General features: G+C 42.0%; 1 protein-coding gene across 1 annotated transcript; it reads right to left on the bottom strand.

The window, feature by feature from the left end:
- Positions 1-10946: 10946 nt before the first annotated feature.
- Positions 10947-100858, bottom strand: SLC1A1 (solute carrier family 1 member 1). Its single transcript, XM_088476587.1, has 13 exons — positions 100822-100858; positions 100455-100597; positions 46008-46148; positions 44164-44256; positions 42911-43025; positions 32485-32527; positions 29504-29599; positions 28646-28830; positions 27366-27473; positions 25554-25676; positions 24263-24457; positions 20804-20938; positions 10947-14527 (listed from the first exon to the last, which is right to left on the bottom strand). The coding sequence occupies exons 2-13, from the start codon at positions 100543-100545 to the stop codon at positions 14278-14280; spliced, it is 1575 nt and encodes a 524-aa protein (XP_088332713.1). The 5' UTR covers positions 100546-100597; positions 100822-100858; the 3' UTR covers positions 10947-14277.
- Between the last annotated feature and the right edge of the window lie 43321 nt (positions 100859-144179).

The following is a 144179-nucleotide window of genomic DNA, read 5'->3' on the forward strand; positions in this document are numbered from 1 at the left end:
TGGGGGCCCCTCTGTGTGTGGGGGCCTCATGGCAGCTGCCTTTATTGCCCCCCCCCCCTGTTTGTCATATGTTAGTTGTGATCGGCAGTGATCAGCAAATCAAGGATTTTTAACATGAAGAATTTCACAGATTTCCGACAGATCGGTGATCATCAAAGGCTGCCAATCTGCATTTACAACTGGCGTATCAGATGTTTCGTTCCAATCGGGGAAACGGCTGGCAGATGTATGGGGGCCTTTAGTCATGTGTTAAACAGCTGGATACAAAAATAAATGGTTTAGCACTTTTCCTAAAAGGTAATGCATTATAATAATAAAAAATCAATCATCAATATGTTAAACAATTTTTTTAAAAACCTTTTTACTAAGCAAATTTATGACCAGTGGTGGCTCCTTACCTGTCTGGCCGTGGGGTTTGCACATCATAGGCGGCAGTCTATGCAGCCCTCTCCTCCCTGCCATGCCACTGATTGACAGCTGATGTCATCAGGGGGTGGGGCTTAAGGCAGGTGGCCACGAGGGTCAGAGGCTCGGAGCCTAAATAGGGGGTTTGGCCTTAGCCCGGATCTGCTGGCAGACAGGCTGGATTTTAGGGGCTGCATGAGCTGCAGCCCCTAAAAGTCAGATAGGGCTGCCGTAATAGCAGAGGAGTGGCTTCCCATGGGATCTACTCTCTCTGCTATTGCAGTCTGGCCTGGCAGTCCCAGGGGGAGAAAACACCCTGCCTGTCTGGTTGTGATCAGCAGGGAGTGCTTCCAATGGGAAGTTAACTACCACTGCTGCTAGCCTAGGCATTCTGCGGGTGGTGGATTTTACTGGGGGTCTGCAGTCCCACAGGCCCTAGGTAAAATCTGCCACTGTTTATGGCACCGATAAAATAGACAGAATAAAATAATTAAATAGCTTTTCTAGATTGTAAGAGTTACAAAAAAAGAAGAAAAAACATTAACTGTCAGGGAAATAAGATGTCATAAGAGCTTTTCATTATGCATGCACTTTATTTAGATTTTGCTATCCCTCATCAGTTTAGGTTACTCATCCTGTCTAATTACACAGTCACTATTCATTGGTAGTGCAACATTTGTTGATATAGAATTTGACATATTTTTTTTTTTTTGACACTCATTATAATCTGTAGCAACTGAGTGTCACTGTCACACTGACTCTTGTCAAACATATTTTTTGGGAATTAAAATATTTATGAAGATCTTAGGGCCTGATTCAGAGCCGGACGCAATTAACGCTAGCTCGTCCAAAAAATAGGGGTGGCTATTCAAATGAACCGTTCGCTCTTTGCGGTCTGTTCACGCCTCTAGGTCTGAACGAGCTAACAAAACTTGCGGTCGTTTTTTGGATAAATACGCCCCCTGGCCGCTCGCATCCTACGTCATGTCCGCTATTTATTAGATTAATCGAGTACATCGACCAGCGTATGAACCGCTCGCTATTCTTGGAGTTGGTTTTTGCTACCACAATCTTGCGAGCAGTTCTGGCTATAAAATAACCCAGTGACGCTGCTGTATTAATTATGCACACCCATAAAACGCCCGTTTTGACCTTTAAGCACGCCTGCGTTCGGATCTCCACTCCCCGTTCTCAAGCACCTTCCCCCGTTACCACCCACATACGCCTCTTTCTGTCACTCAAAATAGCAGGCATTTGCTATTTAGCGAACAAACGATTTTCGGCCGCACTGACTGGTTCGCGCATGCGTATTACGATCCATACGCATGCGCAGTTGGGCAAACATCGCTCGGAACGAGCGTACTGCCGCTTACGAGCGCACTGAATCAGGCCCTTAATCTCTTTACTGTGAGAACCCACCACCATATTAGTTATGGATGACAGGTGGCAGTGTGACGTATAATTGCAGCACTCATATAACATTGGAGACCCAGCACTACTGCTAAAGGTCAAGAATTAATGCTGGGTACACATTAGACAATGTGAACCCAGCATGACATTGTTCACGACGGACCAGGCGGGGAAGCTAGCAACGATGCCGGCAGCAATGGAGCGAAGGTGGGGTGGTAGCGGGGGCCATGCTCCTTTCGGCAGCATGGCATCGCTAGCGACATCCTCAGATCTTTCTGCGTGTACAGAAGATCTGAGGATGCGACGAACAACCTGCGGGAGCCCGCGTTGGTATCGTGATAGTGCGTACACACTGGATGATTTGAAAGATTTGTCGTTCCAATGCATCAAAATCGCCATATCGTTCAAGATATCGTCTAATGTGTACCCACCTTAAGAAACTTAATGTCAGGTTTTCCGTTTGTGGAATCCCCTACTGAGGGGTTGTGATCTTGAGTTCGGAAGAATACGGGGCGAGAGGCCTGGATATCAGGGCTCCTCGTCCACACGTCTTGGATGTTGACGAGACCTGGTCAAAGGTGCAGAGTCTAACCTGCAGGGAGGTGTTCACCAGTGACCCCTCCAAGCGGGATATGGGCTTAGCTGCAGCCTGCAGGCAGGTTGCGGTCCTTGACCAGGTATCCAAGCCCTGTGGGAATAGAGACTCGAATATCAGTGGCCCAAAGGAAGTGCCTAGCAAAGGCACTACTACACAGGGAGATACACCAGGAGATGATACTTGGAATTGGCACTTGAGGTACACTACAGTTGGCACTTGAGAGATACCTAAGGAATCACAGGTAGTGATGTGTAGATGCACTTTCGCACCATGGGGTGGCACTTGAGGGAGACACAGGTAATGTCGTGTGGACGCACTTTAGTACAACCAGATGGCACACAAGGAATACACAAGAAGTGGCGTGTGGACGCACTTTTGCACTTGAGAGATATATGCTGGGCGATGTGTGGACGCACTTTAGCACAACCGGATGGCACACAAGGAGTACACAAGGAGTGTAATAGCACTGTCACTGGAGGTGAAGCACTCAGGCAGAAGATGTGTAATCGCACTGCTGCTCCGGGAGACACTGGTAATAATACACAGGCAGGGATGAAATAGCACTGTCACTGGAAGTAAAGCACTCAGGCAAGGATGTTATTAGCACTGCTACTCCGGGAGACACTGGTAATAATACACAGGCAGGGATGTAATCGCACTGTTGCTCTAGGGAACACTGGAGACTCTGGAAACAAACGAGAGAACCAAGGGAACCTGGAACAAGACTCTACTAGCTCAATAGGAGTGACAATTGTTGATCAGGAAACTTCCTGGAGTTCTAGAGCTGGATATATACCCAGGGGTAGCAGATAATTGGAGCACAGTGTCAGCTGACCTAAACCATGCTACCATTGATTGGGATACTGTCACATGATCAGGCCCACTGAGAGCCACGGCAGGCCCGGGTAATAGGGGGCGTGGCCTAATCGCGGGAGGCGTGGCCACGCCCCTTCCCAAAAAATTAAAAAGATTTGTAGCGCCGCGCAGCGGCGCTGTGCGCTAGGGAGGGGGGTGCTCTGTGCCCCCTCAGCCCTGCTCAAAGCCAGGGGGGGTGCGATCAGTGTGATCGCTCCCCCCCACAGGCTTAGGAGACTGCTGTGGCTGCTGCTCAGCAGCCACGAGCAGTCTCCACTGCAGCTCAGCACACGCTGTGTGCTGGGCTGCTGTGAGGGAGGGGGAGTGGCGCGGGACCCGGGCCCCCGCCGGGCCCCTCAGGAAGCCCGGGCCCCGGTAATCTGTACCCGCCCCCCCTCTCGGCGCTCCTGCACATGATAGGAACTGTCATGGCGGCGCCCATGCTGGGAACTCCGATCCCCGACACACACAGCCGACCATGGAAGTCCGCAAGCACCTAAGGCAGAATGCTCAGCACCTCACCCATCACTGCACCAGACGTCTGACCGAATGAGAAGTCATGGGAAGCCGGCACGGAGGTAAGAGATGTCTGATCCTAGGCTGAACCCTGACACTTAAGAGGATGCTAGATAATGCAACATTTTTGGTTTATTGACAGAGTGTATAAGGAATGACAGGAATTGGCTTTGTCCTTGCAGTGGGTATACTCACCTCTCTCACCTGCTCAAGACTGGGAAAGCCGTATGGCGATCCCAACATTGCTCACTGTGCCAGGTCTCTGTGAAGTTTCTGATCATGAGCACAGTCTTGTATCAATCCTAATGGGAGATGGAATCACTGATCTTGTCCTTGTGTGATAAGAACTTTAATGTTGCAATGTAAGTATTGTCCAGTGCAGACAGCTTTCTCAGGAGGAGGGGGGAAGAAGCCACTTCAGTGTTGCTTAGCTCATTGCCGGCCTGGGAAATTGGAAGTCTGCAGAGTGTGGCTGTGATGCTGATTTGTGCTATATTTTTTCCGACATGTATCTGCCAATTGTAGGCCTTCCTCAGTGGGGTGCCTGTGTATGCCTCTGTATGAGGCTCTTGTTAAGTCAGAGTATGTGGCACTGGATAGGTCAATTTCCACCTCTTAAGACTGATGTATTGATGTGTGTGTTAACCAAAAACTGTGTAGGATTATGAAATAAAGGGCGGGTTGGGGGGGTGGGTGGGGATAGAAACCAGTCACTCTAAGGTATCAAACTGATATATAGTCATAGTCATATAGTCATAGTCATATATAGTCATAGTCATAATCATATAGTCATCTTATTAATGGGGACAAATTGATGTCTGGTGCATATTAGCTGATCTCGTACTTGTACTTGCCGACTTTATGAATCCTTTATGAATCTTCTCCCCGGGAAAAGCCTGGGGAGGAGATTCTGTTGACATCTTCGTGGGTGGGGCCGAATTGTATATGTCATTAGGCCCCACCCCACCACAGGAAGAAGGCTGCAATTTGCAGATCCGTGAGTAGGGGGCGGGACTAAATGACGTGATTCGGGAAAATTCCCGGTAAAATCTCCCCATCCTGCCCACTTCACTAGGAAGTGGGCGGGATGCGGGAGATCTGCCTACTCTTCTGGGGGTGCGGGGAGCTACCCGACAAATTGGGACCTCCCACATCTTTCGTAAGAGTAGGCAAGTATGCTTTAATGTTCCAATGGAGTGCATAGTTCATTTAATTGATTGTATTGCAAAACGAGAATTTAGTAACTGTATATGTAAATCAGAATTAATGATGCCTATTCATATTTACTGTGATATGTCCGAAATAAGGAATGGGGTTTAATTAAAAAATCTTAATTGGGTTAATTCATATTGTAGCTATAGTGAATGTGAGTTATGATTACTCCTATCTTATAAAGTTAGTAACTAATGTTGAATAACTGGAGATGGTACTGAATAGATCTAGCGGTCAATTCTATTGTTAGTTAGTGATAATAGAGTGAATTTTATTGTTAATATTAAGAGCAAAAGATGTCATTGTGTCATTGTGTACGGAGAATAAAAATCCACTTCAGTTCTTCTGTTTATGGTATTAATATAGTTGCCTCCTCTCCAATTTGTCTGTACTACTTTTATTCCTAAAAACTTGAGACCTGTGGGATTACAATTGTGAATAGTTTTGAAATAGTGTGACAGGTTGTGCGTTTCCAGTCCTTTTTTGATATTTCTAACTAGCCGGGATACCCGGTGTTGCCCAGGTTGAAGAATGGACTGTGAAGTACAACTGCAGCCTTCATTTTTTACATTGCAAATCAACATTGGAGACCATGGCATGCTTAGTACCAGACGTTCCGGTCTCCGCCAGTTGCCTGGAGGTACGACAGCTGGTCTCGGAGAGGAGGAATCTGATGAGATGGGGGGCCCTTTAAGATAGTGATATAGATTGGGGGTACCCTTTCCCATCAATATGGTTTAATTATTGCTTATATCAGAGGTTCCCAAACTCGGTCCCCAAAGCTCCACAACAGTTCAGGTTTTAGAGATATCCATGGTTGAGCACAGGTGAATTAATTAGTACCTCAGTCAATTTTATTTAACCACCTGTGCTTAACCATGGATATCTCTAAAACCTGAACTGTTGAGGTGCCTTGAGGGCAGCATCTGGGAACCTTAGGGTTATATTGTATTGTAGTAAATATGTATGTGATGGTGTAATGGTTAGCGTTACTGCCTCACAGCACTAAGGTCATGGGTTCTATTCCCACTACGGCCCTAACCGTGTGGAGTTTGTATATTCTCCCTGTGCTTGCGTGGGTTTCCTCCGGGTACTCCCGTTTCCTCCCACACTCCAAAAATATACTGGTAGGTTAATTGGCTCCCAACACAAATTAACCCTAGTGTGTATGTGTGCGCATGTGATAGGGAATATAGATTGTAAGCTCCACTGGGGCAGGGACTGATGTGAATGGTAAGATATTCTCTGTAAAGTGCTGCGGAATATGTGTGCGCTATATAAATAACTGATAATAATAATAACACTATTGTACAATTCGTAAATGTCATATGGTGAGATTAGCACACACCATTGTGTAAATATCCTTTTGGCTTTCAACAGTAAGTTCTCTAATATGCCTTTAATAATAAAATAATGTGCCTTTTATCGACTACTGTAAGTTCAGGGTCCTAGTATACTACAGGCCAGTCAGCTAGCAGAACTGAAAAGAGTTTAAAATTTTCCCAGTATCCTCATGACCTTCTTTAACGAATCTTTGCCCTTTGCTCTAGAATGTCCGGTATCTGATGTGCCCAGCGGCGTCCCTCCCTGCGGTTTCACCCGGTGCGGGAAGGGACAACACGCGTTCTGCCGAAAAGGGGGCTTGGCCATGTGGCCCCAACCCCCGTACCTATTACTTGGTTGGGAGGGGGGGTGCAGGATGTCCCTGTGTGGAGTGCTGGCTGGCTCCCTCAGTGACAGGAGTCGAGTGCTGCACTTAATTCTACAGTGCAGCACCTGGCTCCTGTCAGTGAGGGGGAGTCTGCACCTTGGTGTCACCTCTCGGCAGGTGACACCCGGGTGTGGAACGCACCCCCCGCACCTCCTTGTGACGCCACTGGATGTGCCAACGACTGTGTGTGATAGCTAATTAATGATTTACTCACTTTTAAAAAAGAGAGAAATGTATAACAGGCTTAATACCATACTTACTTACTTAACCAATCACTCCCCTGTTTCTGCATGTTTAGACTGGTAATGGTGTTCAGTTCAAGGCATACAAGTGTTCATGGACATCTGGTAGAGGTATCCAGCAGGTTTATCAGTTAGCCATGGTTTTAGCCCGATGTCGGCTGTATTTGCTGTTACTCAAGCCTGGATAGCAGTATCCCGAAATGTAGTCAGCGGTGAAGGAGCAGCATCAAGGGGATACGGTTGTGCTTAGAAGACCTCGTTTTTGCCGATGAGACGCCGGGCAGAACTATTGCAAGTTATCCCAATCCCAGCATCGGTTACTGTGAGCCGGGTATCCCCTCCTTGATGAGACTATTGCACTTTATGAGAAGATACCGTTTAGATACAGTACATTGTGTATATATAAAGATACATTTTTATTACTGTGTTTTGCTGAGAAAGTATAAATAGATTTATTGTGAGAATATGATTATATATGTGATCTGTATGTTGTTGGATTTTTTTCAGAATAAATGTAAAAGGATTTTTATTTATCTATTGCACAATCTTGGCTCATTATATACAGAAGGAGGTCAGCGCAGCTTTTTCTGCTTTGATCATTTTTAATCCATACAAGGGAACCACAGAAACCCTCTAAGTCTGCGGCAGATCTTCTTCTGTTTCTGTTTTAAGCTAAATTTGTACTAACTTTATTTTCAGAGCTTGTACTAATTCTAGCTCTTCTATATATTGGTTGGCCCCTATTGGCACTCTATACACAATAGATCTATTTTCCTTAATACCATACTTACCTACTCTCCCGGAAGCTGCGGGAGGCTCCTGAATTTTCATTGGAGCCCCCCGCAACCCCGGAAGATTATCCGGAACTCTGCCTCCCGCCCAATTCCTAGTGAAGTGTGCAGGATGTGGAGATAAATGCCTGAAAGTGGCCAGCTGTTATTGCATTCCGGGCATCTCCCAGGGAGCCGATAATAAAAGTCGGTACGTATGCTAAATACTGTACTGTGTTTATGATTGTTCCTTCTGAAAAAAAGTATGTGTAACACCTCCAGAACTGTGTTAGAGCAAAAATTATGTTTTGCGGGACCTCAGGTGAGCTGTGGTGGAACCAGAGTATTTCCAAGGCGAGATTTGTACTTTACCAAAGCTTCCTAGAAATAGAGATCCCACCCTACTAGAAACAGAGACCGACTGTGTGAGCAAATCTGTATGCATGCTCATGTTCCCAGTCCATTGTGCCTGGGTTTCTAGAGAGATAGAAATAAGTGGAATAACAAATTGAGATAAATAACACAGACTACGATATAAGAGCATGATACTACTAACCAAATGTGCATGAGAGTACCAATCACGAGCATGAATGAATTGCCTTACTCTCACCCCATATGCTCGTCCTACCAAGTCTATCATTTCATTGCTGTATGTTGTTCCTAGGTAGGTCAAGTTACACTATATTGTACTTTTGATATGTCAAGTTACACTGTTACTATATATATTCCTTGTACAGCGCTACAGAAACTTTATCACACTTTACAAATAAAAGATAATAATAATGACTGCTTTCTCAGCGATGTACCCTAGACTGCACTATCTATACCCTGATTGCTGTGGAGAATAGGCTGAAAGAATGGGAGAATAGGAGACCCAGATCACACTAATATTACAGTGTACTGTAGGAGTATAGTGACTGTCCCAAAGAATGAGTGTCAACTCTTCAGCCAAGTGCAGAATAATGAATGATAAAGTTTTCCTGACACGTTATGTGGCAAGACACTGAATTGAGATGTGAAGGGATATTTACTGTAAAATAACAATGGAAGTAAGTGATTTGTGCAAAGGAGAAATATGAATGACTGGATAAATAATTGAAAACAGTTAATTTATTTACAATCTAGATGAGCTGGCACAGATTGCTTTTCTCAGAGATACTGGGTCTCATTCAGACCAGGTCGCAAGCACTGATGTGCTCGCAACCGGATCGATGGGTAGTCCTGCGCACGCGCAGCGGCCGCACTGCGCGTGTGCCAGCTCCGGAGCGAGAGAGAAACTCTCTCGCTCCGGAGCTCGCTACAAAAGGGGTGGCTGTCGATGTTGATCGGCAACTCGCCCCGTTTTGTAGGCGGCCCAGGGGGTGGTTTCCAAAACGGAGGCGTTCCTTTTTGTGGGTGGCCGCACTGACATCATCAGTGATGTCAGTGGGGAGCTTCCTGCTCCATCAGAGCAGAAAGCTCCCTGGGGCTTGCGGTTGCCGAGACCTTAGGGTCTCGTCGCAAGCCCCGATGGTGATCACCATCGCGACCATTAACCTGGTCGGTCGTTAAGCTGTGGGTGGTAACCCACAGCTTAACTAACAACCAGGAGGCTGCACTTCAAAAATGAAGCGGCCGCCCTCATTCAGAGAGAGCGATCGCTTCTTGCGACCGCCTCTGAATGAGGGCCTCTGTGTGCCACTAAACCACTTTATTTATGTCACCTGTAATCTAATGTTGAACCAACGGTTGCTGACATGGGAGAGACTACAGCTGACCTAAGTGTACTACGAGGTAGGAGTCATTAAAGGCACACAACCAATTCCATCCAGATAAGCAGGTGATAAATTCCCAAAGGTTCTGTTCATATTATTCCATTTTTTTTAGATAAAATTGGCAAATAGACCTCGACATAATAATACTTTACCATCCCTGTATTATAAATGCAAATAAAAAGTTATTACATGAGATAACATTTGGCATTTTATTGGCAATGCACATTGAAATGTTTCATTGAAATAAACCAATGATAACATTATCATATCAATAGCATTTACCATCACAAGTCAAGGTGAGTCAGCATTAATTAGTCCCGGCTTTGGAGATGGTATAATTATATTAGTTTATGCATGAAACTAAAATAACTTAACATTTCTAAAATGGGAATCGGTTCGAATGACCGGCGTAGGGGATGCTGTTGGTCAAAAGACCGACAGCGCCATCCCGATGTGCAATATACCGACCCCCCCAACCCTTTCCCAGGGGTGCCAAACCTTAACCCTTTCCCAGTGATGCCTAACCTAACTTCCCCCCCTGTGGTGCCTAACCCTAATCCCTCCTCCCCGTTGCCTAACTCTAACCCTCCCCGGTCAGTGCCTAACACTAACCCAGCCGGGAGGTACCTAAACCTAACCCCCCATCCCTGGACTAACCCCAACTCTAACCCACATACTTACCTCCAGGATGCCGGCAGTCGGGATGCCGACATCAGTATCTTGAGCTCTTCGAGATTTGCATTGGTATCCTGACGTCCGGGTTCCTGATGTTAATGTTAACATTATTATGATTAAATCAGATAACATTATAACAGTATATCTCAAGAAGACATTGGTAGCAAACTCATAATTCAAAACAAAAAAACACTGCATCACAAACTCTGTCCGGCTGGGGCATGAAGGCCCCACTGGAGGAATGCACTGGTAGGGGGTCATGCTTAAGGGGTGTGGTCATCCAACAGAGGTGGTGTAGCCTGGCACAACAGAGGCTTGGCTAACCATTAAAGAGTGTATGGTATGCGCCCCTTTATAAGCATATATATGTATAGTAAATACTCATAATGCATGCATGACAATGTACCAGATTGATAACAGCAGTGTACTGTAGCAAATACACCATGGTCCTGGGAATGCAGTCTAATGTACCATATGTATAATAATTAAGCACATGATGATAATCATGTTAATATATACCACATTAATGTAAATGTTATAGTACTGACTGGCCAGTGTCTGCTCCACAAGGTAACAATGTAAAACTTCAGTGCACAGTCTGGAACCTGACCCCTAGAAAAGGAGGTAGGTCCTCAGGCAGTGGAGAGCACCGGGCATTTCCCATGTATCCCTGAGGGCTAGTCCGACCCTGTACACAAACACAAACATGAATATATGACTAAGATAAAATAAATGTAACTCAGACACAAATCATAATTAGACACAACACAAATAAATTATGAATTTATGCAACTGCGCTTATTTTATTATCTTTAGTGTATATTGGTAATTAAAAGGCTGCACATTTACATTGCTTTTTAAATTACACATGTAGAGTTCAAAGCTATGACATTTTTTAAATGTATTAATCTGCACAAAAGAGGAAGTTGAAATACACATATTTTGGCACATGATTTAGAGGTTCAGGACCACACTGAACTAACAACTGGTGTTTGTTCCACTGATTTAATGAGGGAGATGAGTGTTTTTAGTCTTGGAAATGTAAAGAGTTGTTTATTTTATTTTATTAACAAGGCAATCTGAATGTGCTAATGTTTGTAAACTGCTGAAAGATAATAAGATAATAGATTAATTGGGGAAAAGTAGGCAATATAGCCTAAACTGAAAATTAGTGCATAGTGTTGGACACGGCACCGTCCAACACTATGAACCAGGAAAACCGGAAATAATAAAGCACACTTTTGCATTTACCAAGCACATTCATGTGCATTATCTGTACCATTAATTTAGTGCTAGCATTCATTAATGTAGGGCTATAAGCTGTGCAATGTTCTAGAATGTAAAATATAATGGTAGAAATGGCACACTTCATTTGCATATTTTTAATTCAAATTTTTATTTTCATTGTTGTATATTAGCATATATAATTGTTTTAACCTACTAGCACAAATAATTGTTTGATATCGGGATGATTAGAACACTTACAGTACTCTTTTTATTTTAATGTATTTCTAATAGCTTGGTTAAAGTAACAAGTAGTTACTGTTCCTGGGTAAAAATTAAAAATGTATGTAAAAAAATATATAGCAGAACACAATGAAACTGTCAATTTAAGGTTTTGGACATAAGGATATTCATGTGTTAAAGAGAAATTCTCTGGCCTCCTTTACAGACTTTCATACTATCACTGAACTGTGCATAGTATTTAAAGGCTGAAAGCATAACCTACTGTCACATTGTTTCTCCAACTGTACTGCTCGTTTGGTGATATTTAAACTGAATTACAATCCAGGAAAGTAAATAGACATCTAGACTGCCTTGTTTCATGTGGGATATGGTCAATTAAAAAAAGAAGCTCAGCTATATGATATACTAACTTACTATTTCTTTCACATAGTAAGTTAGTATGGAATTAATGTGCAGAAATGAGTGTGCTTTTAAATGTATTATTCTATATAGGCTCCTAGTCCTAGGGAGATTAGCAAAACAATAAACATTTGCTCTATCTTCAGTTACTCCATCTTTTCCAGGCTGGAATAAGTGCTGAACTACAGTGGGTGCAGGAAATACCACTACTATGGGGCCAGTGGTGGGTTTGGCAATTTCTGTTAGTCCTCCCACCAGAGCCCTCTGTAGCCCCCTCTCCCCCACCCTCCCTCCCTGAGAGCACTGATTTAAATAATACAGAATGGAGGCCTATAATGAGTTGGGGTACAGGAGGCTAGCGCAAATATCGCTATGGTGCCAGAGATGCACAGTTCTGCCCCTGGCTGAAGTGCTCATTTTGTTTTGACACAAGGCTTTAATCCTCTTTTTATTTTTACACATTTTATTTCACAGTGATCAGTAACAAATCATGATAAACTGAGAAATGTTTAGCAACTTAGAACAATGTATAAAAGTTCATTATATCATATGTGCCCCTTAACTACCCATCTCAAGCCTTCTCTAGAATACACTGTGACAAACAGAGCCAAACACTGCCATCTTGTTTAGACACAAAGGGGAAGGTATACTACAATTCCCTCACCAGGACAGCTTTGTGTTTACATCCAGCCACCCAATCATGTTCGAAAACTTAAAATTATTTATTTTCAAAGATATTATAAAAATGTTTGTGGATTGATTTACTGACTTACAAGTGAACATCGATTTGTCAAACTGAGGGAAACTCTTTTAGTAAATCCCCCTCAAATACTGACTTTACTGTGTTACATGTTCACCCTATAAGCAATGTCCTTAATTTCTCACTTCGGTTGTGGATAACAGAGATATATGCGATTTAAAAATATGTCAACACAAAAGGTATAGACCAGCTATTTAAGTCACATTGATTTCAAAATGTTCATATAAATCATAATAATAATAATACAAATCAAACCATGACCAAAGAAACAATACATCCTTTAGATAAAATCATGATCTGTGATCATCTGAGATTTTAATACATACACATGAAGATCATGTTGACAAGTTTAAATACTTATTTAGCTCAACAGAGATATGCTGCTTTAATTAGTTATGATAGCTATCTCATGCATGTCTTGATGCATGTCTATTGCCTATAATCAGCAAAGGTGTGATTGGTCATGTATTAAATGCACCATAAAAACGTCATATTCTATACATACAGTAGTAGGTCTTCTAAATGTGTACAATATTTCTGTCTGAGGTGGTAACTTTCTGTAGAAATACTATATGGCACTTACACTGATTGGCGAAGAGAATCCCAGCCACTAGCAGCAGCAATAAGTCTCCTATGTCTTTGGCTACCCAAATGGCATGCTCTGCAAATGGCTACCTCAACGCCTTCATGCTTTATAAATATAAACGTATGACGAATTCCCTCTTATTGCTCCCTGCACTAAGGCAAGCTGAAATTCTGTTTTCTTATATTGATAACCCTTAGAAGACATTAAAAGCGAATCTTTGTCATATTCGCAATACACTGACAAATATAATATTAGGGCACAATATACAGATAAGTGCTGTTCTGTGCAAGTATTTAAAAGGCATTTTTTTCTTTGAAGGACCACTAGGCATAAAACAGAAGATCCAATATGAAAAGGCATCTTGTAGCATTCATAAATATATTTTATAAATGTTCCCAAATCATAACAGAGCTTAGTGTTATAGTGCCCTGTTATCCAGCATTTTAGGCTTCCTTCTTTAATAGACTGAATGACAGGAAGTCATGTAGAATATGTCAGACAGCTCACAATGTGCACTCAGCAGCGTCTAGTTAGCAGAACATGTTTTCTGTGAGGCGACTTGCATTTTATGTTTAGTGGTCCATTAATCCAAATGAAGAAGACACACGAGATAAGAACATTATTCGTTCCTGTGCTTCAAAAGAGCTAATGCAAAATATTCATATTACTGACCTAGATATTAAAATACAGGTAATAAACATGCTAACTCTGCGTATACATTCAAAAATGGTGGTATTTAGATATCCCAGTATTAAAAAAGAGAAATATTTTACAACTCGCCTTTCCAGTTATCCTGCTCGCAAGGAGCAAAAAAGCTTGAATCCAAATATTGAAAAGAAAAATCTCACGTAGTCATCTTTGTATCATACTCATCAGTGTTCCTTAGCATCCCGGTGCACTCAGCACACCTAGGTCACTCAGAACTGAGATGTCTGAGTGAAAGATATGGCATCTGACTTATCTACAGCAAATCCACCATTCACATAGGACTTTTTCACGTTATCGTCTTCTTCGTTTTTCAATACACTTGGCTCAATGGCGAAGGGGTTGGCAATGTTGACTTCTGATGTGACATCCATTTGCTCAAGTTCTTTCTTGGAGAGCTTCTCTACTATCCCAGTTCCAAAGGCATCACCAAGAACATTTACCATGGTCCTAAATCGATCCCTGAAGAACAGAAGGAGTAGCATTAGTCATGATAGAACCCTGTCACTGTTAGTCATAGATGGTTACAGGCACCTGCAATGTGATGGAGAGCTTACAATCTTTAGTATGGCTGTAATCAAGACTGATTAGATTACTAATATTTTGAACCTGTTGTGGTCCCGGCTAGGTCCGCTCCATGTCCACTACAGGTCCAAAAGGTGGATTTACAGTGCCACTCACATGTTGGTCCTTACGCAGCACCACCCGGACTCTCTTTTTAGTGCACCCATGCTAACAAGCATTTGACTTTATGGCACATTACATATACTAATACAAGTATTGGAAAACTTGGAAAGATTTCCTATATGATTACCCAATAAGTATTTCATTTGTTTTATGGTTATTCAATTATCACAGGTATTTTCCTACTATCTGGGTTTTATAGTCATTCCATCTGTGCTAGCAGGGATATATTGTTACAATATTTTAATTGTTTCGATTTGTATATTAATCAGAGGTACTCAATGTATCCGTTCTATGTAACAGAATTGACTGCAGTCAGTGGGTTCATGTATTGAATTAAAGTGTATGTATTTAACACTAATACAGCTCTTGGGATATTTATTTTAATTATTCTTTTTATATGCATTTATCAGTGCAGACACTACACCATATGTATTTTGTTCTCTTGAGGGTAAGCAGGATCCCTCATAAGTGTCAGCTGCTTTAAATGCCATAGGGTTTTATTCATGTACAGCAGTGGTCTACAACGTTAATTGAGGTGTGAGCTACTTTAGAAAAATGAAACCTCCTGAAGAGCTACTAAAATTGTAGAAAAAAAAAATCTGGCTAATAACTGAACAATTGAAGGTAATTTAATGAAAAAAAAAATGTTTCATAGAAAATAACAATGCATTTAATTATTACAGTGATATTGTTGTAGTTTGTAAATAAAATTTAAGCACAGGCACATTTCACTGTTAATTACCAGCTCCAAGCAGGTACGTGCAGTAGAGGAGTAAAAGATATAGGCAGGGCTGCTGTGTGATTTTCTGGCAGGGCTGGGCGGGAGTCACTCGCTCCTTCGCAGTGTAGACGCCGTGAGTGGAACCACGAAGAAGCACGTCAGGTGATAGCTGTAAAGGCTGCGGTAATCACCTGACAGCCTTCCCTGTGGCTCCACCCATGGTGTTGATGCCACGGGGGAGCACACGTCAGAGGTCACTTCCTCCTAGTTGACTCGGCAGTACTGCAGCTTGGTGAGCTACCAAAATTAAGACCGCAAGCTACCGGTAGCTCGCGAGCTACAGGTTGGAGACCACTGATGTACAGTATAAGTGCATCTATTTGGTGTTTTTATAATAAAGGAAAACGCATACTAATAGCAACATCTTTCCTAGTTAGTTCTGCTCTAAGCATAATCTCGCACTGGGTGATTCTTCCTGGATGTGCTCAAAAGTGTAGATGTGGAGTCTTTGATCAAATAGAGCAGCTCTGGAGGTGAGCTAAGGTACGATGTAATCAAAAGTGCCACAATCAGTGGAAAAAGTCCTTCAGAGGTCTGAAATATATGAGTGTGTGATCTTTGGTAATAGTCACTGCTGGTCACACACTCCAGTATTGTTACCACCAGCAAACAAATGGATGAAGATCCTTATTCTCCATGGCTAAGAATAGATTTGCCTGATCTATGACATATACAGCTTCTTTATTAACTGTATGTTGCATTGCAGCTATTCTCTTCAGAGGGTTTTTTTATTTATCATTCTTGAACACATGGTAGAGTATTAAGCTTTGAGATCTCAATCTTTTATATCAAACTGATATCAGCATTTTCATGTTGTTTATTTATGTTTATTTTCACAATTATTTTTATTGAATAAACTTTTTAATATTAACTCATCTGGGTATAAATTCGATTTCTTCTAGCTATAATAAGCACTGTATTTTTACTATTTTTCTGAAGAAGCAGAATCCATGACCACAGAAGCAGTGAATTATACAAAGCGCCATAAAGGATTTTGGGGGTTTTCATCTACCACCATCTCTTCAGTTCCGCTGCCTGTTCATTACCCTTAGCACCTTCCTCCAATTCACCCTCACATCCAGACCCTCACCACTCCATTAGACTTTCTCTCTCTCTCTCTCAATGCTATCATACCCCTCGCCCACACCGATCATTACTCACTTGAATTATTGTGACCTTCTCTCTGGTCTCCCCCACACCTTAATGCTACTGCTAGAATGATACTATCATGTTGCTTCAGAGTTCAATATAAAATCTTCACGCCCACTTACAGAGCTCTTGCCCTATCCTCACCCTCAAGTTATTTATTCAGCCACTTCTCTGACGCTGCCATTAATCTATGGCCTCCTCCCTTCTCTCTATCAGACTTTCCCCCAACCTACATTGTTTCAGATGCTCCCTCATAACTCACTTATTCACTGCAGCCTACCAGACCACTGTGTGATCCCCAGCCATTCCCCACTGCCTTAACCCCCTTCGGGGTATTCCATTTAATTTCTTGTGCCGCACAGGGAAATGCTATTCAATGAATTAGCATTAAATCAGGGGTTAACGCTAGGAAACCCACTTATTCTGTGTAATCTGTGGTATCAATGGGTTTCCCTATGTGTTAAACCCCCAATGGAGCCTTTTTCTTGCTGACTTCTGCTCGTAGCTCCTAAAGCTGCGAAGAAAAGTCCACCTAAGGGAAAAGATGCGCAGGATTAATTGAATTGCCGGCTGCAGGTAATTAGCCACAGAGTGGGATTCCCCCCTTTGTGTCTGCCTAGTATCTCTCCCCTTTAGCATGTAAGGAGTCCTGAGCAGGGCCCACTCTCCTCTTGTTTCATGCCCCCCTACTACTTCGGAATCGGTATGATTTACCGCTGGACCCCTGGCCGGCGGTTCAAATCCCGACAGCGGCAGCCCGACAAGGATGTAAATCCCGTTCATCCCCGGGTAAGTAGTCACTAACCTATTCTACCCCGTAACCCTCCCTTAGGGGTGCCTAACCCTAACCTTCCCCCCAGTGCCTAACCCTAATCGCCCCTCTAAGTGCCTAAACCTAACCCCCCTTCCCCGCCGCCTAAACCTAAGTCCCCCGGGGGAGTGCCTAACCCTAAGTCCCCCCAGGGGGGCCTACCCCTAACCCTCCCTCCCCCTAGCCTAACCCTAACCTCCCCCCGGGGGTGCCTAACCCTAAGTCCCCCCGGGAACCCTAAACCTAACCCCTCCCCCGCGGCTGTCCGCGCTCGGTGCCCAGCATCACTTTGATTGGGATGCCGGGTGCCGGTCTCCCGGCGTCGGTAAAATGACAGACGTCTAAATTTAGACGCCTGTAATTTAACCCTCGCCGGGATTAAGCAGTCGGGAAGCCGGCTGTCGGGATTAGGCTGCATACCACTACTCAGGGCCATCTCTTCCATTTGGCTTGTTGGGCAGTTGCCCAAGGGCCCGAAGCTTGTAGGGGCCCACCAACATGCCCCCCTACAGCTGCAAGTACTCACCTCAGTCCCAATTTCACTTCATTAGCTGGCTTCAGACCAGTCAGACAGAGTCTCTCTGCATGTGTGGGAGGCCTGATGGGCATGCAGGAGGGTTTCAATTTATTGACCATTTACATTGTTTTCCCGTGAATGGGTGGGTAGTGGCCCAGTGCATTGATTTGCCCAGGGCCCACACTGCTGTTAAGACAACCCTGCCACTACTTCATGTAACTAAGCAAATATGGTTACACGTTTCACTGCTCTGTACGGTACTGCAGCACTTTGTGTTGTCATATAAATAAGAAATAATAATAATAATAGTTATGGTTAAAAGCCCCTGCAAGGAGGGCAGAGTAGAGGGATGGTTGAATAATTGGGAGTTCCCCTGTAGTGTTTATAATAATGGTTATATAAAGTTACAAATATATTTGGAACCATGGACAAATTCCAAGAGGAGTCATAATGATGTGCCTCGGAACTTACTGTTATCTAATTATATTGTGTGCACTTAACAGCAGTTGTAGCTCTGTAATAGACAGGGCTATAAACGGCATGATAAAACTCTATGTGCAAACTACTGGTCAAGGACATAACTTACCTCATAAACAAATCTGTTACCACATACCACCCTTTCTAATTACATAAATTGTAAATGACTGTATAGTGACCTGAAATGGGATTACCTCGCTGCTCGTGTTTAGAAAGGCTGGAGAATGAATGTTAGGCTGCTAGCACAATGAATGATCAGTAAAATGTCAGGGATATAATAGGAACATAAGAAGGCAGTGCTTCATGATATTTTAGATGCAATAAAAAACACTCTCACCCTATGCCCCCACAAAGCAACAAGAACATTTATTGACGACTAACGTAAATAATAGCAATAACCGTAGAAAACTGTAACAAAGGATTAAACTAAACATAATTATCTTTCTCCATCATGAAAGGGTGTTCAAGAATATTTGATAGAAGATACATGTCTTATTTTATGGATATTTATAAACAACTAGCTGAAGTACCCGGCGTTGCCCAGGTTTAAATCTTCAAGTTATTATGTGATGTCATCCAAATCCATCCATTGAAAGGCCCAGAATAGGCTCCCTGGGTTAAAGGTCTGCATGGCGCACTCCGTCGTGAGATCCGACCGGGACCCCAACAATTCCATTAGGCATCTCAGACCAATTGCCTCCCCTCTATGAAGTTTTCATCCAAATCCATCCTGTGGAAGGCTCAGAACAGGCTTCCCAGGTCAGTGTTCTTGTCAGCGTCCCCAGGTCAAAATTATTCCCAGAGTACACCAAAGGGGGGGTCCGACTGGGACCTCAACACCCTAGTATGTCGTCTTGGATCCAATGTTATCCCTCTGGAAAGTTTTCGTCCAAATCCATCCAATGGAAGGCTAAGAACAGGCTCCCCGGGTCAAAATTCTGCCCAGCATACACTAACGGGAGGTCTGACCAGGACTCTAACCCCCCCTAAAACCTGGCCAGGATCCAACTAGACCACACTGCATTGGATTCATCATAATCGGTGCAAGGGTGTCCGAATGCATAACCGGACAGACAGACATGGCAACCAAACAGCTCCAACCTATTATTTTATAGATTGTACTTGATAAATGCTACTTCAAAGCTGATTGGTTGCTATGAGCAACTTCTGCACTAGTCCATCTCTCCACACTTTTCACTGCTTGATACATAAACCCCTTAGGGCCTTAGGGCCTGATTCAGTAAGGATCACTATTCCATACGCAACTGCGAATTTGTACGGAACTCAGTTGCGAATGTATGTCGATGCCTGCCATAGCTCATCTGGCATAGAGACGTACACTGCTGCTTCCTCACATCCATACTACCTCGTCTGCGTTTCTCCTACCACTCCCCCGTCACCACACCACTCATAGTCTGTCACTCACTCTGCGTGCGATGGATTCCTCTATGCGTGGGAAATAGCACATACACAGTGCGGCTTATACGCATGCGCAGTAGTGAACAATCGACCGATGTGTGTACATAATTGCAATTGCGTACGCTGCTGAATCAGGCCTTTAGTTCCCTGTGTGAAATTTTATTATATATTTAAAAATGTAATTATTCAATTATTTTTCAAGACATATATGGCTATTAACCACTATGTTTGGTTGTTCAGAAAATTCCCAGTTGTATGACATAAATGTAGGGTAGCCATGTGACTTATATTAGGGGATGATTCAGTACCTGCTGATGTGCGCGGAGTGCCTCCAGAACGGTCAGATGAAGGCACTTCAGGATGCGTATCTTTACTAATATTTCCTGGCAAGCAAAACAGGTGCACAGGAAAATGAGCAAAGATTACCTACCGTATTAAACCACAATGTGCGCAGACGGATATTACAGTGATGTATAGGGGTACACTGTCAAGACTTGAATATGCCCCTAATTGGCATACTACACTTTACATGTTTTACATTATTTTGTGTTCCAAATGTAATAAAGAGTTAGAACATAATTTTCTCATTCATCACTTATAGAAGTTGAACTATGGGAAAAAGCAAGAGAAAATTTTCCAATGGCAAAACCCCTGACTTGGGAAAACTAGTAAGCAAGTTTGAATAGATAGAAAAATGAATAACTGAAATCACAGCTAGCTACTAGAAATCAGACACACTGCGCTTACTACATGGCTCCTGCCATAATCTTTGTTTATATGATATTAAGACCTTTAGTGATTAAAGAAATATAGATAAAGTCTTATCCCGGGAAGCAAAACAAATAAATGCCACCCACATATAACATCATGACATGCTTTCTATTGTATGTTACTTACAGGAGCCAGTCAACAGCGATGATGAGAGTGACATCCTCTGCTGGCAGCCCCACAGCGCTCAGAACAATCACCATGGTAACTAGGCCGGCCTGAGGTACTCCAGCAGCTCCCACACTGGCTGCCGTGGCTGTAACACTGCAAACCATAGCACAGAGATTAGCAAGGGTCCCTTGTACAATACACAGCAATGACTTGTAATGAATATAGGCTGTACTTGTAAATAGAAGGTGTGATGTAGGCCCTGGTTTGATATGCAGCATATAGGCTAGTAACCCAAACGTAAGCTGCAGAGAGAAGTATAGTGGACAATTTAATAAAAACAAAGTACACACAAAACCTTGGGGAGAGTATCATTCTGTTTTATGTGGATAATAAATAGCATACATTTCTATATATTAAAGATCAGGGCCGTAACTAGACTTATTGATGCCCTGTGATAGAGAGAGCATTGGCCCCCCTCCCAATTTGTAAATACAGACATAAGATATAGAGCACCTGAAAAAGGGCCATGTCATACCTCCCAACATGACCCTCTCCAGGAGGGACACAATGCTCTGGTCCTGGACTTCCCCGGTAATTTATGATTGGTGGAGGCTCCAGAGGTGGGGCTGCAGCACAGTCCAAAATTCAAATAGGGGAGTCACACCAACTGCCAGTGAGTCCCAGCCAGTGATGTTTGGCAGCGTGTGAAATGACAGTTGGTGTGGCTCCCCTATTTGAATTTTGGACTGTACTGCAGTCCCACCTTTTACCAGGACCAGAGCATTGTGTCCCTCCTGGAGAGGGTCATGTTGGGAGGTATGGCCATGTCCTCATGGGGAAGGACCAGGGAAGAGATAGGGGAGGCCAGGAGATACTGGGGATAAAAGAAGAGGAAGCTACAAGTCAGAATGATAATAAACAGGAAAGCTGACAGGCCCAAACAGTGCCCCCTGACCTGTGGTGCCGGTCGCACTACCCTAGTTATGGCCCTGTTAAAGATAGTTGTGTTTTGCATTTATTTTCACTCCACAACCTCTAAAATTAACACAATCATCAGTCTTTGGGCAATGTGTATTTAAATATACTTTTTAGCAGGGTGTATTTGTTTATAATTTCTTGAAGATAACATTTGAAATACATGCTTCTATCTCCCAGTACCAATCACGTGGCACCTTTCCTTGTGCTGAAAAACAAAAGAAGTTTAGGTGTCACTGCTACTTCCTTGCAGGGCAGTCTCCAGCTCAGAGACACTGTGGCTAACCACTTGCATGAATAGAGTACCTTGCCAGGATTTGACAGTCAGGAAGCCGAAGGTCGGCATTGCAACATCGGCTTCCTGACTGCATCCCACTAGGAGAGCATGGGCGCTGTGCAAGAATTTTCTAAGCTCACTGGGACATGGGACATTTATTCTGTCTTCAATTCATGTAGAGACTTAGAATGGTGCCTTAAAGGGTCAGATTGTATTGTTTGTGTATAGTGTGACCATAGTAAACTAAAAATGGGATGCATTAAACTGCAGACAAGCATTGTTTATGTCACAGCCCAAACGCTGAAGGAAAAGATCACTGACTTGCTCACTGTGGTGGGTTATCAGACTAGACAAGATTCAGTGCTTGTTCCAGCACAAAGATTATTGCCATCATCATCCAACCACAATTACCGATAAAGCCAATATTAAACATATACTCTTTGATAATATTATTATTGCGTTGCAGTCATTCTAAATTCACGTGTGCAGCAATATTTAACCAACTGCCCAACTTTGTTCCAAAGTCCTACATATAGCTTAAGATAAGAATATCTGTTGTATTGTATTTCAGTGACAGATTATGTTTGTATAATGAACTATCTCGAATAATCAATTTCAAAGCAGAAAATCTAGTTAAAGGGATTTTATTATTAAAAAGTGAAAAATAATCTTTATGCGTTTAACTAGAATGCTGCTTCAGGTAAATGATTGCTTCATTTTGTGTCATTACAATCTGCTTAGGTGTATTTTTTGCAGGATATACACTGTAGTCCATGCAAATTGTAATGTAAAGAGCTGTGTGTTGAGGTGAACAATCACGATGTCTAAAAAACTTAACAATAGGGGCTTTTAACAAGGAGACATAACCCTTTTAGCACTTGGTAAAGGGGTTATGTCCTCCGTTCAGTATTTAACAAAGAGTACTAAGGTTACTGTAGCTTACTGCTGTTTGCCACAGTACTGTTTACACCATCTATTGATGACATTATTGGTACGGTGGCAATGGGTACCCAGGAAAAGCCTTTCTGGTGTCAGTGAAGCCTTCCAGGCTTTTCTGAGTCCCTACTGAGTGCAATAGACATGCCCAGACAGCTGGCGCACATACGCATTACACAGCAGCCTGTCGTCCCCAGATGGGTTGCAGCAACACAGCCAGGGACTCTGACAAGTACGTGGACACCGCAGGACCTCACTGGAGGGGTAAGTAATGTTAAATGCCGGTGACATATTTGTTATTATCACTGTGATACTAAACTAAATATGCCAACGGTAATAATTATCATGAATAAATGAAGTCCTGGGTGTTTTATATAGAGTGGGATGACCTTTAATCCAAGTAGCATTAACAAATCACAGTTAATAAGTCAATGTAAAAATTAAGACTTGCTATAAAACAAACAAACAGAAAAGGAAAAACTCTGTGTTGTGAGCACTCTTGGGTATTATACAAAGATTAATACGTAACTTTTAATCAGTAACAAAAATACATAAAATGCAAGCCCTACACAAGCTACTAAAGAAAGTAGTGGGGACACATGTAAATAGAAAAATGCTTATGATATACCTCTAAATATAACTAGACATACACATATATTGGGTACATACATACATTTAAGAAAGGATGAACAACTCCTTCTGGATATATAATCAATTACCAATGAAGAGCAAATAGCTGCATTCAAAGTTGATATAGTATATAGATTTGTTAAATCAGCATTATATATCCAGAAGGAGTTGTTCATCCTTTCTTAAATGTATGTATGTACCCAATATATGTGTATGTCTAGTTATATTTAGTGGTATATCATAAGCATTTTTCTATTTACATGTGTCCCCACTACTTTCTTTAGTAGCTTGTGTTGTGCTTGCATTTTATGTATTTTTGTTACTGATTAAAAGTTACGTATTAATCTTTGTATAATACCCAAGAGTGCTCACAACACAGAGTTTTTCCTTTTCTGTTTGTTTGCCATATGATTATGACTCTAGTGAGCACCACCACAGCCCTTATATATTCATTTTAGATGTGTTCTAATCTATTATCAGTATAGTGGTCCTATTATCCCTAGATAGTATCTCTCTCAATAGTCTGTGCGACGATATCCCCCTTTTTCCCCTTTCCCTGTTTTCATTCCATTGCTATAAAACTAGGCAGTTTCTTATTAGGAAACAAATATGTGAAATGATGAAGGTTTAAGTTGGAAAGACTGAAGAAGTGCCCGCACCTAATTGTGACAATCTGACCAACATCCAGGCTCATATCATTTAGCTGTGCAATAAAGACTGCTGCCACTGCCTCATACAACGCTGTGCCATCCATATTGATTGTGGCTCCTACTGGTAATACAAATCTGGTGATTCTCTTGTCCACCCGGTTCTTCTCTTCAGCACAGCGGAAAGTTACTGGCAAAGTAGCTGAGCTGAACAAAAAAATAAATATATAAAAGCACAATATTAACACAGATATGTCAAAGTCTGACTTGACTACATCACATTAGCTCATCCAGGAAGTGAGGGAATAAATTACACTGTGTAGTTAGGATTAGTCTGTTGACTTTCTGTACTGTGATTGTTACATTTTGTACTGTGACATTATAAACTCACTACAGGAGTAACTACTGTACTCTTAATATCCTATATACATACTGTAGACCACACATGTGATTAGTTACTGATAACATGAGCATTGGCAGTAAAAAATTATTTCAATTATCTAGGAATATTGGCCCTCATTCAGAGCCACTCGCTATTTGCGGTCGTTCGTTCTAAAACAAGGGGTGGCTATTCAAATGAACCGTTCGCTGTTTGCGGTCTGTTCACGCCTCTAGGTCTGAACGAGCGAACAAAACTTGCGTTCGTGTTTTTTGAAAAATACGCCCCCTGGCCGCTCGCATCCTACGTCATGTCCGCTATTCATTAGATTAATCGAGTACATCGACCAGTGTATGAACTGCTCGCTATTCTTGTGGTTGGTTTTTGCTACCACAATTTTGCGAGCAGTTCTGGCTATAAAAGAACCCAGTGACGTGGTCAATGACGCTGCTGTTTTAAATATGCACACCCATAAAACGCCTGTTTTGACCTTTAAGCACGCCTGCGATCGGATCTCCACTCCCCGTTTTCAAGCACCTTCCCCCATTACCACCCACATACGCCTCTTTCTGTCACTCAAATTATCAGGCATTCGCTATTTTGCGAGCACATGAATTTCGGCCGCACTGAGTGGTTCGCGCATGCGTATTACGATCCGTACACATGCGCAGTTGGGCAAACATCGCTCGGAGCGAACGAGCAGCCACTTGCGTCCGGCTCTGAATCAGGGCCATTATCTCTATTGTGTAATTAATAAGTATGATGTAATGAGAACTCCCCAGATCCACGGTACTACTGTATGTTGGTGAACGAGGTCTTGCATAGAAATGTAGCTTATAGTATACTGTGGTACAGTGCACATATTGTACTTCTTTGCTGAATTATATTTTAAAGCCAGCAGATAAAAATAGATTTTTTTTTTACCTTGAAGAGATCATGAGAGCTGTAAGGAGGGCCTGCGCCATGCCCATTGCAAAGCGGAAAGGATTCTTCCTTACTATTACAAAGTATATCAGTGGCAAAATAATGATGGAATGAATGGCGAGTCTGTAAAAGAAATCATCACATTGTAACCTACTGTCACTACACATTTCCAAACGAGGTCCAATCTAAGGTTTTCTAATGATCTCAGCAGAAATATGCGCCAGTAACTTCAATAACTAATGGTGAAGTCTCTATACATACATTACATGCTTAATCTATGTCCTGCTTCTACTGGGTAGCTTTAGATCAGACATTACTATGGATTTTCATTGATATCACTTGTGCTGTCACAATAAAGTATTCATTCATTCATTCATTCATTCATTCACTTAGAAGCTAAACTGCTTGAAGGCAATTATATGTTGAATATTATGTTGGATAGAGACATTGAAGCTGATGCAGAGCTGGTTGCAAAATGGACAAAATTATCCCCCCCCCCCCCCAAAAAAAAGAAAAAAAATGTGTGCAAAATTATTTCCACCAATATGCTGACCCGTGCACATCTGCATTAGTAGCATATACTCATCAGATATATAACATCAGATATACCATATGCCAATTTGCTTGCTAAATACACATTTGCTATTGGTATCAATAAAACTGTCTCCATTTATGGGGATTTTTTTTTGTTAAACACATAGACAAAAGCATAATATATGCATAGTATATGCCTCCGAAATGAAGACAGCACCAACAGCATCGGAATCAGCCAATCACAGGTGATTCGCTAGTGCTGGCGACAACCATTATCGGTACATTTGCACTGGCCCTTACCACTGGCATATAATATGACTCTCTCAGATAGATATGTGTCTTGTTGCTGGTCTGTATGGGTGTGCAATTATGGAAACTTACCCTTAATGGCACATGCGGACATAAGTACCGGAATCACCCAGGTCTGCATAGGTGCGTCTGTTTTGTGGTCATGTGCAGAGCAATTTCTGCAAGATATGTTATGCAAACTGGCATAGCGCTCACTCTGCATCAGCCCCAATGTATCTATTGTGTCGACTTGGACCATGTTTTAGACCAGAAGTATTAAATGATTCTCAGTACACAGATATACAACAAATTAGTAACAAGATTTGAGCGTAGACGTGCAAGTTAGACAATGCAAATAAATGTGCAATAGACTGCTATGGGAATTTGCTGATTTGCATGTTATTATAATCTCTATAAAAAGCAGCATTAAAAAAACATGTAAAAGATCATCTGTCACCTCTCGCAATGGGAACAGCCATTTTGTGGCCTGATCTAATATTATAACCGTATACGATTACAAAATGGTAATATTTGAATAAATCTGATTTATTTGTGCTAAACACTAAAAGTAAATCTAGTAGTGCTGCTATATGGCAACTTTTGGGCTTCAAAAGTTAAACCTCAAAAAACTTGTACACATACATGCCCCCCCCACAAAGATATGCCCACTCACACTGCTCAAGGGTAATAGTACCCATGTATATACTACGATATTGAGACTGGCAGTGCAATCCAAGGTTTTCCTATTTAAAGGAATTTCTGGTAGCAACAATTAAACATACAGTATAATGTATACAATTATTTAATTAGTTGTATTAATTGAACTAAGGAATGTGATTTCTGTCTTTGCATACATAATGTACCACTCTATGTACCCTATAAAACCAGTTACTATTTATTTTAATTGCACTCTCTCTCATTCTTTCATTATCCTGTTTAATGAAGAGCTACTATTGCAGTAATCCATCAGATACATAGGCAGATACATACCCACTGATTACTGTTGCCATATAGAGTCCAAGCTTGCGGAAGATTTCCCAGTCATTCACTTCAATTATCTTCCCTGCAATCAAAAACATAATTCCAATAGGCATGTACCTAAAATAAATAAAAGACGCATATTAAATATTTGGTTTTGAGGACAAAATATATTCCCAGTAGTAAAAGATAACACTGACAATACCAAATTACTGTCAGAATATACTGCACAATAAATATTCTGGCTGTACTTTGTCTCTACTAACTGGAGTTCTGGACAAAACCGCTGATTATTGTTAGTAAATGGATGACACTAGGATTTGAAAAGTTACTTATTTCCAAAAGGGAATTGCTTTTGAGTCTTCTCCTCTGTCAGGGTGAGATGTACTAAGCTCTGGAAAGTGATAAATTGTAGAGTGATAAACTACCAGCCACTCAGCTCCTAATTGTCAGTTTACAAGATGCGTTTGATAATTGACAGTTAGGAGCTAAGTGGTTGGTAGTTTATCACTCTCTAAATTATCACTTTCCAGAGCTTAGTACATCTGCCCCTCAGTGAGATAGGTAACAGTGACAAGTAAAGAATAGGTCGATTATTGCAAAAACTGGTCACTAAAGTGCTCATTTACTAACCTTGCATGGCATTGCAGAGCTTGTATTTACCCATAACATCTAATGAAAAACTAAAACTTGCAGTGGACAGATAATTGCTAATACCTTGATGTAGCTGAATGCATGCTAGTAAATGAGCACGCAAGTCTCATGTAAGGATTTGTACATTCTAATACTTTAAAAATATATTGGTACGTGAGACATACTCATGCGCCACTTCCACTTGTACCACTGTAATGATGGCAGTTGCCTCCTTCTCCTTTATAAGCATTTGTCAGGTACTGCCTGACACTACCACTCCTATCCTCCTGTATTTCTTTACGCTGGTAATTATATTGATACAACTTGCTAATTACCGGAACTACAGTTTCACATGGTTCCATCCAACAGCTGGTATATTAGTTTTGGGTGCTGCTGACTAAACACCCTTTACCTTAGAAAGCATCACTGCCTACCATCTGTTAAAGAGGGGACGGCAAGCAGGCTGCAGAAATGAACAGGCAGTATCATGGCAGTAATCCACTCCTGACAGGTGCCCCTACTGCTGATCCACCAGGCCCAAGAAACATACAATAAAGAACCACATTCTCAGCAGTGGGTGAGAGATGACCTGTCCCAGACTCCAGCATTGGGGACACAAAGAGACACGTCTTTATGAATAACTGAAAGTCAGCACTTACCACATGATGATCTGGACCATTTTCATAGTTGCATCATTCAGTGCATTGAAAAAATCCACTAGAACTTGCCCCTTTTCTCCCATTTTTCCAATAACAATTCCAAATACGAGACAAAACACAATGAGGCCCAAGACATTGACTCCATCGGTGTAGATGCCGACAAGTTTGTATTCCTTTGTTTTGTTCTGTAGGGTACATTATGAAAGCTTAGATACAGTAACTGCAAATCCCCAATAACACACTATATCAATGGGTTATAATGTTACCTGGGCCCTAATGCAAAATATAACCTCTCTTCTTTTAACCCCTAATAACAATCACTACACAATGAAACATAACAGCCATCACTTTTTGTTAAAGTATATTTCACATTTCTTGCTTGCCTCTCTGGGGGCTATTCATAATCTAATTCAAATCAGACCCTTCTCCTTACTTCTTCTCTATTCCCCACTTGCTTTTTCACCATGATCCAGTTCCCGTACCTCCCTGCCCCCCCCTTCCAATTCTTACACCTCTGAAATCCGTCTGCAATATCAAGGATGCAGATAAATGTAAAATAGCCCAGAACAGCATATGGGGATGCAGACAGGGACCTAGGTTTCTTGTGCCTTGTATGACTTCTACCCACATTGTTATACTATTGGTATTTGTTAACAGAGTTATCACTACACTGACAAATATGACTGCAGCAGATAGTCAATAGCACTGTTCAGTTCACATTTTAGAGCAATCCATGGAAAGCCCACACAGTGTGACTGGTAGGTTTCTGTTTCTTTGACATTACTAAACTCATGTACAGTATATTCCTATGTTGTCATCTTTTAAAGCAAGTGAATTCAAAAAGAAATAACATAACACCTCTTGATCTGTCGAAAACACATCTAGGGTGTCATTCTCCGTGCTGTTCTTGTCAGGTCCCTTTGGCGGTTTCAGCTCCTCACGCTTGGTCTTGAACTGTAATAGAGAATGTTGTTTAAGTATCTTAAACGTAAACATTGTAACTGTAAAATATCTAAAACCACCATAAATTATTATTTTTTTTATACAAATGCTCTCAAAAGCCTATACTGGTTGTGATAGAGGTAGCTGTACCAGAATTCTATAGTGGACAATTATTAACCGAAAATATGCAAAAGCAAAGCGCATTTTTTGTGTGCAAATATAGTTTTATGTCTGCTATGTGTATACGTTAGATTGTAGGATTGTGGTCTGTAATAGGAATGCACATGTTGGCTAAAGTAATAATGTCACTTCCAAGTACAACCTACTTTTTTATTTTGGACCACCACCTTTATTAAAGACAACTTGTAATTTTTATGCTAATTTACTTATTGTTTGAGCATTATGCATTTCTTGCATAGGTAATGAGAGAGCACAGGGTTACTGGCAAGGTCTATGTCACATTTTTAGTAAGTATATTTAGGTTTCCAAATGTAAATTTGTCCTTTTTAAGATTTTATGCACCCATATAAAGGCACTTTCCTGTTTAAATTGCACCTAGGTGGTGAAAGATATATGCAGATGAAAATAATGGACAGTAACTGTATTTAGTTACAATATATTGGCACACTAAACAGCTCTGTTATTTTACTTTTGACTATATAAGCAGGTGCCTTATTGCTGCTAACCCCCCCCAAAAAAAATAAACCACTGCACTAAATGAAATAGAAGTTTTGCAGTTGGTCATAGAATCAAATATATTATTTCAGCCAGCCTACAAATATATTCTTTCAGCCAACCTACAAATATATTATTTCAGCCAGCCTACAAATATATTATTTCAGCCAGCCTACAAATATATTATTACAGCCAGCCTACAAATATATTATTACAGCCAGCCTACAAATGCATTATTTCAGCCAGCCTACAAATATATTATTACAGCCAGCCTACAAATATATTATTACAGCCAGCCTACAAATGCATTATTACAGCCAGCCTACAAATATATTATTTCAGCCAGCCTACAAATGCATTATTTCAGCCAGCCTACAAATGCATTATTTCAGCCAGCCTACAAATATATTATTTCAGCCAGCCTACAAATGCATTATTTCAGCCAGCCTACAAATATATTATTTCAGCCAGCCTACAAATATATTATTTCAGCCAGCCTACAAATATATTATTACAGCCAGCGTACAAATATATTATTTCAGCCAGCCTACAAATGCATTATTTCAGCATAGAACCTCCCAATCCATCCAGATGATGAGGCAAACTTTATCTAATACAATTGTCACCTTGCTCATGAGAAAACATACGTGTGCAACCTGTGCCATCGCGCAGAGCCCAGAGGGCGGCACCATTGCTGCTCCACGGCCATCTCACAGAAAGCAGGGTCCTGGGTGTGGCACCATCCCTGCCCCAAGGCATCTCCAGTATCAAACCCTGCAGCCTGAAGAGCTGCTTGAAGCATCCTTAGGATGCTCCGGGCATCGCTCTACTTCCCATAGCTGGCAGCCGCACCCCTAGGCGTGGCATCATGACATCACAGGTTTAGGTGGCAGGGATGACACTGTCACCCTGTTATGGTGCTGTATGTGTGTTCCTGTAAAAATTAGTGCAACAGTACAGACTTGGCACTGTACATCCACAAGTTTCTGCATGTGCAAATGATCTTTAATGTGTGTTTCTCTGTGCCTACCTGTAGGAGTATACTGTATATTGTAAGGTGAAAAGTCCAAATTTTAACATATCAATTATTTTTTCAATCTTTACAAACACATTCCATGATCCATTTTGGAGTTTACTAAAATTTCCCAGTATTCTTTTAGAATAGAATTTGTTCAAATATTTCAATTTCCTTTCAATAAAGAAAATAAGCTTAGTCATGGTGTAAGTAACTATATGCAGAATATCGGTTTGTGTACTACCTAACCAAAATGTATCAGTTCACATCTTGAATATTATATATATAATATATATTAAAAGATTTTATTGGGATGTAGTCAAAATTCAGACAAAATGTCGACTGACAAAATATTGACATTGTCAAAATGTTGACAGCAAAAAGGTCGACAGTCAATATGTTGGCATGTAAAATATAGACAAATGAAAAGGTCGACAACCAAAATGTAGACACAATCAAAATGTTGAGTCATAATAAAACAACACAGTCGCTGCTAAACGCTGGCGTCTGAGAGCCGCCAGCTTAAATACTGGCAGGAGCAGCGAAATAGTTAAATTAAAGAAAAAAATATGTGGGTTCTCCCCCAAAATCCATAACTAGTCCTGAAACCCCTCAGCCTGGGCTGGTATTGTAAAATCGGGGGAAAAAAACATTGTGGGGTTTCTCCTATTTTCCAATAACCAGCACAGGGCTGAACTTAAATGACAAAATCTAGGATGTATTGGAGAAACAAATAGATAAATAAATCATGCAACGCATTTCTTGTGAAATTCTCTGCTTTCTGAATAATAAATCACTCTTCGCACACATATATAGATTGGATCAAAAAATGTGATTTAACATTATATATAAATGATAAAACATTGTTTTTATTTAAATTCTGTATATGAAAAATAAAATATTTCCCATGGCAATCCAATGAAATAAACATGTAGGTTTATACATGAGATGGCATTTTACAATATGCAGTTGGTCCACAATACAGTATGTCTGTAACACATGCTATAAGTTTATTTGTGACTATATGGTGATATCTTCTCACCGGCTTGGCTAACCACTCATAGGATGACTACTCTTTGGGCATAGTAAAAGATTTATTCTGGTGCTGTGTAGCCAAGAGCTACAGGTGAGGCTGCTGACAAGCACAGCAATTCTGGACGGCATTGATCTACCTAGGAGTGTCCATAAATAAAGGGCGTTACTGTACCTGTTGGAAGCATGCCTGGACAATATTTTCTGGGAACATGTTTCTAAGGAACAAATAAAGAGTAAAGGTGTAGTCAATAACAAAATTCATTTTATAAATCATGTAAATACTGTTTCATATAGCATCTAATAAAATGCAAATGTGTCAACGCAAACTGCGATGTGGTATTCTATGGAGAAGAATAGTGTAACCTAATGTAAACATTTGTTACCCTATGTGCGTAAACTTCATAGCAGTATATTCTCTTCTCTTATAGGAAAAAAGACATATAGCACTGCAGACAATGACAAATAATACAAATGTATAAAGCAAATAAAAATAGCTCCAATATAACACATACTGTACTTATTTTACAGATCTATAGGGTTTGTTTGAAAGCAACAAATTGTGCAACTGTTAACAAAGGGCCTGATTCAGAGATACACTAATGCCGCGGCCACAGCAAATTTGTATGCAGCGCGTGTGCGAACCATGCAAATGTCGCAGACGCCGGGAATTGTAGTGAGACACTAACAGACGGCTTAGCAAATACAAGCGACTGCATGCAAACAAGCAGCTTCATCGCCGATCAGTCGATTATCAGGCTTCCGAGTAACCCTATGTTCGCGCAGAATGGCCACAGAAACTGAGACAATGGAGCCATTTAGACTGTGTATGGGATTGCAGTCGCAGGCAGAGACACGCCCCGAAAACGTTTGTGACACATCTGCGCTTTATTTGCCACTTCCGCGTTGCTGCCAACAAACAGTCCCTGCCAGTAAATCTCTTTGCACATAAATCCTCACTTTGAAAGACATCGATAATGAAACTTGACTTATGTGCAGGCATATGCGCAGACCATCGATGATCGTACAACTGCGTCAACATCGGCATTGCATACATCTCTGAATCAGGCCCAAAGAAGAGCCAACTAAATGTATTTTTCGGCAATAACAAGCCTTGTGTGTATAGGAATAAAATATGTTACATCACTGATCAGTTCCTAAACAATGTAAATCTGGGAAAATCTGGGAAATTGGGAAGGCAGCCATAATGAAGAGAGAGTACAGTTACTGGTCTTTCTGGGATCACTTGTACCTTGATCCATTTATGAATATCTATTAAAAAAATGTTTTTATATAAATTTTTATGAACCATCAATGTTAGGATCCATGAGTAAAGCTGGGTACAGACTAGACTACATCTAGTGTGCCCGGCATCTTCAGTGACGGGACCCGGCATACACACTTACCGATGCCGGCAGCGATGGAGCAACGGTGGGGGTAGTCGGCAGCATAGCCCTCGCTAAAGACATGCAGGTCCGACTGAGGATGTCACTGAGGACACGTGGATGCGCGTATCATCTGCGACATAGCGGGTACTCACGAGTAATAGGTTGCAAATTTGTAAAAAATGTGAGTTTAGCGCTAAACTTGCATTTTTTACTCTCTCGCAAATGTAATCAGGTGCAACTATAGTAAAACTCGCATTTTTCGGGCTTTACTATTACTCGCAAAAAAGCATCTCGCATCCAGATGCTTTTCCATTCTTTAGATAGAGCTCGGGCAATGTAATAGAGTGCGAGTGCTTCACTCGCACATATTACTGCCTGAGAAATCACAAATACAATAGACCAGCTTCAGGATAGCGAGTTTATCCTGAACAGGTCAGAGTAACACAGAAACATGCACATATCCATGAGCTACGTGCATGTTTCTGTGTATACATACGAAAATATGTATATATATATATATATATATATATATATATATTTTTTTTTTTTTAAATTACGTGCATCCCCTCCCCAGAAGCATAACCAGCCCCGGGCTCTGCACAGCCTGTGCTGGTTTTTAGAACACAGGGGACAAATTGTATAGGGGGCCCCTGTATTTTAAGAATCAGCCTGTCCTGGTTCTAAAAATACAGGAGACAAAATGCGTAAGGGTCCCCTGTATTTTAAGTACCAGCACACGGCTTATCTGATCCGGTCCTGCTTGTGGAAATACAGAGGACAAAATGAGTCAACCAGCATCAAACTTTTTCTAGCGGGGGGTTGGGGTACTGCCACAGCCAGGGGGAAACCCTTTCACTGGGTTCCTGGCCAAAGCATTACCCCTGACCGCTAGTCAGCCCAGGCCAGGGATCCCTGGGGGGGCGGGGACACCCAATAAAGGGGTCCCCCTTTCCAGGGCACCCCAGGCCTGGGCTGATAGCCCGGGGCTATCCCCGGCACTGATGGCCGGTGGGTGCCGGGTTCATAGTGTAAATGTGTGGTGTAAAAGATAGAAGTTTAAATATTATCTTTTGCAATAGAACTACAGGTCCCAGCAAGCCTCCCCCGCATGCTGGTACTTGGAGAACCACAAGTACCAGCATGCGGGGAATTACAGGCCTGCTGGTACCTGTAGTTCTACTGCAAAATACATATTTAAAAATGACAAGACACACACACCGTGACAGTACAATTTTATTTAAACATACAGGCACACACACACATGCACACTCACACTCACTATCACATATACTCACCTAGTATCCCTGTAGCCAATCACGTTCACTTCTCCAAGTAGCATCCACGGGTAACTGAAAAAAAAATCCATACTCACCTCATCCTATGCGTTGATCATGTCCTCTTCGGTCCATGTAGGCAACCAGGGGGTTAAAATAAACAAACCATGAAATCCTGATACCAGGCTGGCCAGGAGGAAGGGTATGTTTACACATAGACTTCCTCTGCTTGAATGACTGGGACTCTCGTGTGCCCAGTCATTGCAGGAGCCGCCAGCCAATCAGCGGATGCCTCTGTAGAAACTGCCCGCTGATTGGCTGTGCGCGGTCAGACTATCTCCTCCATAGACTTCAATGGTGTGAAATCTCCATTGAAGTCTATGGTGGGAACTGCTACATTGTAGCCAATGATGTAACTGCAAGGGGTAACCGCAGGGGTAATGCTTTGGCCGGGGGACCCGGTTAAAGGGTTCTCTGGCTATGGCATTACCCCCCACTAGAAAAAGTTTGGTGCTGCTTATAGAAATTACAGGGGACCCCTACTCGTTTTGTCCCGTTATTTCCACAACCAGGACCGGATCAGAAAAGCCCTGTGCTGGTACTTAAAATGTGCATTTTGTCCCATGTATTTTTAGATTATTTTAAGAACCAGCATCGGGTTATATAAAGCCTGTCCTGGTTCTTAAAATGCAGGGGCACCCTACACATTTCGTCCCCTGTATTTTAAAAACCAGCACAGGCTATACAGAGCCCATGGCTGGTTACACTTCTGTGGAGGGGGTGCACGTCATTTTATTTTACCACACAGACAGAAGCCTTCATGCATCTCACTGATCTCTGATGGCTTCTGTAAAATTTGCACCTTTTAATGCTAGTCGCATTAAAAGGTGTGAGTTTACACAGGAAATACTCGCACACATTCGCACAGTGTAGTAGCCTCGAGCTCAATAGTTTGCGAGTCCCTGCACCAAATTGCAACTTCGAGAAGGTGCCAGTTGGATTGTAACTAAAACTTGAACCCTATTACATTTGGCCCTCTGTGCCCGATATATTCCTCCATTTGCCAGATCGGACGACATATCATCTAGTGTGTACCCAGCATAACAGCATTGATTGTTGTTTTCTTTACCAAATCTAAACGCAGATGAGTCAGCTAAAGGCAGTAGTTGCTAGTTATGCAATAACACTGCTCCATATACAACATTTGTTTTTCATTAGCAGCCATTTTATTATAATTGCCTTTTCTGTTATTCAACAATTATTCCCAACAGTCACTGAGTTCACTGACATCTCTTGATGGTACTGATAACATTTAAAAAAAAAAATGGCTCATTGTGTTCAGGTGGTAAATGAGTACAGAGAATTTATGGCCCAATGTATCTTATTTTCCAGGTTAAGGTCATTTAATTTGGACATTGTGCATATGATCATTGGAAGAAAATGTCCTCTTATATTATTACAGTCATTTCAAGTCATTTAAATTACCTTAAATAGTATAAATTTCTTATCAAATAATGATCATAAACATGTTCTCAACTGTTACAGTATTATGACAAAGGACTCGCTACACATGATAAAGATTTTCACTGCAATATGTCTAACAAGAAGATTGAATTAGGAAAACCTCTAAGGTGTGTGATGGCTTCTTTTCCTTGTATCTGTAGCCATTAGGCACCTAATAACTGGCATTACAAATCATGTCTTACATGCATATGTTTATACTTGTAACAGCATGTAAATGGTAGATGGGAGTGGGGATGGAACTTATTGATTGCAAAGACACCATGGGCATAATGTATCAAGCATCGCATTTTGGATGTGATGCACCCGCCAATGATCACATAATGCATACATTACCTGCGTTTAGTAACGTCGTAATGAACATTTAAGCAAAGGACAGCTCTACCAGTAAGAGCTGTCCTTTGCGATGTGGGGACTTCCCGATTTATGACTCAGGGGTCCCTCTGCACAAGCACGAGCCACGGCAGACCGTGGGAGGAATGCTATTGGATTCTTCTCAGGGAGAATACAGATAAGAAACCCAAAGGCTTCAGTTAGGAAAGCCTGCCATCTATAGATGGCGTTGCTTAACAGGAACGAGCCCTGGAAAGTTTCGCTTTCGGGAGCTTGGTGAATACGGTAATTGCGGTCAAACCTTCGAAAACTGCATTTTTTGAGGTTTGACCATATTTTTCAGCATAGTGAATCCGCCCGATACCAGATTGCTTCTGAGGTCACATAAGGCGTGGTAAGGGGGCCAGCTGCACGTTAAATTACTGGTAACAACTGCAATTCAAAAGTATACAGATACAGATGTGTCCACATACATCTAGCCTCATTGTGCATTAAACAGCCCTTCTAGTCGCGCCAAGCCGTGGCGTGACTTTGTAGTGTTCTGTGTGCATTCTGCATGTGAAACGCTACGTTACAGCCGCTGACACTGTATCGTAGTTGCACGGAAAGATGCTCAACGCTACTGAGTCACATGGCTGCCTCTCACGCGTTATGGCTCTCATACGGAGGACAGATGTATGTGGACACATTTGTATCAATAATGTCTTCTAAATGCCAGTGATACAGAGAGGGTAACCAGCCTACCAGTGTCTGAGTCAAAACTAAAATAAAGTAAATTTATAAACAGAACCTATTTATCTGTATATACTGTATTCAGGATCCAAACATTGGGCCAAATGTAATAGGGTGAGAGTTTAGAAAATGTGAGAGTAAGCTCTCACACTTTTTAAAATCGGCCAATGTAATAGAGTCCGAGAACATGCAAACTCACTTGTTATTCAGTCTCAAAAAACTTTTATAATTTAAACTCTCATCCAGATGTTTTCCCATTTTGAAAATGCAACTAAACCAATGAATTAGTGTGGGAGTTTTACTGCTAAACTCTCACATTTTCTAAACTCTCACCTATTATATTTGGCCCAATATTTATCCGTCACTGATGCATTTTTTTATCCATCTGTTTTAAAATATCTCTGAATTTGGAGATCAATGGAATGTAACAAAATTATATCTACACCACACGAAAGTATTAATGTGCAAGGTTAGTGTGGCTAATAAATTTAATGGTAAAGAATACAGTGACTTAAATTTACAAAGTAGTCGCTTTGAAGGTATGTTGTGTTAAAAAATTTTGAAAGCCCATAAAATGTTTATACTTACGTACATTTTTGGTATACAAGACACACTATGCCTCTGCTGTTAAGCAGAAACTCCCAGCATAATCAAAGGATTATCAGATTTCTTTTTCAATATTTTACTCTTTAGATGGATTTTAGCTGAAAAACATTTTCTTGGAGCCAACAGCACTCTCCAATTTTTAAAGAGGAACATATAAAACCACCTAAACTTAAAAATATTGTGTGTGATTTTAAAGGTATATCTTTCCTAATATGTATTTGTTTAAAAAACACATTGGGGTCTATTCATCATCACTTAATTTATACAAAAGCAGGTGAAAAATAAAATTTTCACCTAATTTTGTATAACTTAAGTGTTAGCCCCATTCATCATTCTTGTAATGCAGGAGATGTCACAGAATTCTCCTGGTTACAATTGTGCCTCAATAATTTTCATAATCCCCATACTTTAGTATGGAGATGTAGAAATTGTGAAATTCATCAAGTTTCGAAAATGCATTTTTTTTCAGAACTTGACTGAGAAACTGTATGCCACCCTGAGATGGCATACAGCCCCCGGTAATCTGTGTAAACAGCAGCCTGTGAAGATTTACAAGGCATCCCAGCTATTGCAGCCAGCAGAGGGATCTATTAAGATCCCTCCCTGCTGTATCTGCACTGCAGAGCCCCGAAACTAAGAGCTCCAGGGCATCGCAGACAGCTGAGAGCTCCAGGGCAACGGTGGCAGAAGATACACAGGTAAGAGGGAGCGGGTTGGGGGCAGGGTTTAGGTGCGGAATGGGCACTTGCGGGGCGGGGGTATGGACACTCATGAGGGGGGTTGGGGGCTTGGGCCAAAATGGACACCCGCGGGGTGGGGCTTGGGCCATAATGGACACCTGCAGGGGGTAGGAATGGACACCCACAGGGGGGGGTGCTGCCAGGACAGACACTGCGGGGAGGAGGGAGAGGAGGACAACAACAGCAGCAGTGGGGGGGGACAGGGGCATCGGGACAGGCACTGGACTGGCGGCAGCAGGGGAATGGGGGGTCAGACACCAGAGGTTGCAGGAGGAAGGTGGTCCTGGGACAGACACTGGCGGAGGAGGGGGAGAGACAGGCAGTGAGGAAATCCTTATGGATACCTTAGTGATAAGGGGGAAAAGTATCACTTTTCCGAAAAGCAAAAAGAGCAGCTTTTTGGAAGTGATACTTTTGTTAGAGAGGCATGATGAATGCCTACAAAAGATTTTTTAAATTTGCAGCGAGTTTAAAACATAATTATCACTAGTGATAAATACGAAATGATGAATATGCCCCATAGCATCTTAAGAGTAATGGCTGTCCTGGAGAAAGACCCTTACCAATCCAATCTGGATACTCTCTACAAACACCTAAAGGAAGATACTATTAGGACAGGCGAAGTCTATATATATATAAATCACTGGATGGATTTTGACAGATTTTTTTACTTTTCTATATAGCATTGTTCGAGGAATGTTTAGGTGTATGAACCATTGACAAAAGGGAGCTGAGCAGTGATGATTTTAGTGACGCAAGTCACAGAAAAAACTCTTGCACCAAGCTGTTGTATAGGAGCTGGCCAGGGTGCTGAAACAGCAAGAGAGCTTCTGAAACTGAGGCTTGGAATGAAGCAAGTAACAGAAACAAACTATGGTGTACTATATGACTTACTGACTGCTGCTGCAGGGATTGGCTGAGACAGTGAGTGCCAAACAGAGAGTGCCCTGTTGCTAAGCAGCCTAGAGAGGGGAGGGAGTCAGGAACTGAGCAGGGTGAGATACAGCCTCCAACAAACCCATGAATATGCCCTGATGCAGATACAGTAGCCAGGAATTAGCCAGGGGAGGCATAGCTATCAAGAATTTAATAAAAACAAAAAACCATAAGAACACCATCAAATAATTTCCATTTGATGGTGGCAAACATCGGACCATCACCATCATATGGTAAAAGCACTACCACCAGAACAAAAACATTGATGGTTAGTCACCATTGGATGCCAATATCCATCCCTACGCTGAACCTACAGGCGTACTTCAGCCACCATTCCTCCACCCTGCAGTGCTCCCTCTCCAGCGTGATGTTCCCGCTCAGCCACACGCCCTCAGTGAACAGAAGGCACCTGCCATGGAAGTCAGTGCTGTTCTTGGACAGGGGCACCATGCTGAGGAAGCTCAACAGAAAGCACAGGAAATACAGGGTACATTGTGCAAAGCATGTTTCACTGCTGGGGAGGAGTGCGCATGGAGGCTTTGGAAATATGCACAGGTGCCCCAGCCGCGGGAACATGCTGCTGATAAGGCTTACGGTAGCTGCAATTCAAATCTCTCACCCATGATCCTCCTGCCCTTCCCAGCACATCCCTGTGGCTGGGCCCCAACCAGCTGCAGGGCAACAGCAGTGGGGGTTGTGGTGACACTGGTAAGATGCAGGGGACCGGAGTGATAAGCAGGGGGTCGCCGTTAATATATATATTTATAATTATAAATTATATTTATATATGTAAGCTGGGCAGACAATGCGTCAAATAAGTATTACAATGCATTGAAAGCTATGCTATATTGCTTGTGAGTGTGCCACTGTAAACACAGATTATAGCATTTAAGCAATCAAGTCATATTAGTGCAATGATTGCTTTTGTTTTCTGCAAAGCAGGACAAATGAAAGAAACCTAAAGTACTGTTCATTCCAAACAAATAATAAATAAGCTTTATGAATAAACAAACTTAGATAAACCAAGACTGTTTATTTGTTCCTGCAAATAATATTGCTAAGACTACAGATAACATTGCATAACCTAGATGATTTACCTGCCACACTAGCTTATTCAGAAGAACCTATATGATACATAGCCCAGAATTACATTACAAACTGTCCAGCTGTTAACAGTTCCAAGATCTAAGATGGCTCCCATACAGGGAAAAATAAATGTAAAAAAGTTAAATAATGTAGCTGCAGCCCTGATGTCCTGGGTGGTGTAAAGACACTCTTAACCACCTGGTGCAGCCATTCCTTAATTATTATGATTTGTAGCGGACATCTGTCATTGGTTTAGTGATAAGAGGCAAGATCTGTCAGTGAGTCAAACTTGTGGGTTAGTTAGAAATACATTATAGACAACATCCCCCTATGTGGATCTGTTTTATGATCACTAGCATAGTGCATCACACACAGTACATGTCCTATCTTTATTGGGCATTCTACAACATTCCTCCTCTACCATCTCTATGATCTCTACAGCATTCCTCCTCTAGCATCTCTATGATCTCTACAGCATTCCTCCTCTAGCATCTCTATGATCTCTACAGCATTCCTCCTCTAGCATCTCTATGATCTCTATAGCATGCCTCCTCTACCATCTATATGATCTCTACAGCATTCCTCCTCTAACATCTATATGATCTCTACAGCATCCCTCCTCTACCATGTCTATAATCTCTACAGCATTCCTCCTAAACCATCTCTATGTTCTCTACAGCATTCCTACTCTACCATTTCTATGATCTCTACAGCATTCCTCCTCTAGCATCTCTATGATCTCTACAGCATTCCTCCACTACCATCTCTATGATCTCTACAGCATGCCTCACCTACCGTCTATAATATGATCTCTACAGCATTCCTCCTCTACTATCTCTATGATCTCTACAGCATTCCTCCTAAACCATCTCTATGTTCTCTACAGCATTCCTACTCTACCATTTCTATATATCTCTACAGCATTCCTCCTCTACCATCTCTATGATCTCTACAGCATTCCTCCTCTACCATCTCTATGATCTCTACAGCATGCCTCCTCTACCATCTTTATGATCTCTACAGCATTTCTTCTCTACCATCTGACTGATGCCAGTGAGTATTAAATCCACAGAGCAAATCATCTGACATGCTTCAAAGAGATCTGAGCTCTCCCATCCCACAACCACTGTTTCATGCTTTTTTTTCTAATAAATGCTGCTACAGATGTGTCCACATACATCTATCCTCAAATTGTGCTAAGTAGCCCCATTTGGCGCACCACAGACATTGCAACTTAGACGCGCCATAAAACTTTTTCTTACAATATACGTCTTAATCTGCTACTTTATATAAATTTGTTTGCTAAAAACTACTTATCCTAAGTACTTAGGGCCTGATTCAGAGATGTACGCTAATGCATTCACAGCTGCGATAATGCACGCAGCTGCTGAGCGAGAATATGCAAATGCTGTAGCCGGCTGGAAATGTATCAAGGCGCCCACCGGTGGCTTAGCAGATCCAAGCAAGTGCGTACAAATATGCAGATGCTGTCGCCGATCATTCAGCCCTATGGTAACGCAGAATGGCCACCTGAACTGAGACGTCTGAACCACTTTATCTGCGTAGGAGATTGCAGATGCAGGCTATGAAGCATCCTGAAAATGGCAGGGACACGCCTACTTATTTTGACGCCACTCCACGTTACCTCCCCCAAACGGTCATTGCCTGTCAATCACTTAGCGAAGTAATCCTTACTGCGAACGGAATTGCAAAGGTACCTTGGCATGTGCGCACTGCGACCATGCTTAGGCGACCAATAATCACTCAACTTCTGGTGTCGACTTGTCGACTAATATTTCCTGTCGACCAGTTATACCACACCCGGCACAAAAAGAATAACAAAAAGGACACATTTTTACACTCTGAAAAATAATTGCCATTAGAGAGCAGGATTGGGTATATGATTAGAAATTTCATGTGTAGCTCCTGTAAATAACATATTAATATATAAATAACAGTTGTGTAACAATTAAGTATGCCCTTACCTCAACAGGTCCAGCAGTGCATCAACCGTAGTAACTTCTGGTGTACTCCCCGTCCTGTCAATATCATCAGCACTTTGTGATACTCCTGGTTTTATGGTCACCACCAACACAATTCCTGTATTTGAACAAAAGAGTTTAACTGTAGCCTACATCAACTCATATCGAACAGCTGTAGACTATAAGCCAGTGACGTGCGGTGAGGTCAAAGGCTGGGGAGGCACACATGGAGATGGGTCTGAGTGCTGGGATCCTGTCTCACCCCCTACTCCTATAACTCTCCTCTCACTACACTAAGATTCAGTGTCCATTGATTCTCCAACCAACCTGCAACATAGCAGTTCTCTTCCTGGTTACATGACACATCCAAGGTGTCCATCAGTGCACAAGGCACACCCCCCATACTTAGAGGCATGCCTCTATTAGCTTTTATTTTGTGCAGCTTACTGCCCGTGATGTGGCCCCGTCCCCAGCTCTGCAAGCAGTGTCTGGATATACAGAAGCGAGGCTTTCCTGTTGCTGCCTCATGTCTCATCTCCCTGCAGTCCCAGGGAGCACCACAAAGTTGGTGAGTGTTAACTATAATAATGATTACAATAAACAAAGGAGATGTTTGTAAGTTATAAATATCTTCTTTGTATTATTCTAATCATTTTTATATCAAATCTCAGGAGTATGACAGGGGAGGCTCTGCATCCCCTGCCTACCCTGACTGCAGGTACCTGCTATAAGTTTAAAAGGAAAACTAGACACAAGTTGATTCAAGGTCAATTCCCCCCTCCCCCAAATCATTCTCAAGTATGGTTGTACAGGTTCCTATAGCAGTAATTTAATTTTGTTGAAGGTTCTGATACATTAGCATAGGATGCAGCTAGTACTCTATCTAGCAAATGTTTAATAAGTGCCACATTCACTTTCATTATCCTATGTCCTGTAATGTAATCAGCTAGAAAAGCTGTATTTGAAACAACTACAAATGAATAATGCCGTACACATAAATACAATGTCTTATGGCAGTACGCTCCGCCTCCCAAACACTGCAGCATGTTGGGGGGGGGGGGGGGGGTCTGCGAGTATAATTGCAAGGTGCAGAACCCTAACCATCGCAGTTGTACGTACATCATCAGATGAACGTACATCTCTGAATCAGGCCCTTAGCCAAGTCACTGTAGTATATATTGCATGGAGTATTCATCATATGCAGGTCCTTATAATATGTGATTAAGATGGCACATGAAGCAATAATTCATAGTTACCTAGAATAACAGCTATTACAGTAGTGCAGAAATAATACACTACAGCCCGCAGACCGATTTTCCCAGATACACCGGAATCCAGAGCAGCGACACCTGAGAATAAAGAAAATCTATGGTATAGTTAGCAAACCAGGATTTATGAAGCTATGAACATTTGAACAATATCCATTGCAGATTTAGTTTTGTTTGTTCATACATCTCGTGAGTCAGTATGAAACAAGGTAGGCTGCTCATGGCAAGGCGACGTACATTATTGGAGTTCAAACTATAGTGGTTGCCTGATGGATGAGACATTCCATTTCTGAAGTTGTGCGCACATTCAACAGTCCACAATCTACGGTGTCACGTGTGTACCGGGAACCTCATGTACGGCATTACCACCCACCATGGACAGAGCAGTAGCCGACCACGAGTGATTAATGATCGTGACAAGCAGTTTGGACAGAATTGTCTGTGTTAACAGACAAGCGACACTGGCTCAAATCACATTCACATTCAATGCAGGAGGTACCAGATGCATATCCATAAGGTCAGTGCAGCACTCTTTAGAGTGCCCCTGTTAACACTACAACATTTGACACAGCGCCTCACCTGGGCTTGTGACATCACTAATTGGACCCTTAAGGACTATCAACACGTGGCATGGTCCGAGGAGTCACAGTTTCAGTTGTTTCAGGCTGATGGTAGGGTTTGGCGCAGATCCCATGGACTCCAGTTGCCCACAAGGCACCATGCAGGCTGGTGGTGGTTCCATAATGGTGTGGTGTGTTCACGTGGCATGGGTTTGGTTCACCTGAACATGTCATTGACCAGTAACTGCTACATTGCATTGTTTGATGACCATTCACAGCCCTTAATGGACTTCATGAACCCCCACAATGATGGAATATTCCAGCAGGAAAATGCACCATGCTAACGGTTCCAAGTTGTCCAGAATTGTTTCGAGGAGCATTCTGGAGAATTCCGATGAATGGAGTGGTCACTCCGTTTGCCTGACATGAACCCAATCAAGCATTTATGGGATGTGGTGGAGAGGTGCATTCACACCCAAGATCCTGCAAATATCAGGAAGCTGTGGGAAGCTGTCCAGATGGCATGGGTCAACATCTCTCCAGAGGTCTTCCATCCACTTGTGAAATCGATGCCACATCGAATTGCTGCACTTCACCGGGTACACGATACTAGGCATCTATCCCATGATTTTTGGCACTTCAGTGTACATGAGTCAACATTAAAAAAGGGTGTTGCTCTGCATGGTATCATTTTGTAGTAAACATCTAGTGTTCCTCACACACAATTTGAATTTTGTTACCTAAAACTTCAGCCTGGTCTCTCCAATATCTGTGGTCATGTACATTAAAAGGGGGTAGTTACTATTATTTGATGTATTCTTTCTGTTATCTACAATGATTACATCATGCTGTCAAGACAGTCATACTTACATGAAGCTTGCATAATGTTTATTCTAATTCTAAGATTGTATTTATACATTGATGTATGCTCTACTATAGTTTTCTTCTCTATTATTATTGTATATTGCCATGTTGTTACCTATTACTGAATACAATGCTTCAATAAAAAATATTTTGGAAAAGTAAATGGGGTATAACATCTGCAAGTTGATAATTATAGAGTAGGTAAAACGAAAAGAGAAAACAAATTATGTATACAATTTCAGTAAATATGACAGGATGAGGGCCCACCAAAACGGTATTGTATATGATGTTCTTCAATGCTCGGGCTAAACAGCTAAGAGTCACTTTAAAGAATTATGAAATGTTGGTAACTATGTACCATTTGGCGTTTTACTAAAACAGCATATACAGTAAATAAAGAGAGAATACCTGTGATCATGCTGGATACAATCAACGGTAAAATGATGAGTTTTAACATTCGCATCAGAATGTCTCCAGGAAAAGCAAAATAAATTTTATCCAAGTTAGAAAGATTGGTATATTCCCGAACCAGAACTCCAAGTCCAATACCTTAAAAAAGGAAAAACATTCACTCATTACTCATTTGGTCTGCTTATTAAATCATGCTACAGTATATAATGTAATTAAGCTTTCTCTAGGAACAGGCAGAATAGAATTGTGGTTTGTAACTGTCTTTTTCATGTTAAGGAAAATCAATTTTTAATTCAACAATTTTATTACAGCAATTTACAGTGTAAACAATATTATGAAACATCATTATGAATAAGAAGAGCCTTCTCCCTGAAAAACAAAACAAAAGACATAATTCTGCCCTGGCCAGCATTCTCTGTGCTGCTTTAAAATTGGGGAGTAACAGTAATAAAACAAGGAATCCGGTCATAATGCCAACAATGTCGACATTAGAGAGTCAACATGGATCAACCTGTAGACAGCCACCATTTCGACAGCCTCAGAATGTCGCTATGTGAAATGTTGACATTCTCAGAATGTCGGCGGTTAGGGTTAGGCGTTGCTAGGATGGTTAGGGTTAGGCTGTGTGGGAAGGTAAGGATTAGGCCAGTGGTTCCCAAACTGTGTGCTGTGGCACCCTGGGGTGCCTCAGGACACTTGCAGGGGTGCCTCAGGTTGGTGGTCCAGTACCAAATCAAATAATTTATGGTCAATGTAATGTAAATATGTGGACAAACAGAAGCACAAACCTGTCCTCCGCCACATAACTGAACCTAAGGATGACAAGTAAGCACAATTTAGTTAATATTTTTTTTTAATGAATTTCTCAATAACAAACTTCTGGCTTAGGGCTGCCGTGAAAACAATGCTGATACTCTAGGGTGCCATAATTCTAAAAAGTTTTGGAACCACTGGATTAGGCTTTAGTAGGCTGTAGGGTGTAGGAGAGAATACTTGCCTACTTTTGAAAAAGCATTTCATGGAGATGGTGAAAGGAACACCTATGAGCGTGGCAGTAAAGTACTGCTACATCTGAGAGGCGTGTCAGAAAATTAACTTACATCCAATGTAAATGAGCCCCAAAGTAGTTAATAAAATCTTTTTGTTTATGAAAACACACTGATACTTTTCTTGTGTTTTACAAGGGTTTCCTTAAAAATGGCCAAGAAAAAACCTTATATGAAAATGCATGTAGCCATAGGGATCATTGTGCCTTAACCAATTGTGCCTCATCATTGTTGCAGAACATCTAATTTTGATCTATTTGCAAAGTGTACTGCATATTAGGTAACCTCATCATTGTTGCAGAACATCTAATTTTGAACGATTTGCAAAGTGAATAGATAACTAGACCTAGTTCTTATTAGCTTTGTGGCATTCCTTGTTTGTTTGTGTTAGGACATTTATCGCTAGCCATATTAGTGGGAGGGTATTGGGGGTTGATTGGATTCATTGCATACACATGCCAGCATTGACAATTTAAGTTTCATATGAAGGCTACAGGCCCTTTGTTCTGTGTCGGGCATAATTATTATAAGTGCATCATTTCAAAAGTGAACTTCACATTTCTTACCAAATTCGGCATTATACCAAAGTTAAACAGAAAGAGACCACTCTAACCTCAAATCATTCTTAAACAAGAACATATGGACAAAGTATAATCAAGAAATGTAAGTTCACAATATCTACACTACAAGCAACTGCTGTCTGCATTACCTGGACATTCTTCTCTGGCCTCTGTTTGCTCACTATAAGAACTTTCACTTGCTAATATTTGTACTGACTCTCGTTTCACAAACAACTCATAGCTTACTGTATTCAGTGCCAATTTCAGCTTATTTCTTAGAAATAATGTCTTCCCACCTCTTTTCTTTTCCTAGCCTGTCATCTGTCTTCTAATTCAGTTTATTTTAATATTCCATTTCTCCTCTTTTCCTCTGCTCAATAATAGTTTGGAAATTGTGCAAGCACATTTTCCTCCATTGTACTATTACTTGCTTCTCTGCAAATCTCCTGTACTTTCTCAAACCTCATACTTTATTCCTACATCTAGTTTTCCTCCCCCTATTCAACTCATTATCATTATATGTACTTCCCCTCCACTCATTGCCTACCTAATCCTTTGCTCTGCCCCCTTTTTCCACCTATATAATTTCCCCCAAGTCTCCTCCACCCTCCTTCATCTCCCCTCCTCTGTCTGATGTCCTCCCTCTCCTCTCCCAATACTACACTTTCATTCTCTTCTACCCCTCCTATGTCCTTCTACCCCACTGGTAATCCCTCCTCCAAACCTCTTCTCTATGTCACCCCACCCTATCCCCATCATATTAAACTCCCTCCCTGCCAACCACCTACAGGTTCCCTTCCCAGCACTGGTCCCCGCACAACCTCTCCACTACATTAATCTCGGCCACCCATATTAAACTCACCTTCTGGCTACAGCAACCCAAATAATCTACATCACATCTCTCCCACAAACACTGTCCCTCTATCCTGTGCCCTCTGGAATGGCAGATCAGTATGTAATAAACTCATACCCACCCATGACCTTTTCATCTCAAAAAACTTGCATCTCCTAGCCATTACTGAAACCTGGATTTCACCCTCTGACACCACTTCCCCTGCTGCTCTCTCCTCTGGGGGCTTCATCTTCTCTCATACCCCTCGGCCTGCGGTTACTCCTACCAACTCCCCCACTCTGACCATCACCTTCTCTCTTTTAACCTATCCCTCTCTCCTTCCCTTCCTCTAGCTCCTAAGGCCACCATCACTAAGCGTAACATTGAGGTTATTGACACCATTTCTTTTTCTTCCCAGCTTGACTCACTTCTCTCCCCTATCCTGTCTCTCTCCTGCCCTGAACAAGCCATTTCCCTATACAATACTTCCCTTACTCCTGCTCTGGACTCTCACTATTCTCCCTCGCAGATTCACACCTCAACCCTGGCATTCCAAATGCACCAGATACCTGCAAAAGTGTTCACGAACTGCAGAGCGACAGTGGAGAAGATCATGCTCTAAGGCTGATTTTCTCCATTTCAAATTTATGCTCTCATTATACAGTTCTGCTTTTCCCTCTCTAAACAGTCATATTTCAAGAACCTCATCTCCTCTCAGTTCTCAAATCCCCAACGTCTCTTCACTACCTTCAACTCCCTCCTCCGCCCACCCCCTCCTTGCCTCCCCTCCTCGCTCTCTACCCTTGACTTTGCTATCTACTTTACATCTAAAATTGACTCCATACGTCAGGACATCATATCCCACCAGTCCTCTCTCATTCCATTTTACCGACTCTAAGTTTCTTCTCCCCTGTATCTGGAGAGGATGTCATGTCCCTTATCCAGTCCTCCCCCCTTGACCCTATCCCTTCATGTCTCCTCCGCTACCTCTCTCCTTCTACCGCTCCGATCTTGCCCACCTCTTTAATCTCTCCCTATCATCAGGCACTGTCCCGTCTGCATTCAAACATGCACTTGTCTCCCCCATTCTAAAAAAACCTACCCTTGATCCTAACACTCTCTCCAACTACCATCCCATCTCTCTCCTCCCTATTGCCTCCAAGCTCCTAGAGCGTGTTTACAACCGCCTTACCACCTTTCTTTCCTCCCACTCCCTCCTTGACCCTTTTCAGTCTGGCTTCCATTCTCTCCACTCCACTGAAACTGCCCTCACAAAAGTCAGCAATAACCTCCTTGCTGCTAAATCCAAGGGCCACTACTCTCTACTCATTCTCCTTGACCTCTCTGCTGCTTTCGACACTGTGGACCACCTCCTTCTGCAAATCCTTCACTCCCTTGGTCTACGTGACACTGCCCTCTCCTGGCTATCCTCTTACCTCTCTGACCGATCCCTCTCTGTCTCCTCTAATTACTCCTCTTCTCCCCCCCACAGCCTCTTGCAGTAGGTGTTCCCCAAGGTTCTGTTCTTGGACCTCTCCTTTTCTCACTCTATACATCCTCACTAGGTGAACTCATCAGCTCTTTTGACCTCCAATATCATCTCTATGCTGATGATACTCAGATCTACCTTTCTTCCCTTGACCTCTCTCCCTCTCTCCTCATTCGTGTCTCCAACTGTCTCTCTGCCATTTCTTCCTGGATGTTCCAGTGATTTCTTAAACTTAATATGTCTAAGACTGAGCTAATCATCTTCCCACCCCCCTACATAACCACACTTCCCACCATTTCTTTATCAATTGATGGCACAACTATCTCCTCTAGCCCCAAAGTGCGCTGTCTTGGAGTTATCCTGGACTCCTCCCTCTCCTTCAAACCACATATCCAGAAACTCTCACCGTCCTGTCTTTTTCATCTTAAAAATATTTCCAAGATTAGACTCTTTCTCACCCAGGATGCCACTAAACCCTCATACACTCATTGGTCATCTCCAGATTGCACTACTGTAACCTCCTCCTATCTGGCCTCCCCAACTCCCTTCTCTCCCCTCTCCAGTCTGTCCTCAATGCTGCTGCTCGGCTCATCTTCCTCTCAAAACGCTCTGCATCTGCCTCCCTTCTCCTACAAGCTCTCCACTGGCTCCCCTTCCCTTTTAGAACCCAATTTAAGGTTCTCACACTCACTCACAAAGCCCTCAGCCATTCCTCTCCCATTTACATCTCTGATCTCATCTCCCTTCACTTTCCTGTTCACCCTCTTCGTTCAACAAATGCAAGCCACTTCTCTTGGCAATTGATTACTTCCTCCCACTCCCGCCTCCAAGATTTTGCCCACGCTGCTTCCCACCTTTAGAAATCTCTCCCGCTTCCCATCAGACTCTCCACCTCTCTTCAATCCTTCAAACGGGCTCTCAAGACCCACTACTTCATAAAAGTCTTCCAGATCTCATTTTAACTTGTTGCTACATACTCCTTTCTCCCTGCCTACCCCATCTGTGTCACACCTGTTTGCCTGCCCCTCCCCTTTAGAATGTAAGTTCTTATGAGCAGGGCCCTCTACCCTCTTGTGCTACTCCTTAATCTACTTTCATCTACTTCTTACTCTCTACCAGGGCACCTAACACTTGGTTGCTTTGCATTGTTGCTAATCTGGGTGTTATGGTCGCGAATGTAGCAATGTATATTATCTATGTCCTGTATTGTATTGTATTGTACTGTACTGTAAGTCACTGTAAATCAACCAATCTGTGTATGTACTTTGTAAGGCGCTGCGGAACACTTGTGGTGCCATATAAATGATAATAATAATAATAATAACCAATGCAGGAAAAAGGCACTGATTATACCATTTGAATGTATATATCTTTTTTATCCCCAAGTATATAACAGCTACATACAGTAATGGGGGAAAGGTGCAATCAGGGAGACACCACCATTTGATGTGTAATCCTGCTCCAGCTAAGAGATATGGAAAACACGCCCTATTAACTTTTTCTGAGATCTCTTTGGTTCAGATCTGATAAGATTGGCATAGATAATATAAATGGATTACATGGTGGATTACAGATTATATAATAATTATAATAATAATAATAATAATAATATTCATCATCATCATCATTCATAATATAATATATTTTCTGTTTACATACAAAGCTATCCTGTTCACATGAAATATGTTAGGTGAATGCCTACTTGCCAACTTTCTGAATGCCCCCTCCAGGAGACTCGTCACAATAGGGGATGTGACATTGGTATAGGTGGGCAGTGCAGGGGGTGAGATAGCACGATCGTGCCAATGTGGCCCCACCCGCCGCAATACAGGGCCCATATTACATGCATTGTAAAGCTTGGTAAAGCAGGGGGCAGGGCTACAATTAGGTGATTCAGCACGTATCGCGTCAATGCCCCACCCTCCTTTCGGACCACCTAGTTTTGAGCAGTAAATGGGTGGCTGCTGGAGGGAGTACGGGCAGGTGGTGGCCGGGAATACCACCTGATTTTTAGGAGCCTCCGAGTCATTGCTCGAGATAAGTGAAGTTGTTGAAAAATGTCAAGCTACCCACGTTTAGTCTCAGAAATTTCAACAATACAGTCTTTGATTTCTGCTGCCATGTAACACTATGGGGCCCATGCCTACCTCAGTGACAATTCGTGAACATGCCCTTGGCTTACATTCACACTATTGGACAAGGCGCATGACCTCCGACATGCACTAATGCACATGCCGCTCACAGGAAATTGGTATGAAATACTGACAGTCAGGATCCTGGCGATCAGAATCCCCATGCCGGGATCCCAACACGGTTAACATACAGACACTTATTTCTCATTACATATGAGACGTCAAATGCGTGTAAAACTCACATTATGTCATGGGATGAGAGGCAGTCTTGAGCGAAGGCAGTGGCGGAACTCCCGGAGACAATGGTGTCATTTGTCGCCGGGCGCCAGCCCTGAAGGGGGCACCTGGCTCCATTGTCACCCGGTCATTCCGGGCACTGCTGAGGAGGAGCTGCATGGAGGAGGAGCGCCGCTGATCGGCGCTCCACCTACATGACCTGTTGCTGCCAGAGTGCTCTATGGTCGTGGACATCACGTAGCATGTGACCGCCGCGACCTGCCTGAGCACCCGACGTGCATGCAGGTTCTGAGTAAACAGAAACCCCCCTGCCCACTGATCAGTAACAAACATATTGCCGGCGGGGCACTACTGGAGGCACTGCATAGGGTGACCATTACTGGGGGGCACTACATAGGTGGGCACTGTATAAGGGGACCACTACTGGGGGCACTGTATATGGGGCACTACTAGGGGCACTGTATAAGAGGAACAGGATAGGGGGCGGCGGCAGCTGGGGCTGGTATAGGTGCTGCGGGGGGTGGTAAATTTTAATTTGGGGGGTGCACCAATATTTATCTTGCCTCCGGGCACCTGGGATGAAGTTATGCCACTGAGCGAAGGGGGGTATTAGATGAGGAGTGCTCCTTCGCTATCTCTATCCACACTGCATACAGGTAACTGAGCCGCGGCGGTCTCTAGAACCTACCGGAGCTAAACATGAGGCCCAACCTCCGACATGTGCCTGTTGTCACATCTTGCTTCCTGGCGTTCTAGCTGAATGGATTGACTGAGACTCTCCCACACTAATAGCTATACATAGCCTGCTAACTCACCGCAAGTCATACTTGCCTACTCTTCCGGAACTGCCAGGAGGCTCCCAAAAATCTAATAGCGCTCCCGGCTGCCTGCAAGAGCATGCAAGTCCACCGGCACTCCTCTCCCTCAGCACCTTACCACTTCCCCCAACTTACCTGGGGAAAGTGGGTGGTCCGGAGAAGGTTGATGACGCAATTTGCGCTGAATTGTGCCATCATAGCCCTTCCCCCTGCTTTACAATGCCAGTAATATCTGCACTGTAGAGTGGAGGAGAGCTGAAATGATTAGATTGCGCTACCATGCCCCTGCCCTGCCCTCCTATGCCCCCCTGCACTGACTTGGCTGCCTCGCTAGAAAGTTGGCAACTATGCCGCAAGTACACTATTCTACCACCGCTATAGTTAAAGTTAAGGGGCATAGGGCCTGATTCAGACCCGCTCACGAGCGCACAGCGCTCGCAAGCAGGTCGATGTTCCCTGACTGCGCATGTGCTGCCTCCGGCGTGCACGTGCGCGAGACCCGTACTGTGACGGCAGCTCCATCGCAATGGGTCTCGCTACAAGACAGGCGGCTGTCGATGTTGATTGACAGCTCGCCCCGTGTTGTAGACGGGGAGGGGGGGTGGCTGCACAAATGCAGGCGTTCCCTTAGGAATGCCTGGCGTTTGTGGGCGGCCCTACTGACATCACTCGTGATGTCAGTAGTGGACTTCCTGCTCTATTAGAGCAGAAAGTTCACTCGGGCTTGCGAGACCTGAGACTATACCACAGGGTCTCCTCGCAAGCCCGATGGTCGCGATAATCACGACCATCGCCAAGCCGCTCGTAAAAGCTGTGGCGAGCGGCCTAGAGGCCGAAAAAAAAAAAAAATCCCCGCCCTGATTCAGAGCATGCGCTCGCAGACAGCGAGCGCCTCTGAATTAGGCCCATAGTCCTACCATTTGCAAGGGTCCCACAACGCCCAGTGGTACACTTAAACTCCAGGCTGCATCATTACTACTGTTACTCCTGTTATATCCCTTTGTCCTTATGCTGCTTAATGTTTTTTTACCTGGTTCAATAAATAATAATAGAATTGTTTAAGCTGTACCACGTGTGGACTAAGAAACACCAAACAACAACACACTTAACATCACATTCACTCTGGCCCAGTATACTCTCTCCTGTTAAATTGGCTGGACCACATTTACATCCAGCATCATTCCGCAGCACACTATGCTGTTAGGCTACTCCGCTAAGCCTAATACACATGCTCTTCTATTTCCCAATCTGCCTCTCCAGCCGTAAAGGAGTAGCAACTACACTATGTAGACAAAAGTGATTGGACACCCCGTTTCAGCTGGTTTGGCATGGGTCCTCTAGTTGTAATGCATGGTCACATTAACGCTGAGAAGTGTAGAGATGTTCTCGATAACTCTGTGCTCCCTACATTGTGGCAGTTCTACGGAAACAACAAATATTTTTTATCAGGATGACAATCCCACCTGTCATGTTTCCAGGGCGACACTGGACTGGTATATAGAAAATTCAATAACCCAGATGTACTGGCCAGCTCAGAGTCCAGATCTAAACCCCATTGAGAACCTCTGGTTATAATTGGAGCTACGATCTTCTTCAGTGTCACAGTTGGTCACTGTACATAAGGTGGAAAGGCAAAACATACCGCCTGCTGTTCTCCAGGAACTTCTGGACAGTTTGCCAAGAAGGGTGTCTGCAATAATCACTACACGTAGTGAACCTACAAAGTACTGACGTCAATAAAATTTTGTTGAGATATTTGCGGTCAGTGTCCAATCATTTTCGTCTACATAGTGTACGAGACACAATTTGCATACAGACATTGTTTGTTTGTATGCATGTGCAGTACAGAAACATGTATTTTACGCAATAAAACAATTGTATGTTCATCTCTACATAAGGTCATATATCTGTAGATGTGTATTTCACAGATTTTAAAGTCTATATGAATACATTTTGAAAAAAACTACTGTATGGTGTGGTTGGCACTAAGAGCATTTAAAACCAAATGTTACTGGTGAAACCTGCAAGATGTCACAACTAAATGTTAAACAAAAACAGATATTGTGCAGATACTGTAAGTATGAAAAGGTCATTCATCTATAGTCATTGCTGTATAAACATAGGCATTTCTACTCAAATATATTTTTAATTTAAAATAAGAGCTGTAGTTAAAGACAAACCGCACTGTAGCGATGTCAGGATACATTTATGAATAGAAAATACCAATAGATAATTTATTTGCACCCATAAGTCAGATATTCTTATAACTGAGCCAACACAACCAAATTCAGTTGCTTAATACAGGAAAACAGCATCTGATACTCACTAGCACCTATGATTACAAATTATCATACGCAACTTGGTGGTCTGTGAGCCACAGTCATCTGAATAACACATTTTGTTTTATGCAATATGACAAAACTGAAATAGGAAAGGGTTACATTTTTTTATATTTTTTGAAATATAAGAGTTAAGTTTTTAAAATAACATGGACAATGGGCCTGATTCAGAGTCGCTCGCGAATGCACATCGCTCGCAAGCGGCTCGATATTTGGCCACTGCGCATGCGCTGCGTCCGGCGTGCGCATGCGCGAGCCCTGCCGAGCGACTGAACTTCAGTCGCTACGGGGCTCGCTACAAGACAGTGCGGCTGTCGATGGTGAGTGACAGCTCGCCCCGTTTTGTAGGCGGGTAGGAGGGGTGGCTGCACAAACGCAGGCGTTCCCTTAGGAATGCCTGGCGTTTGTGGGTGGACCTACTGACATCACTACTGATGTCAGTAGTGGACTTCCTGCTCTATTAGAGCAGGAAGTCCACTCGGCCTTGCGGCAGCCTAGACCCTACCACAGGGTCTTGTCGCAAGGCCGATGGTCGCGATAATCGCGATGGTCTATAGGTCGCTCGCACAAGCTGTGGGAGGTCTCCCACAGCTTTGCGAGCGGAAGGAGAAAAAAAAAAACACAGGCCCTGCGAGCTGCCTGCGGCATCGAGCGGGTCTGCATCAGGGCCAATAAATGTAAATGAATTTATATGGCCATGCAGATATTCCAGATATTACAAGCACAAGACAAATGTAAACAGCAAAACTCCTTGTTACTTTAAGATCCTTGGACTTGGACCTTTATCAATCAATCGCTGTGTGCTGGTGGGATATCTTCTGGAGCTCTGCAAATGTGACACAGTGACACCCAGGCTAACATTTGAATATGTGTGCATGTCCACCCTTTGAAAGCCATTATATATAAATTCAATACATTTATTTTGAAAAATGGTTTTCATTAAAGCTTTTATTTAAAGTACAGGTCAACAACTTGGGGGAAAAAAAACAGAGAGCAACAAAGGCACGTAGATAAAGACATTGTGTCATAAAAGAAGACCGAAATACTGTAGGAAAAACAAATCCAGTTGAGAGAATAAAGGGCTGCACAAAACATGGTGTAGCTACACAATAAGCCAATGTACTGCTTTGGGCACAATGTGTAAGAAAAACAAAGGAGATCCTGGAAGAAGTTATTTATAAATGGAATGGATGGTTAAATTATAATAAAACACAGGGCAATGGTTTACTTTGGATGTAGGTATATTAAGATTGGCTTGACTAATGTCTACAGATATATTAAGTACAATACAAAGATTTGCCTGGACAGATTTTTTTACACCTAGGATTGTACAGGTGACAATTAACACCACTATAGAAAGAGAATATTCAATGCAAGAGTACTTAAGACGTTGAACTCACTGTTGAGGAGAATGAAATTGTGTTATACTGTCACATAAGTTGTATTTTGCAGTGAAAAAGGACATTTCACAGAAGTACAAAGTTTCGGCAATACAGTTTTCAGATTCTGTTTTTCTTTTTTTTTCTTTTTTTAATACAATTTAGCAAAATTTACAATTTCTACTTTATTTTCCTTTTGCGGGGCAATTAAATTCTGACTGCAACAATGTTCATTTTACCTAGTAGAATGAGCAATAGTGCGCACTGCACAGTAGAATGAGCAATGGTGCACACTGCCCAGTAGAATGAGCAATGGTGCGCAGCAGAATGAGCAATAGTGCGCAGTAGAATGAGCAACAGTGTGCAGTAGAATGAGCAATGGTGCGCAGTAGAATGAGCAATGGTGTGCAGTAGAATGAGCAACAGTGTGCAGTAGAATGAGCAATGGTGCGCAGTAGAATGAGCAATGGTGTGCAGTAGAATGAGTAATGGTGTGCAGTAGAATGAGTAATGGTGTGCAGTAGAATGAGCAATGGTGCGCAGTAGAATGAGCAATGGTGTGCAGTAGAATGAGTAATGGTGTGCAGTAGAATGAGCAACAGTGTGCAGTAGAATGAGCAATGGTGCGCAGTAGAATGAGCAATGGTGTGCAGTAGAATGAGCAACAGTGTGCAGTAGAATGAGCAATGGTGCGCAGTAGAATGAGCAATGGTGCGCAGTAGAATGAGTAATGGTGAGCAGTAGAATGAGTAATGCCATAAGTATCACTGATGTGTGCAGCTACGCATTGTGTCCCAACAGAGCTCTAATTTGAAATGCTTTTGTGAATAGAGCTGGGACAACAACGGTCATTTCAGTCTGCTGTCTGGCGTGGTTGGGGTATGACTGTCAACACTTAAAGCCATATTAAGACAGAAAGGTGTGCAAAATGTCAGTAAAGGGTTTACTATTGGGTTCATTTTCAGTAATGGGTAACTTAGTGGCTTCAGCCCTATCAGCCACACTATGGGGTCTATTTACTAAGCAGTGTTATGAGACAGAGTGAAAAGAGATAAGTCTGTGATAAGGTGCCAGCCAATCAGCTCCCAATTGCCATCTCACAGGCTGTGTCTGAAAAATGACAGTTGGGAGCTGATTGGCTGCACCTTATCACAGACTTATCACTTTTCACTCTGTCTCATAACACTGCTTAGTAAATAGACCCCTAAATCAATTATCACAGAACCTCCTTTTGGTTCCAAAATACTGGCATACCTTGTACCTGACTGATTCCTGTTATGTGACCTGGCTTACATCCAGACTACTCTGATCTACTGCTCCTGTTACCGGACGGGCTAAATTGTTATTACTCCTAATCTCTATTTTCCGGTATAGCAAGATTGACCTCATCAGCACAAGAGATAGGTGTGGCACCATGCGTAGTTGGTTTGGGTGGGGGGAGAACTGCTTTGGGCCCGTGTTCACTTTAATAGGATAGGCTACATAGCAGTCTGTGCACAGGGCACACAGTGACATTGGTGTGAGTGGTAGGTGAATAGGATAGGCTACATAGCAGTCTGTGCACAGGGCACACAGTGACATTGGTGTGAGTGGTAGGTGAATAGGATAGGCTACATAGCAGTCTGTGCACAGGGCACATAGTGACATTGGTGTGAGTGGTGGGTGGATAGGATAGGCTACATAGCAGTCTGTGCACAGGGCACACAGTGACATTGGTGTGAGTGGTAGGTGAATAGGATAGGCTACATAGCAGTCTGTGCACAGGGCACACAGTGACATTGGTGTGAGTGGTAGGTGAATAGGATAGGCTACATAGCAGTCTGTGCACAGGGCACACAGTGACATTGGTGTGAGTGGTAGGTGAATAGGATAGGCTACATAGCAGTCTGTGCACAGGGCACACAGTGACATTGGTTTGTGTGTGGTGAGCGAAGGCACTGCTACCATATATACTGTATAGCATTGCTGGTCACGTGGGCCACTATCGCGACAGGACCCCTATGCATAGCAATACACTGTACAACTAATACACCTCAAATATAAAAAAATATTGACAAAAGCGAATTCATCGTGGTAGAAGCCGCGAGCAACAGTTACAGTAGTTCAGCATACCACTGCTCACACACAGCCAGATAGGTATAACCTGCAACAGTTCTGCCTGTATTTTCACACATCACTACAATGACGGAATCACTAGATGAATTAAAATATAGTAAATAAAGTGGTTGGGATGATGCAAAGAATTAATCTGTCATATATGCGGTCAAAGAATTTTTTCTTTTGCCTTTCTCTGGACCAATTTTCAAATGGTAAATGATCTCATCGTCATTCACAGAGTCACTCGCCTGTTTACAGCAATAAAGAAAAAAGCCTAGCTTATCAGTGATAGCAAGAGTTACAGCAGAGAGTTAATGATGTAATGTGTACAATATAATAAAGGACAATAAATGAGCAATAGCTTGGTTTTAATGTTATGATATATATACCTGTATATATGAAAAGAAAATAGCAAGAGCACTACAGAGTTTGTATAATGCGGGCTAAGACAAACATATATATATATATATTACAAATAGTGGATGCGGACTGGCACTCCTCTGACATAGACAAATGTGCCCTGGTGCCTCCTGAAGAAATGGTTTAGACGGAGTAGAAAAACAGCGGCACTCAAGGTCTTGAGTGCCGCTGTTTTTCTACTCCGTATATATATATATATATATATATATATATATATATATATATATATAAATCCATTTGTAAAAATGATAGCATTATTTTTGTAAATAGCATTCTTATTATTATTATTTGTATACAGAATATGTGCATTTTAACCATAGAATAGCATTTTATGTCATCATAGTTAGAACCCCTCTCATAGGCAGCTAATAAAGAATCTGTCTTTGATTCTCAAGTAGGATAGTGAACAATAAATATTTGATGTTATTTCTTTGTTGACAAACAGATATTGATTACTACATAAGTGGTACTCTCTGCAATTAATTACTTGCTCTGTGGATCAAAATTGAGGATGTGATATAAATCACTGACCCCTGATCCTTTGACAATACGTAGTCTAATTCTCTGGGGATGCTCCATTACGAGGTAACAGTGAGATGTGATGGTTACGGTGATAAGTCCCAAATACAAGCTCATATTTTATTCTAAAGCACATAATGGGCAGAAGCGCACAAAGCAGCGTCTATTGGCGATCGCCCATTTGTGACTTTATGCAAATGCAGCTACATTATGTAGACAAAAGTGATTGGACACTGACAGCAAATAGATCAATGAGGGCAAAGCTATGCACTGGGGCCCCTACCCACGCAGTCACGGGAATAAAAATTTAAATGGTCAATAAACTTAAACATTTAGATTTATTGGCACTTTCAACAAAATCAATGTTCAAACATAAAAAAAGATGTAAAGTGAGGATTACAGTCTCCACCTCCCTCTTCTCTTCTCCAGCTCGCAGTGCAGTTCCTGCTCTGCACTGCAGCTGTAGTTAAAGATTTGGGGGGCTGAGAGAGGGAGGCCATGTCCCATTTCCCTTAATCCAGCTCTGAGGCTGCAGGCTGGGAGCCAGGTAGAGTATGCGGCCTCGCCGCTCTGATTGTGTGTAAGGCAAAATCAGAGAGACCAGGGAGCATCCTTTTCTGCCTGACTCTCAGCCGGCTGCCCTATGCACACTCCATGTAGATGCCCACCAGCTCAAGTCACCCCTGCTCGAAGGCCCCTAAAATTACAGTAGACGATTAAATTGCGATATTTACACATCATCAGGGACGGATTGGCCATAGACTTCAACAGGAGTTTTCCCGGTGGGCCAGACCATTTTGGGGGGGGCGGGGGCAGTGAAAACATTTATTTTTTCTTCTCTCTTTTTTCTTTTTTAAATGGCCGTGGACACCTGCCTATTCATCCAGGAGTCTGTCAGACATTTCACTGACGAGTCAGTGGGAGCGGGGACGGGGGGAGGAGTGGATTTTTAAGCGGCTCAGGGCGGGTCAGCAGCACCTGCTGCTGGATCAAGTAATAGTAAGTTACCCGGGGGCTGGCGTCATGGTAGCGGCTGTGTGTGAGGACTTAACTGTAGATCTGGCTTTGTGGGCAGTGCTGCTGGGGGCATTGTGAGGCTGAGGAGAGTGGGCACAAGAGATCAGCAGTGACAGCATCTGTGTATGAGGAGCTGCAGCCTGTGTGATGCGCTGTAGGGCGTTGAGGGCTCGGCTGTGTGAGGTGGAGATCATCGGCCTCTGTATGACTAGCTCCGGAGCCTGGACAAGATGATAAAGTTTCTCTTCAGTAGACACAGCCCCCCACAGGAAGATCAAGCAGGAACGGCTTTCAATAAGTTATGGGGCCCTTTAGGATTATATACTTGGTGGGGTCCCAGTTATTGGGTTATAGGGGGAGCCCTAATGTCAGCCAGGGCCGATAGGAGCTGGCCCGGGCCCCATTACTGACAATGGGATATGGCCTAATCACAGGAGCCGTGGCCACTCCCCCTTAGGAATGGAAAAACCTATATGCAGCGTCACAGGGGCTTGGGGTGGAATGCCCTCTATGGCCCCCTGTATAGGGGAGCATGGGCATGAGGTGTTATGTCCTCTATGGCCCCCAGAGAATAGTGGAGCAGAGGAATCGGCAGGGTGCTGTGAGAAAGGTCAGTGTGTGCTGGGGGGCAGTGGGGGGGGGGTTAGTGCTGGGAGGTGGGCAGTAATGGGTTCAGTGTGTGCTGAGGGGCTCAGTGTGCTAAGGGGGGCACAGAGGAGATGGCTTTAGAGATACACATGGGGTTAGCGCTGTGGAAACATACAGAGTTGGCGCTGGGGAGACACACTGGGATGGTGCTAGAGACAACCCTGGAGAGACACAGTGGGATGGTGCTGGAGACACATAGGTAGAACCCAGTGGTGTCATGAGGGGGGTGCAGGCCACACCCGGGTGTCACTCTTGGAGGGGATGACACCAAAATGCTGACTCCTTTGCAGTGACAGGAGCCAGATGTTGCAGTGTCACATTCTCCTGCAGCACCCATCTCCTGTAACAGGAGAGGAGCTGACAATGCTGACAGCCCAGTCTCCGGGGGCAGCCTGGTATCTCCGGCTATGCTGGAGTGAAGTCATCAGGATCCTCTGAAAGGTCACGCCCTTTATTTTAGTTCACGCCCCTTTTAGGGCGCGCAAGTCGATATGCGCATCGGGTGTCACCAGACCAATTAACGCCTCTGGTAGGACCTCTAGTAGGATTAGAATAAAAGGCTGGGGCACAGTAATCTTCAGTAAGACAACAATTTAAAAAAAAGAAAAAACATTATTGATACATATTGCACCAAAATTAGCAAATATATTTTATTGATATAAAATTGTTTGATCAGGGAAACTCACATTTTGGCCTGCCCCAAAACTTATGTTACTATGTATTATCTTTGAACCTCTGTTGCATGATGATGATATTGGTTATATTCCTATACAAAAACTGTAGGCAGTTTCTGGACCATGTGATCTCTGTATGAATAGCGAATGGCGAATGAAGACACTGTCTGCCCAGGGAGAAACAATTTCTTCAGATATTCCCCTCAGAGAAACCACCATAGAGGTAAGTTGTTGTTTTTTTTTGGCACACACAAAAGCAGTATAAATATATATGTGATATATATATATATATATATATATATATATATTATGTGATAGGATCACTGGTAAAGTGGTCTGTGGCAGGTACATTTGTCCCAGATTCCTGTCTTTTGTGTTTTAAACCCCCAGGAGAAAGTCTGCAGTATAGCAGGCTTGAGTTTCGTTTTTTTTTTTTAAAAGCCGGTTTGGGACCTGGGGGTTGTGGGTGAGAGGAGAGGGAGGGCTCCACCCACGGCCACTCCAGGTTTTGGTTCTCTTAGCCTGGTAACAGGCTTGATTGGGTTCCCACCTGAGAGTGGCCAATATAAGCCTAGTGTGTTGAGGGCTGATTGTCTCACCTGGGAGAGCAGACAGGGAGTTTGCTCAGAGACACTTGGAAAACCTATCTGTGAGTACTGTGCTGTGCTTTGTTGCTGGCGAGGGCATTAGGCCCTGCCAGGTTCTGGTAGTGAGGGAACTACCTGTGAAGTTAGTGCCCCGACAGGGCTAGGATTTATATTTATGTTTTCTTTATGTTTCTGACATTGTACAATAAAGACTGGCGCCGACCAGCTTGTACTTGCATCCAGACTGGTGTGCTGCTTCCCTGCTGCTGTGTGTGTGTGTAAGGAAGGAGTCCCCTACCCAGGAGAGGGACCTCCTAATCTGACTGTGTCACAATATGGTGGGGAGAATGCGGGCACCCACACACACTAAAGTTGCAGCAAGAGGAAAACTTTCCATTTAAAATTAAAGGGACAGACACCCAATTTGTGAGTGTGGAAATAACACTGTGTCCTTGGAGTCCCATAAAGGAGGCGTCAGCCAATGCTCAGAGAGGCAAGGTTCAGCTTCCAACCTACACCCCAGGACAAAATGGAGGACATTGTTAAGGCCTTGCTCCAAGCTACAGCAGCTCAGCAGGAATCTACCAGGGCTCAGCAGGAGACAAACAAACTTAAGCAGGAATCTACCAGAGCTCAGCAGGAGACAAACAAACTTCAGCAGGAAGCCACCTGGGCTCAGCAGGAATCCTCCAGGGTGCAACTGTTGGCCTTGGAGACAGCCCAGAGGCAACAACAGGTCACCATCGAGGAAACCCGCCAGGCCTTAGCGGAAAACAGCCAGGCCATAAAAGAGGTGGTACAGCACCTGGTCGCCCGGCCCAGAGATGTTAATACTGGTCCTCCCACCACCACTCACTCCGTACGAGCCAGTCACTTCCTCCAAAAGATGACTTCGGGCGATGATGTGGAGGCCTATCTCGCCGCATTTGAAAGAACGGCCGAAAGGGAGAGTTGGCCCCAGGAGCAGTGGGCAAGCCTGGTGGCACCTTTTTTGTCTGGGGAGCCACAAAAGGCCTATTTTGACTTATTCCTGTCTGATGCCAAGGACTATAAAAAACTAAAACAGGAGATCCTAACTCGCTTGGGAGTCACCACCTTTGTTCGTGCCCAACGGGTCCACCGCTGGGAGTTCCATATGGACAAGACTCCACGTTCACAGATGCATGACCTGGCGTATCTGTCCTCAAAATGGCTACAGCCCGAGACGCTGACGGGACCACACATCGTGGAAAGGGTCGTGATGGACCGGTACCTGCGATCATTACCTGCGACTCTGCGCAAATGGGTGAGCCATGCAGACCCTAAGTCCGCAGACCAGTTGGTCGAGCTGGTGGAGAGGTACGTGGCGGCTGAGGAGCTGATGAGTATGCCCCACCGAGCCCCGATGGCGCACCGGCGAACTCCCAGAGACACTGGTAAGACTGTTCCAAGGGAGAAGGGTGCTGGGCAGTGGAATGTACCTAAGACAGAGGGTGTAGAACCTGGAGACAGGCCTGCCAGGCCGGGAAGGTTCTTGCCCCGTAAACGACTAGACATTAATATGACTCAGTGTTTCCGATGTGGTGGCTTCGGCCATATTGCCGCTAATTGTGCTCTTACAACTGAACCTATGCAATGTGATACTGCTCATGTCTACCGCAGGGGGTCTTTCTTTGCACAGATAGCCTGTACGGCTGACCGGCAGGCTGAGACTGATAAGCACATGTGTGTACTCACTGTAGATGGCAACCGAGTAGAGGCACTGTTAGACTCTGGTAGCTTGGTGACACTTATAAAAGCTGAGCCGGTGAACCCCTTGAGGCATACAGGGAAAACTGTTGGTGTGACCTGCATACATGGGGATACTCGATATTATGTTACGGCCGAGGTGAACATCGAGACACCATGTGGCTCTGCTATAGTTTCTGTGGGTTTGGTGCATGGTCTGGTGTACGATGCAATATTGGGGAGAGACTTTGCTCACTTCTGGAAGTTGTGGGAAAGCCGTTTTGTTCCAGAGGTGAACAACCCCGATCCATTTGAGAAGGTTGTCGATGTAGTGGAGGAGGGAGTTTCTTCTGAGTCAGAGTTATTCCCTTTTTCTACTATGGTTGGCGAACTAGAGAATGCGGAATGTGACGGTGGCCCACCAACTGATGTGCCTCCCATTGAGGTGGGAAGTGTTGTTGGGCCAGGTGATCGTCTGCCTGATTTAGAGGTCAGAAGAGAGGTCTTTGCCGTGGAGCAGTTGAATTACCCTACTTTGGTAAAAGCCAGGGAGAATGTAAAAATAGTTGATGGTAAACCCGTAGACCCTGATAGTCCTTTGTCCTATCCCCACATGGCAATGTGTCAGGATTTGTTATATCAGGTGACTAAGAAGGGGGAAGATGTTGTGGAACAACTAATAGTTCCCAAAGCCTACAGAAGAACAGTGTTGGATCTGGCCCATGGTCATATAATGGCAGGCCATCTAGGGGTAGAGAAAACCACTGAGCGAATAATGCAGAGGTTTTTCTGGCCCAGGCTTCATAAAGAGGTATCTAACTTTTGCGCATCCTGCCCTGAGTGTCAGTATCATGCTCCCAGGCCACATTTTAAGGGTCCACTAGTTCCATTGCCTATCATAGAGGTGCCGTTTGAAAGAATAGCAATGGATTTGGTTGGACCCTTAATGAAGTCTGCCAGGGGACACCAGTATATTCTGGTCATAATGGATTACGCTACCAGGTACCCGGAAGCGATCCCGTTGCGCAATACGTCAACCAAGACCATTGCCAGAGAGCTAGTTCATGTCTTTAGCAGGCTGGGTATACCTAAGGAGATACTAACTGACCAGGGTACACCGTTTATGTCCAAAGTCATGAAAGAGTTATGCCGCCTGTTCAAAATCGAACAGTTAAGAACTTCTTTTTATCACCCCCAAACCGATGGGCTGGTCGAGAGGTTTAACAAGACGTTAAAACACATGCTTAGGAAAGTGGTCGACAAGGATGGTAGGGATTGGGACTACTTATTGCCGTATTTATTGTTGGCCATAAGAGAAGTTCCCCAGTCCTCCACCGGGTTTTCACCCTTCGACTTGTTGTATGGGAGACACCCAAGGGGGTTACTAGACATTGCCAAAGAGACATGGGAGGGGCAGTCTAGTCCTTACAAAACGGTGATTGAGTATGTTTCTCAAATGCAGGAGAGAATTGCTGCGGTAGTGCCGATAGTGAGAGAGCACCTGGAACAGGCTCAACAGGCACAGCAGAGGGTATACAACCACAATGCTCGGTTACGCAGCTTTGCTCCTGGGGACAGAGTGTTAGTATTGGTTCCCACTGTGGAAAATAAACTTTTGGCTAAATGGCAAGGGCCCTTTGAAATCTTAGAAAGAGTGGGGCAGGTCAATTACAAAGTTTACCAGCCGGGGAAAAGAAAGCCGGAACAGATATACCATATAAATCTGTTAAAGCCCTGGAAAGATAGAACGGTACTGTCGGCCGTCCGAGACCCTCCAGTAAGTCCAGGGCCCTTAGTTCCTGAAGTGACAGTGGCAAAAACCCTGTCAGCAATTCAACAACAAGAGGTCAAGGAGTTTCTGATTAGAAATAGGGTGCTGTTCTCTGACGTACCTGGGAAAACCTCGGTCATTAAACATGACATCATCACTGACCCAGGGGTTAAAGTTAATCTAAAGCCCTATAGGTTACCAGAAGCACAAAGAGAATCGGTGTCGAAAGAAATTAAATATATGCTAGAGTTAGGGGTTATTGAAGAATCACATAGTGAATGGTCAAGTCCCATTGTGTTGATTCCAAAGCCCGACAGGAGTGTGCGTTTCTGCAATGACTTCCGAAAGTTGAACAGTGTTTAAAAATTCGATGCCTACCCGATGCCAAGAGTGGATGAACTGATTGAGAGACTAGGGATGGCAAGGTATTTAACCACTCTTGACCTAACCAAAGGTTATTGGCAAGTACCGTTAACCGTGAGCGCCAAACAAAAGACAGCGTTTTCAGCGCCAGAGGGCTTGTTTCAGTACAAGATGTTGCCCTTCGGGCTACATGGGGCACCTGCTACCTTCCAAAGAATGATGGACAGGATTCTAAGGCCCCATAGATGGTATGCGGCTGCTTATCTGGATGACGTGGTCGTTCATAGTCTTGATTGGCAGTCTCACTTACCCAGGGTACAAGCAGTGTTGGACTCCATCTATAAGGCAGGTTTGACAGCCAACCCAAAAAAGTGTTGTCTAGGCATGGAGGAAGTAAAATATCTGGGATACACCATTGGCAGAGGCCTGATAAAGCCTCAGCTCAATAAAGTTGATGCCATACAAAACTGGCCATGGCCTCTGAATAAGAAGCAGGTGAGAGCCTTCTAGGGAATTACGGGGTATTACAGGAGGTTTATACCCAACTTTGCCACCATGGCAGTCCCACTGACTGACCTGACCAAAGGCAAACAAAAAGTCATGGTAGAATGGAGTTCTGAGGCAGAGAAAGCTTTTCAGGAGTTGAAAGTAGCTTTGTGTTCCCAACCAGTCCTGAAGACTCCTAATTTTGAAAGGGAATTTATAGTACAAACCGATGCATCAGAAGTAGGTATAGGAACGGTCCTGTCCCAGAACAAGGAGGGTGAGGAACACCCTATTTTCTATCTTAGCAGAAAGTTGAATGTACATGAGAGAAACTATGCCACAGTGGAGAAGGAGGCGTTGGCCATAAAGTGGGCGTTAGAGGCTCTCAGGTACTACTTGGTCAGAAGAAAGTTCAAATTGATCACTGACCATGCCCCTCTGAAGTGGATGTCTGAAAATAAGGACAGTAATGCGAGAATTACAAGATGGTTCTTGGCGTTACAAACTTAAATTTTCAGTGGAACACAGGCCAGGAAGCCAGCTGGCCAATGCTGACGCGTTGTCACGAGTTCAATGTTTGGGGGCTTCAGTTGTTCCGCCCCACAGGTCGAAACAAAGGGGGGGGGATATGTGATAGGATCACTGGTAAAGTGGTCTGTGGCAGGTACATTTGTCCCAGATTCCTGTCTTTTGTGTTTTAAACCCCCAGGAGAAAGTCTGCAGTATAGCAGGCTTGAGTTTCGTTTTTTTTTTGAAAAGCCGGTTTGGGACCTGGGGGTTGTGGGTGAGAGGAGAGGGAGGGCTCCACCCACGGCCACTCCAGGTTTTGGTTCTCTTAGCCTGGTAACAGGCTTGATTGGGTTCCCACCTGAGAGTGGCCAATATAAGCCTAGTGTGTTGAGGGCTGATTGTCTCACCTGGGAGAGCAGACAGGGAGTTTGCTCAGAGACACTTGGAAAACCTATCTGTGAGTACTGTGCTGTGCTTTGTTGCTGGCGAGGGCATTAGGCCCTGCCAGGTTCTGGTAGTGAGGGAACTACCTGTGAAGTTAGTGCCCCGACAGGGCTAGGATTTATATTTATGTTTTCTTTATGTTTCTGACATTGTACAATAAAGACTGGCACCGACCAGCTTGTACTTGCATCCAGACTGGTGTGCTGCTTCCCTGCTGCTGTGTGTGTGTGTAAGAAAGGAGTCCCCTACCCAGGAGAGGGACCTCCTAATCTGACTGTGTCACAATATATATATATATACAGTCAGGTCCATAAATTTTGGGACATTGACAGAATTTTCAGATTTTGGCCTCTATTCACCACCACAATGTTTTTGAAATGAAACAAACAAGATGTGCTTTAACTTCAGACTTTCAGATTTAATTTGAGGGTAATTACATCCAAATCAGGTGAACGGTGTAGGAATTACAACAGTTTCAATATGTGCCTCCCACTTTTTAAGGGGCCAAAAGTAATGGGACTATCAACTCAAAAGCTATTTCATGGACAGGTGTGGGCTATCCCCTCATTATTTCATTATCAATTAAGCAGGTAAAAGGTCTGGAGTTGATTCTAGGTGTGACATTTGCATTTGGAATCAGTTGCTGTCAACTACCAATATGAGATCCAAAGAGCTGTCACTATCAGTGAAGCAAGCCATCATTAGGCTGAAAAATCAAAACAAACCCATCAGAGAGATAGCAAAAATATTAGGTGTGGCCAAATCAACTGTCTTGGAACATTCTTAAAAAGAAAGAACGCACCGGAGAGCTCAGCAACACCAAAAGACCCGGAAGACCACAGAAAACAACTGTGGTGGATGACAAAAGAATTATTTCCCTGGTGAAGAAAAACCCCTTCACAACAGTTGGCCGAATCAAGAACACTCTCCAGGAGGTAGATGTATATGTGTCAAAGTCAACAATCAAGAGAAGACTTCACAAGAGTGAATATAGAGGGTTCACCACAAGATGCAAACCATTGGTGAGCCACAAAAAGAGGAAGACCAGATTAGAGTTTGCCAAACAACATCTAAAAAAGCCATTACAGTTCTGGAACAACATCCTATTGACAGATGAGACAAAGATCAACTTGTACCAGAGTGATGGGAAGAGAAGAGAAGGAAAGGAACTGCTCATGATCCAAAACATACCACCTCATCAGTGAAGCATGGTGGTGGTAATGTCATAGCGTGGGCATGTATGGCTGCCAATGGAACTGGTTCCCTTGTATTTATTGATGATGTGACTGCTGACAAAAGCAGCAGAATGAATTCTGAAGTGTTTCGGACAATATTATATGCTCATATTCAGTCAAATGCTTCAGAACTCATTGGACAGCGCTTCACAATGCAGATGGACAAAGACCCGAAGCATACTGCAAAAGCAACCAAAGAGTTTTTTAAGGCTAAAAAGTGGAATGTTATGCAATGGCCAAGTCAATTCCCTGACCTGAATCCGATTGAGCATGCATTTCACTTGATGAAACAAAACTGAAGGGAAAATGCCCCAAGAACAAGCAGGAACTGAAGACATTTGCAGTAGAGGCCTGGCAGAGCATCACCAGGGATGAAACCCAGCGTCTGGTGATGTCTATGTGTTCCAGACTTCAGGCTGTAATTGCCTGCAAAGGATTTGCAACAAAGTATTAAAAAGTGAAAGATAGATTTAGGATTGTTTAGTTTGTCCCATTACTTTTGGCCCCTTAAAAAGTGGGAGGCACATATAGAAACCGTTGTAATTCCTACACCGTTCACCTGATTTGGATGTAATTACCCTCAAATTAAATCTGAAAGTCTGCAGTTAAATCACATCTTGTTTGTTTCATTTCAAAGCCATTGTGGTGGTGAATAGAGGCCAAAATATGAAAATTCTGTCAATGTCCCAATATTTATGGACCTGACTGTACATATATACATATATATATATACACACACACAGGGGCATTTCTAATGAGGAGGGGACCCGAGTGCAATCTCCGTCACAGGCCCCCTCCTCTCTGATCGGCAGCGCTCTGAGCTGTGTGCGGCCAGCACTGTAGTTATAGACTCTGGGCACTAGAGTGTGCCCAGAGTCTATAGTGCATGCACAGGTCACCGGGAAAATGCCCATGGTGGCTATTTTCCCTGTACTGTGCATGCACAAATGACAGGAAAATGGTCACTGCGGCCATTTTCCATATGTCTTTACAGCGCCGGACCCCCGCGCCGACGTGGGACTCCAGTGCCCATGTGGCCCGCACATCCTACACGCATTATAGATACGCCCCTGTATATTTATACTGTTTTTGTATATATATTTATTTATTTATTTTTTAAGGGAGGCGCCAATGGGACTTTCCTCTTGCATGACCGGCAGCCTGACTGAGCCTATCTTTGCAAGCAGAGCAGCCCACGGAGTATCTCTTTAACATTGCAAAGTAATAAAATATGTTCAAAACTTATTGAAAGAGTTGCCCGGTGAGCCGATACGTTACGGTGGCCCTGGGCGTAGTACTCTAAAAACGTCTGCAAATGTGTCCCATGCAGATCGCAGAAAATATGAATATGCTGTCAATGTCAAATGAATAAATTGAATAAAGGAGAATAATAATCAACTTTTTTCATACATTTCAGACATATTTTATTATTTTTAATGTGCATAAATGTGCATATTTAATATAGCACATTAATGCATATTAATGTTTGTACTTGTTTTAATCGCTTTATGATTATTCGCACAATGATATGTAAATATCGCAGTTTAATCACTTAGAGCTGTTACTAGCGGCGAGACACGGGGACCAGTCATCCTGAGAATGCAGCTGTAGGCGCTGGGGCTAATAGATCTGAATAGATCCCGCTGCTACACAGGCTGCCGGCAGCTTGATAGCACATTCGGGGAACTGAACGCCATCTCAGGATGGTGAACAGTTTCACTATCAAATTTCAAAAATAAAGCATTTTTGGAGTTTGATGAATTTCACAATTTTAATATCCTCATACTTAAGTATGAGCAGTGTGGAAATTATCGGGATAGTTTTGTAACAAGGAGATATGAGTGATAATTATTGTTACTGCTTTGATGAATAGGGATTTTACAAAAAATAAGAAAAATATGAAAACATTACAATTAGGGCTTCTTATGTGATGATGAATAGAGCCCTAAGTACTGTTATAACATTGTACAGCAACATATCCTGGTGTAAAAGAGGCACATATACTACTGCTCTCTACTAGCAGAAGCATGGTGCATATACTACTGTTCTCTCTGGAGGGAACCTGGTGCATGTACTACCCATGCAGAATTCAGCAAGCTACGCAAAATCCACAATTTTTGGGTCGCATTTTGTGCGCAAACTGCAACGACTCAGCATGAGCCCCATAGTCTTAAAATGAATTCTCACACCTGCATCAATCAGTAGATCACGTCTACTCTACGTCTACTCTTTCTCTTCCATGCCTGCAAACCATGACAAAACGGTACCACATATAACCCAATGCTGCATATATATCCAATAACAGCACTATTATTATATGCTTTGACACCAACTAGCATTAACAGAATAATAGTTACAGGTGTAATCTACACACACACAATGATTAACTCACAATAAAAATAATCAATAGTCTTATTATCTTGAGAGATAGAGCAACATGACTACATATAGATAAGATTGGTTCATTGCTTGGAACCAGAGTTCTGCCTTTAATGAGGCAATCTGAGGAAGCCATCTCACATAATTGTGGTTTCGTTATTTGTGGGGGTCAATAAAATATAAAGACTTTACATATTTTTAATATTGCAGAAAATATATAATTTAGAGAATTACACTCCTTGTGGATAGCTAAAGACTGGGACACATAAGCACTTTGTCAGAGTGTCACAATCACAACTAATTAAAAAATATATATATTTCATCAATATGTTTGGTGGAAACATTCTGTATGTCCTGACAACTGGACCCCGTGGCCCTGTGGGCCTGATTCAGAGGGGCTGAGGGTCTCATTCAGAGCCGCTCACGAGCGCAGGATGCTCGTAAGCGGGTCGATGGTACCCAAATACGCATGCGCACGACGGAGGAAGCTCCGTCGTGCGCATGCGCGAGACCCGGCGAGTGACGGGGTAGCCGTCGCTCGGGGTCTCGCACCAAAGGGGGCGTGCTGTTGATGGTGAGTGTGCCGGGGGCATGACTGCCAGACGGAGGCGTTCCCATGGGAACGCCTACCGCCTGGGTCCGGCCACACTGACATCACTAGTGATGTCAGTGGGAGTGATTTTGGCTCTGATAGAGCCAAAATCACTCCAGGGCTTGCGGCAGCGAGACCCTACCGCAGGGTCTCGTCGCAAGCCCAATGGTCGCGATGGTCTTGACCATCGCGACCATCATCATGGACGCTCGCATAAGCTGTGGGTGGTAACCCACAGCTATGCGAGCGTCCAAGAGGCCGCTCCAAGTTTAGGTAGGAGGGCCCTGATTCAGAGCGAGCGCTCTGGTCAGAGCGTCCGGCTCTGAATCAGGCCCTGAGACTTTGCAGCTCACAATTTGCACGCAGAGGTTCTGCAAATATATACCAATGCTGCAGCCACCAGCGGTGGTGAAACTGATTAGCCACTTGCAAACAAAGAAGCAGTATCTCTCACACATCAGTCGCACCATCGATCCACTATGATTGCTCAGATGTCCGTCGGAAGTCAGCCACCAGGGCCATTGTAACTGCATACACAGACACAGTCGCAGGACATGTCCTTGAAACGGTTGCGACACGACACCCCCCATTACCTACCCCCTCTCTCACTGACTGTCAATCACTCTGCGTCCAAATCCTCACTGCAAAGGTGATCCATCGGGATATATGTGTAGTACAAAAATAATCACTCTGTCTGCCGCAAACATCGACATTGTGTCCACCTCTGAATCAGGCCCTGCTAGAGAACAATAAAGCAAAAGAAAATACTAATGGATACATTTACTAAAGTTCGATTTTAATCGATTACAAATCAATCTAAATCGTTCAATATCGATATTGTGTTTCAGGGGCTAAATCACACATTTACTAACAGATTTTTTTTTTTACATTTATTTTTTAGTGTTAGTAAATGTGCGATTTAGCTCATGAAACATTTTGATTGATTTAAATCGATTTGAAATCGATTTGAAATCGATTGAAATTGATCTTTAGTAAAGTTACCACCTCGATGTTTGCTGTTCGTACAATGCCTCAGATCAGAAACACAATAGAGAAATCTATTTATATCTGTTTTTATAATTGTGTAATTGTAACTTAACTTAATGCTACTGACAATATGCCATGTGTCTGTCTGTCTTTATTGTTACAGTAGCTGTGATTTATTTGTACTATACACAAAGTGTAGCATAGAAGCAATGAAAATAGCCCATGGCTGGTAACTGCCTGCACTTCTCAGGTGGTAAAAAGTTACTCTGCAACAGTAAAAGAAGACATTTTATCCTTATTGCAGACACATATTTCATATTGCTGGGCTGATACCTGCGGAGCTCTACCTTTTCAGAATCATGTATTGTTTTCATACCCAGTGGTTGTTCGCAATCATATTTTGTAGATGCTTTCCCCATGTTTTGTAAATGTGTTTATATGGTCAGGTCAAAGTGTGATTCTCATCTCTAACACTTCAACATTAGTATCATGGGAACAAGAGCTACTGCCTAGCCATCTCCTGACGACGCTGTTCACCCCTTTTTATGATTCACCTGCGTTTGAATGCACTTTAAACATATGTCAATACCATACAACTTGGGTTATCATACTTACATAAAATGTTCACGGACATGCATAAAGCCAGATGAACATCTGTAACTGTGAAATCAGGTGTACACTATAGCCATATGTAAATACACAAAAAGGCAAGGCATATGCAGCTATTATATTTTCTGTAAGAGTTGAACAATAATCTCAGGGGCATTTCAAGAGAGGAGGGGGCCTGTGTGCAGACTCAGGGCCTGATTCAGAGCCGGACGCTCGCTCTGAATCAGGGCCCTCCTACCTAAAATTGGAGCGGCCTCCTGGCCGCTCGCATAGCTGTGGGTGACCACCCACAGCTTATGCGAGCAGCCAAAAAGATGGTTGCGATGGTCAAGACCATCGCGACCATCGGGCTTGCGACGAGACCCTGCGGTAGGGTCTTGCTGCCGCAAGCCCAGGAGTGCTTTTGGCTCTATCAGAGCCAAAAGCACTCCCACTGATATCACTAGTGATGTCAGTGGGGCCGGCCCCAGACGGTAGGCGTTCCCATGGGAATGCCTCCGTCTGGGCAGCAACGCCCCCGGCACGCCCACCAAAGGGGGCGTGCTGTCAATCACCATCGACAGCACGCCCCCTTTGGTGCGAGACCCATAGCGACGGCTTGGCCGTCGCTATTCGGGTCTCGCGCATGCGCACGACAGAGCTCCCTCCGTCGTGCGCATGCGCACTAGGGCACCATCGACCCGCTTGCGAGCGCTCAGTGCTCGCGAGCGGGTCTGAATCAGGCCCTCAGTTAAGTATAAGACACTATGGGTGCAGGGTGTGCGGTGTGGGCCAACCTGGACCCATGTACACCGCACACCCCACACCCATTATAGATACGCTCCTGAATAATCTTCTATAACTTTTTTTACATATTGCCATGGTAACAGATGTTTTAAATCTTTTACAATAATATTAATCTTTCACCATTTTTTACCTAAATTGGGATATGAACTATATACTGTATAACCTGAATAAAATAACTTAATTTTAGAGAACTATATAAATGGTTTCTATAAATATTGTTTGCATACTTGGTTTATAAATTGTGGCACGCTATAAAGGTTCTTAAACAAATGTACAAATGTTGATTTAGTATACAGAGCAATGACCCCATTTTTAAATGATTGACTGTCAAGTTCAAGGCGCACAGAGAGCTAACTCAGGTTCCATTACAGATGCTTCTGATGTCACTGATCAAAATCCCGATATTTGGGATGCCGGCACTTAGAATGTCAATCCCGGTATCCTGACACCTGTCAGAATCCCAGCTCTGGCATTCCGACCTCCGGCATCCCGACGGTAAGTACTGGGGTTAGAGGAAGGGTTAGGGTTAGGCATTGAGGGTGGAGGGTTAGGTTTAGGCAATAGGGGGGGAGCTTAGGTTTAGGCACCAGGGAGGGAGGGTTAGGGTTAGTGAGAAGGGGAGGGTTAGGATACTGAACAAGTTTCGGTATCCTAACTCTGTCGGGATGACAGAGTTGGGATTCTGACGGATCCCGAACACCAGCAACCCGTACCCCAACAAGTGAAAGTGCAGGCCCAAGGTTGCACACTTCGTTTCTGCATAAAACAGATTAGGTACTGGGTCTGACTCCTTTGATGAATTTCTGCAGCAATATTATACCAGATATAATTAGGAAAGTATGCAAATGCTGCTATATCAGTGCAGGACTTAATCAGGAGAGGCTGCTCTAAAACACCATCTCCAATTTACAGGTGGGAAAATTAGTGTGCAAATGACAATGTCAGCTATGTTAGTATGTGTGTGTTTGTACAGTCAGATGTGGGCAGGCCTTATGATAAAAAACTGTATTGTAAGAGGAGTTATACACTGAACATAATGAAATCTCCAACAAATGATTGCTTATATTTGGACACATTCTGCAATGAGTCACCAGAACGCCAGCGCACACAGTTTAATAATTACTGTAGGACAAGTTTCTCAACTATTACTTCCTTCTAAAACATCAATACAAATATGACACCATGTGAACTACTTTCCCCTAGTGTGACTACGGTAGTCACTGCTTATGTAACAGTGAAGTTGATTATCTAGAACGTTTAAGGGCACAAGAGCATGCGGTGTCCTTTTTCCTAGTCGTTTAACCCATAAGTAATAACTAATTAAAAAACAAAAGTCCCCCTTTTATTTAGGATCATGATCTTTTTTTATTGAAGGGGATAGGGGTAATTCCAACTTTCCTTATAAACAAAATATTAATATTCTATGTGTATAGAAAATACTACATGCGTTATACGTAGTGGTCACTGGTAATGCCTGAAGATGTATGAGACTGAATATCAGGCTTTTTGTGACATGTGAGTTAAGTTTCTCGGCTACATGGGGAAAAGAAAGAATGGTAGCGAGATCTGAGTATTTATAAGTGTAGGATGTGAGGTCAGAGGGGAATGCAGTTAACCAGACCAGAATGAATGTGAGGCACGTAGGAGAATACAGGTGTCACTCATAACAGGCACCCAGGGAATAATGTCTGTGCTACATTTACCTTCCTAAAATATAGTTGAGAGAGACCAATAAGAGTCATTGTGGGCTGCGAGAACGTGAGTCGTTGGAATTAAGGCTGCAGTATAACAGAGAAGAGAGTTCAGGAGGGGAACCACAACTTGTGAGACACCTCCAGAGCCCGGTGCACTCTAACCTGTGTGCTGTATTGTGCAGTGACGTGTGGTGAGGTAAATGGCTGGGGAGACACTGGCTAGGATGAGAGCCACATTTACAGATACATATATATGAGAGTTCATGTGGGCATTATACAAAGGTGCAGCAGTATAGTGCTGGAAATTTGGTGTGTGTCTTGATCAGGGATGTGCGGAAAAGGTAGACAGCGGAGGCAGTGCCTCACCTGCCATACAATTATTAGAATACAAAGAAGATAATTATAATATTTTCTTTACATTTTTCTTATCATTTTCATAGTCAAAACTCTTAAGTATAGCTAAATATGACAGGAAAGGCTCTGCCTCACCTCACCGCACATCACTGGTATTGTGACAATGGGTACTCTGATGGAAAGTAACCCAACTGTGAATTGAAACTAGGGGCCTGATTCAGAGCCAGACGCGATTTGCGCTCGCTCGTTCAGAAAATAGGGGTGGCTATTCAAATGAACCGTTCGCTCTTTGCGGTCTGTTCACGCCTCTATCTCTGAACGAGCGAACAAAACTTGCGGTCGTTTTTTGAAAAAATACGCCCCCTGGCCGCTCGCATCCTACGTCATGTCCGCTATTTATTAGATTAATCGAGTACATCGACCAGGGTATGAGCTGCTCGCTATTCTTGTGGTTGGTTTTTGCTACCACAATTTTGCGAGCAGTTCTGGCTATAAAATAACCCAGTGACGTGGTCAATGACGCTTCTGTATTAATTGTGCACACCCTTAAAACGCCCGTTTTGACCTTTAAGCAGGCCTGCGTTCGGATCTCCACTCCCCGTTTTCAAGCACCTTCCCCTGTTACCACCCACATACGCCTCATTCTGTCACTCAAAATAGCAGGCATTCGCTATTTAGCGAACAAACGATTTTCGGCCGCACTGACTGGTTCATGCATGCGTATTAAAATCCGTACGCATGCGCAGTTGGGCAAACATCGCTCGGAGCGAACGAGCGGCCGCTTACAAGTGGCTCTGAATCAGGCCCTGGGTCCATACATCTAAGCAGCAATTCCCCAATGCCGTTCCGATTCCCCGAATGGCTAACTCTGATGATCGCCGGTTTCTGGGGGAACACCAAAATACCATGTTAAAAATATTTTTTAAGTTGAAATTGGCAAATTGAGATTGTCCAACATTTTGGATTTTGGCGATTACCCGTCCCAGGCATCGGCACAATGGGGATTAATTGCTGATGTATGGACCCTTTAATTTAGTACAAATAAATGTTATGTGCTAGAAAAAAGTTATATGATTCCACTTACTGTAGCAAAAAAAACCCCACTTATTAAAATTTTTTTATTGATGATGGCTTAATAGAAACATTTCTAAAATAGGTTACATTTATTTAAAAATCTTTAGTCATTATTAATATTCATTATCATCATAATTAATAATTCTAAAGTTATAGCCCACTTGAGATAATAGAAGAGGTTTCGCAGCAGTACAGGCCAAATAGGCTAAGCATAGCAGTGTAGTCACCGGTGGAACCTTTTCATGTACAGGAGAAAGTGATATAAACCACTAAAGTCAACCAAAACTACAGTTTGAATAAAGATACATAATTGTTTATCTAATTACAAGATGTCCGGGTGCCCATTAAACCTTTCTCCTATATGATACCCAGTGGATATGTACTACATCAACCTTTCTGTTCTTAAACTTCAACGGGCAGGGTCCCCTGTTTGCTGATTTAGCCAACACACGCTGAGGTGGGAGAGAGGCTGAGCTACTGTTGTGTGGCTCTCCCAGTAGGAGAGAACTATAATCATGTCTTCCAATGTTGAACCCTCTCATGTATTGTATAAAGAGTTAAAGACCCTTGTTGATGGCACCTGCACACCATGGTGACCATGCACACCTATGACTACATATCCATATTTCCTGAATTATGGTCTTCATTTGGGTTTCTTACAGTGTGTAGATTTCTAAGAAACTATCCATCCACTAGTTAGTAAAACTGCCTGACCTTCTAATTGTAGATATTCAACAACCTGTACTCTATGAGAATCTCTATTGTGGCATTTATGGCTAAGCATTTGGCTGGATTCTCGTGTTCTGTGGCCCTGATTCAGAGCCGGATGCTCTGACAGAGCGCACGCTCTGAATCAGGGCCGGGCTGCTTTTTTTTAGAACGGCCTCCTGGTCACTCGCATAGCTGTGGGTGACCACCCACAGCTATAGCGAGCGGCCAGGAAGAAGTTTGCGATGGTCAAGACCATCGCGACCATCGGGCTTGCGACGAGACCTTTGTGGTAGGGTCTCGTTGCCGCAAGCCCAAGAGAGATTTTGGCTCTAACAGAGCCGAAATCTCTCCCACTGACATCACTCGTGATGTCTGTGGGGCCGCCCCCAAACGGAGGCGTTCACATGGGAACACCTCCGTTTGGGCAGCCACTCCCCCGGCCCGCCCACCAAAGGGGGCGTGCTGTCACTCAACATCAACAGCACGCCCCCTTTGATACGAGACCCGGAGCTACAGATTGCCCATCGCTATCTGGGTCTTGCGCATGCGCACGACGGAGCCGGCTCCATCGTGCGCATGCGCTCTGGGCCACCATCGACCCGGTTGCGAGCGCTCAGCGCTTGCGACTGGGTCTAAATCAGGCCCTGTATTCACTGATTAGTTTTAGGGAGTCACCATTTGATAGGGGACAGTGCAGCAGCCCAGTGAGAGCTGCAACACCAGTATTTAAATATACGGAACCAACTGTTGGACTAATAGAAGATACATTTAATAATTTATACCAATCTAGTGAGCAAGATTCAGACTTATTCCATATACTTATTCCAGGGCCAATTTTAATTCATAATTCAGCCTTGATGTCGACCTGATACCTTGTTTTGTTTTTTTGTTTAGCCACAGCCAAAGTCTAAGTTAAAATTTACCTCACTAGGTGTTAGAAAGTAAGGTGTTCTTGTTAATGTTTATCATCCAAGCACTAAACCTACTTAACATTATATATTGATCTGCATGTATCAACCTTTAGACATTAAAACATGCCTTTCTGGAAATGCAATCTTAAGGGCACATTCTGAGCAGGAACTGGCTTCGCAGCCTTTCCATTTTGAGTGTATAAAACTTTTCCAAAATTCTTTTAGAACACACTTTAAAGATAATGCAGTAACATAATTCAAATATATACAATATCCTCTTTATGGATTCTATATCATTTGTATTTCATCTATCTCAAATTACAGTATTTTACAAAAAAACAGTAGTTGCATATGAAAAAACACCTAGGCATTACCAAACCCCTAGATTTCATTAGCAAACAATACAAAAAACTATTCATGCCCAAAATGGAAAGCATAGTATATCAGAAATCGTAGTTGTGTATCCAGCAGTGAAAAAATCCCTGTGTAGAGAAACACTGGGTAAAGAAACACTGGGTAAAGAAACTGTGTAAAGAAACGGAAATGGTACGAGTTACCACTGGACCTAATTTCGGCAGTTCAAATCCAGATGCCGGTAGACCGGCACTAGAAGATCCCGACAGGGTAAGTATTTCTACTATCCCTAACCCTCTCCCCCCCTAACCCTAACCCTCCTTTAGGGGTGCCTAACACTAACCTCACCCCTAATGCCTAACCCTAACCTCCCCCCGAAAGTGCCTAAACCTAACCCACACTCCCTGCACCCTAAACCTAACCCTCCCAGGGGGGTGTCTAAGCCTAACCTCCCCCCCGGGGTGTGCCTGACCCTAAGTTCCCCCCAGGTGCCCGTAACCTAATCCTCCCCCCGCGGCTGTCCGCACCCGCCACCCGGTTACCTTTGTTCTGTATGCCGGGCGTCAGGATCCCGATGTAGGGATGATAGACATCGGGATTTCAACGTCTATCATTAGTCCCTTGTCGGGATATGACAGTTGGGAAGCCGGCGGTCGGCATTTCGACCGTCGGCTTCCTAACTACATACGAAAGAAACACTGTGTAAAGAAACACTGGGTAAAGAAACACTGGATAAAGAAACACTGGGTAAAGAAACACTGGATAACGAAACACTGGGTAAAGAAAAACTGGGTAAAGAAACACTGGGTAAAGAAATACTGGGTAAAGAAATACTGGGTAAAGAAACGCTGGGTAAAGAAACGCTGGATAAAGAAACACTGGGTAAAGAAACACTAGATAAAGAAACACTGTGTAAAGAAACACTGGGTAAAGAAACACTGGGTAAAGAAACACTGGGTAAAGAAACGCTGTGTAAAGAAACACTGGATAAAGAAACGCTGGATAAAGAAACACTGGGTAAAGAAACACTAAATAAAGAAACACTGTGTAAAGAAACACTGGATAAAGAAACACTGTGTAAAGAAACACTGGGTAAAGAAACAATGGGTAAAGAAACACTGGGTAAAGAAACGCTGTGTAAAGAAACGCTGGATAAAGAAACACTGGGTAAAGAAAGACTAGATAAAGAAACACTGGGTAAAAAAACACTGTGTAAAGAAACACTGTGTAAAGAAACACTGGATAAAGAAACACTGGGTAAAGAAACACTAGAGAAAGAAACACTGGGTAAAGAAACACTGGGTAAAGAAACACTGGATAAAGAAACACTGGGTAAAGAAACACTAGATAAAGAAACACTGGGTAAAGAAACACTAGATAAAGAAACACTGTGTAAAGAAACACTGTATAAAGAAACACTGGGTAAAGAAACACTAGATAAAGAAACACTGGGTAAAGAAACACTGTGTAAAGAAACGCTGGATAAAGAAACGCTGGATAAAGAAACACTGGGTAAAGAAACACTGGATAAAGAAACACTGTGTAAAGAAACACTGGATAAAGAAACACTGGGTAAAGAAACACTGGGTAAAGAAACACTGGGTAAAGAAACGCTGTGTAAAGAAACACTGAGTAAAGAAACACTGGGTAAAGAAACACTAGATAAAGAAACACTGGGTAAAGAAACACTAGATAAAGAAACACTGTGTAATGAAACACTGTATAAAGAAACACTGGGTAAAGAAACACTAGATAAAGAAACACTGGGTAAAGAAACACTGTGTAAAGAAACGCTGGATAAAGAAACGCTGGATAAAGAAACACTGGGTAAAGAAACACTGGATAAAGAAACACTGTGTAAAGAAACACTGGATAAAGAAACACTGGGTAAAGAAACACTGGGTAAAGAAACGCTGTGTAAAGAAACGCTGGATAAAGAAACACTGTGTAAAGAAACACTGGGTAAAGAAACACTGGGTAAAGAAACACTGGGTAAAGAAACGCTGTGTAAAGAAACGCTGGATAAAGAAACACTGGGTAAAGAAACACTAGATAAAGAAACACTGTGTAAAGAAACACTGTGTAAAGAAACACTGGATAAAGAAACACTGGGTAAAGAAACACTAGATAAAGAAACACTATGTAAAGAAACACTGGGTAAAGAAACACTGGGTAAAGAAACACTGGGTAAAGAAACACTGGATAAAGAAACACTGAGTAAAGAAACACTAGATAAAGAAACACTGGGTAAAGAAACACTGGGTAAAGAAACACTGGATAAAGAAACACTGGGTAAAGAAACACTAGATAAAGAAACACTGGGTAAAGAAACACTAGATAAAGAAACACTGTGTAAAGAAACACTGTATAAAGAAACACTGGGTAAAGAAACACTAGATAAAGAAACACTGGGTAAAGAAACACTGTGTAAAGAAACGCTGGATAAAGAAACGCTGGATAAAGAAACACTGGGTAAAGAAACACTGGATAAAGAAACACTGTGTAAAGAAACACTGGATAAAGAAACACTGGGTAAAGAAACACTGGGTAAAGAAACACTGGGTAAAGAAACGCTGTGTAAAGAAACACTGAGTAAAGAAACACTGGGTAAAGAAACACTAGATAAAGAAACACTGGGTAAAGAAACACTAGATAAAGAAACACTGTGTAATGAAACACTGTATAAAGAAACACTGGGTAAAGAAACACTAGATAAAGAAACACTGGGTAAAGAAACACTGTGTAAAGAAACGCTGGATAAAGAAACGCTGGATAAAGAAACACTGGGTAAAGAAACACTGGATAAAGAAACACTGTGTAAAGAAACACTGGATAAAGAAACACTGGGTAAAGAAACACTGGGTAAAGAAACGCTGTGTAAAGAAACGCTGGATAAAGAAACACTGTGTAAAGAAACACTGGGTAAAGAAACACTGGGTAAAGAAACGCTGGGTAAAGAAACGCTGTGTAAAGAAACGGTGGATAAAGAAACACTGGGTAAAGAAACACTAGATAAAGAAACACTGTGTAAAGAAACACTGTGTAAAGAAACACTGGATAAAGAAACACTGGGTAAAGAAACACTAGATAAAGAAACACTATGTAAAGAAACACTGGGTAAAGAAACACTGGGTAAAGAAACACTGGGTAAAGAAACACTGAGTAAAGAAACACTAGATAAAGAAACACTGGGTAAAGAAACACTAGATAAAGAAACACTGTGTAAAGAAACACTGTATAAAGAAACACTGGGTAAAGAAACACTAGATAAAGAAACACTGGGTAAAGAAACACTAGATAAAGAAACACTGTGTAAAGAAACACTAGATAAAGAAACACTGTGTAAAGAAACACTAGATAAAGAAACACTGGGTAAAGAAACACTAGATAAAGAAACACTGGGTAAAGAAACACTGTATAAAGAAACACTGGGTAAAGAAACACTAGATAAAGAAACACTGGATAAAGAAACACTGGGTAAAGAAACACTGGGTAAAGAAACACTGGATAAAGAAACACTAGATAAAGAAACACTGGGTAAAGAAACACTAGATAAAGAAACACTGTGTAAAGAAACACTGTATAAAGAAACACTGGGTAAAGAAACAGTAGATAAAGAAACACTGGGTAAAGAAACACTAGATAAAGAAACACTGCGTAAAGAAACACTAGATAGAGAAACACTGGATAAAGAAACACTGTATAAAGAAACACTGGGTAAAGAAACACTAGATAAAGAAACACTGGGTAAAGAAACACTGGGTAAAGAAACACTGTATAAAGAAACACTGGGTAAAGAAACACTGGATAAAGAAACACTGGGTAAAGAAACACTGTATAAAGAAACACTGGGTAAAGAAACACTGGGTAAAGAAACACTGGATAAAGAAACACTGGGTAAAGAAACACTGGGTAAAGAAACACTAGATAAAGAAACACTGTGTAAAGAAACACTGTATAAAGAAACACTGTATAAAGAAACACTGGGTAAAGAAACACTAGATAAAGAAACACTGGGTAAAGAAACACTAGATAAAGAAACACTGCGTAAAGAAACACTAGATAGAGAAACACTGGATAAAGAAACACTGTGTAAAGAAACACTGTATAAAGAAACACTGGGTAAAGAAATACTAGATAAAGAAACACTGGGTAAAGAAACACTGGATAAAGAAACACTGGGTAAAGAAACACTAGATAAAGAAACACTGGGTAAAGAAACACTTGATAAAGAAACACTGGCTAAAGAAACACTGGGTAAAGAAACACTGGATAAAGAAACACTGGGTAAAGAAACACTAGATAAAGAAACACTGGGTAAAGAAACACTAGATAAAGAAACACTGGGTAAAGAAAAACTAGATAAAGAAACACTGGCTAAAGAAACACTGGATAAAGAAACACTGGGTAAAGAAACATTGGATAAAGAAACACTGGGTAAAGAAACACTGGGTAAAGAAACATTGGGTAAATAGCAGGTAACCACAAAGTGAGTGTAGAAGACCATATCAATATGCCCACATCGTCAGGGCCAGGCAGCACAATAACTTGCTTCTTGACACCATATTCAAGACAGATCTAAATGCACAGACAGCTTTTGATGCCATTAACCCAGGAGAACTTTCGCCAGAACCAGAAGGTTCCTGTAATATAAATTATGACATGATGAAGAATAGTCATGTTTTAAGATTGCTAGAGTGACTCTTTATCCACCATCAGCAAAAATTGTTATACTTTATATATCAAGTGTTCCCCACAGCTCTTTGAGGCAGCGGGTTTGGGATCGGTTGTCTTTTCCTTCTTTTCCATGTCATTGTAAGTTATTTATTTGTATCATGAGCCCGTTAATGTAACAGAAATAAGATGTCATGATGCAGTACAGTTGTATAACACCTTCCCCATCAAGCTGTATTGTATATAATGTTTAGCAAACCTTGGCGCTCAGGTAACACATGCACTAAAGGTGTTTCACTCATATTTATCAGGAAGATACTAGTTTGTGCTAATATCTACCTTTGGCCACAGATGCTACTGGTGTGTTTTGTCAATGCTCTGTTCCAGGGACAGCACTGTGTTACATATGTTACAATGCCCATTCCATAGTATGTGAATAAGTTGACCTAAAAATGTACTGCAGCGTAATATATTTCAGGCTGAACATTGGATAACTAAAAAAAAATCTTTTTGAGCACTGATAAAACAGTATCCAAGTTATTTGGCTAATCTTGAAAAGCGTATTACACTTAACTTACTGATTACAGCAAACTACAACACTAATCTGACTTCAGCATCCTAACCTCGTAGGGTTTCTCTTTAGAAACTTGAGATTTGCAGTTCTCCAGAAATCTGAATCCACCTGAATTTCGTGAATCTGGACACAACCGAGTCGCAGTTTTGATCTCATAAGGAGATCCGGACAGATCCGAGTCGCAGTTCTGATCTTCCTGCGGTTTGGAATTCGGATTTTAAATAAGAATTTCTCATTTTGGATGACAAAAATTACATGATTTTACCTGTTTTTAAAAACTTTTATCAATTAAAAAAAAAAACCAGATCCAAAACGAAAACCCTGAGGGTGGGTTTACAAAACCAAAACACAAAGATTTATCAAGATCTAAAACCAAAACCATAACACGGGGGTCAGCACTCATCTCTATTAGTAACAGTTCTTTTTTGTCTTTCAAATACTATCTGTACAAATGACCCAATTACCTGGACAGAATTATTGCCCCTGCAGCTACAGTAACAGTGCTATGACCTATTTCAACAAAATTCAAAATACAGTACCTTCTTTTTTCCTGGATTGGACTTTTTTTTAAAACTTCCTACCCGAGTCACTTAAATCTGCCACCTGTCTAAAATATTCCAAAACGTCCAGCATCCTGCTCTAGAAACGTATTTGTAATTGTAATGCTTAATGCCTTCTGTCTGTATTTAGGTCACAAATGTAAATGATGCATATATCACATTCTTGAGAACAAGGCTTGATTCTCAATATATTTCTTCCTGGTAAAAGGTTTTATCATTTATTATAAATAGTAAATATATTGGAATTGATCAACCGCAAACATTATTACCAAAACAAGAAAAGGATGGAATCTGAGTAAAAGTGATAATGAAATTGGAAATCAATGTAATATGTAAATGGTTACTAATCAGTATCTATAAATGGGTTGGGTACCGGATGCCGGCGCTCGCGATCTTGGTGGTCAGAATCCCAACGCCGGAATCCCGACACGAATAGGATACCGACACCTGTCAGTAGGTATCCTAACCCTCCCATGATCCCTACCTTAACCCTAACCCTCCCCCCCAGTGCCTAAACCTAACCTCCCCCTTCCTGCACCATAGACCTAATCCTCTCCGCTTTGTGCCTAACCCCTAACACTAGCCCTCCCCCTAACCCTGCTACTTACCTTCGGGATTCGGTGGTCAGGATGCCAACACCGGGATTCTGACAGGTGGTGGGATTCCGACACCGGCATTCTGAGCGCTGGAATCCCCGTGGTGGTGATTATGACCACATCCCCTGTAAACATATCTAACATTTAAGACATGTAATGAGCTGTTCTATTATAATCATAGCACATTATAAAATGTATATAATAAATATTAGATTAGATTGTGGGCCAACATCAGTCTGGGCATGTGTCTGAGTCACACTGCGCATGCCCAGACTGATAGTTACCGCCAGGAGTTGCAGGGCCAATTTGGATTCAAGAACTGGGAATTTCAGTGGGCGTTCCCAGAAGGTAACGGGATAGCTAGCCAGACTCGGGACATGTCGCGGTCATTGACCATAGGACTGGTACAGTGGGCCTGATTCAGACCCGCTCGCAAGCGCTATGCGCTCGCAAGCGGGTGGATGGTGGCCCAGTGCACGTGCGTGAGCCCCGGAGCGAGTGCAAAAAGCACTCGCTCTGGCGCTCGCATCAAAAGGGGCAGCTGTCGATGTTGATTGACAATTGCCCCGTTTGGAAAACGGGGAAGGAGGGTGGCTGAACAAACGGAGGTGTTCCTGCAGGAACGCCTCCGTTTGTGGGCGGCCCTACTGACATCACTAGTGATGTCAGTATATGGACTTCCTGCTCTAATAGTGCAGGAAGTCCACTGGGGCTTGCGGCAACGAGACCCTACCGCAAGGGTCTCGTCGTAAGCCCGATGGTCGCGATGGTCTTGACCATCGTGACCATCATCATGGCCGCTGGCATAATCTGTGGGTGGTAACCCACAGCTATGCGAGTGGCCAAGAGGCCGCAACCAAAACTAAAATGACACGCCCTGATTCAGAGCGAGCGCTCGCTTTTTGCGAGCGGCTCTGAATCAGGCCCAGTGTTCAATGGGGTGACAGATGATGCTTCTTAATATGCACAGCTGCGGAATAGCGCCACAGGCAGTGGGCATATCTGCATGAATACCATCAGCCATGGGATTAGCATAAAGTCGCAGTTGTACTGTGGCAAAAGACGGAGTGGCGTCTGCAATAGCTTGCACCCCTGAATCAGGTCTTGTAGCGATTATTTCTGTACTTGTTAATAATTAAATATAAATTCACTGATGTAGCATGGATAAATTTAGCACCGTCCTCATCTACAAATAGTAGGGATTGCATAAGGTAGCAAGAAAGAAAACATTCGGCATAGTGCCCAGCAAGTGAGTGAAATACTTAAGTACAAGCTTAAATAAAAATCCAAAATTGGGCAATCCGCATTTGGATAAACATGATCACGGCTCAATGTTTCATGTTTCACAATATCTGCACCTATTTTGCATAAGCTGTGAGACAATGACCAGGAGACAACTATTTAGTGATAGATGATGTCACTATTATTAGTTTATTTTTACATGTGACTAAGTATAGGGTGTGGATACAGTATTGCTTTAATTTTATGATAAATGTGGATATAAGCAGTAAGTTGCCTCTCATGTTACATGACAGGGTTTGACTGTTTTCATTGTGCAGATATATTCATTTATTCAAATTGTCTCATATGAATAATATAATGTAAAGGATCATAAAGTCCTCATTACTAATTAAAAAAATAGGGTATACACTTTATTCATACTGCATTTCGTTGTATAGAAAGCACATTTACTTCATTAGTCGTCTTGATCTGACCGCACTCAGGGCCTGATTCAGACCCATTCGCTAGCAGGTGATCGCTCATAGCGAGCAATGTTTTGCAATGTGCGCATGCGTATGTATCGCAGTGCGCGTGCGTGAACTAGTGCGAGCAATCGGGAAGTACTCGCTCGCCCAGCATAGACAGCCCAGCTGAATGAGTGACAGGTCAAGCCGCTTGTGGGTGGTGACAGGGGCTGGACATTATAAACAGGGGAGTAGAGGTGCGAACGTATGCGTGCCTGAGCATCTAAACGCTGTTTCAGAGGTGTGCATAATTAAAAGGCAGCATCATAGTACACGTTACCTAGTTGAATTATACACTCAAGTGCTCGCAGTGCTTGCGGCAAGGTATAGTCAACCTCAAGCGCTGCGCGCACATCTGATGGTGCTCGATGTACCAGTGTTTTCATGCACTTCCAGGAGATGACGTGTGCAAGTGGGCGTCTTATGAATGGCCGTTGGGTGTCTGCATACACAAAGTGATCTCACGCCAAGACATAGTGGGCGTGCTAATGCCTTGCCGTGCGATCGCCTGCCTTGCTGGGCGTGCACTGGATTTGCATACGCTGGGAGCGAGCAACTGCATCTAGCGAACGGGTCTGAATCAGGCCCTCATTCTATAGTCAGTAACCTCTCAAAGTTTGGCTAGACTAGCAGCAGTGCCCTGTGATTGGTTTTATGCAACCACAAAACCCTTATCGCATGAGACTTTTCCGCACATTGGGCCTGATTCAGCAGCTATTGCAAATGCACCTATGTACTATGCACTATGCACCTATGCAGATCGAGCGATTGCTAGCCAATGCACATGTGTATAAGCTGCACTGTGCGTACACTGCGAACACACATCGATTACGCACACACAGCCGAATCCAACGCAGAGTGAGTGACAGGCAGTGAGAGTTTGGAGGTGGTGATGAGGGAGTGGTAGGAGAAACTTAGGTGTGTCTGTCCATTTGAACGCCGTTGCTTGAGCATGCATTAATTAGCCACTGCAATTGCATATGCAGCTTGAGAGACCACTGCTTGCGTGGAGACTTGTATTGTCTGCGGCATGTCAGACCTGGTGTAATGCTGTGTGAGTGGTCGATGTGCGTCAATGGTACCGATGTTTAAACAGAAGAGCGACAGTGGACAGATATGAAAAGGCAGCAGTGGGCGTCTTTACGGCGGCGGTGCTTTTGCAAGTATTAGCATATTTTTGCAGCTGTGTTCCGTGCGTATTCGTAGCTGTGATAGCAGTAGTGAACGTTGCTGAATCAGACGGCCGTCCCACTGTCTATCATTTTATGTCGGACTGTGGCATATCTGTCCAATCATTGCAGGGGAGTCTGAATGTCAGGTGCAATTATAGTCTGGGAAGGATACAACATAGCATCTTTGCTTGGTGATTAAAACTGCTTCTCCTGCCACTGTATAAGGAAGCTGGTGGAGCTCCCATATGATTACATGTGATTTCACCCTGCAGGCAGATATGACCAATCAGACTGTTCTAACGTTACAGGTAAAATGTTCATCACTAAATAAATTCTAGCAATGCCCATATCACCTGTTACTTAGGGCAAAAGCTACAGAGGATTTTTTTCAGTTTCGATGATTACTGCCTAAGGTCGCAGAACAAATTAGATTGCAGAGAGAGGGACTTACAGTAAGTGGACTTGGGTGGTAATAGGTTGGTGGCTAGCCAGACGCGGGCATGTTGCGAGAGTGTAGCGGTCATCGCTTGTGGAAAATGATGGAAGCAGTATATTCGGCAAAATATGAAATGTAAGCCAAAAGTGTGTCCAGCATGATTACACTGATAATCTGGTATATACAGACGTGTCCACATCTAGCCTCCTTGCGCGTTAAACAGCCCTTCTAGTTGTGCCATGCCGTGGCGTGACTCAGAAGCACCAAGCGTCTTTTCGTGCGACTTTTTACCTTCAAATGCGTATTATTTGCACAGCGAAATGCTACATTAAAGTGTCGGCGGCTGTGACACTGTAACATGACATTTTGCATGCAGATACACCCGCAGTTGCACACAGAAAATAGGCATGTTGCATATCATTGTAATCAGCAGAAGCTGCTTGTGTTTTATTTGCACTGTTGTGCGAATAGACTGCTTCCATCATTTTCCACAGGCACTGACCGCATCACTCTCGCAACATGCCCACATCTGGCTAGCCACCAACCTATTACCACCCAAGTCTGCCTACTGTAATTACCTCTCTCTGCGATCAAAATTGTTCTGTGAACTTTGGCAGTAATCATCGAAACTGATCAAAATCAGCTGCGGCTTTTGCCAGTAATCATGCGCAGACTGAAGAAAAATGCCTGCTTGCGTCCAACATCGACACTGCGTCCAACTCTGAATCAGGCCCTAAATAACAGGTGTTGTGGGCATTACTAGAATATATTCAGTCATGTCTTCCATTACTTATTACTCCAGAGCGGATACAGTCAAAATACTGTCGGCCAGGAAGACGTCTGACTAAATCCCGGCGTCTAAATACCAACGTGGGACTAAATACAGCCATCGAAATCCCAAAGCCCGGCTATATCCCGACGCCGGAATCTAGACAGACGACTTCCCATACGAAGGTAAGCCGGGCAGTGTTAGCGAGGGTTAGGTTTATGGACCCCGGGGGGACTTAGGGTTAGGCACCACCCCAGGAGGGTTAGGTTTAGGGTGCGGAGAGGGGAGCTAGGTTTAGGCACCCCCAGGGGGAGGTTAGGGTTACGTACCACTGGGGGGAGGTTAGAGTTAGGTACCACTGGGGGGATGTTAGGGTTAAGCACCACTAAGGGAGGGTTAGGGGGGAGAGGGGAGGGTTAGGGTACTTACCAGCCCCAGTGGGGATCTTCAGCGTTTGGGTTTGCGGCGTCGGGATTTAGTCAGATGATTTCCCGGCCATGAGCATTTCTTACCCAACCCCTCCAGAATGCAGACTGCATAGAAAACTTAAGTCTACATACAAAGGACCATTTTCTGAGTTGCACTCAATCTCAATCCACACGCAATGCTAATGCTATACGACAGGATGCGGTCAATATCCCAACCGCAGGGATTCTGACGCTCCGAATGCCGGCACTGGACTCCTGACACCTGTCAGAATCCCGGCGCCAGCATCTCGACTGCTGGAAACCTGAGGGTAAGTAGCGGGGTTAGCGTTAGGGCTAGGCACTAGGAAGAGTGTTAGGGTTAGGCACTAGGGAGAGTGTTAGGGTTAGGCACTAGGAAGAGTGTTAGGGTTAGGCACTAGGGAGAGTGTTAGGGTTAGGCACTAGGGAGAGTGTTAGGGTTAGGCACTAGGGAGAGTGTTAGGGTTAGGCACTAAGGGGGGAGGGTTAGGTTTAGGGTGGGGGAGGGGGAGGTTAGATTTAGGCACTAGGGAGGGTTAGGTTCAGGCACCTGGGAGGGAGGGTTAGGGGTAGTGAGAGGGGGAGAGTTAGGATACCGGCAGACAGCTGTTGGTATCCTAACCCTGTAGAGATTCCGGTGCCTGTATTCTGAGCGCCGTACTCATCCCCTCTACGTAGTCATCCCCTCTACAACGCATGCGTTACACAGAGTGTATGCACAAAGGAGCTGCTGCAATCGGGACAGACAGAATCAGATATGTTGCAGAAAATTGATGGGCATTTTTGGGCGGGGCTAGTAGTACATGCATTCAGTAGGCGTTTTATGGAAGTGTCAATGCAAGTGGCTGCGTTCCCTGACACACAGTTGCAAGCTTAGAATGCCATGGTCAGGTGGAGAAACTGCACATGCTGGTGCAAGTTTCGATAGAGCAACCAAAGGTGCCATTTGAGGAAGCAAACAATTGGTATTACAAATGTGAGTGTCTCAGTCTTTGCACATTGGGCTGAATGGATGTACAGAAGGTAAGGAGTTTGTAGTGGCATTTGTAAATCTCCTTCCCTTGTGTACATCCATTTAGCCGCATCTATAGAAACCGGCTATAGATGCTGCTGCTTTGTGCGGTTTTGTGTGTGACTGCATGTCCACTTTCACACAAGTAGCTTCCTTTACATCTGCCGACATGCTAAAATATACGTATTTGCCTATACATTATGCCAGTTACCCCTATATTAGAATACAGTACTGCCTGTTCTCCTAGAGTCACAGATTTTCTGTGTCCTGGCTGATTTAGTGGAAGACACTTCAAATTTTGAAGGGACTGCCCACAAATGTGGACATTTTCCCCATCTCCGGGACAGTAGGAAGATGTGCCCTACTAACATATACTCTTGCAATACCACAGGGAAGGAGGGGAAGGGGACATGGCTTCTTCCGGGGGATGCGGCCATGGGTATGAGGCCTTCTCACGGTGGCATACTGTCTGCCCCCACATACATTTTGGGAAGTATGATAATTTAATTCACAGCCACAATTTATGCACATACTGCTGTAATGTCCTTCTAAAACCAGTACAGGTCCGAAATACAGAATAATTTTGGCATGACTGAGATAATGAAACCTTTTGAGTTTTGATGGTTCAATGTACATAAACTTTGTCTATGGCACAAATTATTAAAAATATTGTATAAAATTACCTCCAGGCTGTGTGTATAAGGTGTATATAAAACATAAATGCATTCTGTGTGTATATTTGGGTCCTATTCCCAAGATATTTCATTATGATATGCAATTATTCCAACATACGGAATATTCCGTTATCCAAAATACCCCTGGTCCCAAGCATTTTGGATATGGGAGACTCAACCTGTACTACATTTGTAAAACATATAAAGCCTGAAAACTGTTACCGTCATTAACAAGAGCAGCTAAACAGATAGTTTAGATTACATAAATAAAATTAAAACCAGATACATATATCATGCTAAATGCTAGCCTTATTACAGAAATCATTGTATGATGAAATTAGCTTTAATGGCCTCATGTTAGCCCTTTTCAAATATCCTCTGCATGCTCTGACCACTGTAACTACACAAATAAGCCATAAATGAGACCAAAATGCTGGAAAACAAAACATTTTTTAAAGTGATTTTCTTGTATTGCAGTTGCACTTAGAACAAGTCCTAAATGTATTTCCTTACAACGTTGATAGGCCCATAGAAATACAAGCAATAACAGGGAAAGTGAACACAGGGAGCCTGATACACAATTGAGCAATCTGCAAACTACAATCTCATGACGGATGAACTATGGGGCTTGTCAACCAGCAGTTTTTTATTTTATGAAGTGGAATTGAAATGTGTGTGGGTAGGGGGCAGTGGGACAATGAGGAGATAGAAGTAAGGTGATGCATCATATTAAGAAGGGTGAACGTCATGAAACACTGGTCCATAGATTATAGGCAATTAAATCAATCAATTAAATCATGTGAGGTAAGAAGATTTTACAGTGAGTAGACCAAAGTTCATTAAACCTTGCAAAAAGACTTAGTATAGAGATTAATAATGCATGTCATAAATTCCATATGGTAAGTGTACATATTATAGTGGGCTTATGACAGGCAACTTCCATGGGCATGTGCAACCGGAGAGACCAAAATTCAGCAAGCAAGGTGGATTCTCACCTGTTGGGGTTGATGATCATACTTCCTTTTTTTTTAATAGGGCTTACATTAAATTTTAATAATACCATTGTGGGTTGGATCAGTATCATCATGTAGCTCAACACAAATGCAATCTATATACTGAGCAGTACAATGAGTTTGCCCAGGTCCATACACTTGATCAGGGAGGATTATTTACTGACATTTCCTAAAGGTCCTAATATGTACTAAAATCATGGAAATCTATAGACATTTGCTTTCACTTAAGGTCAATTCCAAAACAGCAAATTATTTGGTCCATGAGCACAAATGCTATTTTACAATATCGTGCATCAGTTTCTGGTTTTAAAGTTGAAATGAGTAAAGTAAAGGTCCAGTGGTGATATTACAATAGACTTTCCAGCTTCTCCCACAAGCCAGCAAAATGTCACAAAGAGCAATTTTACAGGGAATCATTCAACTCCAGAATAGGGTTACACTGTGGTTGTGCTTCTTGTTACATACATGCAAGGCTTGTAGGCCCCCATTTACTAACGAGTTTATCATCAAAACGATGGATAAATTCCACTGTGTATGATAACTGGTGCTCCAGCCAATCAGCTCCCAACTGTCATTTTTCTAATAGTTGACAGTTGGGAGCTGATTGCCTGGAGCCCCATTTATCATATACAGTGAAATGTATCCCTCATTTTAGTGATAAACCTCGTTAGTAAATGAGGCCCACAATTAGAGCATTTGAGCAAAAAGATGTTTATGGCTTACCAGTGTAAGTCGCAGTTAGTAAATTGTATAACCTGTTCTAGACAAGCTAAGCTAATTGCTGATTGGTTGGTTGTTAATGTTTTACTCTAAATGTGGATCTTTGAGCAATGCTAGTGTATAACTCTCATTATGGGATCAATTCTATTAGCAGTGAGTCGGCTAAGAGCGTGAGTAAATGCAGCACTTACAATAGCCCCGGACTTGCTCATTTTTGTTTGCAGTACCGTAGGCCTGCGTACAATAGAAATCTGCCAGTCTGGGGTTAGACGGGATGAGTGTGGGCAAGATGAGGTGTTGCTACAATGGCACTTCACCCCGCTCACACCTACCCAATCGATTCCTATGTGTGTTTTAGTCACAGTACTTAAAAAAATATTCTAGTACAGATTTTGAAATGATACTTATAAATTATTGTAAGCAAATGTGCTAACAGGTATAAGGGTGATGGTGGGGTAGGTGCTGGTACCATTTCTGTTGCATTGAAAGCTATGCTTTAAATGGAAGGTGAAGGAGCTCCTGAAATTGCTCTTACTAAATGCTATATTGTGTTGGGTATACCACAACTTAACAGTACAGTAATGTATTATGGTGAAACTTACAGGTTGTACTTTCTGTGTTTCCAAGGCTCCTTCAAAACAATACTAGAATTTGGCACAAACTAATAATACTTATTCCTGTAAATTGAATGTCAAAACATAATTTATGTTCAAAGTTTCATTGACTTGTCTTAACTAGTTTGTCTATTAACCCTTATATAGGGCTCACCTTTTTTTCTGTTTACTGTTTATTTATTTGTAAATCGGAATGCAGAGAACATGAAAGTAGTGAAGCTCACTCTATTAAAGTAACCAACTAAAGGAATCTGCCTACCTCCTTAAGCTAATTTGATACAAAATACATCAGAAGTTTGTATTCTGAGAAAAGGCTTTTTAGGTGGTGAATAAAATAGAGATGGGAGAAATATAATTTTGTGCCAAAGTGATCATCATCCCAAATGCTATAGGCGCTCATTATACCAGCTAACCTGAGCAAATAGGAAATTACAGGGTTAAAAACTTTCTCTAATGAGATCTCCACCCTAAACCAGCTGTTTTGAGACTTAAGCATTGCACTAACAATTTCCATTTTAATGAGTTAATTTTAACAATACCATTTCCGGATTTCCCATATTACAGTACCTTGAACAGTGCAATTCATTTATTTAACACGAATATCTTGGGGGACAGTTCATCTTCTGCCTCTAATACCCCTTTTACACCGGGGCTAAAACCCGGGTTTTTGAAGGGTTAACCCGGGCAGCTCCCTGGTGTAAAAGGGGAGAGAGTTGGATCGCCGGGTCGAGTGACACGGGAATCCAACCCAGGTAACTAGCAGGGTTTAACACAGGCATAGCCAGTGAAACCCTGCTGTGAGAACAGCGCACTCCGGGTCACGATGACCTGGAGTGCGCTGCTAGCCGGCCGATTGGTCCGGCTTCAGTGGCGCTTGGAGATGACGTCATCTCCAAGCGACCACTTTCACTCCGCAAAAGCCGGGTCTATGCAGACCCGACTGACTCGGGAATATCCAGAGTCGGCGCCAGCAAAATTCCGGGTCTGATCCGGATTGAAACTTTGTTCCAACTACGGGTCAGACCCGGGATTTAGGTGGAAAAGGGGTATAATTCTTATCTCTCTTTCTATCCAGACTGCCCAGATTTAATTATATAATTTCCAAGATTTGCATCCATAAGAAATTGAATATAAACCTTCTAACATTGCCACATTGCTAAAGAACTAGTCTGTTCCCAACTTTCCTCCCCTTCCTTAATTTAGCTTTGCATTAATAAATGGGGAAATACCCCTCAACGTCCTGTGAGTAAGGAAAACAAGGCAATTGGGAGGTATGCTGAATGTATCTAAAGTGTACAATAGTATATTGTATTAGGGCTAGGATTACAAAAACGTTATATAATGGATCACACAGGATTGCCATATACTCAAATATTTTGTTGAACAATTAAAGTCATTTAGGGGTCTATTTACTAAGCAGTGTTAGGAGACAGAGTGAAAAGTGATAAGAAAGTGATAAGGTGCCAGCCAATCAGCTTCCAACTGTCATCTCACAGGCTGTGTTTGAAAAATTACAGTTGGGAGCTGATTGGCTGGCACTTATCACAGACTTATCACTTTCTCACTCTGTCTCCTAACACTGCTTAGTAAATAGACCTCATAAAGCCTGATTAGATGCAAATCTTAGCGTGTTTGGAACAAAAATCCTTTTGAACAAAATCAGCAACTGGTCAGAATCTTTCAGGGGATGATCAGGATGGCTAAAAAGTCTGTTTAGACAATGATAGCATCTGAATGTTTCAGCAGTTATTATCTAATCACTAATCGTGCACTGTAGGATCCAGGCCTTTGGGCTTGAACAAAATATGTGGATCTCTCTAAGTTGCCCGTAACACACACAAGTGGCTAATGCTGGGTACACACTGGGCAATATATATATATCGTGAATGTCCCGGCAGGTGTGTACCCCCGATATATCTGTGAACGACGTTGCTGACAGACATATCGCATCGGCTGGTTTCAACAGAGATGAAATACCAGGAGTCCAAAAAATACCTGTCACTATCAACATTACAAAAATATGACACTGCTTGTTTGTTTAAAAAACTTTTAAAACATTACCTCAATGTCAATGGGGTAGTTCTGCGAGCCGTTCTTACAGCGAACCCACACTGCGAATTTCATTTGCGATCAAATTCCAAACTCGCATTGTTTTTTCAGGGGAAATTTGCATTTTTTTGTGCACAGTCCCCTGAGCAGGTGAAAATGTAGGGGAATTCTTTATATTAAGGTAAAAATGTCGGGACACAGGGCCTAATTCAGAGCCGCTCGCGAGCGCTGAGCGCTCGCAAGCGGGTCGATGTTGGGCCAGTGCGCATATGAACGACGGAGGCGGCACCGTCGTGCGCATGCGCGAAATCCGGATAGCGACGGCCAAGCCGTCGCTCCGGGTCTCATACCAAAGTGGGCGTGCTGTCGATGGCGAGTGACAGCACGCCCCCTTTGGTAGGCGTTCCGGGGGCATGGCTGGCCAGACGGAGGCGTTCCCATGGGAACGCCTACCGTCTGGGGCTGGCCCCACTGACATCACAAGTGATGTCAGTGGGAGTGCTCTCGGCTCTGATAGAACCGAAAGCACTCCAGGGCTTGCGGCAGACGAGACCCTACCACAAGGGTCGCAAGCCCGATGGTCGCGATGGTCTTGACCATCGCGACCATCTTCCTGGCCGCTCGCTATAGCTGTGGGTGGTCAACCACAGCTATACGAGCGGCCAGGAGGCCACTCTAAAATTCAGAAGGACATGTGTGTGGAGGTGTAAATTATGAGGGACTGGTATGTGGAGGTGTAAATGATGTGGGACAGGTATGTGGAGGTGTAAATGATGTAGGACAGGTGTGTGGAGGTGTAAATTATGAGGGACTGGTATGTGGAGGTGTAAATGATGTGGGACAGGTATGTGGAGGTGTAAATGATATGGGACTGGTATGTGGAGGTACAAATTATGAGGAATTATTATATGGAGGTATAAATGATGTGGGACTGGTATGTGGAGGTATAAATGATGTGGGACAGGAATGTGGAGGTATAACTGATGTGGAACAGGTATGTGGAGGTATAAATGATGTGGGACAGGTGGAAATGCGAGAGGGGTTTTTGAACCTGCAGATTAGAGGTAAATGTGTTTATTCCAACTTAAAACTTGTAAAAAAAACACTGGACCCCAAAGACTTTAGTTTGCTGAAAAGCACATTCTTGCTATCATTATCCGACCATTAATAAAAAGTGCAAGAATCAGCCATTTGACACCTTTTAAACACCTCTAGTACTTCCTTATGGCCACTAACAGCCTTCTATATGGTCCCGCTATCTTAGTTGCCTCGTTTTTTGGGTCCAGGGAGGTTTACCCACTTTTTCATGCCCTTCTCCCAGGTCACATTTCATAGAAAAGATTCACAACTTCGCCGCGAGTTCAGCGCATTGGCATTTCTAATTGGATCTCGCATTTCTCGGGTGCGCGCATTCGTGCGATGTATGCAAGTTTCATAGAACAAACTCGCATTCAAAAACTCGCACCTAATTGGACTGAGCCCACCATGTTTACGGCTAAGATGAGCTAGATGGAACTGATTCAATTATTCTTTTTTTCTAAGTCCTAAAATAGTCTTATAATACATCATCTAATACTCAATATGTGATGGTTCCCCCAAGTCAGGGTAAATAAGAAATGAGGAGCACCTGAAATGGGTTTAATGTGTGTATTTTATGTCCATCTAAATATATTCGGCTAAATAGAATAGGAAGTTATAGTCAAGGCAGGTAGAAAGTCTGTCAGCGTTTCTTTCTGTATGCCACTGTATTGTCAATGTTACACAACTTTATTTGGTAAACAGATAAGTACAGGGAAAGATATCTTAAATTGACACAATGGTACCTGTGATTCTAGTACTTCCTCTTATTTCATGAAGGTGACCTAATTTTTGCACTGTATATTGTACAATGTTGTATTTCAAAGAATTATAATACTAGAATAAAGGGAAGTGTCTAACTTCTTAAACTCAATTTATATTTCTAATAAAAAAAAAGAACAATTCTTCTAATTGTAAACTGTACAAGCTCACCAAGTTTACATTTTCTGTTTCAGGTAATGATAATATGGGAATATTACTTTGACTAAAAACTAAACTCTAATATATTACATTCTAAATTAGCGTCCACGATGATATCTGTAAAAACCGCAGGTCGCAGATATATGATATATTGGAAGTGAAGCTTGAGATATGATTAAAACACTAGTCTATGCCTCTAATTTTCCTCAGGTTATAGATTATGTATACATACAGTATAAAAGTTTATATGTAACAATCTAAACAAATGTTGTACTGAAGGAGCTTCTGTGGAATAATCAAACTGTGGTGATGAACCAATATAATACATTATAGCAAAAAGACGACAAACAATTTGTTTTTGTGTCTGAGACAAATCGTGACTAAATCTTGGTACACACTGGCAGATATATTGGCCGATCAGTTGATCAGCCAATATATCCTGTGCCCATTGGCCAGTGTGTTACAGCGATATGTTTGTGAATGACGCAGTTCACAGACATATCGCATCGGCTGTGCTGCACAGCCGATCTGTCCATCAGCCGACTGCCTGTACACTTACAGCGGAGGCTGCAGGGAGGGGGGCACAGCGCTACCACAGGCCAGTGGGACCCGTGGCCAGATGACAGATAATGGTTGTTCAGTGTATATGAACAACCATCATCTGCAGATATATCTTTTAGGTGTGTACCCAGCTTAAGATGGGGCATGTATCAATTGCACACATGTTGAGTATGCGATAAAGGAATCATGAAAGTCTGCGGATAACAGGCAACACTGAAAGAGATGCTCTAATGATGAGCGTGTATCAGTGATTGCTGTAGTGTACCACTAAGCTTTATAAAGTTTCCAGGCTGAATATTGTCCATTTGCAAAATCCTCTACAAACAGTAGCAGATATTCATTTGGGCAAATAATTATAATTGCAACAGGATTTTTTTTTAAAAAATCAATCTAACTCTATAACTCTATAAAAAAATACAGAAGAGATTGGAATCATGCACCTCAAGGAAAATAAATGTAGAATATCTAGGAAACATATGTACTAAGAATTGTATAGAGAGCCAGATGTTATCTGGCAGCAAAACAGAATATAATACTTATAATATTTTTCAAGATAATAAGTAATGTGATTGCAATTGGCCTAGTTTCAGCATCATTTTCCTATAGGCCAATGGCTGTATAAATATTGGCACTTAGCATAGACATATACCTAGTTATTACATGACTACAGTAGAATGAATAGCAGGGAATACTGCTCTGCAGCAGCACTATTTGCATGCTACAGCTCCTTCCACACGTTCTACAAGTAAATGAGTCAGACAGATGCAGGAGAGTCAGCTAGCAAGACAATATAATAATAATATGGTTTTATGATGCACATTTATCCTGTCTTTATTAGCAAATTATCCGCATCCACCCAACAGTTAACATGAAATGTAATGATTGCAATTAACAGCACCCCATCCCCTGATTCGGAGTCTGACTGTACAGTTGATATACTGCTAGTTGCTGGGTCTAGGCTGCACATAATGGATCAGGCAGATTCCTGCACTGTGCTACGTGAGCAGTGAGGATGGTCCTGGCAGCTAGGGAGACAGAACATGGAAGCTGCTCATAGGCAGAGCACTGACCTAGTACCACAGCCACCACGGTAGTCAGGAGCAGCCAGTTGTTCTTCAGTATCCGTTTGCAGTCGCAGCCTTTCTTCATCTTCTTCCCCATGTTGCAGTGCTTCCTGCCCGTCTGCGCTAGGAGGATGGATGAGGGGAAAGCTCTGAATGGAGGCAAAGCAGAGATGTATGAGAGTGGGGGTATGTCACATATCAGACCTCAGTCACAGCAGTCTCCTTCCTTCCCCACTGCCCATAGGACGCTATCTCTTTCACTGCGGCAGCTTCTCACTTATCTCTCTGCTCCTGGCAAGGACAGTCTTCTGTCTGTGCTGCAATCACAGCTCTCAGCCCTCTCACTAGTGATAATGAGAAGCTGTTGTTATACCTATCTGTAAGCAGCTTCTGCCTCGTATGTGCTGCTGGCTGGCTGGTAAGGCACTGCTAAAGGCACATGAACCTGATAGACTGTCACAGCTTCCCTCCTCCCTCCTCACCCTCCCTATCATTCATAGATAAATGGGAATGTGCCCTGTCCCGCCTGGTTGTTTATATTGGAAATGGTAATTCACAGTGACCTCATCAGCTCTTTTCACCACCTGTCATCCTTGTGCTCACAGTAGAATGCACTTGTACACTAGTCCAGATTTATTTGTTTGCTAAATATACTAAGATTCTGGCATCAGTTATGGTGGAGGGCAAGTATACCAACATTAAGCAGAGGAAAACTTTAGATTTGGTATAAACCCATAATATAGTATTTATTGAATACAACATGCATTGAATTATTGGAAAATAATGTGAGACAATTAACATAAGGATCCTGGTTACTAACTTACTAGTATTAAAAACCTAAGAGGATCATAATAAGTACTATAGAAGAGTGCTATAGAAGAGGCTGGGTAAAACAGGATCGATACATATATTAAAAAAGCTGGATCCACACTAAATTGACATACATTCACACGCAGAGGCTCACTAATTTCACACAGACACATCCATAAAAACCATATTGTACAGAAGTATTAAAGTGGAGAATGTGGGCTGTGTGGGGGAGATTTTTTTTTAAATAAAAAAAATTACAATAACCAGTATTCAAGTCTTGTCTTTATTTTATTAATTTTTTTCAGGTGGGCTACAAGCACCAGCAGGCCCTCAATGTCCAGTCATGCTAACACTTGTGGTTCTACAAGTGCCATTATGCTGGGGCAGGCTTGCTAGGCCACCTGTAAAGAACAATATTGTTAAGTATTTAATTGTCATTACCCCTGCACCCACTGCCACCAAGGGTGCGGGGAAGAGCCCTGGGAGATGCAACCCATTTTTGGGGGGAGGAGTCCTGACTTTCCGAGGGATTCTAGCCCTGGGCTGCCTAGTTTGGGGCTGATAAACATTGTGGCACTGGGAGTCCCAGGACCCCACGTTGTATCTCCTGCTATAGCGTTATCCCTGCTATAGCGTTTCAATAACCATCCTGGTACTGGTTAATTAAAAATAGTGGGAACCCTGTTTTTTCCCCCTATTTTCCAATAGCATATCAGGACCAGAGCTTCAAGGCTAGTTATTGATTTTCAAAACCCACGTTTGATAAATCAGGTGATTCTATTCTATTCTTTCTATGGCCTAAAACATGGTTGATGGTTTGATATTCATTAATGTTCTATTCTATTCTAAAGGGTGTTTTCTCAGCAGTTTCACAGCAGTTGTGGCCTTAGTAAATCGACGGATAGCAAAACCGCCACCAAACCACTGGGATTTAGATCCATATTTAATTCATACACACCCAGAAAAGCTGGATTCACACCAATTTTACACTCCCAGAATTGCTAGATCCATATTAAATATATTGAAAAGCCAGATTCATACTGTCAATTTATAAATCTGGATCCACACTAAATTCACCCACATGCATACCTAGAAAAGCTGAATAAAGTTTATTGAGCTTGTGTCATGGCTTTGAATGAGTGGAATTCCTGCATCAGGTTAAAAGGAAAATCCTATTTGGAGAATGCATCTTATCCAAGGACTATACTGTGAAAGGGTAATTATTTTTATTCACTATCTGGACTTGATAGAGGTTGCTAACTTTATATTGTTCACCTGGGTGTTTTTTTTTAAATTAGCTTATACTATTTAGGAACATGGCAATGGTGTCGAAAAAAATAAAATAAATTTTTGCGCCTATACTTTAACAATCACCAAATAGTATTGCCCTTATGCCATATGGAAAATACTGTCAATGTGATATTTGATCTTTATATAAAACTGTGAACATGTTTTTCATGTTCCAGCAACCTTATAACAGAGGTGATTTAATACTTACTACTATTACAATACCATATAGCAATTGTTAAATGATATCTAGAAATGCATGTCATCAAGATGTCATAGCCCATGCACAATTTTTTTTTATCACTGGCAGACACATAATAAAAGATGAACAGGTGATTAGTTGTTTTTTGTTGCTGTGATGTAGAGGAGGAAATCCTGAAAACATGTACTGATATGCATCTTTTTTACAGTTTACTGTCTCCTCATTTCTGTGCCGGGCTCCTGCACATGCATGGCCATTGCCGGGGAGGGCTCCCTGGAACCCTCTCCCGACTAGTATTGAGATGTGTAGCCCATAGGCTACAGCAGCACAACGCTTATAAATGAGATGGGGAATCGTTTTGTTTAGTTAGAATCGGACAAGCCAGGATTTACCTTTATGTTTGTTTATTTTTGTATTGCTAATAAAACTAGCTACGGATACTTGTACCAAGACCCTGGGCTGGTGTATTACTACTTGGCTGCTGAATAACAAGCAGGGCCGGATTAAGGTCTGTGGGGGCCCCTATTACGTGCCCTTTATGCAGTGCACCCAGTAGTAGTGCCCCCAGGAGTGTTGCCCCTTATGCAGTGCCCCTATGCAATGCCCCCTGTAGTTATACCCCCAGTAGTAGTGTTCCCAATAGTAATGCCCCCTGTATAAATACCCCCAGTAGTAATACCTCTGTAGTTGTGCCCCCAGTAGTCATGCCCCCTGTGTGTGCTCACCCTGTAGTTGTGCCCCCTGTGATAGTGGCACCAGTAGTAATGCCCCCTGTGGTAGTGGCAATAGTAGTAATGCCCCCCCCGAGTAATATCCCCTGTAGTAATGTCCCCCCCGAGAAATGTCCCCTCTAGTAATGTCCCCCTCGAGTAATGCCCCCAGTAGTAATGCCCCCCCGAGTAATGCCCCTAGTAGTAATACCCCCCCCCGAGTAATACCCCCAGTAGTAATGTCCCCCCTGAGTAATGCCCCCAGTAGTCCCCCCCGAGTAATGTCCCCCCCAGCAGTGTAAAAACTGCTTGTGCTAAAGAGAAAAAAATAAATCATTCTTACCTTAAGCCCCGCTCCCGCTGCCTTCTGATCCGCTCGGCTGGCGCTGCTCCTCTGCACTATGGGAGAGACGCCTGACGTCTCTCCCATAGTTCACTGCCTGAGCCAGAAGCCGGAGCTCACAAGTGAGCTCTAGTCTCTGGCTGCCGCTGCAGGGAGGGAGCCGGGCGCCCGCTGGTTATAATCTCAGCGGGCGCCTGGTGTCTCCGTGCGGCACCTGGGTTAGGTGTCCGGAGGAGGCAGAACTGGTTCCGTCTCCTCCGGTTCACTTTACTCTCGATGGCTGGGTATGGGGGCCCTTCAGGTGTGGGGGCCCAGGGACGATCGCCCCTGTCGCCCCCCCTTTAATCCGGCCCTGATAACAAGTACAACTGTTTACCCCAGGAGATGACACCCTTAGCCTAATTTTGCCACAATATATTATACAGTAATATCAATCTATCTATCTATTCTATCTACAGTATCTATCCACACACTATGTGATTATACTGTCTACTGTATTTATCTATATAATAAGCGAGAAAGCGTGTCTGTCTGTCCGCCTGTTTGTCCTTTATGCACGACCAGAGTTTTGGACCTAGCTCCACCAAATTTGGCATGGTCATGTAGTTTGACTAGGATTAGGCTTTTGCCTAAGTTTGAACTTTTGTCAGAGCCACACACTGTCACACAATCCCTAAAAATGCAGACAGTCTTAAAGAAATTGTCAGTCTGCCAAAAACCTGTGAGAAAGCTACAAAAGTATCCCTTTAAACTCAGCCTGAGCAAACTTGATGACTCATGCAAGTTCATATTTAATCCAGAGACTCTGTGTTTGCATGCAAGGATGTAACTAGAACTTTGTGGGCCACATAGAAAGATCTTAAAAGGGCATAGGGCAGCAAACGCAGTGGGGTTTATGGTGGCCTGGAAACCCCCCTCCGTAGCCAACACCATGATGACAAAAATAGAAATAGCAATAATACAAAAGTTGCATGTATTTAAGATCCCCTCAGTGTCACAAATAAAATAATTAGCACTACATAATATCTAGTAATGAATATACTTGTGTACCAACTAGGAGATCTGGAAAACACTGTTATGGGTGCACTGATACAGACCATCTATAGGGTCAATTATTAATACTGTATAATAATACACTATCCATAAGGAGACAAATCTACACATCTATGTCCAGGGCAGTGCAAAGTTCTTTTCATGCAACACCCCCCCCTCCCCCCCCTCCCAGATTCCCAAAGTTGTTCAAATGATCTAGAAGAGAGCACACATCTGAAATGAAACTATTCAGCTCAGAGAGGATGGCCCTACTTATGCATATAATGGCATACTGTGATTGCTTGCTCTGTATATGTCAGATTTATTTCATACATTCGTATGACATATATTATAGTTGATTAAGTGCTAATTATGCCCTATTAATGGACTGGCCACACTTGCTTTAAAATCAAGCATTTGGAAACCCTCTGGTAGAAATCCTGCATTTGCCACTGAAGGCCACTCCAGAAGTAAAAAAAACCACATACATTTGCCCCCACACAAAGCCCATTTGTGTTATGCCACACAGACTCCATTAAGGTTATACCACAAAGTCGTACCCCTTATACACATTATGCCATGCAGTAATAGTGCCCCTTATACATTATGCCTCACAGTAATGCCCCTTACACTACACAGTAATGCCCCTTACACAGGGGAACTCATGGACTGGCAGCCAATCAAGAGACTACACTGCTGATTGGCTGCCTGTCTGCAAGCTCTGATTGCCTCACGACCGGCGGCGCTGTATCTCCATGACTGCCTGCCAGTGCACCAGCTGTAATTATTTGGCAGGCCAGCACCAAATCAACATTGCTGACACCCGGCTCCCCTTGACAGCCCTGACTGGACCAGCCCACTTTGTGCGCGTGACTGGGTGCAGGGGAGCAGCTGGCCACAGAGGCAGCTCGGCACCATAGCAGCAGGGCCCCTTGCACCCATGGTAGTTACACCAGTGTTTGCATGCATGTTAGCAAACAGTGGGGTCCTTTTCAGGATCATCGGAATGGGGTTATAGGCAAGGCTAATGTAAACAAATAAAGGCTGCAGGTGTACTTCAGGGTCAGTCTTCAACCGGGGCAACACCAGGGATCCCAGCTACAGTAGTATAGAATATTTTTGTTTATATAGGTTGGTGGGACTGAAAGTAGTCGTAAACTGAAATCATAGATTGTCTGTGATTCTATTATAAGATTAATGTCAGTTTTATGATTTAAGTAATTTACAGTATATATTTTTAAATATTTAGAATGCACTGAGATGTTAGCATTCTCTATATATTCTAACAACACATGAAAAGTTATTATTTGTAAAATAGCATAATAACTATCCACTTAACCTCTGTTATTTACTGGAAAGGTGCTATTGTGTTAGCTCCAATGAGTTTGTTGGTATATGTTTAATGACAATTCAAGAGACTGTTCAAAACAATGTGTTTACCTTTGGATAGGCTGAATATACTTAATTAGAATTGTTACGGAAATTTGTTGATGTCAGAGATGCAAAATGTTTTTAGAAGCATATGCTTTGAAGATGTTCTGGTTAACTGAATGTTCAGTTGATTTAACTAGTAATAAAAAAAATTACATTGAAATACTTATATATACTATAGCATAGAATAATTATTTAATATGTCTTTACTTTATAACATGAGTGACCATGAAAATAGGTTAAACTTAATACCATTTTATGCTAAAAATTACAACAGGAGATTTTATTTTTAAATTCATACTTATGTAAGTTATTAATCTATATAAATTTGACATAGAAGAAAATGACATGCATAACACATTATGAAACATATTTAAATTATAGATGGATTTCGCATTAAATTGCACTGACAGCTGCGATCCCAAAGGTGAATATTAGGGTTAGGGTTAGGGTACCCATCCCCTTTAAGTCCCTCTATCTCCTCAACCCCACCACATAGAAAGATTAGAGAGTCTCCTCTTTCAAATGATGTGCCCACATAAAAGCTAAAGACTGGTGGTCACACAGATCATAAGACATTATTCCCCTGAATTACAGAAAAATAATTAGTCTCAAATGGGGAAAGATCCCCCCAACTTGGCTACCAATAATTAAGGGGCATCCATTTTAGAAAGTGGGTGGTCCCCTCTTTCAAATGCTGGGGCCTATTAGTACTTATTGTCTGTTGATGACTTGTCAGCCCAGACATGGAATTCTTCAGAAAGTTGGGATCCCAAAAATAAAATGGGGTCTCCACCCCCGAGGAACAACCAGCCCTGGACTGAAAACATCACTGGTGGTGGAGGCAGGGTTAATTGTGTAAAATAGCTTGTAATATTGTTCTTTACAGTGGGACTACAGTTCCCAGCAAGCCTGCCCTAGCATTCCGACACTTGTGGAATGACTAGAGCCAGCATGCTTGGGCATTAAGTGCCCGCTGGCAACTACAGTCCCACTGTGAAGACATAACAAGCGCCCGATTGGTAAGTGTGTATAGCTTACCAATTGGCCGATCCGTCTTGTGTGTACCCAGCATAATGCAGTAGTGCACATTGCGTACAACAATATAATTTTATGGCCCACAACTTATCCAAATGTGCTCACAGCTTATTAAAATGTTGGTGTGGTATAACCACATATGCGGTTTAATAAAATGTTAGTGCCCACTACAATACTACAGAATCTTAGTTCGGATTCTCCTGCTCTGGTGTTACAGTACCTGGGAAATACCTGCTTTTACTTGTATCTTTAAAAAAAAACTGCTCACAGATAGCACAAACTAATTACTTTTGAGTTCCACATTAATTATGATGCAAAGAAAGGATTATTTTTTATGATATCACTACTAAACAGAATACGGATTTTAAACATTGCCTCTTTCTTTGATTTTGCACATGAATGCCTTTATAAAAGAACTCTTTAATGACCTATAAATGAACTGTACAGTATGTGTATTGGTTATATTATACCCAGAAAAATGACCATGACCAAAGAACTGTGTAGGCTGTTTGTCTAAATTAGCATGGTGTTATCTAGCCAATTAAAATGCTTGAATAATTAAAATTTTTAAAAGAGATATAAATTAAATACAATGTAGCCTTATCTTAATCCTGTTTTAGGGACAATATAAAATAGAGAGAGCTTTCAAATGATTGACATACAATACAAAGAACAATGGGTGTTAGAAATATAATACTTTTTTTAATGGGTTCCAAAGTGTTTCAGACAAGATAACAATTCCGAACTGCAATACAGTACGTTTACAATAACAGAATAGTGCTATAAGTTATCCTGAAGGATAGCAAAGTGAAGTAGGACATGGTCAAGTGTCATATGAAAAACACAAAGTACATACAGTAAACTAGTGTGAAGTATACACAGTCAATTATGTTTGCAGCTGGGTGGACTATGACCTCCCCCCTCCCACCTGTATAGATTATAGCACTCAAACCCTTATATGTTGTGTAGTATGTGAACAAATGTAACTGGAAACAAATCAGTATTTAGAGCTTTAGTAACCAAGGTGATAACAACAATAAAGATGATGTATTAGGGCCTCATAATTATCGTGAGTAATATTAGGAAAATTAATACCCCCCATTTGTTTTCGTTTGGGTCACTTTTTTCATCATTTATGATTCACAATAAAATTGCTAAATGACACATTTATCTGTTTAGTATCCTCTAAAGCAGAGGTTCTCAAACTCGGTCCTTTGGACCCCACACAGGTCACATTTTCCAGGTCACCCAGCAGGTGCACAGGTGTACTCATTACTCACTGACATATTTTAAAAGATCCACAGGTGAAGCTAATTATTTCACTTGTGATTGTGAGGAGACCTGGAAAACAAGCACTGTGTGGGATCCTCAGGACCAAGTTTGAGAACCTGTGCTCTAAAGTAAGTAAGAGTTTCTATTATCATGTTGTATTCAAAGCTTATTGCTGGTCTATTGCAGTTTAATGGGGGGGACATTGTTCCTTTTTTATTGTCTAGACTAAACCCTCCCTTTCATGCACCTGTGAAAGACCATTAGGTTGATCTGAGCAGCCACCATTTTATATTGCTGTTCTGAGAGGCATGGATGGGATCAGCATTTGGAGGGTGTGCTGGTTCCTGTAGTGCCATTTGGAGGATCTTGGGTGCCTCCAGGGGAGTTGGCTCTCAACTTAGATATACATATGTGCTAGTATCATGTGGCACAACAATATGCAATTGTATGACCCTGAGTAAGTGCTATTATCATGTAGCGTTAGGGACACTGGTACAGAGGTGCTTTGACACGGCCCGGTGCTTAAACATATCTTTACAACTATATGTAACAAAGGGCTTGATTCAGCTTTGGAAATAAAGTGAGATATCTCTCTCAACTGATAATCTTGGTGAAACCATGATGCACTGCAGGTGGGGCAGATTTAAAATGTGCAGAGAGATTTAGATTTAGGAGGGAGGTGTCAAACTGACATCTAAAGTGCAGTGTCAGGGCCGTAGCTAGGGTAGTGCGGCCGGTGCCATCGCACAGGGCACCACAGGTCAGGGGGTGCTGTTTGGGTCTGTCAAATTTCTGTTTATTATCATTCTTGCTTGCAGCTTCTTCTTATTTCATCCCCAGCATCTCCTGACCTCTCCTATCTCTTCCCTGGCCCTTCCCCATGAAGCCATGGCCCTTTTTTGGGTGCATTATGTCCCTTGAAAAATGAGGGGGGCGCCAATGCTCTTTCTGGCACAGGGCACCAAAAAGTCTAGTTACGGTTCTGTGCAGTGTAATAATAAAGCTGTGCAGTATTTGTGGGCTACATACAAAAGCAGCCAGTATTTACCCCACATGCTTTGGAAGAAGGAGCTTCCTCCAGCTGCCTGTCTTGATGAGCTGTATCAACTGACCTAGCACAATACAAGTCCTCATAATATTTTTGGAACTGGTTAACAATTGCAGCATTCTGAGTATGGACAAACCTATATGCAGAATACTTAATGGCATGGTACAGTAGCTTGCCCAGCTTATTACCCCAATGGAAAAGGAAATACAATACATTTATGTAACTGATTTGACATGCAAAAAGAACAATATGAAGTGACCTTCGTCTCCTACACTGAACCATGCTGTTTGATGAATAACTGTCTGCAGAGATTTATGAAATGACAATCCATGATGATTTACTAAAGTTATTCAATAACCATCTGGACTTTCCCCTGACAGCAATCAGGGCTCAGTGGGATGTGCTCATGTTTTTACACTCTTCTCACAGTTTGGGGAGCACAACATTGTCTGCTAAAGTTGTCCTGTTACATTAAATAATCACTCTACTAAGATAATGGTTAAGGATTGTTCAGCTGTCCCACATAAAGGTGTGAAATATGAACTGCTGTGTTTTCAATTACTTGTTTAATATATCGTACCACTATAACTATTCCTGCTTCACCTCTTTACCGAGACAAAGCAGGATGCAGTACCAACAAAATGTAAGAACATCTCATCTACTCCCCCCTCCAGCGATCCTTGCTAGAGCCCACAGCGCATCAGCCTAGTGCTGATGCGCTGTTACTCACCTCCCGGCTCCACTGGGCATGGGCAAGATCTCATGTGCAGCCTGGAACCCAGCAGGTGCTGCAGCCAGGGTTAGTGGTGTTAGGGCAACGACAGCTGTAGTTGTCAAAATGAATAGATGCAGCTGTTGGAACGGTCAGTGCCACTGCCCGTTCATACATTGCCTAGCATATCGGCGTGCTCTCTGTCATTCTGCACACTTCCCTGCATTACTACATGCAGGAATACAGTAACTGTAGCACTTAACGTGTGCAGTTACCGTTTTACCCTCTATCGTTCCTTCATACATCTCCACTATTACTACAGCGCTACAGTATATTTACGTTAACAGAGAAATATTTATTACATTGATACATATGTTTGAAATGACCCTTATTTATTTTTGCCACATCAGTGCTACTTACTTTTAAGAGGAACAATGTTATCCTGGTGGATTTAGGTAAAGAGAGGTTTTGTGAAATTAGTATCTTTGGTCATGAGTGGCAAGTAGCGATTATCATTGTCTTGCTGTCTATGGGAATTATTGGACCCATACCATAACCGGAAAATGCACCTCACACCGTAGTTGGTCTCTGATGTAAATATGCTAGATGGGTGAAGAAGTAGGAAGATCACTGTATGCACACATCAAAAACACATAATACTCTAAACACATTTACAGATACTTTACTGTGACTGATGCTGCTACGGGAAATTATACAGATTAAACTGTTACAAAAATGTGTTCTTACGTAACTCTATGTCTGTTGTATTGTCTTATTGCCTCTAATCTGTGAGCCTCATAGCAGATTTTCAATTCTTGTATTTATAAAATGCATACATGAAATTAAGAGGTCTATGTACAAAGCCTTGGAGTTAAAATGGATAGATATAAAGTACCAACCATTGTCAACCATTGTTCAAACACAGCCTGTAAAGTGACAGAAGCTGATTGGTTGGTAATTTATCTTCATCCAGTTTATCTCTCTCCAAGGCGTAGTACATAGACTCTTAAGTTATTTACTGCACCCTTGGTAACCATACAGATTGTACTCCAGGTATCAAAGGTAACATAGTGACCCTTGTTTCTTATTTTCCACTCTAAAATGGTAACTCGATATATGAGACTGTAAAAGTTATATATCACTTAACTGTATATAATTAATACTTTCTCCAAAGCAGTTCAATGAGTATAGATCTCATAGATACATGGGGTCGTATTCAATTTGGAGTGAAAAGCTGTTCTCGGCTAAACTTTTTCGCCGATGCGAAAAGTCAATGCATCAGACCTGGTGAAAAAGTATATCCTAGGAGTAGGTGGCGAGAAAAAGTGCTGAATTGGGGTTTTGGGGTGCAGACTTCCAAAAACCACCCTGCACCCCTTGGACAGTCCCCTAAAGGTAATCTGTGTAGTTTTTTTTTTAAAAAGTACCCCAAAAAGCACCCCAAAAAAGTGCTTTAGTTTTGGGGGTAAAAAAAAACAACGTTGGGGGACAAACTTCTAAACTAGCGAAATAGACTCAGTGTGCCCCAGGTGTTTTTTTTATTGCAGGTAGTTGCGGCAGGTGGATTTTTCAAATTTTATAAAACTTCATATTAGCAACTTTAAAATATGCTTGCACCCATTCTCATGTACCCCAAATTTGATGGAACTACTTATTTTGGCAAAAAACCCCTCCTAAATGCTATTGTTCACCACCTTCTTAAAAAACGCAAAACAGCACCTATTGAGACCGTTTAAAGACCCCACATACCTTTAGCAGGGATATTCGGGGGTACCCAAAGTAAACCCCCATATCAGAGCATCTTTTGGGGAGTGTCGGGCTGATTTCCCCAAAAATGACAGAACTTTTTGCTGATTTCATATTTGCTGGATCCCGTTTTCGCCGATTTCAAATTTACGCCAGCATGAGCGCGATGCCTTTTTGCCCCTGAAACCAGCGATGATGGCGGAAAGTCCGGCAGCTGACTTTTCGCTCCAAATTGAATATGGTCCATGGTGTCTCTCAGCAATAAGCTATGTCCTCACAGGTTTTGAAGTAAGAAAACTATACAATTCTGAGATTCAATCAGAGGTTCAGGGAGTTTACATACAGTATTTAATCAAGAAATGGTACATTGATGATAATGCATGGTACACTAAAAGCTGTATTTACACTGATTCACCTGAAACTGTAACAGAGATTTTTTTTCCTTTACTTTTTTTCGAGTTCTTTCAGTGTATTGTATATTATTACAGAAAAATGACCATCAAATTAGTCAACTAATGAAAAAAATGTACTAAACCCAAATCACATTGAGAATGCAATCTTCTAGAGTAGAACAAAGAATTATATGATGAAAGACAAGAAAGCACAGAAGGACAATAGCAGAGAAATAGGGGACGGTCTGCTTAAATATTATGACTATAAAAAAAGACAGACACAACCAGGAAGTCATATTTTAAATACCATAAATAAGTATTGAATTTCTAAGAGAAGAAAAAGAAGAAAGAACTCTGTCCTATTGTGTGGTGCACATTGTTAGGTTTATATAAAATAATAAATCTTTGCCTTGAAAAAGCACACAGCGGAACGCGCGTCAGCATGTCCGCTGTGTGTCTCCAATGTCCTGTATATCTAATATGTTGTAATATGGGTTTATATGCAAGCAATCTAATATTATGGGGGAACCTGTTATGAGACAAGATGCCGCAGCATGGGAGAACTCATTTATTGAGTCAATAGCTGTGATTAGCAACACTGTTGTATAATATGTATATGTAATATCAGTACTACACAGGAAGGAGCATTAGTGTCCAACTGGGCACAGTAATTGAATCATATTTATACTGTTTTCTCAATTACTTCTCATCCATGGAATAAACAGTAGTGGATGGCAACATTGTTGCAAAACATGTATGTGTAACATTATCATTGCAGCCAGAGTGAGACTGGCCACAGTGGGGAAGAATACATACTGTATGACTGTCAATAACAATTTTATAACAATTACCCTAACAATTTATACTTAGTGGATGGCATTAACAATACATGTTGAATACTTAGCTATAACAAAACACTGGAGTATATAGCAATGAGAAGTAGCAGCAATGTCCAACAGGACACATTAAGTAAATAATACTCCAATACTGCCTTCTCAATAAATGTATTAATGATATATACTGGAAATTCCTCCACAATAGAATATAATTTAATATATACTGTATTAGCTGAATGTATACCACTACAAAGTGATAATCCCTTGATGGACTATTGATATATCTCAGTGTGTATTACAGATATTGAGAATCAGTATACTATAGAATCAGTATTCTGTATACTCCTTGAGTCATTCACTAAAGGTTTAATTAAGGACATATTACAGTGAATTATAAATCTCATCTATAGGTATATGTGTGATATTGCAGGGTAGGAGGGTGCCCCTTCATCCCGATATCATACTACGTCTATATATATTTATATATATATATATATATATATCTATATCTTTCCACTGTATATGAATGAGAGGTCTATCATCACCCCTTTTATTTTTCTATTCCCTCATTTAACTTCTATTTAAGAACATACCTTTATATTATTGCTTGATTCTAATCCATTTCATAAGAACAACAGAGACAAATCAATAAAGGAGACACACAGGGAGTCTTTTATTTAGATTTTATTAATATTTCTTTATTAAGAAATTCACAATATATTCACTTATTTTTTCACTTAGTCACTATCTTAACCTTTATTTCGCTGAACAAGTATTATTCAACTCAATATGTTGTTTTAATGTATACCTAATAAAGATTTATTATTTTTTATAAACCTAACAATGTGCGTCACACAATAGGACAGAGGCCCTGATTCAGAGCCGGAAGCTCTGACAGAGCGCTCGCTCTGAATCAGGGCCGTCTTTCATTTTTAGCGCAGCCTCCTGGTCGCTCATCTAGCTGTGGGTGACCACCCACAGCTATAGCGAGCGTCCAGGAAGACGGTCGCGATGGTCAAGACCATCGCAACCATTGGGCTTGCGACGAGACCCTTGTGGTAGGGTCTTGTCTGCCACAAGCCCTGGAGTGCTTTTGGCTCTATCAGAGCCAAAAGCACTCCCACTGACATCACTGATATCAGTGGGGCCGGCCCCAGACGGTAGGCGTTCACATGGGAACGCCTCCGTCTGGCCAGCCACGCCCCCAGCACGCCCACCAAAGGGGGTGTGCTGTCACTCACCATCGACAGCACGCCCCCTTTGCAGCGAAACCCATAGGGTCTCGCGCATGCGCACAACGGAGCCGGGTCCGTCGTACGCATGCGCACTGGCCCAACATCGACCCGCTTGCGAGCTCTCGCGAGTGGGTCTGAATCAGGCCCAGAGTTCTTTCTTCTTTTTCTTCTCTTAGAAATTCAATACTTGTCTAAATATCTGTCGAATGGCAGCACCCCCCCTGAATGTGATTCACAATACTGAATATGGGGTCCCTTTCATAACTGTATGTGAAGTGTGCAAATGTACTTTTTCCTTTGGTTCTCAAATACCATAAATAGAATGGGCAACTTAAATTAAAATGAATGGTTCCTAACGTTCAATATTAAATGTTTATTGAATTTTTAGAAAACAAAGGTATGAGGTACAGAAATGAAAAAAAGGAGGGGGAAGAGGGCGGGGTAGGTACACAGAATTATGGTTACCATGTATAAAAATGGTGCAACAGTTTTCTTGGACTGGTCATATAAAGTTTAAAATACAGTATTCTGCCAAGTAACAAAAATAAAAATACAATAAAACTTTGCAAAAGCAATAAAGTTCACACGGACGGGTAATGAAGTTACCAAAATTAAATTTGGGATTTTGCCTCCCAATATTCGCTGGAATGGCCCCTAACTTTAATAAATGAAGAAGAGGTCATGTCATACACACCATTCAGTAAAGATACTGGCCCAGATTTATCTTCTGCATAATGTATAGTGCCCAGATTTATCGAGTGATATTCTTGTTATCACTTGTTACTAATCTTAGATGGTGCTCCAACCAATCAGCTTCTAACTGTCACTTTCAACACATGACAATTATGAGCTGATTGGTTGGAGTACCATTTAAGATTAGTAACAAAATATCACTCGTTGATAAAACTGGGCACTATACTTTATGCAGAAGCACTTTAAAACTTCCAGTTGGCAGCAGGTTGAGAGCTGGCAGTGGAAATAATATGTCTAATTTATAAAGGGTTTAGCAAATGGAGGAGAAAGAAAAATTCAGCAGGAGGTAAGAGGGATATCATCATGAGTAATCTCTAATATTAGACTTCTAAACTCCCTCCAGAATTACTAGTTCTGAAAACAAGAGGAAATCAGTGAAATGATTTCAGAAATTAATAAAATAACTGTCTGAAGACTTGTGTAGAGTATGGAAGCTACTATAAATCTTATATAATATTGATACCTTAATACCAATGGCCTTTGTAATAGTCACATTCTAATTCTCTGATGTTTGTTGGTCCTAACATATTGTGATACATAGGGCTCGATTCAGCAATAGTAATGATGTTGCCCCGAATATTATTGGGCAACACCATCACAATATTTTATCAATTATTAAATTTTAAGTCAGCATTATTTTATTCAGGGACAGTGGTTGCGGTAACACGCTGTCCCTGCGAAGTTGCAGGATTGTTTTAGGGATTCTGAAAACAATAGCTTCTGTTTCTGCTTCTGTGCATGCTTATACATTGAGAGGGGGGCCCTGATATTTCGACTGCCTTGGGGCCTCCACAGGGTATAATCCAGCCCTGGTGAGCAGACAGAATCATTGTCACTGAAGTTGAGAGGGAGACAAGGGAGCAAAGAACAGGTGACGTGGAGTGTGCTAAGGAAGAAAAAGGAGAAGGACCCTGCCTGCAAGAACTTACATACTGAGGGGAAGGGAAGAACAGTTAGAGGGTGAACTGGGAAAAATAAATGGTGCAGAGTTGGAAAAGTATTGATTAAGAGGAGGGACGATATTCTTTAACAAATGGGTATGTTTTAAAGCTGAGTTTAAAACTGTATAGGCTAGTAGAAAGTCTGACTGGGCGAGGGAGTGAGTTCCAGAGGATGGGGGAACCTGTGGTGAAGACTTTGTTGTGAGCATAAGAGGAGAACCAGAAATACAGTATAGGACTGCGCAAATATGTGAGTACAAAATTTATTAGGAAATGGAAATGTGTTAGAAATTAACCACCTATGAAAATGGGTGTAGATTGGACATAATTACATAGACATTGTAAAGGATAAAGATATAATATATTTAATAAAAATAAAATGTAAAATAAAATAATATATCAAAACGCAATGAGAGAGAATTCTTATATGGAAAAATAATGATACCCAGATGTCAGTCTCCACTTTGCACAGTTCCTATTATGAAAAAAGGATAAATATTAGCAGATGGATGAAAAGTCCTGCGCTTGTGAGTGGTCCACTAGTAAACTTTGAGGCAAAGGTGACATCTTTCTGCAGTTGTGCAGTCCCATTTGGGAATGGTGGGTGCTCGTCTGGAGTTGGAACCATGGAGGAGTAATGAAGAGTAACAGCTGGTGTGAATAAGATGGAAATTCCAGGATATTGGGAGTCCAATTGGTAGAAATAAAAGAGGGGTATCCCCAATGCTGTGCAAGGTCCTGGAGAGTGTTTGGGTGTTACTGAAGGTAGGTAGTCTTATGCGTTTTGCTGAATTACTCATCTTCATCAGAGACATGTAAGACTGGTCCAACATATTGCAAATATATACCCATATTAATGGGGATTGGTCATACTTTGAGGTTTGAGTCTTGTATATCATTTAAACAATACAAAACAATATGTGGTTAAATAAATACATATAGTATATAATGTCTGATACAAGCCTACAAACTGTAATAAATAAGAACACTCATATGAAAAAAATTGTATTTATCTATGAGGATTCACATAATCATCATTACAGTGATGTGATCAAGATTCCTGGAAAAAATCCTTATTGTGAAACTGAGGGAGTATATTAGTAGGTGAAGAGAGGACTATTCTGAAAAGATAGAATAGAGACAGATCTAGATTATATATTTATGATTAATAAACTAGCAGAGAATGCACTGGGGAGCATTGTGCCACTCAGATAAAAAGATGGACACAACTTGCACTAAGAATAGTGCCAATGTGGCCAAAACTGTAATTCCAGTTCACTGGAAATCTATGACTCACTATTGTAGAATGGTTCACCAGACTTGAGTTCTGCATGAACATGGACGATCTCATGATGTCTAGTCCCACAAAATTTAAGGTTTTACAGTTTAGCGCAATCTTGTTCAAAGATTCTCACTCCTAACTTAATAATGTTCAGGATGGCTGTTAAGTCACTTAGGGGTCCATTCATCATTCTATAAATAATGTATGTTTATGTAATTTACATAAAAATGGTATTTTATAGGGGCAGCCCCATTCACCAATTTCCGAAAGGGGGCAGCCAGGTCGGCACTGCATGGGGCATGGAAGTATTAATGGAAGACAGTGCAGGGGCGTTGCAGTTGCAATGGTGAGCGAACAGTGCAGGAGCGTCCTGGCATAATCGCATCATCGCGGCCCTGTCCCCTGCTATACAATGCCAACCTTACCACAATTGTAAAGCAGGTGACAGGACTATGATGACGCAATTCAGCACAAATCATGTCATCCTCCCCCCTTCTCTAGACTGCTCACTTTCATGATGGCGGCGGGCAGGGTAGGAGGTTGATTGCCACTTTAAAACTATGGGGAGACTCACATAAATCCCTGCAGTGGCTGAAGACCTCAAGCTATTACATTTAGCCCTAAGTTGTTTCTCAGACCAGTATCTGAACTGATTCTGTTGTTACCATTTGAGGATTTAAATTGTGGCATCCATTGATACCAGGCGGGTATCTCATTGTTTGTTATATGCATGCATTCTGTAGAATCTCCACCTAGTGGTCAGCCTGATATAAATTTAATATACACTTCTCAGGCTTCTATAGTAGCTTCCCAAATGTACCCTTGGTAGGGTACAGTGAAGGTCTCCATTTTAAATTTCCTCATGGTCCTGCAAACAGGTACCATGTATTTCTCCTCTCAACACAGCATTGATGGTGGGATCTGCTGACAGTTTAGCTCTGTATTTACTGTTTTTATGTTTGCATTACATCTGTTCATATTGAAATCACATTTTATTATGTTTGTGTTATAGTTTTACCAATATCGTCTCCTATCATCACCTATTATAATAATAAACACCATTCTTCTTCAGATCTTCACATCTAGGCCCGTATTCAAGTAGTTTCGCACCCGCAATACTTTTTTGCATGCTGCACTTATCATCGACTTCACGTGTTTTAGCTGCGGAAACTTTTTATGCGCGCTCCCGCTATTCGCCGTACTCAATTCCAAAGGACGCGAAAACGCATCCCGGTGAAACTGTAACAGGCGAAAAAGTGTTGGCAGAATTGGGAAAATCAGCCTGACACCCCCTAAAGATGCACTAACATTGGGGATCAATGTAGATATCCCCGATTAGCCCTAATAAAGCTATTTGGGGTACTTAAGTGCTGTCAATTGCTCTAAAATAGCATCTTTGCACAAGTGGTGAAGAATATCATTAAGCAGTTTTTTTGTGTGAAAATAAGTTGTCCTGTCAAATTTGGGATACTTGAAAATGGGTGCAAGCATAGTTAAAAATCGCTAAAGTGAAGTGTTAAAAAGCGCTAAAAACACACCTTCCGCAAACACCTGCAATTGAAAAAACACCTACTTGCAGACCCCCCAAAAAGTCTATTTCACTACTTTTTGCATTTGTACCCCCACTTTGTACTTTTTCGCCTCCATTTTCAAAGTGCTTTTTTGGGATGTTCCTCTTCTTCTTTTTGCATTTTTTTGATGCAGTTATCCTTTGGGGAACTGTGCAAAGGGTGCAGAGTGGTTTCCGCACCTTTGCACCCCAAAATCGCAATTCTGCACTTTTTTCCACTGGGTATTCATAGACAAAACTTTTTCGCCTATTACATCGCATTGACTTTCCACGTGTGCAAAAAGTCTTTTCAATTGAATACGGCTATACTTTTCCGGCAATACTTTTTTGAGGATTCAGACTTTTCGCCGGCAACTGAATACGGGAACACAGAGTGGATTATTGAAAGTAAGAAACGGTGCCAAAGGGAAGATTAAAGTGAGTTAAGATTATAGTGAGGGCAGGACAATCTTCTTGGAATCACTTCCATGTTCTGCATTATCTTGTAATAAGACAAGTAAAAATCTAAAATAAATGTCTAGAGCTGATTTCCATTTATATAAAGGTGAATGGAAACTCGTGAGCCTTCCCCATTCACACTGAATACAATGAAAACTATTAATACCTTTATTTTTCATGTCTAATTGTGGATATAAACATGGCTGCTGATTGGGAAAGAGCAACAACTGGAAAATAAACGCTAAATGCTCAGCAACCACCAAGATCAGTAGTGACAACCTATCCATTTTTCCCATACTATCCATTGCATTATTTTTAATACTCAAACTCATAAATTATGAAATCATGTCACCAGGCAAAGTCCTTGGGGAGCACTTAATACCTATTCTTTCATCACATTTAACATTATATCTGGTACACAGTGAATTCATCATTAGTTCACAGCATGCCTCTTTTTATGTTAAACTCGCTTTATAAGGAAACAGATAACCACTTGAGAATTTGTTATGTAGACACTTTTTACCTGTGTTTTTTTTTGTGTATTCTATCCTTGCAGTGGAGATTTTTGGATTTGAATTTTACAGTCAGATTTACTCCTGATTATTTTACCTTTGCACCTAAGGGCACGATTCAGAGATGGCCGCTAGTGCGATCGCAGCTGCTTTGTGTTTGAAATTATGCTGTTTGCAAAGAACACCTGAGCATAAAGACACCCACTTCTGCATTCTTACCTGCGTGCGACGACGTGCACCTGCTTAAATATCGGTACTATCGATGCACATCGGCATCCATCTTGCCCTTGTGGCAAGTCTGACCAGCCGCAGGCTTGGGAGCTCTCCTCTCACATAGAGGGTTCTCATGCTGCGTATGCACTCGGAGTGGCTAATTAACAGCGTTTAAATGGACAGACGCGAGCACCCCCTATCACCACCCTCAAACGCTGACAGCATGTCACTCACTTTGCTATGGATTCCTTTGTGCGTCCATAATCGCAAAGTGATTGCTGCGCACGTGCAGTATGGCTTATACACATGCACGTTGGCAAACAATCACTCTATCTGCATATGTAATCGCCATTGCGTGCGTCTCTGAATCAGGCAATAAATATGTAGGGGTCTATGTACTGAGGCTTGGAGAGAGATAAAGTGGATGGAGATAAAGTGCCAACCAATCAGCTCCTAACTGTCACTTTACAGGCTTTGTTTGAAAAATGACAGCTAGGAGCTGATTGGTTGGTACATTATCTCCTTCAACTTTATCTCTCTCCAAAGCTTTGTACATAGACCCCTAAGGCACTTCAGAAAACCATTTGCACTTTAATTACAACAGTATTACATGTTATATTTATTTTACTTGCATTTTTTGGGGAAGGGAAAATATTTTTGGGGGAATTTTGAACTTTTGAAATCCATCTATGCTACACTAGATAGCATTGTTTTATAACCCAATATATTATCAGCATTAGATACAAAACTGATATATTTATGCTGTTATTATGCTGCTTCTGTGATGTTTATGTGTCAATTAGATGTAACAATTTCATTGGACAGTTTTAGAATGAAAGTACACAGGTAGGTACTCCTCAATTAAGCTTTGATAAAGACCTATGTATTCACAATCTGTCAACGAGAAGTGACCTACTTCTATGATTTTCCCTGCTTGATGATCAGAGAACTTTTATCTACCCTGTTCACCTGGGCCATTTCCATGATTCAAGGCACTGTCCACATCTTCCTCTTGTAGGAAGCCACCTTTGGCTTGTTTTGGATTTTATAGGATAATTTGCACTATATTGCGTTTTTTTTTTTTTTAACAATAATTTTTATTGAATTTTCAATTTTGTTTTTGTAAAGACATAAAAAAAAATAAAAAGGGAGGATACAGAAAAAAGAGAAAAGGGAAAAATATAACAAGGGGGGAAATACAGGCAATTGTCAATCAAAATTTCACATATAACTAAAAATCAAAACAGAGTCAGTGGGTGATCTACACAAAAACACTCCAGAACTCCCATTATTCTAACCAAAATATAAAACACATCCAAACTATAATATATCAATGTGTGGTTATTGAAAGACATGAATCCATCATTATAAATTCCTGCCAGCTGGACCACTTAAACATTGGTGAGTTAGCAGAAGAAGAGTAAGAGCAATTTAAAGTTTCCATCCAAAAACTATAATTTATTTTGGCCTTTATCAAAGATGGGGGGGGGTTATCCTGCTTCCAGAACTGGGCAATAGCTGCCTTGGTAGCAATAAATACGTGGCTAATAAAATATCTATGGTGGGTAGGAACATCATCCTGAAATAAATATAAAAGAGCATGAGAGTGGGTCAGAGATAGCCGCATACCCATGACCCTGCAGGATCAAATCTGCCACCTCCAACCAAAGGGGGCGTATAGTAGGGCAATTCCAGAAAATGTGGAATATCTCGCCTATTTGGCCACATGCACGAAAACACAAATTCGATTGAGCAGGCCAAATTTTGTGTAATCTATCGGGGGTCAAATAAATGCAGTAGAGCAATTTCACATACATTTCAATATGCGAAATACATCTAGACATTTTAAATACAGAAAAGAAAAGGGTAGCCCATTCATGTGAGTCCAGACATATATTTAGGTGATATTCCCATTTAATAATGGCCGGTATCTTGTCCGGCTCTTCCGCTGTAAGTAGAAGAGAGTACCAAAAAGATATACCTCCTTTGCGTGAAATTGAAAATATGCGTGAAAATACATGGGGAGGAATCATTTTCGACAAGCCTGCTAAATGCGGAAAGGACTGTATCCACTGTCTGACTTGAAGAAATTTGTAGAAATCTTTAGAGGGAATGGAAAAGCTAACTTGTAATTGGGCGAAGGAAAGAAGATTATTATTCAAAAAGAAGTCTCGGAGAGAACGGATACCCTTGAGGTACCAGGAAAGCAGGTTTAAATTTGGGATTAAAAATGATAAACCATGGATAGAGAGGTGGAGAGAAGGCAAGGTAAATTGTAGAAGTAGAGACAGGCTATCCCATGCTTTGAGAGAAGCTATTGTTGCCCTGGACATAGATTTGAAAGAGACTCTAAAATTGGATGGAATCCAGAGTAAATTACAAAGGGGGAATTTGCCTAACATATCACTCTCCAGCCTGACCCAGGGTTTAGGGTTAAGAACGTTCGACCAATCACTAAGCTGGTCAATCAAGCATTCCATTTGATAAAGTGCTAGATTGTGGTATGCCAAGCCCCCAGATGATCTGGACATCATTAAGTATTTCTTAGTGAGTCTGGCTCTCTTATTATTTCAGATATATTTGTTTAGCACCGCATAAAATCTATTTAACCATGAAGAAAGGAGGGTCCTAGGTATTGACCGAAATAAGTACATGAGTTTAGGGAGAAGGGTCATCTTGACAACCGCTATTCTGCCCATCCAGGAGACCTCATGGTTCATCCAATCTTTTGTGAAGGCAATAAATTGGTTTAAAAGGGGGCCATAATTATATTCAAGAAGCTTGTCTTCATTAGCCGTCAAAGAAATACCCAAATAACGGAGAGACAATGGTTGCCAATTATAATTATATTGGGATTTAAGGGAATACAGAAGCTGGGGTGGGACATTTAGTGCTAAAACTTCTGTTTTGGATGTGTTTAATTTATAATGTGAGGCTGCAGAATAATCATAAAGTAATTGTTGTAGAATTGGGAGAGAAGTTTCTGGGCCTGTAACAAACAAAAGGACGTCGTCCGCAAACAGGCAAATTTTATGTTGAGACCTATTTATAGAGGGGCCATGAAGAAGAGAGTTGGTACGGATGTGTTCTGCTAAAGGTTCTATAGCTAATACGAAAATTAAAGGGGATAGGGGCAACCCTGTCTGGTGCCATTACTTATAGGGAACAAAGATGACAAGAAGCCGTTACAGTACACTCGCGCCCCAGGTGAACTATACAATGCAAGAATAGCGTCTAGAAACCGACCTGAAAAACCAAATTTGGATAGTACAGCCTTCATATAGCCCCAATGTAGCCTATCAAAGGCTTTTTCGGCATTTAATGAAAGCGCCAGGAGTGGGTCCGCTACTTGTGTAAAATGCTCTATAATATTCAAAGCTCTTCGTGTATTGTCTGGAGCTTGATGACCCAAAACAAAGCCCACCTGATCCGGGTTGATTAAGTCTGGGAGCAGCGGATTTAATCTATTGGCGACTAATTTTGCATATAATTTAATGTCGGTATTTAGTAGGGCTATGGGTCTATAATTTTGTGGATAAGTGGGGTCCTTGTCTGGTTTGAGAATGGTAATGATACGGGCCTCAAGCATTTCAGGGGGAAATGAGCCGGAGTTGGTTCCCTCTTCGAAAACCTGCATCAGTGCTGGGATAAGATCTACGTGAAACTCCTTATAAAAATTGTTAGAGAAGCCATCAGGACCAGGAGCTTTATCACGTTTCAAGGACTTGATGGCATCCCTTACCTCCTCCTCCATCCAGGGAGTATTTAGAAAGTCTAAAGAGTGATCAGCAAGTGAGGGCAGTGAAAGGTTTGAAAGGAAAGCCTCTGATGTAGGTTGAACTGTGTTTACCTCATCTTTCAAATTATAGAGACAAGGATAGTATTCTGCAAAGATATTAGAAATATCTAATGGATTGGTCAGTTTGGCTCCCGAGCAATTATACAAGGCCTGGACTGAGGCATGAGCCACTTTTCCCCTCAGTTTTCGGGCTAGAAGACGAGATGCCCTATTACCATCAACGTAAAATTTTTGGTTCATCCTGTGCATCTAATCTTTTTCAAAGTATAGACTTTTAGTTCGTCTCTAACTTTTAAAATTTCTTGTAAAAGAGTGGAATTGGAGGGGTCAGATTTATGTTGAACTTCTAGGGCTCGAAGCCTATCCTCCAATTCCTTTTGTTTTTGAGCTTCCTGACGTTTGAGTCTAGATGCTACCTGAATAACGGCTCCTCTAAGAACCGCCTTAAGGGCACACCAAAAATTAAAGGGTGTAGTATCTGCAGGCTTATTATACTGGAGATATTCTGAGAGAGCAGACTGGATGGCCTGTTTTGCCTCTGTAGAGGTTAGAAGGAAATTATTAAATCTCCACGATCTGTTGAGAGGAATAGACCCACCACAGTCCCACTGGAGTGTCAAGGGGACATGGTCAGACCATGTAATAGGGAGAATGTTTGAACCCCTAACTTGTTGTAGTGACCATTTATCCATAAGGGCGAGGTCAATCCTGGAATACGATCCATGCACACGGGAGAGAAAGGTGTAATCACGGGTCGTAGGGTGCATAGCCCACCAAACATCACATAAACCACACTCCAGGAACAACCGACTAAAAACCCCTGAGGCCCCAGGATGACCAGCAAAAGAACCACCACCCGCAACACTAGATTTATCCATGAGAGGATCCAGAACCAGATTAAAGTCACCGTGCAAAATTATCTGTCCTGAACATACTTTATGGGTAACTCTAAAAAACTTCCTAATAAAAGACATTTGACCAGTATTCGGGGCATAAACTGATGCTATTATTACAATTTTCCCCTCTAACTCCCCTATCAGAACAAGAAATCTGCCCAAAGGGTCAGCCACTTGGGATTTTAACACAAAGTTACAGTTGCGGTGAAAAAGGATTGCCACTCCACCTCTCTTGGTGGGACCAGAGGCAAAATAACCAGACAGGTAGTAAGGGTCGGAAAAGGATGGAGAGGCAGCTTTGAATATTGCGTTTTTTTAATCTTCTGGTTCCAATTACTTAGGAATAAAAGAGACTGGCTACTACTTTCCTTTTGATGAATGATGTAAATGATCCTGCTGATATGCTTACCTAAAAGCATTTCCTTTAAGTACATTAAGGATCCACATCCCCAGGTGACGGAAAGCCCACTACTCTTTGCAATCTCATACATTTTGATTGTTATTCATAACGTACTATATATCTTCATTTGGAAACATCTTGAATAAACTATACAGAACATTACCTGCATCCAAATAGTTGGGACTTTTCTTCAGGCTATTGGTTATTGATAGGAAGAAGAGACCGTGTGTGGTTACCTATCTTTTTTATCTTACATTATGTAATTTTGAGTGTGGTGACACTACTGGCTACCATACTAAGCTGCATCTGTGTGCATTATTTGGGGTCAATTATTGCTTTTTGAAGTTTCATTTGCTTATTTATATAAATGTATGTTACATTTTTACCATAATTAGTGCTGCTAATATATATATTTTTAATTATCTGTCTCAATTATGAAAATGTAATTTCACTGCTTCTGGAAAGGGTATTAAATTGCAAATAGAACATGTGCAATTACTGTCCACCTTCATTATTTCATTATTACAATTAATTAAATTGACTTTAGGTCAAACTATTTAGCAAAATCCCATTGGCCCATATTTGGACATAAATATTTGTAAAAAATTACTATATTGCCATACAATTTCCTTTTCAAAATGATAAAGTAACCATCTTAATTATGTGGGATGAGGAGAATTCTGCACTGCCTCCATCCATATTAGGTAGAGCTGGCTGTCTCTAGGATCCAATTCTCTGTCAGGAGGTCTGACTTCAGACATGCACTACTGCGCATGAGCAACTTCTCCGGGTATCTTTCTCCATTGGCATACTCTGTGCATGGACGTGCCCCTGAAGACTCTCTCTATAGTTAATGCCATACAAGGCCCCCACAGGTCTCCCAGTTACCCCATACCTCCACCGCTTGTATTGGGGAATGCACAACTACATACCACCAGGGTGTATGCTCAGCTATTACCCGGCACACTACAATGCTCAGCATACCCAATCACTCCAGGCTGCACTTAGCATGGTAAGAACCTGTTTAACACTGTGTCTAAAGCCACCTGTTTTCTACCTGGTTAATAAACCTAAAACCTGGTTAAGTTGCCTCTTGCATAGACTAACCACAACACACACATGTGCTGTACCAACCATTACTCTTGGGGCTACTCAGTGCTGCCACTGGCCCACTATGCTAATTCTGCAAATAGGTAATTTTCCAATACTCCAATCTGCAGCATTGTGCAAATCCACAGCCTTCTAATAGGTTATGGTACCAGTACTGTGCTAATAAATTATGAGCATGGCTGGAACACTCTGCTAATTGATTGAAGTATGAATTCCTACATTTAAATGAGCATCCCTACAAATAGCATAGCAACACCTCTTCTGGTATTGCAATAAATCATATATAAAAGGGGGTACCAATAATGAAAGAAATACAGGTGATATAAGCATAGCGAGTCTCCTGTATCTTAAACAAAATGGCTTTAAGAACATTTGTTTTTTTAATGCTAAGTATCTCTTTAGTAACATTTTGAAACCTTTCATATTCAAGGATCCTATGAACAGCAATAAATAGGTAATCACAGGAAACGTGTACCCCTTAATCATATGCATTGGAATACTTAACATATGATATACTTAAAGTCCCACAGACCCATGAAACAGTTACTGTACTTGGTGGTAGAAGTAAGAACAATAAGAAACATAAAACATGTACTGTAACCGTAATGTAACCAGGACATTAAAGCAATAACCTCATTGTGCAGCGGTATATTTTCAAAAGTGCATTCATCTGTTATTTCCTTATTATTTTTCCAATCAATCACTTGTTTAATTGATGTTCTGACATTCATGCCACTAATGATGTCACTAATGACCATTTTGGCACCTTTTTCCTTTTGAAAAGTACTGGTCCGAGAAATTAGAAATTCAATTAGAAATGTTAACTCACGGTACTTGTGGGGAGGTTGCAGGACTGTTCTACAAACTGCGACAATGGAGAAGTGCGTGAAAAAGTGGGGAAACCATCCTGGACCCCAAAAAAGTGACAACTGAGAAAGCAGGACAATATAGAAGGCTGCTGTTGGCTATAAGGATAGTACTGGAGGTTCTGAAAAGGTGTAAAATGGCTGATTTTTGCATTTATTAATAATGGTTGGAAAATGATATGCAGCAAGTCTTTCCAGTATTTTAGGGGACAGAACAATGTCTGTATAGTAATTGTTCAGTGTTTTAATATACATTAGTAAACAGTTAGAATAAACACTTATACCTCTCATCTGCAAGTTCAAAAACCCCTCTCCCATCAATATACTTCCACATACCAGTCCCACATCAGTTAACCCATTATTGAGCTTTTTGGAGAAATTCACCTGAAAACTGACATGTCTTTATAGGCCAAATTATTCTATTTAAAGTAACCCCTCCAAGTGTGCGAGTATTCATTGGGAGGGGTGTACCAGAGGTTCTGCACTGTGTCCCGATATTTTTTTCTTATAATAAAGGTTGTCCCTAACTTTTCACCTGCTCAGGGCTCAGGGAGGTATGCACAAAAACCCCACAAATTTCCTCTGAAATATCAATGTGAGTTTGGAATTGAATTGCAAATATGATTTACAGGATGAGTTAGCCGTGAGAATGGCTCGCAGGTCCCAACTCGTACCTAATTGAATAGATAACTTAGTACTGTCCTGTCTTGTCCCCTGCTGGCATATACTCCCCATTTTGCGGGAAAACCAATATAAAGATAGAATTAATTATTTATTATTTGTAGATAGCCTAATTTGTATGTCTTTCTTTAAGGTTTTCTGATAGACATGAGTTCAAACCCCAGTTGTGACTTGGAAAAAAAAGCAATTTAGGGTGTGTTTTTTTAAAGCAAGTAAAAACTGGCTTGTATGCCATTATCTTTTTAAACTGTTGTCAAGTAAATAAATGATTCAAGGTCAATTAATATATATTTATATAATTTGACTTAAGAGGTTACTTGGTTAGCTTGGCAATGGGAAGAATGATTGCAGCGCTTTGCAGAGGTGTGAGTATCATCAGCTATTACTTACAGTGTTCAAGACAGTAAATTGACCCCGGCTGTTCTGTCCAGAGCTATAAATGGAAAAAATAAACCTTGAAGTTTGCACAGTGCTGGAACTTAATTGTCCTTCAGAAATAATAGATATGTTACCAGCAAACTGCAAAGCTTTGCAAGTTTGTTATTGCATGCAATATACTGTATGATGTATGTTTTATTGGCCTCAAATAACATAACATTTACTTCCATTACATTTTACTGCTTTATAGCTCATTAGCTCACATAAAATAGTAGAGATAATCTAATGGCTATTCGCGTCTTCAGATTCCACCAAATGCAGTCAATTATGACCAATGTTGCAATTGGAAATTTGATTTGGACAATCAAACTGAATGGAAGCTGAAAGTTCATAATTAAAGTATATAAAAAAATAAATAAAACAACATCAATGAAAGTGATGTAGTTATGGTTTACTATTGTGTTTAAAGTTCTACAACTACAGTAACACTGTGAAAGAGCTTTACATCGTATTACTAGCATGTCGGCATGCCGTGTTCCACATAACAATGTCCCTGATCGCATTCACGTCATTATGATTGTCTAAATTTCATACAAACCCCAATGGCAACAGTTTGGTCATCTCAGTACAATTGCTGTCTATGGCTCAAAAAATTTCTAGACATTTTTGGCATTCAGCAACCGCATGTGGAAGAACAGTTTCATTTGCCCTGCCACCAACTGAACCATGAGGTAGTAACAAGGTGGAATCCACCCTTTATATGCTTCAGCGAATGGAAAAACAGCAACAAGCCATCTAAACCTACGCAACCATGACATAATGAGAGGACAGGGAATGTACCTTAGTCCAGCACACTGGAGAATACTCTTTGTTTTATGCAAGCTACTGAAACCATTTGAAGTAATAACTAATGAAGTGAGCTCAGACATTGCCAGTTTGAGTCAGTTGATTCCTTATATAAAACCACTGAAAACAAAGTGATTCCGCTAAGTATGTTGGACTTGTATATCAACTTCTTTATTTGCTTCGCCAGAACCAAAGGCTTGTCAAGATTTTGCAATTGGATCAGTACAGTTTGGCAGCTTGATCCTAGATTTAAGTTATACGTAATGTCGTTCTTTCAAATTGACAAATCTTAAGAGACGCAAGAAGCTCCTTGCCAGCAAGTTGTCAGCTAAAATGGCAAATTACATGACGTCTCCTGCTTCAGTTTCTGCTGCAAATGCTGCTACCAGGAGAAAACTGACCATTTCCAAGAGACCCATTGGGGGTGTGGATGATGAGTAAACTCAACGACCAAAGTGAAACACCATTTTGACATCCAGTCAGGGTTAAGAGAATTGTCCACAATTATTGACACCTCTACCATAATTCAATTTGGTACAATAAGCAGCAATAGAATGATGCAATGTTATTTTAATGACAATGTACAAAATAGCATCTCACACAGTCCTTTTGATTACTGGGATGAAAAAAAGGCAATTTGGAGCCCCTTGTACAACCTAGCTTTGGTGTAGTTAAGCTGCTTTCCCACCATTGTGTACTTGAAAAGGGTGTTTAGCACAGCCGGGAACCTTGTGAGCGATCAGTGTAGGAGATTACTTCCTCAAAATGTGAAATAACTGATGTTCACAAAAATTAACTATAAAATCTATGAGGAAGACCTTTGCCACCAGATGCAACAAAGTACAAAGACTTCTGTAGCAGTAGATTCCAGTGTGGATGAGCGAATTATCTGTGATGATGATGTTAACACTGATAACGGTGAGGAGGATGAGGATGATAATGACATCTTCCTGGTGTAGAGATGATTAACAATGCTGTTAGCTGCCTTAATCACATTGGTAACTTGTTTTGTGGGTGCCCAAACAAACCAAAACTTCCACCACAAAAGTGGCAGACCCTGTCGCTGAACTGCATGGTTTGTTAAACTGTGCATGTCCTTTTTAATATACAACATAAGGATGGGTAGAAGGGCTCCAAAACAGTTTTCTTTTCATTATGGGCTGTATTTTTGGAGGTATTGGTGACAGAGTTTTTTGCATTGACAAACATTTTTATTGTTTATTGCTCTAATATATTACTAGTTTACAACACATATTTAAACCAGAAATAATATGGTGCCTCGCAATATATAAAAAATGTTTAAAGAATTATGGAGCATATTTACTTTAGTAATATAAATTACTTCAGTAATATGAACATGGCAACATTATTTTTATTCTTATATGGCCTTATCTTAATGCATCTCTATATCATTGTTTATGGGAACACCCTGATATATAAAGATACTGTTTGCAAATCAAAGAGTGTGCTTGATTTAGTAAACTTGGTTCCTCTATCCCTGGAGTGGGCTATGATGGGAATTCCTGACACCACAGCTAGATTTACCCAGAGTAGAAAAAAAATCTCATAATCTCAGTATCAGCCAGAAAAAGAATACTTCTTGTCTGGATACAAACAACTCCACCTACCCTGGTGTTATTTAGGGAAAAACTGTTTTACCCATTCAAAATGGCTGCTCTGCACACCTAACTCTCAGGGCCAGCATAGGTACACTTAAATACGTAAATACAAAGACTCGGCGAAAGCCTATTTTGTACTTTTAAAATGACCTCCAGTGCAGTGCCTATACTTATGTCACGATTTGTTTAAAAAAAAGGTGTTCCACTTTGGAAATTTGCTCTAGTTTCATCTAAAATGCCTCATCTACCTATCTAATACCTGACCAATAATATGTTAAATATTTTTATTTTTAAAAATTGACAGTTTATTTATGCCAGATTCCAAAATCAAAAAGAAAGCCACAGAGCACTATTTAAATTTGGAAGTTATGAATTTGTGCTTTGTGTAAAGTTTGTAGCATTGCACAGGGACTCAATTTCAAATCACCTCTAGATTTTAGCATCTTGTGGTCCCTTTCATCTAAAGAGACAGATCTTAAGCATTCATATGCAAGAGAAGTGCAGTGAGGACATGCAAAGAAAAGTTAACCATGCCTTTAGGAGATTTATCCTAGGTAGGGTTTAAAATGTGCATTTTACAAATTGTTTCTTTCGTTTGTCCATATTTATATGTATGCATGTATGTATGTAGTAAGTTTGTGGAAGTGCAAAAGCTGGTTTTACCAATGGTGGAACAAACCATGGAAGCTTCTAGCCCAGGCCTTGAGAGCTCAGCGAGCATCTAGATTTATATCCACTATTAAAGATAGTTCAGGTACACCCCTCTCACTGACTTCTAAAATTGCTTCCTGCTTTAGATAATACTATTCTACTCTTTATAACTTGGCGGGTTCCTTTCCTGGATCACCATCCCATCCTTCCTATCAAGATTTATTAGACTATCTACCTGCATTCTCCTTTCCCATCCTCTCTTCCTCAGATAGAGATTCCCTAGAACTTCCTTTCACATTACAGGAGGTTGAGTCAGCCATATCCTCCTCTCCCTCAGGTAAGAGCCCTGGCCCAGATGGCCTAACAATCGCATATTCTAAAGCTTTCAAAGACAAATTGGCTCCTATACTTCACAGCTCTTTTAACGCAGATTCACAGTTATCCAACCAATCTTTGGAGGCACATATATCGGTCATCCCTAAATCAGGCAAGGTCCCCTCCCTGTGTCCAAGCTACATACCCACCTTAAATTACACGCTAAACTCAAAGCCAACAGGATACATCCACTTCTCCCGCAACTGACTCACAATGATCAGGTGTGCTTCGTCAGAGGCAGAGAAGCTCACGATAATACTACTAAGATCCTTAATCTGATTCAGCTGGCACCACAGATATACGTGCCCACCATTCTCCTTTCAACTGATGCTGAAAAAACATTTGATAGGATCTGTTGGATGTTTATGAGGTTTATTCTTGGTCACATGGGATTGGGTCCTCTTGCCCTACAAAGGATCCTAGCCTTGTATGCGTCTCCATCAGCAAGAGTGAGGGTCAATGACACCTTGTCAGATGACTTCTCTATAAGCAATGGTACCCGGCAGGGATGCCTGTTATTTCCGTTAATTTTTGTACTTTGCATAGAAGCCTTAGCAAGATTCATTAGAGCCAATCCTCATATCTCTAGTATACAAGTTGGTGGAGTAGAACACAAACTCGCATTATTCGCTGAAGATCTCTTAGCTACCATCTCCGAACCGGTTATATCATTACCACACCTAATTTTAGAATTTGAAAAGTTTGGGAAACTATCCAACTTCAAAATTAATTTCTCAAAATCTAGGGCCCTTAACATCTATTCTCCCCTCTCTATAGTAGTGGGACTTCAAGCTTTCTCTCCATTCACCTGGCATCCTTCCATATTACATACTTGGGGATTAAATTTACCAGAAATGTGTCACAACTTCTTCAAATAAATATTCTCCTCTTCTCTCTTTGGTTTGTTCAGATTATAAACATTGGCCCTTGAAGCTGCTTTCTTGACTAGCGAAAATTATTGTAGTTAAGATGAATATGCTGCCCAAATTGCTTTATGTCTTTCAAGCCTTGCCAAATGCTGTGCCTGAGTCTTGGTTCCATTCACTCGTTTTATTGATCCATCAGTTCATTTGGTCCCGGAAAAGATCTAGAATTAGACGTGATTTATTGTCATGCCCAAAACAGATGGGTGGTCTCCAACTTCCGGATATTAAATCTTATTATCATGCCACACACCTAAGCAGAATCCTCGAATGGGCCAGAAACAGAGACATTAAGCAGTGAGTTGCCATTGAAGGTTGCTTCATGAAACAGCACCCTGAAATAGTGCCATGGTTACCCTCTCTTCTCAACATCTCCCCTCCTCATCCAACCATATCTCTCACACTTTCTCTATGGAAGACTTTGCCACTTCACCATTCTACTTCTTCTCTTTTTGGCCCTCTCACTTCATTTTTGGCTAATCCCAGGTTCCCACCAGGCATTACCCTTTCTCATTTCTCAAAATGGACCATGGCGGGCCTCTTTAGAGTCGGGCAGCTGGTGAACACCTCTGGTTTTAAACAGTTCTCTGTGAGTCGAGAAAAATGGGACATTCCTCACTCTGACTTCTGGAAATTCCTGCAAGTGCGTCATTTCCTAACCACAGATAATAGGCATATTCTAGCTAAAATGGATCTTACTACTTTTGAGAAGCTATGTGTCTCCCCTGTATCCATTCTCATACAGTGTCTTCCCTTTACTAACTGGTACTATCTAATCAGGCTTCCTCCATCCCACCTTGGGCTAAGTCCTGGGAAAAAGATTGAAGGTCTCTTTTTCTTGGATTTGGAGTGGCAGACATTTTTTTCTTAAAGCCCACACCAGCTCTATTTGTATTACTGTTAAAGAAACACAATATAAGATCTTATTGCGATGGTACAGACATCCAGCTTTGCTGCATGCCATGGTTTACATCTGTTTCCAGTTCCTGTTGGAGATGTTCTACCACCTTAGGCTCCCTGTGACATTTTTGGTGGGATTGTCCCCTCCTATCAAATTTCTGGTCTGACATTATCTCTATCTCCCAGCAAATTTTAGCCACTTCCGTTCATACAGGTCCCGCATTCTGGCTACTCAACCATTCTTCAACCACTCTTCAACCACTCTTCAATCCTGGTGGCCCAGTTCAGGAAATCTTTGCCTTCGCCACCTTGGTAATGCAGTATGTGCTGTTATTCCAGTAGTTTTGGAAATCTACTACACCCCCAACACATAAAGATTGGTTCCAAAAGCTTGACTATTTTATGTCAATGGAGGATATTTTGAACTCCTCTTCTGACAAGCCTTCTGATTTTCCCAGTACCTGGTTCCCTTGGTTGGAACATAAATCCTCGGATTACTTTAAGTATTATATGTCTTCCAACTCATCTACCACGTAACTCATGACTCTCAGAAAGTAACTACCATTTTCTTATATGAGACAATCCCTTCCCTACTCTTCCCCTCACTCTGCCCTTCATATCTTCTTGCCTTTCCTTCTACTTTTTTTTGTTGACTTTCTTTCTCGGGTTTGTTGCTTTTCTATAGATATCCTTTATTTTATATGCAGTACATTATTTGTTTTATTGAGATTTTTGAATTGCTCTTTCGAGCAAATTCTGTTATGCTTTAATTAGGTGTGAAATGTCTGTATTGTTTATGTCTATCTGTATATCTTAATAAAAACAGAATACATATAAAAAATAAATAAGTCACCTGGACACAGGATTTGATAAGAGCCCATCCCGGTGATCAGGAAAAAGTAAAGTGAACACATGTGATCACTCTACTTCTACCTATGGACAGCTGACAGCTAATGAACATGCAAGGCTTTCCACCTGCACATGAGCAATACAGAAAAAGCCAAGATGTGCAGTGGGACCTCCTGCAACTCACCAGTCAATGGGCTAACTGCAGCACTTGGAGTATATTGCTAAATACCATCCCCATAGAAAACTAAGAGGATGGCTGTTGCGGAGGCTGGCAGACAGAAAACAGAAGATATCTCCTGCTTTCTGTATTGTTACATTCCAACACTTAATTGTAGCCTTAAACATGAAAAAGCAGTTTCTGCATATTTTAAGTGCAGAATTCATTGTTGAGTTCAAGGTACTTTGTGTAGTACAGTAAGTTCTGGATAAACTAATGTAAAGCATACATTATGCAATTATCTTCTTTATCTGCACATTATCGGCAGATCGGGGTATTAATTGCTATGACCGATCAGCAATGATCGGACGGTCGGGCATGCTGAAATCTTCCAACATGCCTGACTGATCCGATAATCGGTGGGTCACATCTAGCAGTTTAGGCAGTGCTACGGCCAACCGTCCGACATTTCCCCTGTTCCCCTGTCTGGCAGACATTTTATCTGACAGTATATGCCCAGCATTAGCAGATAACTCCTCCTCCATTGAAAGGGGGCTGGTAGATGTGCAAAAATCACGACTAAACCCTCGGTTAGGATGTTCCTAGAGTATTAGGTCCTGTATCGCGGGTACTAGCGCAAAAAATTATCATGCAAATTCTGCATTGTCTTTTTCCATAGGATTGTGTGAAAAACGCATGCGCGCATAGAGCCCAGGGCGAGAGAGCTATACTGTTTTTTGTGTCATAACCATACAACAGAGGTATCCCCAGGCCTCTCCAACTTACCCTTTTATTGACAGCCTGCATGCTCCTCTAGTTCACGCTCTCATGCTCCTCTTTGCGATGTACACCACGCCACACAGCATGGGGAGCTGCTGGGTCATAGTGCCCAGCGGCTGCTGACCAAGCCCGGCAGTAAAAAGAGGCAGTGCAGACTAGGAACACGTCTCCAGCAGACAGTGCTGGCAGGTTGACCATGGCTTCTCCCCAAGACCGCAGCACCTCAGGAAATAGCCCTGCCAGCCTGCCCCATGAGCCGCCACTGTACAGTATGTCCACTACCCATACAGTAGTGTCGGTTATCATTCCAACCACCAGCTGGCACAGATATCCTGCATGCAGGCTGTGATTATCAACAGAATAGCAGCCACTGCATGGCTTATTTCCTGGACAGAAACGTATTCTAGTTGACCAAAATATATATATCTTGTATAAATAAATTGGGATAAACTTAGATTCATACCATATTCCATCAGTATAATATATATGAATTCAGTATAACTAGAAGTAATGTAATTAAGTTACATAAGAGATTTTAGCCCTCAGAAAAAAACAGGATAAAAAGCTTATCACGTCATACAAATACAACAGTTATATATTGTGACAGTAAATAAAGTATAAATTTAAGAAAACGAGTTATTAAAAATAAGTTAAGTTTAATAAAAATAAAGTAATTACCAATTAAATAATTGCATTACTATTTACAGTAAGAAGCATTCGGTCCGTAACTAGGGGTTGGCCAGGATGGAATTTGTCAGGGACGCTGGTCCAGGGGGTGGACCACCTATCTGAGTCTGCCAACTCCTGGGGGGCCCATCTGCTACCCAGATGACCCATTCAAGACCTTTATTATTATTCATTATATTGAGCTTATTTTGCTCTGTACAGTGTTGTCCAGATTCTTGACAACCAGAGGGATGCAACGGAGCAACCCTTGTCTTGTGCCGAGCTGCAGCCTCTGTATCTTAGTAGTCAGGTCAGATGGGTGTACTCAGGCAGCACATCGCAGGGAGGTTGGGATCTGTCAATGATGATGGAAGTGACATCAGCGCTGAAGATTTAAGAGTGAGGAGCCCACAGCTTGCTATCTGGGACCTTGTCACAGCTGGGCCTTTCCTCACAGTGGGGATGAGCTTTCTTACTGACCTTTATGCATTGGAAAGCTCATTTAATTCTGACTATACCCTGCAGAACATCGTTCAGGGGAAGTATAAAATGGCATAATAACATGTTTTCCTAGGGGGCGGCGCATGACCAGGTCATGGAGGAATGTAACTAGTGCTACAGAAGATTCCATCTCACTCCAAAGCAATACTGTGTATAGGACTGCAGGGTACAGCACTGACTTCATGTTACTTGGAGCTGATGGGCTCCATAAGGTAATGCCCTCTCTTTATTGTTTCTGCTTCAGGTCATGCCCTCATCTCTACACTCTAACTCAGGTCATGCCCTCCCTGCATTTTCTATAATTTGCCCCATTTCTGCATATATCTTACAAGGCCTCACATCTTGCCCCATGGTCCTCCCACTCTTCTTCCCCCATCCTACTACACCTCTCATGTCCCCCTCTTTCCCATCTTCCCTGTCCAACACTCATATCTCCTGCCACTGTTACTGCATAATTTTCTCCTTAGTTTGCCCTAAGGTCCACTAAGTGTATAATGGGAGGTAGGGCAATGTCAGGTCCTTTAATTTACAAGAGGAACCCGTACCCCAAGGTACATCCGTGAGAAGCATTATCCCCTTACTAGCCTGATCTTGAACACAAATATCTATTTGATCATTTAAAATACTGTAATTATTAAATTAATAAATAGCAAATGGATTTAATTTTAAAAAGTGTCTAACCGATAAAAAGGGGATTTGACTAGTCAATAGATTTTTTTAATACAGTATATATATTTCAAAATCTTAATTTTGGGCCTGATTCAGAGGTGCAAGCAGTAGTGGCTGCATCTTTGTGCGTAGCCACAGTGGTGATAATATGCAAATGCTATTTTCAGTAAGTTATGTGAGTGTGTATGTAAGTGGCTGAGCATCCATGTATGCAATCACTTGTATCGACACTCCAGTGACACTCCCATAAGGCGGACCATCTCTGTGTGTGTGCTAAGCCACCTCCTGTCACCGCCCAGAACACCTACTACAGTTTCAATACACTTCATGCACACAGACGAAATTGCAGCTACAAATCTGTATGTAAACAATCAGGACGCATGCGTGGTGCGACTTAGACACATGCATAGTAGCACAAATTTGCTCCCCTGTGTCCAACATCAGCAGTGCGCTTTAGACTATATACATTAGTGATTGGGGAAATAAAATTGAATAATTGACTTAATGAATACATTTGTGTTGAAATCATTATGAATTAAAAGTTAAAAATGTACAATTGATTTATGTATAGCTCATTATAAAGGTTAATAATTAAATCAAGTAAGTCTTTACATGTAAAGAGTATGGGCCTGATTCAGATGTGGACACAGTGCATGTGTACTCAGTTGAGCAATGTTTGGCTACTGCACATGTACAAATAGTCTACAAAACCCATACTGCACACGCGTAACTAATGTGTGCGATGTGTACGCATTTGTGTATGACATCACTATGACTTGAGATGGCTCCGGCAAACCATTGGCATTTCAGGGTAGACACTGGGAGCTGACCTAAAGTGATCACAAACAGAGGTGGCATGGGTGTATTATAGTAGTGCCATGGGCGTGTTATAGGAGTGCCATGGGTGTGTTATAGGAGTGGTATGGGTGTGTTTCGGCATGTGGCTGCATTCTCTTCCACAACACCGCAGCCTCAGTGGCCATATTTTGAGAAGGTTGCAAGGGAGGCTGTGTGCCAGGGGCTGCTCGGAGAGTCAATGCTGCAACCAATGGTGCGTTGATGGTGGAGAGATCGGATCCTCCAGTGGAGTTGAGCATTGCTCACATATCCAAAGTCGCACGGAGGTACACAAGAGGAATGTTCAAGCTGACATTTGCATATTTTCAACTTTTTGAATCTGTGAGAAATTATACAGTAGCTGCTCATGAACTGAGTCCACCTCTGAATCAGGCCCTATATAACAACAATATATCAATATTCTTGTATATTATGTTACCTTTGAAAGAAATATAAAAATATATTATGTAGTCAGTTAATTAAGATAATTGTGTTAGCATACTCCGTATCAATATTTGGGTACAGTCCATAAGCATAGTTCTGTAGACTGGCTGATCTATACTGTTATTTGATAGACTGCTATATAAATGAAAGCTACAAGCTGGTTGGTCAGCTTCTCCACTTTATTACTCTCTCCAGATTGATGTGCAGTCTCATTAGTTCTCTGTAATGGGAATTACCTTGCCATTGACTTCTGTCGCAACCAGCCCCAGGCTTTTCTGAGCTGGTCCTGGTTGTGAAAATACTGGGGCACAAAAGATGTAAGGGGTCCGCCGTGTTGTACACAACCAGCACATGGCTCAGTAAGCCGGTCCTGGTTTTGGAAATACGGGAGAAAGAGACGTTGGAGTCCCGCGTATTTTCCAAAACCAAGCCCGTACTCTTTCTAGCAGAGGTGTAATGCCACAGCCGGGGTACCCTTTCACCAGGTCCCCCAACCAAAGCATTATACCTGGACATGGGCATGCAAAATAAAACAAGAAATCACTATTCAAAATCAAACCAAATCGAATTTGATTTAGAAAATGCTTCCAAAATCGAATTTTAGAAAATGCGGGATTTTGACAGAGATTTCTACATTTGATTTGATTCGATTTCAGGTGAGCTAAATCGAACAAAAAATCGAAAGCAAAATTTTTCTTTAATAAATATACCCCTTAGTCTATCCAGATATATCTAGGCTAGAATAGTCTAACTACTAAGAAAACTCCTGTACTATAAGTCAGTGTACTACTTTTTGCTCAGCAGAATATGGAAGGTAGTGTGGCCGAATTATGGAATAAAGATAGGGAGAGTTTGGAACAACTCAGTAGACATAAGTATGCACATACAGTGCATCCGGAAAGTATTCACAGCGCTTCACTTTTTCCACATTTTATTATGTTATAGCCTTATTCCAAAATGGAATAAATTAATTTTTGCCCTCAAAATTCTACACACAATGGGCCTGATTCAGAGCCGCTCGTAAGCGGCCGCTCGTTTGCTGTGAGCGATGTTCGCACAACTGCGCATGCGTATGGGTCGTAATGCACATGCGTAAACCAGTCATTGCGGACGGAAATCAAGCGCTCGCAAAACAGCGAGGGGCTGCTAATTTGATTGACGGAATGTACTGTTTGTGGGTGGTAACAGGGGAAGGTGCTTGAAAACAGGGGAGGGTCTTTACAAAATAGCGAGTGCATTTTTCGTTCGCTCGCTCAGACATAGAGGTGTCAACAAACCGCAATGAGTGAGCGCTCAATTTAAATAGCCGGCCCCTTTTTAGGAACGACCATCCGCAAATAGCGTCCGGCTCTGAATCAGGCCCAATACCCCATAATGACAACATATAAAAAGTTTTTTTGAGATTTTTGTAAATTTAATTTAATAAAAACTTGAGATGTTCCTACAGCTTAATTGGAGTCCACCTGTGGTAAAATCAGTTGATTGGACATGATTTTGAAAGGCATACACCTGTCTATATATGGTCCCACACTTGACAGTGCATGTCAGAGCACAAACCAAGCATGAAGTCCAAGGAATTGTCTGTAGACCTACGAGACAGGATTGTCTCGAGGCACAAATCTGGGGAAGGGTACAGAAAAATATCTGTTGCTTTGTAGGTCCCAATGAGCTCCATCATCCATAAATGGAAGAAGTTCGAAACCACCAGGACTCTTCCTAGAGTTGGCCGGCTGTCTAAACTGAGCGATCGTGGGACAAGGGCCCTAGTCAGGGAGGTGACCAAGAACCCGATGGTCACTCTGTCAGAGCTACAGCATTCCTCTGTGGAGAGAGAACTTTCGAGAAGGACAACCATTTCTGCAGCAATCCACCAATCAGGCCTGTATGGTAGAGTGGCCAGACGGAAGTCACTCATTAGTAAAAAACACGTGGCAGCTCATCTGGAATTTGCCAAAATGCACCTGAAGGACTCTCAGACCATGAGAAACAAAATGCTCTGGTCTGATGAGACAAAGATTGATCTCTTTGGCGTCAATGCCAGGCGTTATGTTTGGAGGAAACCAGGAACCGCTCATCACCAGGCCAATACCATCCCTACAATGAAGCATGGAGATGTTTTTCAGCAGCAGGAACTGGGAGACTAGTCAGGACAGAAGGAAAGATGATTGCAGCAATGTACAGAGGCATCCTGGATGAAAACCTGCTCCAGAGCGCTCTTGACCTTCTACTTGGACGACGGTTCATCTTTCAGCAGGACAACGACCCTAAGCACATAGCCAAGATATCAAAGGAGTGGCTTCAGGACAACTCTGTGAAAGTCCTTAAGTGGCCCAGCCAGAGCCCAGACTTGAATCCGATTGAACATCTCTGGAGAGATCTCAAAATGGCTGTGCACCAACGCTTCCCATCCAACCTGATGGAGCTAGAGAGGTACTGCAAAGAGGAATGGGCGAAACTGCCCAAAGATAGGTGTGCCAAGCTTGTGGCATCATATTCAAAAAGACATGAGGCTGTAATTGCTGCCAAAGGTATATCAGCAAAGTATTGAGCAAAGGCTGTGAATACTTATGTACATGTAATTTTTATTTTTTTATTTTTTCATTAAATGTGCAAAAATCTCAAAAAACCTTTTTACATGTTGTCATTCTGGGGTATTGTGTATAGAATTTTGAGGACAAAAATGAATTTATTCAATTTTGGAATAAGGCTGTAACATAACAAATTGTGGAAAAAGTGAAGCGTTGTGAATACTTTCCAGATGCACTGTAAACTACTTTACTTCTGAAGATATAATGAGCTTTGTCTGTCTGTTGATTTAGTCAATAAACATCAATAAAGCTTACACCAGGGAATCCTAACATCGGGGAACAAAAACAGTTAGGGCAGTTAGCCCCCTGTTCTCACATTCCAGGCTATCCCACCAGTTAGTTTCTGAAACAAAACATGTGCTGTTCCCGCCTGTATGAACAAATCACTGATGTGGGTATGGCAGGAATAGCATATGTGAACAGTTTGATGAATTTTGATATTTTTAACACAGTTTAATTAGTTATTGTAACAAAATTGTGTACATTTATAAGGGACAAATTAGGAACTGGGGGGAGGGTCATGTGGAGCGTCTCCCATCACCACCAAGAAGCACACACCACATGTTTGAATGTGTCTCCCAAATAGTGCACCAGCTTCCTATGCTGCTCTAGCGTCGCCATTTTTCCGGTGATAAATATGGCACATGCACTGCAGAGAGTAAAGACACTTTCACAGTGCCAGAGTATTTGATACTGTAGCTTCTGTGTGGTGCCATCTTTCTGAATACATCAATAACAAGATGGTGCATAGGAATAGATCCTGGGTGTTTGGTGCAGGGACTCATGGACCACACCTTGCACCAGTAATAGATATGCTACTTCATTTATACAATGAGGAAAATACTACAATGACTACCAAGAATAGAGGTAAAATCTTAGTTGTGCTTTCATGGCTAAGTTAGGACTCTTCAGAATAGTTTTACCATACACTGTTTTCCCAGGATAACATAATTGCTGTTACAAAGATAAAAACAGATAATACTTTATAATTTGTTCATGATCTATCTAATGTACTTTACAGTGTTATATGCAAAGTACAATAAATATTAATACAATTAAAAATTTTAAATGTGCAAGAAAATAGTATAGAACTTTCTATAGAGAGGAAATAAAATACTGTGGTATTGGAGCGCCATCATGTGAACAAACAGAGTAGCTACAGGCATGAACAATTTCTTATTTTGTGTTGTCACATAACCTCTTTCTTTATTGAAATACAAACTTTTAGCATGTAGTGAAATATTTAGTAATAAAGCATTAAGATGCTAATAAAAATTCCACTAACCAAGAATGTTTTTACTGTTAACAATAAGTAACAAAAAATAGACAATGACATACCTTTTAAAATGTAATTATTAATAGTTATTTGTATAGTGCACACGTAAAGCAGCACTTTACAGACAATATTTAGTCATTCACATAAGTCCCTAGATCCCTTCCCCAGTGGAGCTTACAGTCTACTCTGTATTCTCTACCACATGCTCACACACAATCACAGTACGGCTCATTTTTTTTTGACAACCGATAAGTATATTTTTGGAATGTGGGAGGAAACCTGAGCACTTGGAGCAAACATGGGAAGACTATACAAACCACTAATCTCTGGCTGGAATCAAACCTATGACCTCAGTGCTGTGAGGCAGCAGTGCTAACCACTGCACCATTATGTTGCCCATTATGTCCTATTTCACCCACTTCACAATTTTTTTCTTATGGTAGGTACACACTATACAGATATATCTGCAGATGATGGTTTTTCTTACACACTGAACAACCATCATCTGTGTCTGCCCGCAGGTCCGGGCGACCAAAGGGCATGTCCCGGCGGATGGGGGGCGTGTCTCACCCCCCTCCTCGCGGCTGCCGCTGTGTGTGTATGGGCAGTCTGCCGACCACCCGTACACACCTGCCGATAGACAGATATGTCTACAGACATATCTGTCCATCGGCTGTGCAGCACTGCCAATGCGATATGTCAGTGAACGCTGGCGTTCACCGACATATCGCTGGTACACACTGCCCAACGGGCAGCAGATACATTGGCCGATCAATTGATCGGTCAATGTATCTGTAAGTGTGTACCCAGCTTTATGTTCTCCTACTTAATTATAAATCACAAGAGTTCATTTAATATAATCATTGTGGATTTGTTTAAACTCTGTTCATCATAGTTAACGCTGAGTGCTACTAGGTTCATTAATTTACTGAACTAGTATCCCAGCCTGGCTCATAAAGGCATGTGGAGAAATGATTTACCTCTCCATGTGAATAAGACATTCACTGATCTATGGAATGTGAGTTGCGCAATAAAGTGTTTGGAGATTGAATTCATCCATGAAGTATATAGCCTACATCTACATTCTCTTGTATCAATTACACAACACTTCTTTACAGCTATTTTCTTTTCTGCTTGACCAACACATATAAAGGTCTAAAAAAATAGGTGACAGTAATTATTATTAATGATTTGAATAACTTGGAAGAAGCTAAATTGGAAAAATAGATGCCCCAGGCCAAGATGTGTAAATCTGAACATCTAAATACATTATTTGCATCCCAATGACATAAATCATTAACTCTGACATTACATTAATAACCCCCAACCACACAAGTACTATAGGAATAGTATAAAGCAACACAGCCAGAACTCCTTGATCGTCATACAGTAAACAGAGTCTCCAGTAACCGCCATATAGTACATATGGTAACACAGTCACCGCCATACAATACAGAAGGAATTAGAAGGTTAAGCAGCCATATTGGGTGCACTCAAGTTATACATAAACAGCATACAGGACAATTTATTTATAACATACATGTGAAATAAAGACCTGTGCTTCAAAAGAGTATGGTGTTGACTTTACAGTATGAAAATGGCAAGTGCAAGATTAAGGCCCACACTGGCCTGGAGCTGAAATTTACGAAGGACATATTGTGTGTCGCCGCAGTGAGACTGACCAGCGCCAGTCTAGCGATGTTGGGGCATGACCAGT

This window comes from Taudactylus pleione, unplaced genomic scaffold (assembly GCF_031769625.1).
Source record: "Taudactylus pleione unplaced genomic scaffold, aTauple2 ptg000190l, whole genome shotgun sequence".
Taxonomy (NCBI): Eukaryota; Metazoa; Chordata; class Amphibia; order Anura; family Myobatrachidae; genus Taudactylus; species Taudactylus pleione.

Bases quoted from the DNA above. Each gene is read 5' to 3' on its own strand.
- SLC1A1 (XM_088476587.1), bottom strand. From the start codon at position 100,545: ATGGGGAAGAAGATGAAGAAAGGCTGCGACTGCAAACGGATACTGAAG. The intron at 44,257-46,007 runs GTATTCTCTCTT...CTTTATTCTCAG, and splicing joins TGTATCCAGCATGATCACAG to GTGTCGCTGCTCTGGATTCC. The intron at 43,026-44,163 runs GTAACTATGAAT...GTTCAAATACAG, and splicing joins TGTAATAGCTGTTATTCTAG to GAATTGTGTTGGTGGTGACC.